We start from the raw sequence: 138085 nt of genomic DNA, 5'->3' as shown, positions 1-138085 counted from the left end.
ACCAGAGCGGCCTCCCAGTGCCGCCTCTTCCGTTACAGCCTCCCGCCCTCCCCTGCCTTCCGGCCCTAGGCCGGGCCGGGCCTCGCTGGCCCCCTCGAGAGTAACCTCTGAGCCGTGGCCCCTTTGGGGAGAGGAGATGCCCAATCCCCGCTTGGGACTGTGTCCGAAAGGAAAGGGCTAGAACGGGCTTCGGACCCGGCTAGGCTGGCAGAAGGCGGCCCCTGCCTCGCGGCGGCCAGCAAGGCCTCTGGTCCTGAGGACCCTGGGTCCGAACACCACCACCCACCCCCCGCCCGCCCCCGAGGATGTTAGTCTTACCCAGAGAGTCCTGGGCTCCGATTCAACAGGTTTTCCTATCTGCTCAGATAGGGCCCTCCCTGACCTAAGCATAGCCAGCAAGAGCATGCGCTGTCATTGGACAAGTCCTGGGCTGGGAGTTGGGAGACCCTGGTTGTAATTCTGGCTCTGAAAGAGCGCATCCCCTTTGGCAGGAGTGACGGCTGGTGGAAAGATTGATGTTTCAGACAAAAAACAAAAAACAAAAAAAAGACATTCTCCTTAAATATAGCCTTGGGAGTCCCACTTGACCCCAGTGAGCCTCAGTTTCCACATCCATAAAATGGCGATGGTAATTACACAGGGTCTAATGAGATCTCTGATGTAAAAACTCTGGAGAATTTTATTACTCACCTCTCTGGGGCATATTTATCTCACGGGATAATAGAGTAAAACTAGTTGCTCTGTAAGTGTCCTGCCAGTTCAGAGGGTCTGTGATTTCGTAAACGGGTTGTTGGGAAGTGAAGCCCGCAATTAGCTGAGAGGGAGAGCTCACTGGCTTTATTTTTGTTTTCACATGGTTTACCTGTAAACTAAGTGTAGGCTACAAGTCTTCTGTGATCGCTGGGTCTAGAGCGTGACTCTGGAGAAAGGAAAGGAAGAATGGAAGCCTGGTGAAGAGGCAGAGGTGGGTTCCGTGCTTTTCTTTTTCCAACTCTTCTGCATGTGGGTGGGAAATGAAGGAAGGGAAAAAGTGAATTCACCCTAGGATGGAGAACCAGCGGCCGTGTAAGGTTGGCTGTGCTTGTTTCTACGATTCCTCTCGATTCGGCGAGTCAGATGTTGGCAGTGTTGGGGGGATTTCAAAAGCTTGCCTTTGAACTGAATTTTGATGAGCAAACCGGTGTGGCGTTTGTGGCCCCTCCCTTCCTCCAGGCTTCCTGGTGATGGAGTAAGCAACAGGCGCCCCCTTGTGCTGAGAGGAAAGAGAACTGTTGCTTATGGCCAGTTTTCTGGAGAAACTGTGTTTTCCTGTGGCTTCTGTGACTTTGTCGTTTTGCTCTCAACATGAGATATGCTGGGAGGAGTACCCGGAGCAGGGATTTTATATCCAGAGCCAATGAACTGGTGAAGCCATATCCAGTGCTTGCTACTTCCCCTCAATTAGAACACAGGCTTAAAATGCCTGTTTGTAGTGCTAGGCCCTGCCCTCATAAACAACCTAAATAAGCAATAGCAATAAAGACGACAAGGCAGAGTGTAATGAGAGCATATCACATAGTCTAGTGAGAGTCAGAGAAGTCCAGAAACAAGTGATGACCTAAAGGTTTGATAGGTGTTAGCCAGATAAGAGAAGAAAGAAAAGTCTTCCAGGCCTCCCTGTTAATTTCTCAGTTCTAGTATTTTTTCCTTTAGGGTTAGTTCTTCACCCCAAGTTGTGGAGCTGCCTCTGATGCTCTTGCCCTTCCTTCTGATTTCCGACTGGTTCCGTAGGGGCCATTGCTACTTCTTTTAGCACAAGGAATTGTTAAAAAAAAAAAAAAAAAAAAAAAGCCTTAAAGTGCATTCCTTCCCTCAGAATGGCTTTGCAGTTGTTTATACATTGCTGCCATTCCAACAAAGAGATGGGAAATAACAGTTTTCCCCATCCCTAGTAGTCGACTCTGTCGTCCCCCTAAGTTTGTTTTAGCAATGTGAGCTGGCTGAAGTCCTGCTGAGTGGTGGTTTTCTTTTCCTTCTCCACTTAATTTAACAGACCAGCTGAACACACATCAGAGAGCTTAACTAGAGTGTGTAGTCATTATGGTCTTCCAGTTCAGTTCTATGCCCCACTTTTGGGACTCTGGTTTGGGACCTAGTTTATTATTCTGGGCAACAGAGAAAGGGCACACACTAAATAACAGCAACCACAATATAGATTTGGTAGTACTTCTTCACACTTCAGTCCATTTCACCACCGTGACAATTTCATGAGACAGGCAAAATAGTCCGATCTCATTTTTTTTTAATTAATTAATTTATTTATTATAAATTTATTTATTTATCTTTGGCTGCATTGGTCTCTGTTGCTGCGCGCGGGCTTTATCTAGTTGCTGTGAGCGGGGGCTACTCTTCTTTGCAGTGCGCGGGCTTCTCATTGTGGTGGCTTCTCATGTTGCAGAGCACGGGCTCTAGACGCGTGGGCTTCAGTAGTTGTGGCACGCGGGCTCAGTAGTTGTGGCTCACGGGCTCTAGAGCGCAGGCTCAGTAGTTAGGGCACGTGGGCTTAGTTGCTCCGCAGCATGTGGGATCTTCCCGGACCAGGGCTCGAACCTGTGTCCTCTGCATTGGCAGGCGGATTCTTAACCACTGTGCCACCAGAAAAGTCCCCCGATCTCATTTTATACACAGAGAACTGAGGCTTAGAAGAACAAAATGAGAACTTATGAATGACAAAGTCAGGACTTGAACCCAGGTCTTTAGTTCCTGGATAGGGGCACTCAACAGGCTTTTAAAGGTTTTCTGTGAGCTTAGCTTTCCAGCTTCATGCCTACCTGTGTGGAACTTCCCCTACAAGAATACAGTGCTTCAGAGTGACACCAAGAGGTTCCATCTGCCTTTAAGATGCTTTTTCCTCATCTGGAAAGTAAGGTGGTTAAGTTTGCCATAGTAGTCCTGAAGCAGGGGTGATGTTTTCATGAAAAATGCTTTCAAGAATTTACTTTCTGCCCATGTGTGACATTTCCTCCTTGGGTTTTGGAGTTTAGAAGCCTGAGGGAGTTCAGCCCTGGCAGCAGCCCCCCTGAATTCCTGGTGGTGAGAGGATGTGGCCCCTGGACACATCCCGGAAAGAGGTCCTGGGGTTTGCAGTCAGCTGCCGTGTCCTGACTCTGGTGCTGCAGGTCAGTCTCTGATCTTTTGTCCTGAACATGCCATTGCCACATGACTGGGCTAGACGTTAAGAATAGGCCTCATCTTCTTTCCCTTTCCCAGATGCGCCCCCCCCACCTCGACCATGTGGTTAGAACTATAGAGACCTAGACCACATAGCTGAAAAGTGGACAGGACTCTTAGATATGACCTATTAATCTCTTATTTTATATTTATTTATTTATTTATTTTGATCTATTAATCTCTTATTTTACACATGAAGTAGCTGAGGCCCAGAAAGGATAAATGGCTTCCTTAAAGTCACAAGGCAAGTTAGAGAAGGACCAGAATCAGACCCCAGGTTTCCTTACTCTTGGGCTAGTGGTCTTTCCAGCAGACCATGATGTTCTGTAACCAGAACAGGTGTGTTCTGGTTTAGGGTGTGACAGCTCAAAGCGTTGCCCTGGGTCCCCTGACCAGGAGACTGAGCGTTGCATCAGTCAGTTGAGTGGGAGAGCGGTGGCACTGTCCTGAGACCATCTGTGTACATTTGTTTAGTCAGCAGTGTCTCCTACTCTTCCCCCAGCTGTGTCCCCTTGCTGTCTCACCCACTCACAACCCCCAGAATGCATTTTGCAACTCCCTTTCCCCTCCAAGGCTGCCCTTGATACATATTTTAATCAAATTTCAGGTATATATGAACTATGTATGGTGCCTAGCACAGTGCCCAGTGCTTAGTAGGTCTTCAGTATCTGTTATTGTTGAATGTATGTCAACACCCTAGGGATGTTCTATTAGCATATTATATGTGCCTTTCATCACAAGCACATTCTCTCTGAGGCTCATCGGTGGTTCCTTTGTGGAAAACTCCTTTTTGCTCTCCTCCGCCACTATATGAGGCATAACAGCCTCTGCTGGGTCCCAGGTTTAGTTAGAAGTGTCTTCAGCTTGGAGACTAGGGCTGTTACCTGTGACTGTCACTTCTTTCCCACTTGTTTTCACTGTTTGAAGTGGCCTGATAAAGAAACTGACCGAAAAAGGAAAGAACCTTAAAAATGAGGTTATACTCCTGTTGCTAGGCTGGAAAACTGACTTGATGATTGTCTTTGAACCAGCATCAGCTGAATGATTGCCGGAACTAAGGGAGCAATACTGTGACTCGGCATCTGGGATAGGGTACCAGGACAGCTGGGTTCTAATTCAGATGGTGATTTGGAAACAAATATGTTTCCTCTATACTGTTTGCTCAACCACCAAATTTTATTAAGTTCCTGCTCTGGTCAAAGAACTATGCTACGTGGGAGTATAAAAAGTCACTATCTCTTTTCCCTTAAGTAGCTGACCAAATCTAATGGGGCAAAAAGACATTTAATAATAATGCTATTTCATTATCCTCCCCTCCCCCCTTCCAGCTTTAAAGCTCATGCCATCAGGTTATACCCCAGTTACCCTTTGTTGTTGCTGTCATCTCTTTTAGCCACAACTCATTCCTCCTCATTCCTTGAAGGTTTTAGCTCCTGATTCACTGTTGCTCTTTCCAGCACTACTGTATATTTCTTGGTGGTTTCAGTATTAATAAAGCTAATACATCTAACCACTATCTCCTATCTTTCCAGTTCACTCCCTCCACTACCCCAGTTCTAACGATTCTTCCACTCCCTCAGGACTTATCCATTGATTCTACCACGGTTTCACTGTCCCTCACCTACCTCATGGCTTCAGCTCCACTTCTTACCCAGCTTAGATTCCATGGTCCACCATGCATACACGTACAACTCACTCGCTCCCTTCTCCCTATGTCTTAATCACAAGACAAAAGCCCAACCTTGGTTAAATTCAATTCTGTGTCTACTCCACGCGTGCATCTGCCCAGAGAAAAGCACACAACTGTGTTAACTAGTCTCTTTGTATTCAATATCATTAACCCAAGTGAGTCCTTAGTGCTACCTGGCAATCTTAGTGTATTTCCCTGGTCCAGTTGCTCACCCATTCTCTCAAATTTTTCTGCACATCAGAATCAGCTGGGAGAGCTAAAAACAATCTAAACGCCCAGGCTGTACCCCATATTGGTTAAGTCATCAATGTTGTGTCAGGAGGGAAACCCAGGCACCAGTATTTTTGAAACTCCTTGGGCGATTCCAGTGCACAGCCTATTTTGAGAACTAGGGTCATAGATGACTTATTTTACACATTTTCCTCTTTTCTCAAGTCTCTAGCACCTTTTCCCCAGCTTGTTTTCCTGAGTGAAAATTCAGAAAAGTAGAAGCAATAAGAAGTAACCTTCTGAATACTTCCACCACAGCCATCAGCATACCTACATCTGCACCTCTGTGCCTTCACTACTGAAGGGTGGATGAACTGTCTGTCTCCTCTCTAAGGCCAGTTCCACCTCCACAGCAGATTCCATCCCCTTTTGCCTGCTCCAGCAATTCTTCCCTTTCTCGCCTGCATACCTCAGTGGTTTCCTTTCCACTGGATATTCCCATTGGCAAACAAATACTTACCTCCCACCTTTGGAAAAAAAACAACAAGATTTCTTTTGACCCCACAATGTCATTCACCTACTACCCCATTTCTCTGCTTCCCTTTACAGGAAAACTCCTCCAAACGGTTGTCTGTATCTGCTGTCTCACTTCTCCCCTTCTCTGCTGAACCCAGTCCAGGCAGTCTTCTCTCTCCTCCACTCCACTGAAGTAGCTCTTGTCAAAGTCACCAATGACATTCCCATCGCTAAAGCCAGCGGTCAGTTTTCAGTCCCCATCTTACTTGACCTATCAGCAACATTTAAGAGCCGATCACTCCTTTGCTTTACTTGGTTCTATGACACCATGCTCTCCTGGTTTCCTCCCTACCTCACTGACCTTCCTTCTTTACCTTTATTGCTAGATCCTCACTCTCTTTCGAGCCTCTAAATGTTGACATGTCTGAGGCCCAGTCCTCGGATCTCTTCTTTTCTCTAGCTGCACTTCTTCCCTGGGTGATCTCATTCAGTCTCACACCTTTTAATATCATCCATACACTTATGACTCCCAAATTTGTATCTCTAGCCCTGATTGCTCTCCTGACCCTCAGACTCATATATCTCACTGTCTCGTTGACCTCTGCACTGGAATGTCCATCTCAAACTTAACTTGTGATTCTTCCCCAACATGTCTGTTCCTCCTCATTTTATTAAATGGTAATTCTTCCACTGGCTCAACCAAAATCCTAGTTCTCCTTCATCCCACAGGCTCTCTTCAATGCCATCATCCCAGACCATCATGCAGAAGCCTTCTCTCCTCCTCGCCTCACCCCCTCCGGCTCTGTGGACCAACTTGTGGAAAGTCTCCTGGGCGGCCTATCTCACTGGGATGCTGAACACTTCCTGTTCATTGCTGAGTATGGCTACCTGTATGAGCACAACTTTGCCTTCTTCCCTGGTTTCCCCCTGGTCCTGTTGGTGGGGACTGAATTGCTGAGACCCCTGTGGGGGTTACTGAGCCTACGGAGTTGCCTGCTAATCTCAGTAGCATCGCTCAATTCCTTGTTCTCCGTGCTGGCCGCACTTGCGCTTCATGACCTGGGCTGTCTGGTTTTGCGCTGTCCCCGCCAGGCTTTTTATGGAGCGCTGCTCTTCTGCCTCAGCCCCGCCAATGTCTTCCTGGCGGCTGGCTACTCAGAAGCTTTGTTTGCCCTCCTGACATTCAGCGCCCTGGGGCAGCTGGAAAGGGGCCGAAGCTGGACTAGTGGACTCCTCTTTGCCCTTGCCACGGGCGTGCGCTCCAACGGGCTGGTCAACGTTGGCTTCCTCGTGCATTCTCAGTGCCGAGCCTTTTTCTCTTCTCTCGTGGTGCGGAATCCCCTGAGACAGCTCTTGAAGCTGATGGGCTCTGTGTTCCTGTCAGTGCTCACACTTAGCCTTCCCTTTGCCCTCTTTCAATATTACGCCTATACCCAGTTCTGTCTGCCAGGCTCAGCCTACCCCATTCCTGAGCCCTTGTTGCAGTTAGCTGTGGACAAGGGCTACCGAATCGTAGAGGGAAATGAGCCGCCTTGGTGCTCCTGGGAACTTCCCCTAATATACAGCTACATCCAGGATATCTATTGGAATGTTGGCTTTTTGAGATACTATGAACTCAAGCAGGTGCCCAATTTTCTACTGGCTGCACCAATGGCTATACTGGTTGCCTGGGCAACTTGGACATATGTGACCACCCATCCTTGGCTCTGCCTTACACTTGGGATGCAAAGGAGCAAGAACAAAGAGACCCCAGAGAAGCCTGGTCCTGGATTCCTCAGTCCTCGGGTGTTTGTGTACCTAGTCCACGCTGCAGTGCTGCTGCTGTTCGGCAGTCTGTGCATGCATGTTCAGGTGAGGTGGACTCCTGGCTGGGAAAAGGTGGGCACACAGGCCAAACCCCTTAGTCAGGGACAGGGAGGACATTTAACTTCTCCCATTTGAGTGACCTGTACCTAATTTATTCATTCAACAACTATTTGGGGATGTTTTTAGTGTGAGTTCCTGGGTCAGATCACTGAGGGTAGAACATAAATAAGTTAAGATTGCTGCCCTAGTAGGTCTTGTGGTCAAAATGGAGAGACAGACATTTAACAGCTTAAATTATAGTATAGTGGGATGGAATTGGAGATATTTTTGAGGTAAAGTATTGTGAAAGCACAGAGGAATAAGTGGCTAACTGGCTGAAGGAGGTGAGGAGGGCATCATATTTAGGCTGGGTCCTGAAGAGTAAGAAGGAATTCCATTTAAGAAGCAGAGGAAGAACATTCTGGGCAAATGGAAGGGCATGTGCGAAGACAACGAGAGTTGTGAAAGGACCTGATCTGACTGAGTTACAGGAATAGCACAGAGGGTATCTCTGGGACCTTCCCCTAACATACAACTATACCCAGAATGTCTGCTTGAATGTCGACTTTCTGAGGTACTCTGAGCTCTGGCAGGTGCTCCATTTTCAGAGGAGCGATCTTGTGCAATGTTCAGTTGGTGGGGAGGATAGAGAGGGATGGGAAGGGTTTGATCATACATTCGATTTTTTTTGGTTCCTGGTTGTGGCCCCAGGTCCACCATAAACCCTGAGGAAGTCTTTTTTTTTTTTTAATTTATTTTTTTAATTTATTTATTTTTAGCTGTGTTGGGTCTTCGTTTCTGTGCGAGGGCTTTCTCTAGTTGCGGCGAGTGGGGGCCACTCTTCATCGCGGTGCGCGGGCCTCTCACCGTCGCGGCCTCTCTTGTTGTGGAGCACAGGCTCCAGATGCGCAGGCTCAGCAGTTGTGGCTCACGGGCCCAGTTGCCCCGCGGCATGTGGGATCTTCCCAGACCAGGGCTCGAACCCATGTCCCCTGCATTGGCAGGCAGATTCTCAACCACTGCGCCACCAGGGAAGCCCCTGAGGAAGTCTTTTTGTCTCCATGCTGGCCACCCCTCAGCAGTTGCTGCCTCTTGGAGGCGCACATTGGCTGTTTGTGAAGTTCTCTGAGCTGTGTGACTAAGAGGCACAGGGGAAATAGAAAGGAGCACTCTGTGTTTGTAGCTGGATGAGCTACTAGCGTGAGTGCCAGCAAAGCTTAGAGTTTCAAGGATAGATGAGGGAGACCATTTGGAGACCTGGCTCTGACTTTCCCTAGAGGGACAGTGTTGAACCACAGGATCCCCTGCCCCCTTTCTCTCTGCTTTGCCATCCCTGTGGGATGAGGGAACCGTTTCACGGGGCAGGGGATAAGAGTCCTGGCCCTGGGCTAAAAGTGGACCCCACAGACTTTTTTTTTTTTTTTTTTTTTTTTGGCCATGCCGCGTGGCATGTGGGATCTTAGTTCCCCAACCAGGGATCTTATCCACACCCCCTGCGTTGGAAGCGCGGAATCTTAACCACTGGACCACCAGAGAAGTCCCCTGACCACAACCCCCATAGAATTTTTAGTATCAATTGGCCCATTATTGTGGTAATTAGTGTGTAGCCATGTTTATTTGTAACATTGCAGCACCTGGCTGGTGTCATGCACAGCTTTATAAGGCAGATCCTAAGCTCTGCTGAATGAATATCTTTTCCAGTGTAATACATTTCTAGTCTTAGAGCTATAGCTCACCCAGCAGCAGGGAAGTCCCAGGCTCATCCAGTTTGAGGCAGTGACATTCCAGTAATTGTGTGGGTTTTCCCCCTCTTATGATTTCCAGGTTCTCACCAGGTTTTTATGCTCCTCCACTCCTATCGTGTACTGGTTTTCAGCTCACTTGCTTCAGGATCAAGAACCGCTGCTGAGATCCCTAGAGACTGTGCCTTGGAAGCCTCTTTCAGGGGACTCCCCACCAGGACAAAAGGTCCCCAGAAACTCTATCATGGGACTCTTGTACAACTGGAAAACTTGTTCTCTGGTCACACGATGCATTCTAGGCTACTTCCTGACTTACTGGCTCCTGGGACTACTCCTGCATTGCAACTTCCTACCTTGGACATGACCTGGAGACTTAGGGGACAGGCTTGAAGCAGACTTAACCAGGGTCTGAAAGTACAAATACATGCTGGGGCTGCCTGAGCTGCCCTGGAACCCTTACTCTGCCCTGTTAGAACCTCTCTCTCCTTGAAGGTTGGTTAGGAATGGGAGAAGTGTGAGCCTCTAGAGAGCCCCTTCTTTCTGGTCCTGGCTATGGCAGATTTTAAGGTAGTAACTATTTTCTCTGTAAATGAAGAAATATTCTTCCAGGTCTAAAGCATACCTGGATCTGTCTTGTCAATCAACCATAGCAGAGATAGTCTTAAACTTACCACCTACCCACACGTAAATTTAAATGTAAATTATTTAAATGTGAATTTCATCAAAGGCTCTAGGTGACAAGCTGGTCATCATCCACACAGCGATGGTGGAGGCCTGGACAGTGTAGCCTAAGTAAGATGGGACCATCTTTCCTAAATGGGACATTGTTTCTGATGACTTTTTTCATGATTTGTTCATTTATTTATATGAAAAACCTTACAAAGATATGCAAATTAAACAACTTTTGATTATATCTGCGATTAATTACCTTTTTATTTTTATTTTTTAAATTATTTTATTTTATTTTATTGGCTGCACGGCTTGCAGGAGCTTAGTTCCCTGACCAGGGATTAAACCCAGTCCACAGCAGTGAAAGCACCGAGCTGGAGCACCAGTGAATTCCCATAAATTACCTTTTTAAAAAAATAATACAAATTAAGGGCTGAGACCCTGCCACATACTCTGCATCCACACTTCATTTGGATATTAAAGGTCAATTGATGCAAAAAAAATTAATACAAGTTACTTGGGGGAAAAAAGTCATGGTAAGAAGAACATTGCATGAGGAGGCAGGAGGCCTGGATTCTGGTCCTCCCCGTAAAGCCCCACTTACCAGCTGTGTGACCTTGGGAGAGTTTTCAGAGCCTTAGTTACCTCTCCTGAAACTAGGGGAAAATTACATTATCCTACTGGAAAAAATATCCAGTTCTCCTCTTTTCAGCACTCCGAGGAGTAACTTCAGTGGTGTTTCCTTTGAATGAGGGAAAGCAGTGACACTTGGCAAATAAGGCTCCCTGTCCTGTGTAAGTAAGCCTGCCCAGGGGCAACTAAATGTTCAATGTGTGAGCAGTGACTGGTTTTCCTGCCCTGCCTGAGTGCCTGTGCTTTCTTGATCGGTAGGTAAGGGTCAGATGAGCCAACACAGCAGCAGGAATTGATAAATTGTAGGTAAGTCCAGGGTTGAATGAAACGGTATCTTCCTGGCCCCCATTTGGTAATGGGCTTGTCTCTATAATTGTAGTAAAATCTTGACCCCTGCTGAGCTATTTTTTCTCATTCTTTGAGCCAGGTAAGAGGCTCTGCATCATCACCACTCTTTCCCCGTTTGAGCCAAAAATTCCAACAAGCAGAAACTTGGAAATAGATGGATTGACACGCTCCCTCTGACCATGACTGAAAGCTAAACTTGCCAGCTGAAGGGAAGTTCCTGGCTGAGCCCCAGCACCCTCTGTTGGAGCTCCTAGTCAGCCTGGCCAATAAGCATTTCCCATCCATCGCCCCAGCTTTAGCACAGCTGAGAGAATTTGGTCCAGAGTCAAATGCTTCTGAAAATGTACACACAGATCGGGACAGCCCTCTGCCTTCTGCCAAGACACCCGAGTGCCCTTCTTGGCAAAAGATGATCACCCCTGCCCTAGTGTCCCTCCAGTTGGCAGAAACTGTTCCCTCCCTCCTCACCCACAGCTGCAAATCTGGGGACTTCCACCCTGTGTGCAGGAAGAGTTGAGAGCCTGATTCAGCTCTTTATTGCAGAGGTAGGAGTACTAGACTGTTTGCTCTCATGGATTGACCTCTTTGCCTCTTTTGGGGGGATAATCAGGACTGATTGTTTCCCTACTGGAAGAGGTGACTCAAACTCCGCAGGGTAGGGGGTGATTTCACTGCTTTGGCAGTCTCAGCTTAACGTTCACACTAGACCTCGTCACCCCCAGAAACGAATGATTTCAAGGACCGGAAACCCTATAAATGCGAACCTCTCATTTCTCAACGAATACCAAGGAACTAAATCACTCTGGTATTTTGCAAAGATCAGTTACAGCTGATCATAGAGGAGTTAAGTGAGGACCCCAGCTAGGTGGACATACCTTGTGTGACCTGGAGATGGACACAGTTTTCTCTCTGACCTTGGAGGGATCTAGTTCTCTAAGGATCTAAGGAATGGGCTGATTTTATGGCCAGCAGCTGTCCTTTTACTATCCTATTAACAGTCTTTAATAGCCTACGAGAGGGATATGAAGGGCCCAAGGCAGGAAGCTTCCTGTTTACCCTGAGGTCTAACAATGCTGCAGCTGGGTTGGGCGGCTACAATTTCAGAGAAAAGTCATTTCCTTCTGAGACCCAGCTAAAACAGAAACCAGACGCTTTATGTACCTAGAAGTAGATGCTTTTTTGTTCTTTAATGAAGGTGGGAGGAGAGGGAGCCTTTGACATGGCTTTACCAGTCCCCCTGAAAAAAAAAATCACTTTTCTTAAACAGACCCTCTCACCCTCATCCAAAAAATGTAGTGTGTGCAGGCTCATGGGATTTGCAACTGATTGATTCTTTCAGCAATTGTTTAGTAAGGCCTGTTTTAGGGGACTAAAGAAGATTCGCCCTGCCTCCTGTCCTCAAATAGCTGCCTGATAAGAGTTTCTAGCAGAAACACAGGAACGTTAGTCAAGGAAAAAACTAATAAATTCTGGGGAATGAAGAAATACTTAAACTTCTTGCTCAATATTCTCTACTTGAACTTTTTATGGTGAGGATGAATTAAAATTTTACTTGTATGCTTGGGAAAAGGTAAGTGTGGTACAGAGTAAGTTTTCTGTAAATTCACACAAGATGGCGATCCCTCCCAGCTTGGAATACTTGAAAAGACTTTGTAGGGAATGGCCTTTGAGTTGGACTTTGAAGAACAGTAGGATTTGAAGTTAAGGGCAGAGAATGAATATAGGAAGCAGGAAACAGAACAGGACAGGGAGAGCTCAGTTTGAGTGGAACTGAGGTATTGTCATTATTGTGGTCTAAGCATTGAAATCAGCCCCAAGCCCAGCTCCACTGTGTACTAGCTGTGTAAAGGTGAGCCAGATACTGAATCTCTAGGCCTCTGTTTACTCATCTGTAAAACATGGATAACACTATCTACCTCATAGATATGAATAATAATATTATCTCTCTCAGAGTTATGTGAATTAAATGAAAAATGTTTAGAACAGTACTAACACAAGAATAGCTGCATTTTGGACATGTTGAGTTTACAATGCCATCAGCACATTCATATGCCAGGAAATGTGGACCAGGAGACAAGGAGAGGGGTCAGGGAGCCATCCACACAGACATGATAATTATAGCAGCCATGATATTGGATGGGATTGTCAAAAAGAAAAAATGTAGAGAGAGAAGGAGGGCCTGTAAAACCTTGGGCAAGTGACTCAACTTCTCTAAACCTGTTTTCTCATCTCTAAAATGGGGGGTGACATCACTTACCACACAGAGTAGTTATGAAGATTAAATGAGATAAAGCACTAGATAAAACACTAGCATAGCACGTAGTACATAGTAAGAACTTAATGAATGGTAGCTATTTTTTATCATCATCATCGTTATTGTCATCATTAAAAAACCAGAAACAAATATTATCTGCTGTACACAACATTGTAAACCAACTATACTTCAATAAAAAAAATTTTTTTTTAATTGCCTTTCTTTTTAAGGCTGAATAATATTCCATTGTATGTATACACCACATTTTGTTTATCCATTCATCTGTTGAGGGATATACTTGGATAGCTCCACCTTTTGGCTATTGCGAATAATGCTGCTATGAACATTGGTGTACAAATACCTGTTCAAGTCCCTGTTTTCAATTCTTTGGGGTATATACCCAGAAGTATATATTGCTGGATCATATGTTAATTCTATGTTGTTGTTGTTTTTTAGGAACTGCTATACTGTTTTCCACAGCATTTGCATCATTTTGTATTCCCAGTAGCAATGCACAAGGATCCAAATTTCTCCACATCCTCACCAACACTTATTTTCCTTTTTTTTTCTTCTTCTCTTTTTTTTAAATACTAGCCATCCTAGTGGGTGTGAAGTTGTATCTCACTGTGGTTTTGACTTCCATTTCCCTAATGATTAGTGATGTTGAGCATCTTTTTATGTGCTTATTGGCCATTTGTATACCTTTGGAGAAATGTCTATTCAGATCCTTTGCCCTTTATTTATTTATTTATTTTGGCCGCACCACGTGACATGCAGGAGCTTAGTTCCCTGGCCGGGATGAACCTGCGCCCCCTGCAGTGGAAGTGCGGAATCTTAACCACTGGACTGCCAGGGAAGTCCCCGTTTGCCCTGTGTTTTTTTGGCTGCTTTGGGTCTTCACTGCTGCACGCAGGCTTTCTCTAGTTGTGGTAAGCAGGGGCTACTCTTCATTGCGGTGCGCAGGCTTCTCATTGCGGTGGCTTCTGTTGTTGCAGAGCGTGGGCTCTAGGCGCTTGGGCTTCAGTAGTTGTGGCACGTGGGGTCAGTAGTTGTGGCTCATGGGCTCAGTAGTTGTGGCTCACGGGCTCTAGGGCGCGGGCTCAGTAGTTGTGGTGCACGGGCTTAGTTGCTCTGTGTCATGTGGGATCTTCCCAGACCAGGGATCGAACCTGTGTCCCCTGCATTGGCAGGTGGATTCTTAACCACTGTGCCACCAGGGAAGTCCCTGCCCATTTTTAAATTGGGTTGTTTGTTTGTTGTTGAATTGTTGGAGTTCCTTATATATTTTGGATATTAATCAGATATATGATTTACAGATATTTTCTCCCATTTCATGTGTTGCCTTTTCACTCTGTTGATAGTGCCCTTCAATGCACAAAAGTTTTTAATTTTGAAGTCCAATTTATCTATTTTTCTCTTGTTGCCTGTGCCTTCAGTGTCATATGCAAGAAATCATCACCAAATCCAATCATGAAGATTTTGCCTTATGTTTTCTTCCAACAGTTTTATAGTTTTAGCTCTTAAGTTCATGTCTTTTATCCATTTGGGGTAAATTTTCTATGTGGTGTAAGGTAAAGGTCTAACATTCTTATACATGTGAATATCCAGTTTTCCCAGCACCATTTATTGAAAAGACTGTCCTTTCCCCATTGAAAGGTCTTGGAGGTCTTGTCAGAATCTTTTGACTGTATATGCAAGGGTTTATTTCTAGGCTCTCTATTCTATTCCATTGATCTATATGCCTTTCTTTATGCCAATACTACACTGTTTTGATTACTGTAGGTTTGTAGTAAGTTTTGAAAACAGGAGGTATGAGACCTCCAATTTTATTCTTCTTGTACAAAACTGTTTTGGCTATTCAGGATCCCTTGAGATTTCATATTAAATTTAGGTAGTCAAAGCTTTTTTCTTTTTTCTTTTGGGCTCATAATTTCTTTGGCAATACAATTACCTCAAAGTATTTTTGGAGGGGCTTCCCTGGTGGCGCAGTTGTTCAGGCTCTGCACTCCCAATGCAGCGGGCCCGGGTTCGATCCCTGGTCAGGGCACTAGATACCACAGGCATGCCACAACTAAGAGTTCGCGTGCCACAACTAAGGAGCCCCCCGCTGCAACTAAGACCCGGCGCAACCAAATAAATAAATAATAAAAATATTTTTTAAAAAGAGACAACATTGTAAATGAACTTTACTTCAATAAAAAATAGACAGTAGGGACTTCCCTGGTGGCGCAGTGGTTAAGAATCCACCTGTCAATGCAGGGGATACGGGTTCAAGCCCTGGACCAGGAAGATCCCACATGTCGTGGAGCAATTAAGCCCGTGCACCACAACTACTGAGCCTGCTATCTAGAGCCCACGAGCCACAACTACTGAGCCTGAGCGCCACATCTACTGAAGCCCACGCACCTAGAGTCCGTGCTCCGCAAGAAGAGAAGCCACCACAATGAGAAGCCCACACACTGCAACAAAGAGTAGCCCCTGCTCGCCGCAACTAGAGAAAGCCCGCAACTAGAGAAAGCCCACGTGCAGCAACAGAGACCCAACGCAGCCAAAAATAAATAAATAAATAAATGTATAAAAAATAAATAAACATTAAATTAAAAATAAAAAGAAGTAATGAGACACAAGCTTTAAAAATATATATATATTTTTGGTATATAAGTCAGAATTCTCCAGAGAAACATAACCAATAGGATGTACATGTGTGTGTATCTATATCTATATGTATGTATGTATCTATATACGTACAGAGAGAGAGAGAGAGAGAGATTTTAATGAATTGGCTCATATGATTGTGGAGGCTGGCAAGTCCACAATCTGCCGAATAGGCCAGCAGCTGGAGACCCAGTGGAAGAGCTGATGTTATAATTTGAGTCTGAAGGCAGTCTACTGGCAGAATTACCTCTTTCTCAGGAAAAGTCAGTCTTTTTTCTATTAAGGCCTTCAACTGATTGGATGAGACCCACTCAATTTATGGAGGATAATCTGCTTTTACTCAAGTCTACTGTTTTAAATGTTACTCTCATCTGAAGAAAAACCTTCACAGAAACATCTAGATTATTTGACCAGGTATCTGTGTACTGTGGCCTAGCTGAGTTGACACACATAATTAACACAACAGATTTCTGCTCTATTTGCTTCTAGTCAGATCCATGTGACACTAACCACACTCAAGTTCTTTCATAGATAGAATTCTCAAGCTGATATATTTATATCCTCATCACCCCCTTGCCTCACTCTCAACGTAATGGTGGCTACATTGAAGTCATATGAAGTAAGTGGAAAGGCCACACTCTTCACCTGCTATTTGCCTTAGAGGTGATCACATCTTTCACCTCATGTTGTTCAAGACCTTTTTCGATCTTATACAATTTGTAGTCAAGAAGCAGTCATCTGCTTTCCCCCCGCTCCACCCCCGGAGCCGTGCTGGTTCTGCAGCTCAGTGGCGGCTAGAGCTTCTGTTCTACAGGATGGGGTTTGTTAAAGTTGTCAAGAATAAGGCCTACTTCAAGAGATACCAAGTGAAATTTAGAAGACGGCGAGAGGGCAAAACTGACTACTATGCTCGGAAACGATTGGTAATTCAAGATAAAAATAAGTACAACACACCCAAATACAGAATGATAGTTCGTGTAGCTAACAGAGATATCATTTGTCAGATTGCTTATGCCCGTATAGAAGGAGATATGATAGTTTGTGCAGCTTATGCTCACGAACTCCCAAAGTATGGTGTGAAGGTTGGCCTGACAAATTATGCTGCAGCATATTGTACTGGCCTGCTGCTGGCACGCAGGCTTCTTAATAGGTTTGGTATGGACAAAATTTATGAAGGCCAAGTCGAGGTGACTGGAGATGAATACAATGTGGAAAGCATTGATGGTCAACCTGGTGCCTTCACCTGTTACTTGGATGCAGGGCTTGCCAGGACTACTACTGGGAATAAAGTTTTTGGGGCCCTGAAGGGAGCTGTCGATGGAGGCTTGTCTATCCCTCACAGTACAAAACGGTTCCCTGGTTATGATTCAGAAAGCAAAGAATTTAATGCTGAGGTACACCGAAAGCACATCATGGGGCAGAACGTTGCAGATTATATGCGTTACCTGATTGACGAAGATGAAGATGCTTACAAAAAACAATTCTCGCAATACATAAAGAACAACGTAACTGCAGACATGATGGAGGAGATGTATAAGAAAGCTCATGCTGCAATACGAGAGAATCCAGTGTATGAGAAGAAGCCTAAGAGAGAAGTTAAAAAGAAGAGGTGGAACCGTGCCAAAATGTCACTTGCCCAGAAGAAATATCGGGTAGCTCAGAAGAAGGCAAGCTTCCTTAGAGCTCAGGAACGGGCTGCTGAGAGTTAATAAACCAAACCACAATTTATATGAAGATTTTTCAGATAACGACAGTAATAAACTTATTGAACAAGTAAAAAACAAACAAACAAACAAAAACCAAAAAAAAAAAAAAAAAAAAGAAGCAGTCATCTTTTCTGACCCTGAAAGGCCTATCAATTTTGGACTTTCTCCATTTCCCTTCCACCTCTGCTTGAAAATCAGCTAATTCTCACCTAATTTCACCTCTTTCTTCTAATACTTTATAAAGACACCTGTGCTAGTTATTAAGTTATTGTCTCAGCTCCAAATCCACCCTTCTACTTTCTACTATGAGATAGTGGAGCTGGGACTCTGCAAATCACTTTTCTGCTGTCAGCTGACTCTACTTTTGGCTCTGCCAATAGGGGCCACTAGAGGGAGATAGTGAGGTCACAGGAGGAAGAAAGGACTCCTTTCTTCTGCTTCCTGTTCGTGTGAGGTCACCCTAGCAATGCTCCTTCACCCCAGCAGCAGCAGCGCCTTTATAGCAACAGCTGAATCCACTTTGCAGTTTTTTCCAAAAATTACAAACCCAGCTTCATGGTGTCCCAGTCAGAGACACCAGCACCATCTGGATAGCACCTTTTTCTCAGAAGTGTTGGTCGCTCCTCTAAGTTCAGAGACACCAGACACCAGCACTAGACTTAGAGGTCTGAGTTTCAGCTCTGTAGGGCCCCTCTTCTTCTTCTTCTTCTTCTTTTTTTTGGCTGCGCCACACAGCATGCGGGATCTTAGTTCCCCAACCAGGGATCAAACCTGCACCCCCTGCAGTGGAAGCAGAGTCTTAACCACTGGACCGCCAGGGAAGTCCAGGGCCCGTCTTCTAAGTTTCTAAGTTTTAGTAATTCCAAACTCTTTCCTTTGTTCTCCTAGCCCTAGGAGTTATAGATGCTTCCTGCTGTTGCTGCCTCCATGGTATCTCAGTTTTCTTTTCACCCTTTCAGTTGTCTAGTTAACAACTTTATACCTAGTTAACCATTCTAACCATTCTCTATGTTAAATTTCCTCCAATGACTGGTGTGGTTTCTGTCTCATTGGCGGGACACTGACTGACACAGAAATTGGCGCTAGGAGGGATCCCAGGAAACAGACCTCAAAAGATGGGATTAGGGAACTGGTTCGGTTGTGTCATTGGGTTTGAATGTGCTAAAGCTGCTTGTCAATGAGAAACGTGATGCTGCTAAGCCACGGCATGCCGTGGCGACATGATTAATTAAATTATCACCTGTGGTTATTTGTGATGAAGTGCCAGCTAAAGCAAGTGCCTTGGGGGCCCAGGTGGTTGTTGCACTTGACTGTTATGGCAGTGATGATGACTACAGGGGCTTTGTATGGGAGGGATTCTTCTGAGTGCATCAGAGTCCTTGCAGAAAGAAAATGACAAGCTTGGGTCTTTAGATTTTTTTGATGTGGACAATTTTTTTAAAGTCTTTATTGAATTTGTTACAATATTGCTTCTGTCTTATGTTTTGGGTTTTTTTGGCTGCGAGGCATGTGGGATCTTAGCTCCCCGACCAGGAATCAAACCCACACCCCTTGCATTGGAAGGCGAAGGCTTAACCACTGGGCTGCCACGGAAGTCCCAAGCTTGGGTCTTTAAACTCTCGGCTCAAGACATGGTCAGAGAGTCACAGAGCTTCCATGATAGCCATAAAAGAATCTCTTATTTCTTGTGGCCACCAGCCTTATTTGCTACAAATAAAACAAAAATATGGTGCATGTTGTAGAATTTCATCAGTTGAATTCAGTCTAACTAAGCCTTTCCTGTGATTGAGAAGAAGTGGGACCCTAAAACTTGGAATGGAGACATGTGGTTTGACTCTTTTCTAGGTTCTCAGAGTCTCCTCCATTCCGCCAGCAGATGGAAAGGAGAGCGGAGATCAGCACTTGAGAGTTTTATGGGACAGTCTGTCACTTCCACTCACATTCCATTAGCCAGGATTCAGTACCTCTCTGTAAGAGAGGCTGGGAACTGGGGGTTTTGGTGAGAATGGGTTGTGTATGCCACACTAAATGGGTCACTAGTGACATTTAAGATAGAATTCTTAAGGGAGTGATGTAGACAGAGGCCAAGTTGTAAAAAGTTAAGAAATGATTAAGTGACAGGGAAGTGGTAGCTACTTTTTAATAAGAGTGGCTAATGAGAGAGAAAAAGATAAACCTGAAGCTAGAGTGAGGAGGTAGCCAAACACGGAAAGCAGTTTCTGTTGTTGGTTTTTTAGTTTAGTTTTGCATTTTAATTGATAGAGGAGAATTGAGATGCATTTGTAGTCTCAGAGAACAGGAAGAGAGATAGGACATGAGTGGAGGGTTGGCCATGGACAGAATGAGGCCCACATCTTTAAGATGAGAGGAAAAGATTGATACAAATAGAGAGAAATTATGAGGTCAAGAGGAGGGTAGCTAACAGTCAAGCAGGATAGTTTTGGTTTCTATAAAGTGACAAGGAGCAAGAATTAGGGTTGCAAGAAGATCCAGTTGAGGTGGGGCAGGAATCTGTATTTGAACCAGTATGTCCAGTTTTGTGGATTTGTTCCACAGCCAAAGAGCAAGAGGGGAGGAGGTCCACAATATGGTTCATTCCAAGGTGGGGCTCATCAAATCCAGAATCTTTGGCACCAAGGGCATGGTTCTGTGGCCTTTGTCATGTGTAAAAATTACAGAACCTTGAGGTCATTGTTGCTGTCTTTCTACCCCTCTGCATCGTGTATTCTGACTTCTTTTCTTACTCTCTCCTATCCTAGTCTCCAGCTCTCTCTTTTCCTATACTTTTCCTTAGGTTTTCCAGTAACCTCAGTGTGGTGGACAGACCCTAAGGTGAGCCTCAGTGATTCCTGCCTCCTGGTATTCACACCTTTGTGTGATCCTCTTGAGTTCAAGTGGGACCTGTGATTTGCTTCTAACCTATAAAATATGGTGAAGGTGTTGGACTGCCACTCCCATTACATATATGTTACGTTATGTAAAACTCTCTGTTAGCAGACTGGGGCTAGAGATTCTCCTTGTGGGCTTGATGAAGTAAGAGGCCATGTTGTAGAAGCCCGTGTGGCAAGAAACTGTGGTAACCTCGAGGAACTGCAGATGGCCTCTGAAAACTCAGGGAGGCCTCTAGGTGACAGCCAGGCCCTTAGTCAGACAGTCACAAGGAAATAAGTTCTGCCCACAAAGCCTGAGTGGGTTTGCAGGTATTTTCTTCCCCAGTTGAGTCCCCAGACGAGCATGCAGCCTTGCTGACATCTTGATTGCAGCCTTCTGAGACTAAGCAAAGGGCTCAGCTAAGCAGTCCCAGTGCTCCTGACCTGGAACCTGCGCGATATAACGTGTGTTGTTTTAAGTCACTAAATTTGTGGTGATTTGTTACACAGCAATAGAAAACTAATACACACAGAATTCCTGAAAAACACTGGGGCTGGGGCTTCCCTGGTGGCTCAGTGGTTAAGAGTCCGCCTGCCAATGCAGGGGACAGAGGTTCAATCCCTGGTCCAGGAAGATCCCACATGCTGTGGAGCAACTAAGCCCGTGTGCCACAACTACTGAGCCGGCGCGCCTAGAGCCCCTGCTCCCCAACAAGAGAAGCCACCACAATGAGAAGCCCGCGCACTGCAACAAAGAGTAGCCCCCGCTCGCTGCAACTAGAAAAAGCCCACGCGCAGCAAAGACCCAACACAGCCAAAAATAAATCAATAAAATAAATTAAAAAACAAACAAACAAACAACCACTGGGGCCCTGTGGCATCAACCTTGCATTAGGTGATAGGAAGCTTGGGTCTGGGTCCAGGTCACAGAGCTGGGTGAGGGAGGACAGAGGATGTGCCACACATACCCCTTGGACACTTTGAACTTCAAGACAGTAATTAACAGGCCCCTGGCTTTCAAAGCAGATTGTGTCCCCATCCCCACCCCTGCTGGCCCCCCAAAATGCCTGTCCAGTAGGTCATCAGAGATGGGTGAAGCCTGGCCCTGGAAATACAGATTGCCAGAAGTAGATCACGAAGTCCACCTCTCAAATCTCGGCGCTCGGCACGGCGCCCGGAATACAGCGGACGCCCAACAAATGGTTTGATTGCAAAAGAACAGAAAGAGTCCTGGAGCGCGCCTCTGCTGCCCCGTCATTGTGCGGCAGGGATCGGGGCGGCAGGGGATTGGTCGGGGCCCTGCAGCGGGTCAGGACCGGGCCGCGGGGCCCGAGCGCCATCCCAGGCCCGGGCGGAGGGGGCGCTGCGGCGGGAGGCCGCGCGGGGCGGGGCGGGGCGGCGATGGGGACGCCCCCTGCGAGCGAGCGCCGCGCGCGCGCGCGCGCGCCGCCGCCGCTGCCGCCGCTAGCAGCTCCTCCGCTCCGCCCCGGTCCTGGTGCGGTCCGGCCGGCCCGCGGGGTGCAGAGCCGAGGTCCGCAGCCGACCGCATGAAGGACTGCGAATACCAGCAGATCAGCCCCGGGGCCGCCCCGCCGCCCGCCTCCCCCGGGGCGCGCCGCCCCGGCCCCGCCGCGCCCCCCGGCCCGGGCCCCGGGCCCCCGCCGCCCGCCACCGCGCCGCGCTGGAGCAGCAGCGGCAGCGGCAGCGGCAGCGGGAGCATCGGCCGCCGCCCGCGGCGCAAGTGGGAGGTGTTCCCGGGCCGCAACCGCTTCTACTGCGGCGGCCGCCTTATGCTATCCGGCCACGGCGGCGTCTTCGCCCTCACGCTGCTGCTCATCCTCACCACCACCGTCCTCTTCTTCGTCTTCGAGTGAGTTCGGCGGCGTCCCCGCCCCCTGAGGCGCCCCATCCCTTCCGATCCCCTTTGCCGCCTGCCGCTCACCCCACCTTCCCCAGCCCTTGATGGACACTCCAGCCCCTCTGGTCCCCTACTGGGCACCCCGGCCTCTCCCACCTCCTGGGCCCTCCACCCTTCCCAGCACCTGCCAGGCACCCTCCCTTCCCAGCTTTTCCTTGGCCTCCTGGTGCCTCTCAGAATCTGCCCTCAGGCCTCTCCAGTCTCCTTGCTTATCTCCCACCTGTCCTTTCTGGTCCCCTCCCAGACTCGCCATCCTTCCGTGACAATTTGGATCACCATCTAAGCTGGTCCCCTCCATCCTTGCCAGCCACCGCATCCCCTCTGGCCCCTCCCTAGCACCCCCATCCTTCCCTGGCACCCTGCCTTTGCCAACCTCTGCCAGGATCACTGCCCTCCCATGTCCCTCCAAGACCCCTATCCTCTCTGCCCTCTCAAAATCTGCCCCAGGCCTCCCCAGCTCCTTGGATAGATCCCCTCTCCTCACCTATCCCCTGGACCATCTCTCGTTCCCAGCTTCTTTCTGACCCCTTGAGGCATCTTTTTTTTATATCCTTTCCAAACAACTTCTGAATTTCTTGCTTGTCCTTTGGCTATATACCACCTCAGATTTCCCAGCCATCTTCCCTGTTCCCTCCAGGGTCCCTCTAGGGTCCCCTAGTCATCTCTCTACTCTCAGACCCTCCCCCCTTGCTTTCCCTTCAGTCGTTCTCACCCTAGGCCCTCAAATATCTCTGGGCCTCTCAGACCTCCCCTTTTCTCTCCAGCACCTTCCTTAGTTTCTCCAGAGCTTCCTGTCCTTCCCTCCTCCTCCTCTGGTCCCCCCAGACATCTCCCAGGCCCCTGCCCCCCACCTCCTGACCTCCTGGCTTGCTTTCCCTTCCCAACACTCCAGAGTACCTTCTGGCCTGTTCCACGGTAGGAACAGTTGCAGTGCCTTGTTATTTTTCAAAAGAGGATTTTCCTGTGACAGGTCATATTTGCCCCCATGGCTTTTTGACCTCTTCATATCCCCAGTGACTCAGGATTGGCCCACACAGTATTCTCCATTTCATGGATGGAGGAAGGGATGCCTGTCACTTTACCAGGGTCACATATTTGTATCAGAAATTTTCCACTCTACCATTGATCTCTAGCTTGAGCCACCTGCTTCCTGATTCCTTTCACACACACTCACATATACACACAAATGCACACCTACCCATGCTGCATGAGCCCCACCTTTCCCTCCTGGTTCTACCCATCCTTTGTGGTCTTACTCAGTTTTACAGGTGGTTAAGAACTCCATCTCTGCAGCCAACAGAGCTGGTTCAAATCTCAGCTCCACCATGCACCAAGTGTGTGACTTCCGGGCAGCCACTCCACTACTCAGAACCCCAGTTTCCTCATCTATAAAATGGGGTGTATAATAGTACCCGCTCCTCAGGTTGTCACGAGGGTGGCAGGAATTCATGCACATAAGCTTTAAGCTGGTAATAAGCATTTAAAGCTGGCTGCTGCTGTTACTTGTCATCACCAAAAACCCCTTCCCAAGGGCCATGATAAGGCTTCCACCAAGACACTGGCCCCCAGTTACCCTTTCCAGCTGCCAGATCATGTATCTGCAACCTTGGGTTTCCCCTTGAAGCAAGGTGAGGACTTCCTACCAATTAGCTTCTCCCTTTCACCCTTTCCTTTCTGACTCAGGGTGGATAAAAAGTTCCCGAATAATTAACAAGCAGAAACTCTGGGGAGCCCCCAGCCTCCAGCATGGCCCTTGGGCTGAGTTTCAGATACACCCCGCTGGGCCGGCCCATGTGGGTGTTTTGGAAGTGACTTTTCCAGCATCCCTCAGGCTCCACCAGGTCCTCCCAGCCAGGGATGCAGCTGAGGCAGGAGGAAGTGGTGCTTGCCAGGGCTGGCCCCTGTGACCCTGCAGTGTGGGATTTGGTCAATTCAGAAACAGAACTTCCTCTGGGCTGAGGGGATATCTTCACTGGTGACAGATTTGTCCCCAGAGAGGGAGGAAGCGAGGACTTCTGGGTTCCAGGAGAACTTGTGAATCATCCCGTCTTTGTTGCTGCGCTCCTCCTCACTTGGGCCGGTGGTGTTGGCAGGAGGGTTTGGGTTTGGGCTGAGAGCTCGCCTGGGCCTGGACTGGGGTGGAACCTCAGTAGGGACCTGGTGTATGGGAACACTGTTGGTGAGGGCCTGGAGGGCGAGAGGTGCTCGCACTCTCCCAAGGCTCTGGGGAAAGGTAAACGTGGCTCTAGGGCCTTTCTTGCTGTGAATGATTTTCTCTACTGTTTGATTTGGTGCATTATTGCACAGGCCTCCCAGCTTCTGCCCTGCTTCCCATCCCCACACAGCAGCCAGAGTGCCCCCTTTAATTCCAAGTCAGATCTGAATATTCCCTGAATATTCCCTGCCTCTCTGGATAAGAGCCAGAGCCCTCGTGGTGGCTTCCTCTCTGTCCCCATCTCCTCCCACTGTCCCCTGTGCATTCCCTCCCAGGCACATTGGCCTCCTTGCACACTCCGACCTCAGGGCCTTTGCATGGTTTGGAATATTCTTCCTTTAGATAGCTTCCTGGCCCACTCCCTCACTTTCTCCTGTCCTTCCCTGACCATCCCTGTAATATAGGAAACTGGCCCCCTCCCTCCTGTCCCATCTGCCCTTATTCTCCAAAACACTTGCCACTATCTGACATACTACACTTATGCTTCTTGTTAGCTTCTTGCCTGTCTCTCTCCATGAGAACAGGTATTTATTCTCACTGTTGTATTCACAGTGCCTAGAACAGGGCCTGGTATGTAATAGGCACTCAATACAGTAAATACATTGCAATACAATATAGCAAATACGTTTATTTGTTGAATGAAATGGACAGAGCATTTGCTGGGGGCCTGGAGACCCCAATCCTGCCATTGCTTGGCTGGGTGACCTTGGATCTGGCTGTGGGCTTTGATGTCCCCATCTGTAAAACCAGGGGCCAGGACTTGGTGTTTCTGAGGGCTCTGCAAGTCTTCTCCATCTCCCAAGAAGTCTGGTTGTACATGAACTGGTTGAATTGTCATGTGGGTGACACAGAGGGCGCAGCACTGTTTGAGGCTCAGACCTGGGGACCACTGAGATGTTTGGAGCAGAACGTGGCCCACTTGGAGCCCTTGGTTTCGGCAGTCTCTGCTCCTCAAGGGAAGGGCCTCTCTGGAGGCCAGAGCCTCCAACAATGGAGGCTCCAGAAACAGCGTGTAGATGCCCACAGGTTTGCTCCTCCAACTGTGCCAGCTCCTGAGACGCTGGCTGATTCAGGCCTCCCAGCGGTCAGTCATCCCCAAATAGCAGTTCCTCACCCCGTCAGGTGCCACTCTGGCTCTGGGAGGGAAGGCCACATAGGATGGTGGTTAATAGTATGGGCGGTCCTCAACGTCAGACCCGTGCACAGGCTGTTGGAGCCCACTAGGGTCAGGGGGCCCGATAGAACTGACTCCGGATGCCGGCCCTTGGGTGACAGTGGCAGTAGCTGGACCACGCTCTTCCCCCTACACCCTTTACCTGGCTGACCCTACTCATTCAGATTCTAGCTTAGGAAGTCTCTCCTTCATCCAGTCTTTCCTAACTGTTCTACTACTTTCCCCTTCCCCATTATAACATGCCAAGCCCTGTGTGGCAATTCTCTGTTTACATGTCTGTTTTCCTCACTGGGCCATAAGCCTCACTGTGGGAGCAGGGGGACTCTTGTCTTATTCACTGCCGTTATCCCTGCTGCTTGTTGATGTCATTGCCTTTAACACAGAGAAGACCTCAGTAAATATTTGTGGAGTGACCGAATAAATGAATGAACACTGTCTTGGATGATTCATCTCAAGTGACAATCCAGTTCATTGGTAGTGGCTGCCTGAAGCTCTGTGTTTAGAAGGATTCTGAGGCTGCAGCCAAGTGCAGGGGTTGAGTGCTGGGATCTGTTGATCACATCTGCCAGGGGCTCAGGGAGAAAGTACAAGGATCAATTAGTGATGTCTGCTCTAGGCACGGACGGGCGCGGGGCCGCACTCATCCAGGGGCCATACCTCTGCCTCTATTCAGGACCGTGGTGGTGTTTGATGGGATGACAGCGCCTACCTGGTGCTGTAGCCCTGAGCCCCAGGCAGCCCTTGGAGTGTCTGCTCATCTCTCTCTCCCTCTCTTTTTCTAGCTGTCCCTTTTTGGCCCGCCAGCTGACCCTCGCCATCCCCATCATTGCTGCCATCCTGTTTTTCTTCGTCATGAGCTGCCTGCTACAGACAAGTTTCACCGACCCCGGAATCCTGCCCCGGGCCACCGTCTGTGAGGCTGCGGCCCTGGAGAAACAGATCGGTGAGGCTCCTACTCCAGCCGTGGCTGTGTCTCCCAGCTCCGCATTTCTTGATTTGAGAGGAGGCCTGATTTTCTCTTCCCACACTGTGCTAGGCACTGGGGGTACCGTGGTGAGCAGGGCAAGCTGGAGCCGATGCTAGAGTGGAGGAAGCAGAGGATAAGCACATGAGCAAATAAGCAAGAAATGCTACCACGTGAGGGCTGGTGTTGACAGCCACACGGTACTGAGTGCTCATTGGAGCCCAGGCACTGTGTTCACCTCTTTATATGCATGATCATATTTAATCCCCCAGTAATCCTGTGAGACAGGTACTGTGGTTATTCTCCTTTTACTGATTAATAAATGAGTCTCAAAGAGGTTAAGTAAATGGTCGAAGGTCACACAGTCAGTGGAAGAGCGCGGATGAGACCCCGGGCGCTCTGGCCAGAGTCCCTGCTCTTAAACATTCATACACACTTATTCATTCACTCATCAAACATTTATTGAGCCCCTACTATGTGCCAGGCACTTTTCATACACTTTTAGATACAGCAGTGAACAAATCTGACGATAATCCCTGTCTTCTTGGAGCTGACATTCCAGTGGGAGGGGAAAGACAGTTAACAATTAAATATCTAGTCTGTGACACAGAGAAGAGGGAAGCTGGGGGAGGGAGGGCGAGAGCTGGGGGAGGGTGTACAGTTTTAAATAGGGGGAAAAAATAGGGGCGTGGGGAAGGCCTTGTGAAGGAGGTGACATCTGAGCAAAGACACAAAGACCTGCAGAGATGAGGAGTTGAGCTGCGTGGGTGTCTGGGGGAGAGCACGGTGGTGCGGGGAGTGGGCTGGTCCAGATGAGTAGGTCAGGGGAAGCCCTTTGGAGGAGGTGGCGCTTGAGATGAGCCAGTAATGTGCGTTCTGGACATAGTAAAAGCAAAAGCCGGGAGTGGCGACCAGACTGGTGTGTTTGAGAAGCGGCAGGAAGGGCAGCATGGCCAGGAGGGACCTGTGTTCCCAGCACCCAGGTGGCCCTTGGTGCCTCCGTGAGTGCTGAGTGGGTGTCCTGGGTGGCTGGGCACCACGGCCACGGCCTTAATCTCAGCTTGCTCCACCCCAGCTCCTTCCTGCCGAGAAGTGACGTGGGGATTTGCACACCTCAGGGGTTTCCGGTCCGTGGTTGGCTCCTTCCCCTAACAGGGTGGCTTTCAGACAGACTTAAATAAATACCCAGCTGCCTCTGAAGAGCCCTGGCAGCCTGTGAGTGGCAGAGCCCTGCTGCATCCGTCCTGGAAGTCATTCCACTGATGGTCTGGAGTAGCTCAGGAGGGCGGCCGGGAGGGGAGAGGATGTTCTCCTACGCTTGTCTGTTCTTTGTCTCTTTCCTCTGCCCTGGCCTGTCTTCAGCCACGCCCTCGGTTGTCATCTTCCTCTGCCTGCATCCAGCTTCCTTCCCCCTCGCACCCCTGGGCCACTCGCCACCCAGCCTCCTGGTCTCTGCTGCTTCAGTTTCCTGCGGTCTGACCCAGCGGCCGGCCGCTGGCAGCAGGGGAGGCTCGGGGCAGCCCTGTTTCTCCTCTCCCAGGTCGGGGCTAATCATGAGGCAGGATTATCGTCCAGCTCAGCCCAGGCTCAGAGGTCTGGCTGCCTGGAATCCTCTGGCCTCCTGTGAGCTGTTGGGTCATACTGACAACAGTAATCCCCTGTGTTTGGGGAGAGCTTGACTGTGCTGAGTGCTTCCCAGCCATTATCCCCACAGATCCTCGCAACAGCCCTGCTGTGCTGATGCAGAAACTGAGGCAGGGGATCCCACGGCCGGGAGCGGGGGTGTGGAGATGGGAGCGGGGGCGCGGAGACAGAGCCTTGACCCCCAAGCTGTATGCTTTCTCTTCTGAGATGGCGGCAGGGAGACGTCCCAGTCTTCCGCGGCCACACGCTCTTTATTCTGAGGTCTCAATTCAATTGACTGGGAAGCCTCTGTGACCCCAGGTGGGCTGCACCTTCATGACACCTTCCCAGAGCACCTTGTCCTTCCACCATGGCCCTGGGCTGCATGGTGGTCATTACAGAATTGTCAGGCAAACCCAGCGGCCTTTCCTGGGTGGTAAGTGTCTTGTTCACCTTGTCCGCCACGTGGAGGGCTCAGCGACATTGGCTGAACGGACCAGCCTCTGCAGAGGCGCTCCTTGCTGTCCGCTGGTGACTGGTGGAGAAACAGTTGGAATTTCTCCTAACCAGGCGTTATAGGTTTGGTCATTTATGTGTTAATTCTGTATGCCGACTCCTGACTGCAGGGAGAGGAGGCAGGGAGGTTGGGGGGGAGGGGATATGAATCTGATGTGAACCCTCCCTCTCTGGTGGTTTCCAGCTTAGCCCAGTCCAAGGTGGAAGGCCTGAGTGGCTGCCACAGGTTAGATGAGGCTTTGGAAGAGGATCGAAGAAACCAGGGTATCTTCTGCCTGGAGGTTATGTGGAGGCTTCCTGGAGAGGTGCCCTGAGCCAAACCATAAAGTTTGGGTGGAGTTCAAGCACAGGAAGGTGTGTGAAAGGAGGCCCCCATGCAAATGGAACAGGAAGAGGGGAGGACAGAGTGGGAAGGAGGGGGGCAGGCGTGGGAGCTGAGCAGGCCATGTTGGCTGGACACAGGAGTGCTTCAGAGGATTTGGAGGATGGGTAGAGTCAGTCTTGAGGGCCCCTGAGTGTCAGGGTCAGAAACATCCCTTTGAGAACAGTTCCCAAGCCTGGAAAATGGCATCTTTGGGGTCTTTGAATCTAAACTTGAACTGAAGGCTTCTAATCAGGGTGAAACATATTTTCTTAAAAAGGACTAAAGTCACTGAGCCTTTTCGAGAAGGTTAGGGGCCGGCTCTGAGGTGCGTGGTGCTGTTCATATAAACGTGTGCTGGTGACCGGGACCTGGACCCATGCAGACAGTGTGACCCTCTCATTTTGGCCCCATAGGCCAGCCACTCCAGCCCCATGGGATCTGGTTCTAGGGCTCCCACCCTGCGAGGACCGTCCCAGGTGGGGTGGCCAGCTCTTCACAGTTTGCCCAGAACTGTCCCTGTTTTAGCACTGAAAGCCACATATCTTGGGAAACCCCAAAGTTGCAGGCAGAAGGGCTGGTTGGCCACCCTGGTCTGAGCTCCTGACTTGTCAGCTGGTGAGCCGTGCAGCTAGACTACCCTGCAGGCTCTGGGCAGTTGGCAAAGAGGTAGGAGGAGGCGGCAACATTGCCCCCAAGAAGCTCCTGGTCTGCTGGGAGGTCATAGGAACACCTGAATCTGAGTGACAGATACTCACCTAGCCACGGTTACAGCTCACACGACAGACACAGAGGCCGCCTCTCCCTCCGTCACCACACAGCAGGTCACAAACCGCATCCTATCTGCCTCCAGAGTGTCTCCCCTCTGGTCCTTCTGAAGCCCGCTGCCCTGGGCAGACACACCTCATTTTCCATCTGGATTGGCTCAGAACTCTGCTGACCAGGCCCTGTCCTCTCCCTTCGATCGTAGTTGTCTCTCCAAGGTCCAGCTTTGACCTGGCCCTCCCTGGCTCAGAATTTGGGTGACACCCTACTGCCCTCAGCAGCATTTCCTGAAGATCGGCCATTGGAGTGCAACCTCGGTGATTTTTGCCCTTTCTGCATCTCCCCTTGTACCCCCCTTTCTTTAGTATTTTCCTTTAAATGGCTTGCTTTTAAACGATTTTTACAAGGAAAATTTATATCACCCCTGTTAGCAGAAGCCACTTGCTCTAAATAGAAGATAATCATAAGAACAAAAGCATAACAGTGTTACAGAATTCTTGGTGGTTACAGTCGCCTGTGGAAAGCAGTCACCTTGACGCCTGTGAGGATCACAGGTATTTGGTGTTAAAAGTTGAGACTTTCCCCTGGATGGAGTCAAGGCTTGAAAGAGAATTGAAAAGGGAGTGACTTTCTCATCATGTGATTCAGTGCTGCTTAGTGTCACGGCCAGGAAACAAACCATCTCCCATCTTCCTGAAAGGTCGTCCTCGGAGGCGCACTCGCCTGCAGGATGAAGGCAGGCTCCAGCCCACCCTTCCCTCCTCATCTCACTCCACTCCCCGGTGCCCCAGCCACACTGCATGCGGATGCCTTGACCCACGGGGCCCCCTCTGCTACCGTGCCCCCCCATGCCCCCATGAGCCCGAGGTCTCAGTCTCTCCCACCCAGCTGCATCGCTGCTTCGTCTCGTTGCTTTCTTGAATGCTGTCTCTTGCCCACTCCCGACATATTCCACTCTGTCTTCTCATGGTGGGTTGAGTACAGACACCGGTAACACCATTCATTGACCAGCAGTGGGTTACACCTTTACATCTCTCATTGGCATCATCATCTTACAGGGTTGATACCGTTATTACCCAGTGAGGAAACTGAGGCTCAGAGAGGCGGAGCAACTTCCTCAAAATCACAAGCTAACAAGTGGCCAGGCCAGGTTTCTCAATGAGATCACGCTGGCCCCAGAGTCGCCACCCTTGACTCACCGTGCCTCCTGTGCTGACTCTGTAATCATCCACCTCTCCTGCTCACTCTGCCCCCAGGCCGAGCTCTTCCTGTACCCCCAGGCCTGCCAGGAAGCCTGTGTGTGGCAGGGGCTCCATAAACCTCCAGAATGAACAGAAATGGTCTGGTGGGGATCACAGTGACCGAGTATTCACAGCCTGGCCACTGAGGCTGACCCCAAGCCTGGAAGCTGGGCAACTGCAGCCCTGCAGCTGATTCCTCCACAGGTGGGAACAAGAGAAGGGCAGCGTTGGGGCCCAGCAGGGCAGGCAGAGGTGCCCGGCCTCCCCTCACTAACGCCTCCTCACTAGCTCATGGCCAGCCTCAGGGGCCTCCCCACCAGCCCTGGGTTTCAGTCACAGCCCCGGCCGTTCAGCGCCTGGCTGCTCCTCTTCGGGGCCGGAGTTGGGGTGAAGATACCCAAAGCAGGCCCCCTGGTCAAGAGGAAGGAGTGGGAGATTCATTTCCTTCTCCAGCCATTCAGCAAGAAGGAGCCTCCCCCTCGTTACCACGTCCCTGGGGGCTTTAGTTTTCCACCCGGAGGTGCTTTTTACTTCTTGGGGAAGAGCCTGAACCAGAAAGAGCTCTGGAGGGCCGGGAGAGCATCTCTTATTACCAACTCCTTCATTCATTTCTTCAACAAATGTTTTCTGAACTGAGTAACAAAGCAACCACATTTGACTCATTTCTGTGTACTTACCCCCTACTTCCCTCACCTGCCACCCCGGGCCTTGTACAATATCTTGACATCATAGATGCTAGTGTCTGAAAGAATGGACAAATGAATGCCTTGGAGGACAAGGGTTCTAATTTCAACCCCACCTTGTACTGTTGGAATGAAGTCTGTAAAACGCGGGCACATGTCCTGTCGTTGCCCAGCCCAGGGCGTTTTTTGTACGAGTGAGACGGGGAATGTCAGTGCACTTTGAAAATGGTTTTTCTCTACTGAAACTGAAGAGGCTTGAGACTTGTGGTCAGGAATGGCAAGTGGTCTTGCTCTGGCCACTGACAAGCTACCACTGGTAATGGCTGCTGGGAGGAGTGGGTTGAGGAGGATTCTGAGGCCGAGACCGGGGCAGTTATTGGTCAGCCTGAGAATATGCTTTTTGGCCTGAGAAAAAGCAGTGGGACACCTGCTTGTCTTCCCCTACCCCATGTGGGGTTCAGCCCTGAAGCAGCATCCCTGCAAAGCCTCCTTTGACCCATCTCATCTAGGGCCCTGCAGTTGGTGACTTTACTCAGCGTCTGGGTGGCACCCTTGCACTGGGCCCTTTTTCCTCTCCTTTACCTCCAGCTCCTGGCAGCCCAAGGAAGCTGGGTGTGCAGAGCCTCACTTCCTCTTTCTCAGGGTTCTAGAGAGGAGGAGTCCTGGCTGCCAGGGGCCAGAACATACTGGTAGGAGTTCTCTTCCTGCCTTGGGGGAGAGGCATGGGCACCCCTCTGCCCTGGGAGGGCCTCTGGGAATCCAGTGAGGGTTCCAATAACTTTTCTCTTAGTCCCGAAGAGCGTCTGTGGCTCTCCTTCACTCACAGATGGGTTGTGTTCTCAAGTCTCTTCTACAAATCAGTTGTTGTAATATAGTGTTTTATAGAAACAACAATAATAATAATGGCTAATATTTATTAAGCTCTTGCCAGGTGCTGGGCACTTTGCTAAACCCACTTGATGAATTCTTGCCTGATCCTCCTAATAGCACTAGGAGGTAGATTTGATTATGTCCCATTTTATTTGCTTAGCAGATGAGGGCACAGAGAAGTTAACCGACTTGACACACATCACACAGCTAGTAAGTGATTGGGCCAAGATTCACACCCTAGTGTCTGTCTGGCTCCAAAGCTTGTATCCAAGCCTGGGAGACGACACTGGGCAGGGGCAGGCACTGGGACCTAGGGCCCGAGGGGCAGGATTAGGGGTTGGGTTTGGAGTAGCATCAACAGCTTTGGGAAGAGCTGGGGAGTTCTGCACACTGGGGTGTCACAGCCTGAGCCGTTTGTCAGGACTAAGGCTCCTGTGAACCCAGCACTGTGCCTTGCAGCCTCTCACTCAGCCCTCACCACAGCTCTGTGAGAGTGAGATGGTCTTGTCTCCATTTTATGGATGAGGAAACTGAGGCTCAGAGAGGTGAAGAGACTTCCTGAATTAGCAGGTGGGTAGCAAAACCAGGATTCAAACCCAGTGTTTCAGACTCCAGAGCCTGTGCCTTGCTGCCCCTCATGAAAACAGCTACTAGTAAGTACTCACCAAGTGTCAGTTCCCTTACGTGTACTATTTCTTTTCTTTTTTCTTTTTTTTTTTTGTTCAATTAAGTTCCACTTTTTTAAAAAATTCATTTATTTATTTTTGGCTGTGTTGGGTCTTCCTTGCTGCGCGTGGGCTTTCTCTAGTTGCGACGAGCAGGGGCTACTCTTCGTTGCAGTGCGCGGGCTTCTCATTGCGGTGGCTTCTGTTGTTGCAGAGCACGGGCTGTAGGCATGCAGGCTTCAGTAGTTGTGGCATGTGGGCTCAGTAGTTGTGGCTCACAGGCTCTAGAGCGCAGGCTCAGTAGTTGTGGTGCACAGGCTTAGTTGCTCCGCGGCATGTGGGATCTTCCAGGACCAGGGCTTGAACCCGTGTCCCCTGCATTGGCAGGCGGATTCTTTTTTTTTTTTTTTTCTCAAAATACTGGATAAGAAGGAGTGAGGCGGCAATGGGAGGGATGTCTTCTTTTTTTCTTTCTTTTTTTTTTTTAATTTATTTATTTATGGCTGTGTTGGGTCTTCGTTTCTGTGCGAGGGCTTTCTCTAGTTGTGGCAAGCGGGGTGCCACTCTTCATCGCGGTGCGCGGGCCTCTCACTATCGCGGCCTCTCTTGTTGCGGAGCACAGGCTCCAGATGCGCAGGCTCAGTAATTGTGGCTCACGGGCCCAGTTGCTCTGCGGCATGTGGGATCTTCCCAGACCAGGGCTCGAACCCGTGTCCCCTGCATTGGCAGGCAGATTCTCAACCACTGTGCCACCAGGGAAGTCCCCGTGTACTATTTCTGATCCTCACCACCCTTCAAGGTAGTCACTATTATTTGTCTCCTTTTACAGATGCAGCAATAGGTTCACAGAGGTTAAGCAGCTTCCCCAAGGGCACCAGCTTAAAAGTAGAAGAGTCAGGATTTTTTTTTTTTTTTTAATAAATTTATTTATTTATTTATTTTTGGCTGCGTTGGGTCTTCCTTGCTGTGCACGGGCTTTCTCTAGTTGTGGAGACTGTGGGCTAGTATTCGTTGCGGTGTGCGGGCTTCTCATTGTGGTGGCTTCTCTTGTTGCGGAGCACAGGCTCTAGAGTGCAGGCTCAGTAGTTTCAGCGCACGGGCTTAGTTGCTCTGCGGCATGTGGGGAATCTTCCCGGATCAGGGATCGAACCCGTGTCCCCTGCATTGGCAGGCGGATTCTTAACCACTGCGCCACCAGGGAAGTCCCAAGAGTCAGGATTCGAACTCCAGGCCTGCCTGTATCTCTCCTCTTTGCCTGCTGCCTCGTAGTTGATAGGCCCAGGACTGCCTGTTTGTCCCACTGTCCTTGCCCTCAAGCAGTGTAGGGTCCAGTTGGAGAGACAGTGTACACACACGGAAGTCCTGTCCCAGCTCAGCACGGAGCAGAGAGTGTGTTCTGTGCTGTGTGTGAGGCCCGACAGCCCCGAGGCTCCTGTGGTCAGGGAGGCTGCTGACAATGCCCGGTGAGTCCTGGTGCGCAGAGAGAAGGGAGGCCGGGCTCAGGAACAGGGGCAGGAAGCTGGGGCAGAGTGGTGGGAGAAAAGCTGGGAATGGAGGTTGGGCTCAACTGTGGAGGGTCCTAACATCAGGACAAGAAGTTTGCCTTTATCTTGTTTTTTAGGAGAGGCCAGTGAAGGGTTTCTGAGCTGGGAAGTGACTCACAAGGGGTTATTTAGAGGAATGTGACAGTGTGTACAAGGCGGGTGGAAAGGCAGAGGGTCTGGGAGCAGGTAGTCTTCTGGGGAAGCTGTTTGGTGATACGGGCCTGGCCTGGGTTAGGGTGTTGGGAGTGGAGAGAGTGACGGGTGATGAAGGAAGAACCTGACCAGACCTAGCGACTGGCCAGGCATGGATGAGGGAGAAGGAAAGGTCTGCGAGGAGACTTCAAACTGGGTTCCCCTGCCTCTGCCACTTACTGGCTGTGTGACCTCGGACAAATCCCCTGACCTCTCTGGGCCTCTTTTCTCATTTGTAAACTGAAGGAGTTAGAACAGAGGCAGTCAGTGAAGGGACATTTATCAGGTATCTGCTATGTGCCAGGGGCTGTGTTATATGCTCTTTGAGGTTCCTTTCAGCCCTTGGATTGTGCCATCAGCAGAAATAAGGAACCAGACAGGGAAAAATAACACTCACTATGACACTTCAAAATGTACAAAAAGACCTCAAGCCCAAGCTTTGGGAACTTGGGTTCACATCCTGATTCTGCCACTGTGTGGCCTTGAACAAGTCACTAGCCTCACTGAAAAGGCTCCTTAACTGTAACCTGGAGATGATGATGATAACTTTACCTCCTGGGATGTTATCAGGATTAAAGAGGAGAATATATGCAAAGTGCTCAGCATACAGTAGCACTCAGTGACCTGTTCTCTTTCCCTTCTTTCTCTCAGTAGTTCTATGAGCTGGCAGTAACAGTGCACACTTCTTAAGCATTTACTTTGTGCCACTTCACATGTATTAACTCATTTAATCCTCGCAACATCTTTATGAGGTGAGTACTCTTCTTATCCCCATTTCAGTGATCGAGGAAACAGGCACAGAGAGGTTAAATGATTTGCCTTGTCACACATCTAGCAAGTGGCATCATCAAGAGAAACCCAGCTAGTAAGAGGTGGAGCTAGGATTCATGTCCCATTCTACCTGTTATTCACATTTTACAGATGAGAAAACTGAGGCTCAGAAAAGTTCATTTGACTGCAACCTCACACACAGTCAGTGGCAAAACCAGGTTTCAGAGTACGTCCATTGGCCTCAAACCCCCTGCCTTGACCATGCTGCCATTGCTAAGGGAGAGATGCTTAGATGCTTAGTTCCATTTTAAACATGCTACAGTTGAAGTGGTGGTGAAACAGCCTAGCAAAAGTCTCTGGTAGCTGGGAACGTGAGACACGAATCTGCTTCACTGATGCATGCCAAGTGCCTAGAATAGTGCCTGGCACACGCTAGGCACTCAGTAAGTAATCGTCGGGGGCAAGTGGCCAAACTGGAGATATTATCTGGGACTCAATCCAGTGGAAATGATGTCTGGGAACATAGCCGAGGGCTGGGGATCCCAGGCAGCCCTGTGTGACTCTCGGAATTCTGTCTGGGGAGAAGCCACTGGTCTGGGGAATGCTGGTCTTCTGTGGCCTGGGGTACCAAGAGGCTCTGTGGGTAGAATTGTGGGTTTTGCATATGGCAGATCTAAGTTCAGCTTCCTGCTCTGCCAGCCTACCCACCTTGTGACTCGGACAAGTTACTTTCTTTTTCCTTTTTCTTAGATTTTTACTGACGTATAACAGGCTTGCTAAAAGTGTACAACTCGTAAGTGTTCTGTTTGTTGAGGGTTCACAGTTGGAACACACACGTAATTAGCACCCAGATCAAGAAACAGTGGTGTCCCAGGAGCCCCCATTGTTCCCCTTTCCGGTCTCTGTCAGCCCCCGCCCCCAAGGATAACCACGATCCTGACTTTTAACACCATAGATTACTTTTATCTGTTTGTGAACATTTTGTGCTCTTACGTCTATGGGTATTTTTCACTTTACACAACGTTTGTGAGATTCATTCATATTGCCGTGTGTAATTAAGGATCATTCATTCTCGTTGCTGTATAGAATGCCATTGTATGAATATACCGCAATTTTTTTTTTTTTATCCATTCTACTATTGTTGGGTGTTTGGGTAGTTCCAGATTTTGGCTATTTTGAGAATTGTTGCTAGAACAGTCTTGTACTTGTCTTTGGTGCATGTCAGTTCATGCGCATTTCTGCTGGGAAAATACCTACGAGTGGGATTGCTGGGATGCATATGCTGAGCTTTGGTAGTTAGTGCAAAACAGTTGTCCAGAGTGGTCATATGAGATTTCTAGTTGCTTTACATTTTTGCCAACACTTGCGAGATATATATGTGTGTGTGTGTGTGTGTGTGTGTGGTTTTTTGTTTCTTTTTTTCAATTTTAGCCATTCTGGTGCATATGTACTGGTAATATATTGTGGTTTTAATTTGCATTTCCCTGATGACTTAACAAGTATGAGCACTTTTTCATGTGTCTATTAGCCATTTGACCACCTTCTTTTATGAAATGCCTGTTTGAATCTTTTGTCCACGTTTGAATTCAGTTGTCTGACTTTTTCTTACTGACTCGTAGGAATTCTTTACATATTCTGGGTACACATCCTTTGTCCTTTGTCAGATAAACATATTGCAAATATAACTCTGAAGGTCATCTTTTCATTCTCTTGATGATCTCTTTAGATGAACAGGAGTTCTTAATTTTGATAAAATGCTGTTTATCATATTGCTCTTTTATGAGTAGTCCCTTTGTGTCTTGTTTAAGAAATCTTTGTCTACTCCAGAGTCATGAGGTTGCTCTATTTTTCTTTTTCTTTTTTTTTTAATCCAAAACGTTCGTATTGCGAGCTGCAGTCCATCTGGAATTGAATTTGTATTTAGTGGGAGGCAGGGGTGCAGATATGTTTTTTCCCCCCACTTGTGTATCCAGTGGACCCTGCACTGTTTATTGGGAGGAGACCATCTTCCTTCCTTTTTTAAAAAAAAAATAAATTTATTTATTTATGGCTGCGTTGGGTCTTTGTTGCTGCGTGCGGGCTTTTCTCTAGTTGCGGCCAGCAGGGGCTACTCTTCATAGTGGTGCGCGGGCTTCTCATTGTGGTGGCTTCTCTTGTTGCGGAGCACGGGCTCTAGGCACGCGGGCTTCAGTAGTTGTGGCTCGCGGGCTCTAGAGCGCAGGCTCAGTAGTTGTGGCGCACGGGCTTAGTTGCTCCGTGGCATGTGGGATCTTCCTGGACCAGGGCTCAAACCCGTGTCCCCTGCATTGGCAGGTGGATTCTCAACCACTGCACCACCAGGGAAGCCCCCATCTTCCTTCTTGGCACTGCAATGTTGCCTTTGTCATGAACCACACGATCATGTACATGTTCATATCTGGAGTCTCTGTTCTGTTCCATTGGTCAGCGTTTCTACCCTTGTACCCAAACCAGGATGTCTTAAATGCTAAGGCTTTATCATAAGTGTTGATGTCTCGTGGTATAAGACCTTTAGCTTTGTTCTTCAAGAGTGCCTTGGCTATTCTTGGCCCTTTGATTTCCATGTGAATTTTAGAATGAGTTTGTCAATTTCCACACCAAAAAAATCCTGACTGGGATTATATTATATCTACAGATTAATTTAGGGAGAATAAATCCTTTATTAATATTGAGTCTGCCAATCCATGAATATCATATATCTCTGCATTTCTTTTTTCTCTTAAAATTTTTATTATGAAAAATTTCTAACATTCAGAAAAGTGGGAAGAATTAATACAACAAATTCCTGTACATTCACTGTCTAGATTAGTTATTTGTGTCATACACACACACACACACACATAATTCTTATTAAACCATTTCATAATAAATTATATACATCATAGACACCTAACCCATAGATACTTCAATATGTATCCAAGATTTAAGGATAGCCTCCTCATAATGACAATTCCATTATCACATCTAGGAAAATTAATAGTTACCAAATTTCTAATCTATAGTCATTTGTCCCCCATCACCCTCCAAATCTCTTTTGTTGCTGTGTTTTGTTTTTGGAAACAGGATCCAGTCTAGGATCAAGCATTGTATTGGTTTATATCTCTTAAATCTCTTTTTTTTTTTTATGTTTTTAATTACTAGTCGTTTCTTTTGAGGTTTTTTTTTTCTTTTTTTAATTAATTAATTAATTAATTTATGGCTGTGTTGGGTCTTCGTTTCTGTGCGAGGGCTTTCTCCAGTTGTGGCAAGCGGGGGCCGCTCTTCATCGCGGTGCGCAGGCCTCTCACTATCGCGGCCTCTCTTGTTGCGGAGCACAGGCTCCAGACGCGCAGGCTCAGTAGTTGTGGCTCACGGGCCTAGTTGCTCCACGGCATGTGGGATCTTCCCAGACCAGGGCTCGAACCCGTGTCCTCTGCATTGGCAGGCGGATTCTCAACCACTGCACCACCAGGGAAGCCCTTAAATCTCTTTTAATTTAGAACCATCTCCCTTCTCCTTTTGTAAGTGACATTGACTTTAAAAAAAATTTTTTTTAATTGAAGTATAGTTGATGTACAGTATTGACATTGACTTTTGTTAGAGAGCAGGCCAGTGGTCTTGTAGATGTCCCACATTCCGGATCTGATTGTTTCGTCATAGCTTTACTCTCATTGTGTCCTCTGTCCCTCTGTCTCCTGAACCTCCTGGAAACCAGAACTTAGATCTAGGTTTGTTTAGATGCAGATAAACCTCACAAAGCGTTCCCTGGTCTCCCTTTCTGATAGCCCTCCTTAGAGTGGAGTGTGAGCAGGTGTGTGAAGCTTTAGTGCGGCGCTCGGCACATAGCAAGTTTCGGTAGGTGGTAGCAGCTCTTGAGATTTGTCCCCCACTTAGGCAGGGATTTTGCCCTAATGTTTGTTCCCCAGAAACAGCTTCCCTAAAGCTTCTCTTGTCCCAGCCAGGCAGCACTGGCTTCCCCCCGTGCTGAGGCTCCTGGCTCTGGGCTTGGCCATCCCCCATCTGTCTCTCCTCCCCGTCTCAGACAACACAGGCAGTTCCACGTACCGGCCACCCCCTCGGACCCGGGAGGTGATGATCAATGGGCAGGTGGTGAAGCTGAAGTACTGCTTTACCTGCAAGATGTTTCGGCCGCCCCGGACCTCACACTGCAGTGTCTGCGACAACTGTGTGGGTAAGTGGGAGCCCTGAGAGGGATGGAGCCTTGCAGACAGGGGAGTTGCTCATGGGGGGTGGAGGGTGTCTGAAATATCCAGGGCTGGGCAGGAAGTCTGGTTCACCCAGATTTGCTGTGACTGAGGAGGGGCTGTGGAGCGGGGGCTCTGAATGTGACCAGTGGTACCTTGGCTTCAGCGCAGGATTGGTGGATTCCTTCCCCCAGCTCTGAAGTGTGGGGGCAGACACAGAGATGCCCTGAACCCTTCTTCCAGGCCTTGGCCTGGTCCTCAGTAGGTCCAGGTTCCAAGGAGCCAGAGACTGGAGCAATGACATTCTAGATATGTGGCCCAGGGCCAGCTATACTGAAAGACTTTGAAACTGATTCCCAGAATTTGGAGGGACAAGAATCTGGGAACAGAGGAGTTTAAGCTGGTGAGGTGGAGAGGACATAGCCAGGCTTGGAAGCTAAGCTCCTGACCCACAACTGCAGTGGTTGCTGGGGAGCCAGAGGCTGTTTTGTCCCCTCTCCCTGCTCTCCAGAGGCCTGGCAGCTCTGATGGGGACCAGGGTGCGCCCCTGGGAGGGTGTTGTAAGGGAAAGGCTATGCGGAGGACCCAGGCGAGCTGAGCCACGGTGACTGTGCCCGGTCTCCAGGGCGGAGACCTCATCACGCTCGCTCAGCACTCCCTGAGCAAGAGAACAGTGGGGAACACCCGGGACAGCAGGCAGTGAAGTGGGTGACTCAGTGGGCGTCATTCATCCCTGAGAATCTGCCCCCCCCCACCTCCGTGAAGGGCCCTGGCCTGGGTGTGAGGCCTGCGACAGGCTTGTGACCCACATTCCCACAGGGGACTTTCCTCACTGGTCTGGGTGTGACCCCACCCCCAGGGACATAGTACTGGTGTGAGCTCAGCCCTCTGACTAGGCTTCCAATGCCGGTTCTCCACAAGTTACGTAGTGGCCCAGCCCCTCCTTGGTCCTCTATTTTAGAGCAAGGGACAGGGGTCGTTGGTTGTTGGCATGGGGCTGGGATCGTAGGCCAGGCGACAAGTACTTTCTGTGGCTCTTCTTTGTACCAGACACTGCCAGACCCTGGGATTCAGCTCAGGCCCTCTCATGGAGCTCACAATCGAATAGGGGTTACAGGCCAGCCCACCAATTGTAAATAAATATATAAACACACGTGGGCAAAGTGCTGCAAAGGATAAGTGCCATGGCAACAAGGCAGATAACAGGGACCTTACCTTGTCTGGGGTTGGAGGAGACTTTCTCAAGGAAGTGGCCTTGCAGCCGAGACAAGAAGGAAGAATTACGGGACCTGTCAGGTGAAGGACCAGAGGCCAGGAGTGTCGAGGAACTGAGAGTCACGTGTGGAGAGAGCGAGGGGGTGGAGATGCGAGAGGCCTCTAAACACCCCTGCTGGTTGTGGGCCAGGGCGGCCCTAACCCATCTCCCTGGCCCTTCCAGAACGGTTTGACCATCACTGCCCCTGGGTGGGCAACTGTGTGGGGAAACGGAACTACCGCTTCTTCTATGCGTTCATTCTTTCCCTCTCATTCCTGACGGCCTTCATCTTCGCCTGCGTGGTCACCCACCTGACGCTGCGTGAGTTGGGGATGATGGTGGGAGTGCGGGCAGGGGCAAGCGGGCGGCCCGGGCCAGCAAGCTCAGCCAGGTCAAGGGACTGTGGTCACTCTCCCTTGAGCCGTGCCCTCTCCTGTCTCTTCCTCCCCAGGCTCTCAGGGAAGCAACTTCCTCTCCACTCTGAAGGAGACACCAGCGAGATATCCTTTGTCGGCAAGGGGGAGCCCTGGTGGGACCCGAGGCCCCTTCACTGGGGCGGATCCCCGCAGCTCACCCCGTAAACAGAGAGGAATGGAGTAGAGCTGATGTTTGCGCTCTAGAATCCAGTCTACCAGCTGCTTCTGTTCAGCCCCAGGCTGGAGCCGATTCTGAATGCGCTGTTGTGGAGCTGGGATGGCCGAGAGCTCTCAGGCCCACAGTCCCTGTCCTCCCTTAAGACACCGAGCTCCCTGGACCATGCCGTGTCCGCGGTTCTGGTGTTTGGAATCCTCAGTTCCCTCTACCGTCCATCACCCTGGGCTCGTCCTGCCCTTGGGGTGCTCCCAAACCCTGCCTGGGGCCCAGGAGGTGATCTGAAATCACGGAAAGCTTACAAAGCTATATCCTTTCTGGAGAAGTAGCTCCACGGAAGGATGGGTGAGAGAGGCTGGCGAGGCCAGCTTCCAGGAACAGGGAGGCTCCCGGCCCCAGTGTCCGTGTGCCTCCTTGACTGCGCTGCTCACCGTGCTGGAGTTGGTGATCTGCTTCTTCTCCATCTGGTCCATCCTGGGCCTCTCAGGGTTTCACACTTACCTCGTCGCCTCCAACCTGACAACTAATGAAGACGTGAGTAAGGCTGGAGCAACACCTCACCGCTGGGCCCGATCCCAGGATGGAGGCAGGGCTGAGGGAGCCTGGGGCAACCGCAGTGCAGCCCTGACTCTCAGACTGCCAGGGAAGTGCGGGTGGAGACGTGAGGTGGCCTGACATCTCCTTCCAGCGCTCAGGGCCGGGCCCTGGGAGACCCTGTGCAGGCTTCCGAGGCCCCCTCGGTGCTGGCTCCCAGGGTCCCGAGGTTGCTTTCTCCGTAGCCCCGCTAGAGCAGCACTCACACCACAGCCGTCATTACATTTGGCCAGCTCATTACCATTTCCAGAGTTCTTTCAGTTTCCGTCATCTCTCTGGGTCCTTTTGCCAACTCTGAAGCAGAAGGAACAAGGACGCTTTTTCTTCATTTGATGGCTGAGTGACTTGCCCCCGGTCACCCAGCTGGAAAGGGACAGAGCCAGGGTTGCACTCAGAAGCTTGCTGTGCCCACCGCACTGCCCCTGTAGACAGCAGCAATGTGCCTGTTCTCAGGATGTCCTGGGGCTCTCTGAGGCATCCTTGCTGAGGGGGCCGGCCAGGACAGAAAGGTGAAGCTCCATCAGCCTCCTGACCTGCTGCCTTGTAGACCTCTACCGACAAGCATTGTTTGAGCACCCACTGTGTGCCCAGCCCTGGGCCAGACCTGACCGCCCACCCCCGCCCCCCCGCCCCACCATCCTTCCAAACAACAAAAAAGCAAATGAGAGCATCTGTTCCAGGGCCACCATCTGATACTGCTCAGAGGCCCACTGACCAACAGAAAATACATTTCTTGACCTCAGCCTGTCTTTCGGGGAAACAAAACTTAACATGCAAAATAGGGTATCACATGCTGGGTGATTGGTACAGAGCAGAAATGATGTCAGCCAGCTTCTCCCAAGGTGATTTCCTGGGGGCTGTTTCTGCAGGATAATACTAGGGGTTAAGCAAAAAGGGGTGTCATGGCCAAATAAGTTTGGAAAACTCTAGGTTAAACTCAAGCCAGTATCCTTTACTGCTAATCTCCTTAGTGCCTTTGATAGCCGGCTTCACAGAGCTAGAGATGGGCAAGATTTCATCTAATGCTCCAACAGTGTTACCAGAGAGTTCCCTATTTTTCAAATGAGGACTGAGACTCAGAAAAGTGGTGATCTGTCCAGGGTCATGCAGCAAGTCTGTGGCAGAGCCAGAGTTCACGGCCAGGTCAGCCTGGGCCCTGTGCCCTTGCACTATCCTCCCTCTTGGGTGGCTGGACAGAGAAGGAAGGATGCACCCAGAAAGTCTCCTTTGGAGGCTTCTCTTTGGCTTTGCTCTGTCTTCTGTCTTGGTTAGCGCCTCCTCTTCTGGGTGCCCCCCAACATCCAGCAGTCCCCCACATCCTCACTGAATGGCCTGGGTTAAAGGCATGTTCCCTGCAATAGACTAGCCAGAATTGGTTTCAGAATTTGCTGATTTTCCCCAGCCTCTAGAACAAGTGAAATGAACCTGACCCAGAGTTCCTTCCTGCTTGCAGATCAAAGGCTCGTGGTCCAACAAGAGGGGCGGTGAGGCCTCTGTCAATCCCTACAGCCATAAAAGTGTTATCACTAACTGCTGTGCTGTGCTCTGCGGCCCCCTACCTCCCAGGTAAGCCAGGGTGTACAGGGGAAAGGTCATAGGACCTGGCCTGGCCAGACCAGTGGGGGGGGTGGCCCTGTGAGTCTATTCCTCTGAAGAGGTTCTGGAATCAGCAGACCTCTCCCCACACCACAGATGCCCTCTGTCCACCATCCCCTGCTGGATGCACTCAGGACACTTGTCACATAAAGGAATTCTGTAGAGAGTTTTAACTTGTAATCCCGTGCGCTCATTGTAGAAAAAAATTAAGTACAAAATATTAACAAGAGTATTGTATATCACATGTAATCCTACTCCCCAGGGGTAACCACAATTAATGTTTTGTCCATGCTTGAGTGACACTGCCTTTCTGGTGCTGATGGCTGGACTGGGCGGGGCCTCCGTCTTCCTCCTGGTAGAGGAGAGCCCTGGTGGCTCAGCCCTGCTGGGAAGCGCCCCCTCTGTCCTGACACCAGGGGGCGCTAGATGTCCAGATCCGGAGTTAAATTGGGCACTGTGGGGGCAGGGGAGGGGGGCTGGTAAGACTTCCCAACACCATCCCTACCTCCTCCTGCTCAATAGCCAATATGCCTCTCTCCGATCCTGCCCCCAGGGAAAGAACAGTAGGAATTGCACCATCTCCCAATGCCCTTTCATCCTTGCTGTTCCCCTTACCTGCAGCCTGGGAGCCCGACAGAACGCTGGACAGTTTGAATTAATAGTGGGTAAAATCTGTGGCCAAAAGCCAAGTGTCCAGAGTACAGGGACGGCCCTTTCAGAAGGGAAGGGTCTTGAGCCGCCAACTGGAGAGCAGCTCCCCTTTCCTCAGCCTTTCTAGGGCTGGGTCTTTCCTTGGCTGGGAGATGGACCCTGCCGTCCAGCCCCCGGCCTGGAGCTCTGGTGTCAGGCAGGGCCTCATGTGTCCCCCACCTTGTATTTTGAAAGCCTGATTGACCGGAGGGGATTTGTGCAGTCTGACACCGTGTTGCCCTCACCCATCAGAAGCGACGAGCCAGCCTGCAGAGCCAAGCCTGATGCCAGCATGGTAGGAGGCCACCCCTGAACCGTGCTCAGTACTTGCCACCTGCTGGCCTGTATGCCCCTCCGCACTCACCTGCCGCCCTCCACACCTGCCAGGACCCTCCCCATTTCACCCGAAGGGAAGCAGAGCCGCCAAAGACTTTTTAAGTCTTTTCGTATTTATTTCCCACCCTGCGTGGCTTTCCCCACACTGTGCCATGGCTGTACCCTCTGCTCCCCAAACCAGGTTCCCACGGTCTTGGGCGCTAAATTCCCCCAGCTGATCAGTGGCAGGAGTGACAGGAGAGAGAGGCCAGGGCTCCTGAGGCCGCCCAGGGGACCACGCCAAGCCTCTGCCGTGCCTCTGAGCCGTGCCCCGTGTGAGTGAGGGTGCGGACTGAGTGTGATGCCTCCGAGGTGGGAGAGCTGCTGGGCCCTGCTGGGCCGGGGTCCAAGGGGTGAAGCAGGACCGAGGAGCAGTCGGCTCTGGACAGCAGGCTGTCGGAGAGGATGCTTCTGGGGTCTGCTTTGGTCTGTGGTCTCCTTCATTCTTTTTGTGATAGCCATTGTTCTTTCTTCCATTTTTGTTTTTGTATGGAGTTGGCCAGTAGACTAGAGCTGGGGCTCCAGGTAGAGAGGGCAGAGTTGGGGGTGGCAGGGGCAGCCTGTGTCAGAGGAAGCCAAACCGGCCAGCCAGGCACCCGAGACCTCAGCTCCTGCATGATTCCTGGGCAGCACACTAGGAGGCGGGGGCCTCGCCCTCTCTCTGCCCACGGACGGTTCAACAGGGGCCCAGCCTGGCCCCCCACCTTTCTCCCCAGTCAGGTCTGGGGATGGGCAGGTTATACTCATGCTGGCAATACTTGAAATGGGTTTATTAATGCTGGGTATTTTGCACAATTTTATAGACCTCTTTTCTACATAGCCTTTTTTAAATGGAAGAAGAAAAAAGAAGTCAGCCACATTGCTATCTGTGTAGTGCCAGGTTAAGGGTTATCAGAAGGCAACTTGGTTTTAATAAGTTTATTACAAGAGACCTTCTGGCCATGAGTGAGTGAGTGTGTGTATGTGTGTGTGCGCTCGCGTGCCCGTGTATAAATGTGGCTGGCTCCCACTCCCCCAGGGTTGTCTCACTCCCCACTGTCCCCCTGGGGTGTCATCCGGTGGTGGCAGCAGCAGGAGCAGCCTGAACCAGGGGGACAGGGAGTGTGTGCATTGGTCACAGGAGACCCCTGGGCTCCTGCGGCAGTTCAGCCCCATCCTCCTATCTTTCCCTCCTCCAAGGACTTCAGATAAACAGTGGCTGGGACTCAGCCGCCGGCTCCCAGGTCAGGCTTCCAGCTGGGACCTGCCCAGACTGGCTGGGGCCTGGTCAGGTGGGTGGCGTAATGGCTGTGGGGAGTGGCTGCCATCCTGCACGCCACACTCCCTCCTCCAAGGTCTGAGTATGGGACCCAGTGCCAGGGGCTAGAGCATGGGGAGTCGGCCAACTGGAGGCCTCCCTCCAGAGAAAAGGAAGGAACAGGGTGGGCCGAGAGACGAGTGAAGGTTGGCCTAAATCTGGGTCAGAAACTTAGAGGACGTCCCTCCTCTCCTGGGAGTTTTAGTTTCTTGTCAAAATAGATAGGAAATTGTCCCTCTGTCTCCTTCCTTGGCCCTTTAAGTGGGCTGAAGCCCTTGGAAAGTGACATAGGAAGTCCTTGCATCTTGTCCTTCCTTGCTGCAGAGGCTAGTGGGTCTCAGGCAGCTGAGAAGTGGCAGCTGCAAGGGGTTCCCTCTGGGAGAGGCAGCTTCGCCCCAGCCTCAGGACCCTGGGCCATGCTGCTGTGGCAGTGGGGGTGGGGAGGAAGCTGGCTAGAGGAGGGGACTCCTACCTGCCTTTTATTTAAGCCAGTATTCTTTGTTCTTGCTTGTAATAAAATTTTTGTTTTTAAGAATTGATTTGCTTTGGTTTGGTTTTTGTTTGCTCTTTCTTTGCTGAGGCCCCAACTGGCAGCCCTCTATTCTTCCAGCCAAACTTGGTCTTTCCTGGGGAGACAGAAAGAAGGCAGGCAGCCTAGTGATCTGGCTACCGTTCTCCTCCCCTGGCTGGAGGCTGAGCAGAGGGGGCTGCAGCTAGGCCCCCGCAGGCATGTAAGAAAAGGCCATCCTGTCCCTTCTTTGTTGCCTCTACCTTCCCCTGCCCTGGGGGCTTGGAGACCCCTGAGTTCTTCCTCCTTGCTGTCTTTCCGTGCTGACCCCCAGTGACTGCTCAGCTAAGAAAATGTTTATAAGGCAGTGGATTCCAGTTTGAGAACCAGAGCCTCCCTGGCCCCCGCCCCCGCCCGGGCAGCAGGGCCCGGCCAGACAGCTCGTAACGCTGGCCCACCTCTGGTATCTCCCCCAGGACACCTGTCAGGATTTTGCCATCTCCTGCACAGCCTGAGGGGAGCTAACAGGCCTCTTTGCAGAGGGTTAGCTGGTAAGACTGTATCTCCCCGTCAGCCAGCACCGCCCGCTCCCCTCACACACCGTGTCGTCCTCATCGCATGCCTCGCCAACCCCACGGAGCCCGTTCATCTGTCTGGTGTGTGGTGTGGTGTGTGTGATGGCCGTGGTAGGGCCCCCAGGACTGCCCCCTAAGCAGAAGGGCCGGGGTGTTGGGGCAGGTCTAAAAGCCCAGCCCCACTCTGGACTGAGGATGTGGCTTCGCACAGAGCAGCTCCCCAGCTGGAGCAGGAGGTGAAGAGCGAGGTCGGGGAGAGGATGCGCACCTGCCCTGAAGTGCTGGGGCCGTTCGGGTGGTGTCCTGGTGTGCAGGGGCCCTTGATCACTAACACTGTGTCCTGGCTTTCTGCCCCTGCTGAGCTTTCTCTCACCTGCCCGTTTTCCCTCCTGCTTTGTTGCCTGCTGCCCGAGCCTTGGCCCTTCTGTGGGGAAGAGGCAGGTGCTGTGGCACCCCTGTGGGCCTCCTCTCTCCTCCCGATCTCGCTAACCCTCTCTCTTCTCCTTCTTTGCTGTCCTGCCCTGGATCTCCAGTATGTGCGGGGGCTTAAGGACCTCCTGAGGACCGCTGCTCTCTGCCTCTCCAGGAGCGGCCTGGGGGGAGCCAGGCGCCCGGCACCTCCACCTGCCTAACCCGGGCCACCGTCTGTGCCTACAGGGTCTGCCCCCAAGCCTGCCCCACACGTGTTCTCACTAGGGCCCCCCATAGGAGGCAGGGGCTGGCCTCTCTGCCCCCGCCCCCTTCCACGCGGCCAGTGTAGAAAGCCATAAAGCTGCTGTCGGCACGATGACGTAATACTATGCCGAAACTCGCCCTCCCCTCCTCCGCTCTCCTTTCCCTTCCCTGGATCTGTAAGGAGTCAGGACTCTAGGAATCTTGCCTTAGAGCCTGCCCAGCCCCAGAATCAGGCACAGCTCTAGTCGGGCCGAGCAGGTTTCTTCAGGAGCCGTCTGGGGTGCTGACTGATGCTGCTGAACAAGTTCGGTGACTGTCCTAAGCACAGCTGGTTTGACACTGTTCCCATGGCCCCACCCCCGCCCCCGGAGCAGGTAGGACGCCAGGAGAATGCTTGTACCCTTTGCTCCAGGCACTGAGGGACTGAGCTGGCTCTGACAGCCCCGTGCTCTCCAGAGGAACTAAAGGAAACCAGGCCGGGCCTAGGAAGTCTGCTGAGCCCATGGGCGTGGGGTGGGTGCTGCTTGTCTGCTGTCCTGTACCTTTTTTAACCAAAATAAAGATTTCCCTCTTGCCATACCGTTGGCTGTCTGGTACCACCTCTGCTTTGGGGTCCAGGGCTGGGGCCTGTGATGAATCTGCAGAACATCTGGCTTACCCTCATCGCCAGCCTTGTCAGCTGGTCAGTGCTGTTCTGGAGATTTAAAAAAGAGGCCCAACGGAGCCAGAAGTGACACAGGCAGAGTGGCTAGTGTCGTCTTCACCCTGCCCCTCCGGAACTCCTGGTCTCAGTTCCAGAGACCTTCAAACCTTAGCTGACCTCTGAAGTCGGAAAGGTCCCAGCCTAGGCTGGGACAGAGGTTTTAACTCCAGTCTGGGACTGTCACACCCCTGAACTGAGCCCAGCCCAGGGTAACAATGGAACCTTCCCTTTCCCCAGCTGCCGCCCCACATTGAGATACACACACAGTGTGCTAAGAGCTAAAAAATAATTACAGTGGCCATTTAGCAAGGGCTTGCCCATTCTCTTCCCTAAACCTATGAAGAAGGCAATGACAGCCTTTTTACAGGTGAGGGAACAGAGGCTCAGGAAAGGCACAGAAATTTCCCAGGGTCTCCCAGCTGATAAATCCAGGATTTGAACCTGATCTCTGCCCCAACCTCTGACCCTTCTGCACCACCCAAGGAATGAATTTGGCTGCTGTGGGAGGAGGATCTCAGAGGGAGAAACCCTAAAATTAGAGAATGTCATTCAGAGCCAACAGGGGGCTTAGTGATGATCTGTGTTGGCCTCCTTGTACTGATGGGGAAACTGAGGCCAAAAGGCAAAAAGGGACCTGCTCAAAGCCTTATAATAGAGCTAGGATGCAGTTCCACACCCGGACCTTATTCCATTCTCTTTCCAGTAATTCCACACTGTGTCCTCGACTGGAATGGCCTAGGAGACCTAGGGTACTCTAAACAGCAGCACCTTGAGGAAGAAAAGACTCAGATAGCTGAGTCACTTAAAAGTAATCTAATATCTCTCCCAAAGGCAACCAACTAGTAGAGTGAGCTCTTAGCTGAATAACTGAACCCTTGTTCACAGCTAACCAAGGGAGAAGGTGCCATAGTTTCTTCCAGTCACCTGTTTAATTTGATCATTCCAAGACTGAAAAAATTTCCTAGGAAGTTCTTTCTGCAATCTAACCAGAGTCCCTCCTGCTACAATCAGAACCCTAGCCTTTTTCTCAATGGAGGTAGATAGCAACTGGTTGCTATCTTCTCTATGCCACAACCCTTCAAAGCCTGTTATTACTGGCTAAGACGGATTGGTTGTCTGTGAGACCAGAGGCTTTGATCCTGCTGGTAGGATGGATGCTATATGGGAGGGTAGGGAGGTAGCAGGCAGGATGAGGAAAGCCCCTTTGGGCTGCAGCCCCCGCTCCTGTCCTGCTGACTCAGGTGGCTGACGGTGGAACTCCGTGCCCTGCCAGGGCCTGCTGCCTCCTGCCTACCTGGGCTCCTGGACTTGGGAAAGGGAGGCCTGGAGGCAAAGGGAGGTGCCTGAGACAGGAACTGAGTCAGGACCGACAGGCCAGAGCGGGCAGGAGGTGTTAGGTAGCCCGGCTCCCAAATTCACCCCCTGAGCTTCTTCAGCAGGGGAGGGGAAGAAGTGAAGAGGCGTCATTTCCCCTGCTCATCGCTGTGCTGAGGGCATAGAGCTTGTGGTGTGAACCATCAGGTCTCCTGGCTTGAGTGGTAGGAAGAGAATGCTTCCTCCCTTGAGACAGAAGCATCTCCAAAATTCCTAGGCCTATCAGGCCCTGCCCTCCAGGTTTCTAGTGTTCTGGGAATCTCCTGCTTTCCCCCAGGAATTGGGAAAGCCTGAGCTGGATGACTAGTACGAAGGAAGGTCCTTGAGGCCCCAGGGCCTGGGTAGGCCAGAGGAACGTCTGGGCTGGAGAGTGAGGAGGCAGTGCTGAGCGAGTGCATCTGACCAGTCATTCGTCTTCTCTGCAGCTGGGCAGGGTCTGGCCTTCGGCTGAGGCCTGGTTTGAGACCCTTCCTTATTTCATAGAAACCAGCTCCATATTAGTGCTTTGAGTGTATATGTTTATAATAATAAACATTATTATCATGTGGATTTTTTTTCACACGATATTAATAGTTACCATCCACTCTACTAAGTGCTTTCCATCAACTTATTTAATCCTCACAACAAGCCTCGTTTTATACTTAGGAAAACCAAGGCTCACAGAGGTTAAGTCACTTAGACAAAGCCACAGCAGCTTGTGAGAACTGAACCCAGGCAGTCTGATTCCATAGATACTAGGCTATTCTGTCTGTCATAGAAAAATAATAAACATTCACCATTGGTAACCTGAAGATACTAGGAAAATAAAAAAAAAAACCCACTTAGACTCCTACTACCTAAAGATATACTCTGTAAATTGGTACTTTAGTGTATTTCGTTTCCAACGTTTTCTGTGTCAGTGATCTGATTTAAGCAAAGCCTTCGGGATGGCAAGCCTAAAATCCCTTCTGCTTCCTTGGAGAACCTATAGCATCAGCTCAGACTTGTCCTTACCTTTCCTTCAAAGAGGCAGATCTCATCTTTGGGCCTCAGAGTTCTGGCCTCAGAGTCCCTCCAGGAGGGGAGGGTGGGTATTCAGACACCAAGAGGAACTAGGGACGGACAGGCCTGTGAAACAGTCCTGGTTCAAGAATTAAACTGGCTGGATCCCAGAGAGAGGAGCCCCACCCCTGAGTCTCATCTGAGCTTTGGCTAGGGGTGGAGCAGATAAGCAGGAACTCACCCTCATAGGTGCAATGCCAACACCTTTAGGTGAAATTCTTGGCTGACACAAAGACAGCACCTCAGTGCACAGGGACAGAAGATTGGCAACAGAGCAGTCTCCATCTCTGAGGCCTCTGCCAGGGGTCAGGGGTGGGGCCATGGTCAACGGGAAGGGGCAGGGAAACTTCTGAGAGGCAGGCTGGGGAAGGCAGCACTCAGCCGGGACTGCTGCCCCGTAAAACAAAATGGCCTGTGTGACAGCCACTTCCTTTTTTTCGGTCCTGTCTCTCTCCCCGGTTACTAGCATCCCGCCCTGGGGAAGCAAACTGGGCAGAGTACCCAGGTGGCCTGCTTCCCAGCCTCTGACAGAAGGCGGGCTGAGTCAGGCAGGAAAGTGGGATAGTCAGTGAGCTGGGTCCCCACCCTCTGTGAGCCCCACTGATGCATGACGGCAGGTGGCTTGGAGGGGCGAGGTGACCTGGTGTGGAGAGCCAGAGGGTAAGTCCTCAGACAAGTGGCAACAGGCCACCAACTTGAAAGGGAAAATTGTGCTGTGATGGGGAAAGTATCCAAAAAACCTACTGGGTGACTGATTACAGAGGCTGGGCTGGAGCGTCAGAAGCCGCTCGTTAAACACCTCATTAAGTGGCACCCTGAATGCTGCTGCTTGTGCATTTTGGGAGCTCAGAGGGGACAGGACCCTGAGGGGGAGTGACGAGTGGGGGATGGAACCATTTCAGGTAGACTCTGGAAGAAGCCTGCATCTTACTTCTAAATACAGCCTGGAGCTCACAAGTCAGAAGCCTTGATGGGAGAGAAGCCTAAGCTGTGTGACCCTGAGCAAATCTCATCCCTCTCTGAGCCTTAGTATTCCCATCTCTGCAGTGGGAGTAGCAGTCACAGTCCTGCCCATTTCGCAGAGACACAGCAGAGACTATAGATCATGGGTATGAAGGTGCTTGGGAAACTACAGCCCTACCTAAACAATGAGTTATCTCACCTGAGCCAACGGGGGAAATGTACCTGGCAGGATCAGGAACCCCATCCTCCTGCACCTGGCTTCATGGGCTCTGCCTAGGCCCACAGCGGTCAGGTAGCTGAAGCCGTCCTCAGCCCCTGGAAGGACACGGTGAAGGAGGATCTGATTTGAGAAACTGGGGCAGCTACCTCGTGTGGGAATGTAATGGAAGCCCTGAACAAGAGGGGGCAGCCTGGAGGCTGGAGAGGTGTCAGTGCAGGTGCGGCCAACGCCCAGATTTCTCCTGCTGACTGCCCCAATGACTCACCCCACATCCCAGCCCTTTCACCTTTAAGGAAGAGCCGGAAAGGGTGTGGGGGGAAGAGGAGAGGAGGCAGGTCCGGGGCCCCAGTCCCGCCCCCTGCCCCTCCCCACCCTGCTCTGGGCCTGGCCTTCCAGCCAAAAGGCAGGCGGAGAGCAGGAGAGGCACAGAACACAGCATTGGTTCCGAGGCAGCCAGTTAGCCCGCCGCCTGCCTGTCTGTCTGTCCCCAGAGCCATGGAGAGAGCCAGCCTGATCCAGAAGTCCAAGTTGGCCGAGCAGGCTGAACGCTATGAGGACATGGCAGCCTTCATGAAGAGCGCCGTGGAAAAGGGTGAGGAGCTATCCTGCGAAGAGCGCAACCTGCTCTCAGTGGCCTACAAGAATGTGGTGGGTGGCCAGCGGGCCGCGTGGAGAGTCCTGTCCAGCATCGAGCAGAAGAGCAACGAGGAGGGCTCAGAAGAGAAGGGCCCGGAGGTGCGAGAGTACCGGGAGAAGGTGGAGACGGAGCTCCGGGGCGTATGCGACACGGTGTTGGGCTTGCTGAACACCCATCTCATCAAGGAGGCCGGTGACGCCGAAAGTCGGGTCTTCTACCTGAAAATGAAGGGCGACTACTACCGGTACCTGGCTGAGGTGGCCACCGGTGATGACAAGAAGCGCATCATTGACTCAGCCCGGTCGGCCTACCAGGAGGCCATGGACATCAGCAAGAAGGAGATGCCGCCCACCAACCCCATCCGCTTGGGCCTGGCCCTGAACTTTTCTGTCTTCCACTATGAGATCGCCAACAGCCCCGAGGAGGCCATCTCGCTGGCCAAGACCACCTTCGACGAGGCCATGGCTGACCTGCACACCCTCAGCGAGGACTCCTACAAAGACAGCACCCTCATCATGCAGCTGCTGCGGGACAACCTGACGCTGTGGACGGCCGACAACGCCGGGGAAGAGGGGTGCGAGGCTCCCGAGGAGCCCCAGAGCTGAGCCGTGCCCGCTGCCCTCCCTGCCCTGCCCTGCCCGCTCGTCCCCCACTCCTGGCAGAGAGGACTTGTACGGGGTGGGAGGCCCAACCCTTCTCCCCAGATGCTCTGCCCCAGCTCAGAAAGGCTCCACAGAGAGGAACCAGCAGAGCTGAGGCCACCTGGAGCCAGAGGATTCCATGCTTCCTGCAGCTGTCAGGTGCTCCTGGCCACTGGTCATCCCACCCAGCCCTGCTCTCTGCACCTCCGCCCCCCGACCCCACCCCTGAACCTGGCCACTTCCTCCCCACCCCGCCCCCCTCCTGCCCCTGCTGCCTCTGGATCTTAGGAATTGAGGAGTGTCCCACCCTTGTGGCTGAGAACTCAACTGTGTGGCAGAGGCTGGAGATGAGAGAGAGAGAGAGAGGGAGAGAGAGAGAGAGAGAGTGTGTGCGCGTGTGTGCGTGCAGCGAGCAAGACCAAGGAAGAGAGGGAAAGCATGTCTGCTGGGTGTGACCATGTTTCCTCTCAATAAAGTTCCCCTGTGACACTCCTCCTGTCTTTTCCAGTTATTGCGGAGGGACGGGACAGGGTTTGGTGTATGAGTTACAGAGACCCTGACCTCCCATGGGGCTGGCTCAGTGACCCGCAGACAAGACTCTGGAGCCAGTGACTCCAGGAGAGAGGCTGGGGGTCCAGCTCTCTCCATCGGGATCTGGTCTGGTCCCTCCAAACTGGTCCGTCCCGGGAGGGTCAGGTGAGTGCAAAGATGGCTTGGAGGCTTCTCTGCCGGGGCCGCGGGGCGGGAGGCTTAAGAGCTCAGGTCTGAGGGGACAGGAAACCAGGCGTGAGGCCCGAGGACAGCGCCCGAGGGGTACGCTGCAGTGAGCGGCTCTGGGCACCTGAGATCTGAAAGCGGGAAAGAGTCATTAGATCTGAGCGGAGGGAAGTACGGCCTGGGGCAGGGGTATGATGCTGCCTTTAAAAGCCCAGGTCTGAGAAGACCGCCCTCCAAATTTCGGAGATGGGGACAAAAATGAAACGGGCTGACGACGAGGAGGCTCAAGTTGAGTGCGAAGGGCCGCGAGGAGCGCGTCCGCCTTGACCGGCGCTGCCCTACGCTTCCAAGCCTCCACCGCCCCACCCCACCCCACCCCACCCACCGCGCTCCCAGCTGCAACATGTCTAGGTATGCGGCCTCCCCGTGCGGCCAGGCCTTCGCAGCCCGAGGCTGGAGGCGGGCCCGAGGCCGATGTCATCCAGTCACGGGAGGGAGATACTCAGGGTACCGCCCCCGGGGCCCGACTGACCAATAGGAGAATGAGCGGCGGACTGCGCGCATTGCGTCTTCCCTCCGCCCACCCGGCCCCGCAGGCGCCGTGACGAGCTGCGCCACTGAGGGGCCCCCGCCACCCGCCGGGTGCCAGAGGCGGCGCTCTCCCGGTTTCACTCGGACGAGTTGCCACCCGTCCTACCCGAGAGCTCGGCATCCTCAGAGCAGCGGGACAGGGCGGGGCCGTGCGGAAAGGTAGTCCCTGCCCTCTGAGTCATTTGCTCTACCGGCGGTGCCTGGGCCTGGCCGGGCGGGCAGGATCGGCTAGGAAAAGGCCCCCAAGGTGTCCCCATCACACTCCAGAGCCCAGGCAGCACTGAACTGGTAACCAGGAGGCTTGAAAGTGTCCCTGACTGGCTTGGAAAAGCCATTATACCTCCCTGGGCCTCAGTTTCCCTTTCTGTATCATAAGGGAGTTGGACTAAAGGCTTTCTAACGAAAAAATGTGAAGTTAAAACTGCCTGGGTTTGCCTCCCAGCCTGCCTTGGCCAAGGCTCTTCACCATGCTTACCTTCTGTCCTCATTTGTGAAGTAGGGATTAAAAAATAGTACCTTCCTCTTAAAAGTTGCTGTGAAGTTTGAGCAAATACATGCATGTAAAGTAGCCCATAGTACATATTCAATACATGTTACCCATTATTAATCCTTCCAGCATCAATAGTCTAGGATTTATCCAGCATTTCTGTGCCCAAAGCAGAATAATAAGGCCCAGTACTGAGGAACAGCTTTAGTGCCAAATCTGACCTACATGATCACTGGGCCTCCTGAGAATACTGGCCTGACATCAAGTGGTCACTCCTCCACCTGACAGTATTGGGGGAACTCAGTCCAGCCTCATCAGGTTCCCCAGAGTCCAAGTTTGTTCACACCCATGGGACTCAAAATTAAAGGGCTCTTATCAGAGCTACAAATTCTACAGGGGAAGCTGGCAGGACCACTCTGATGCTTTCTGGGTCCCTCGTTTTCACCTCTCTTTTCCCAGAACAGTGTTGGGTTTCAAGGTTCCAAACCAGTCAGAGACTCTGGGAGAGGGCAAGTAACTTACCCTCAGCTCTGGAAGTGACCTGGTTTCTCTTACCAGACAGGTCTGGTGACTTCCTCTTAATGGGTAGGTCCTGAGAAAGGAAATTCTTTTCTTTTCTCTCAGCATTTGACTTTTGCCTACTCCCTCTACACCGCTCATGGTTGCCCTCTATGGGGAAAGAAATGAGCTACCCTAAGGTAGCATGTTGGTATTGACAGATTTTAAAAGCAGATGCTATGGGTTGGAGTATCACCAAATCAGACAGCTAGCTGTGAGCTGGCTTAGGCACCAGCTTCTGAACTGGGTCCCAGACTTTTCTATCTAAAGCTTTCTTAATGTTACCCAGGGTGGGGTCTCAGTGAGCATTTCTTGTCATCTTTTCCTGGCCTAAATTTGACATTTAAAATTTTTCAGTCCTACGCAACATTGTAAATCAACTATACTTCAATAAAATTTAAAAAAATTTTTTTTTTCAGTCCAACTGCTAATGTATATGGAATTTCTCTTGGGGTGATGAAATGTTCTGGATTTAAATAGTGGTGACAGTCGCACAACTTTGTGAATATATGAAAAAACACTGAACTGTAAACTCTATAATGAATTTTATGATATGTGAATTATATCTCAATGAAAAAAACTCAGTCCCAGAGGGCAAAGTTGGTAAGATTGCCAAGTTCTGCTGGAAATTTCGTGGTGGCCACTCTTTCCAGTTGTCCTCTGCACTTGAGCACTTTCTTTTAACCTTTTCCAAATTTCAAAGCCATCTTCAGGTCAAAACATGACTAGCCACCATCCCTTTCACTTTAACACATACAGAGCTTTGGGTATGCTATCTAGTCTGCCAACTTCTTTCACTTATGTAAATACATTTATTCAGTCATGATTTCATACCTACTTGATTCTACCTCTAGGTTTGCAACTATGTCCTGGGTTTATTTTTTATCTATCTCCCCAGAGAGCTCCCTAAAAACGGTAACTTTGTCCCATTATTCCTCCTTCTTCCCACAGCGTCTCCAGCAAGCTTTTGTGTGCAGGAAGGAGCTCAAAACTTAGTTTTAAAACTGTCCTTCCAAATGCCTGGAAACCAGGTTAGTGCCAGGTCCTCTATTGTGGAAATGGAAATATAGCTAGTTCTGGGATAAAGCAAAGCTGTCTAGATAGAAATTGGGCTCACGAAGAGTCAAGTAACCACAGTCCTATCCTTAATGCACTGCCAGGTTATCCCCCCAGGAAACAGAGGCCCAGGGCTTACAAAGATTTTCCTCTCCTCCCAAGAATTTGAGTTGTATGGGGAAAATTTGCAACCTAAAATTTTCTAGAGAAGGTATCTACTCTTCTCTCTCTTATATGCAGTTACTTCAGAGAGCAAAGTCCAAATTGGCTCTGTAGATCCACAGAAGTAGGTGATGGAAAGCAAGGCATTGGGGTTAAGGTACCTTCTCAGAACTAACTGGGCACCCTAGGCCAAGGCATTGGGGTCAGGCAAGCCACTGTGTCTCCTTCCAGAAAGGCATGATATTCCTACACACCACACACACACACACACACACACACACACACACACACACACACACACAATGCCCAAGTGTCCAGTGCCTTTTTGGGAAAACCTGATTTCAGATGCACCAAGATTGCTCTTCTGGCCAAAAGTGCCCCACTCCTGTTTCTTCCTAAAGAACACAATACAGTAATAAGAGCACATGGCATGACTGCTACGTGCCAGGCAGTTTCATACCTTATTCCTCACGGCAATACATATTATCATCTTTCTTTTGCTTACGAAGAGACTAAGGCTCAGAGCCACTTGGGACACCTGGGCTTCTGGGGCTATGTGAAGTTGGCTCCCTGGCTGGACATGGAGGACACAGTGGGTTGGAAATGAGGCATATGGCTCTCCCCTACCCTCAGCAAGTCTGATGCCACTGAGGTCTGTGTAATCTGAGACTCTCTTCCTTCCAAAGGGGCAGGAAGAGGAGGTGAGCAGCCCAGACCAGGCTGGGTAAAGGCTCAACAACCAGGGGCAAGAGAGAGTAAAAGGGAGAGGAGGGGAGCTACTCAGCTTGATAGAGAATTTCCCTCCAGGATTTTGAGGTAGTTGGGCCTCCTAGCTTCTTCCAAAAACGGGGTGGGCCTTAGTAGTGCTGGGAAGTCACTTCCCTGTCTCTCTCAGGAGCCTTGAGAAAGGACAGAGAATCTCTCAGATCCTAACGGGATCCTCATCTTCCCACAGACCCTAATGGGATCAGGCTCCCTATTCTCAGCCAGCTGTGGGTGAGCGTTTTGCTACTTCAGAAACAGCTGAGGGCAGACTGGCTGTGCTTCAGCTCTGTGGGCTTTAGGGTGTCACCCTCACTCCTAAGCCTCTTTGTCTGGGCTGGAAGCCTTTCCAATTAGCTGTGGTCACTGATAGGTTCCAAACACTATCTTCCAGCTGTTGGAAGTCCCCAAATTCAGAGCCAAGATATGCACAGTACAGCCCAGTGTCAGTGGTTAGCAGAGAAGACCAAGAAGGTCCCTTGGAAAGCATTCAGGGATGGTTTCCTCCCTCCGGAAGTTCACGATTGCCAAGTGAGGTCGGGGGTGAGAAGAGCACTTCCAGACAGTGCCTGCGAGATGCAAAGTGGCATTTTTCTGGGAGGCATTTTGGCAATATGAATCCAGAACCTAGAAAACATCAGCTATTTTATTTCTAGGACTTTATCATAAGTTAAAAGTCAGAGAGTCAGACAAAGATGTTAATCACAGCACTATTTACAATAGCAAAAAAACTGCTAACAACTTAAAGGCTAACCATGGGAGTCTGGATAAACAATGTTATAGCCATACTCCAGAATATTATCATGTCGACATTAAAAAGGTCCTTATAGTTTTAGTTACATGAAATAATGTTAACTGAAAAAAGCAGGTTACAAAGCATTAACAATATATCCCACGTATATAAATGCTATAGCTATCCCTCTGAATGCATAGAAAAATAAGAAAGAAAAAACACAAAATATACATTTGAATAGAAAATTTATTATAAATATTTAAAAACTATTTATCTGTGGTGGGATTACGGGTGACTTATTTTCATTTTCCAAGCTTTTTACTTTTCTATCAGGAAAAAAAGAAATCTTAAGGACAGTCGTCATATGCTGACAAATCGAGTATGGTCTTTCTCTTACCCTACACACTTCATGCTGAACAGACCTCACCTGGAACCCAGACACCTCTGCTTTTCTGCACTGTGCTATCCCCTCCCAATCATGACAGGGGGGATAGAAAATCACGTTGCTATCAGTGGGAAGCGGACAGAGCTCCATTTACTAGAGGAGAAAACACCCTTGTTGTCACACCAAGGGTGTGAAAATAAAGTTTGGAATTTTTCCATCCTTCTTCACTTGATGACTGCAGAGAATAAATGCTCAGGGTGCTTGCATATGAGGCCATAGAGTTCTAAATGATGCTTCCTTCCAGCTGGTGTGCTTTGGTGATAGCTGGGGCCTCCAGGATGGGGTAAGCATCAAAACCCATGACCACAGCTACTGGTATTAGTTTCAAAAACACAGCACCCACCCTCATGCCCTAACTGATGAGGGATCTGTCCAGCAGCCTGGGTGTCATTATTCCTGGGCTCCAGGCCCCATAGGTGACTCAGCCAGCCCCAGGCAGTGCCTCCTGGCCTCAGTTTCCCTGGCTTGCACTGTTGACACTCCCCACCCACCGTGCACAGCGTCAATAGGGATGAGGTGCTTTGACCTCCTCAGACGAGAGTCGGGGAAGGAGCGCCCAGTTATCATCCCCTATCCCGCCAGGCGTGGGAGTGGGGGTTCCAGCCCGGGGAGCCTCCTCACAGCCCCTCACTCTTCTGCCTTCTGCTCTGGTGACCAAATGTGAGAAGCAAAGCCCAGTCACCCCCATCTCAATGCTACTTCAGAACAGTTTTCCTAAACTGAATTCTCCAACTGTCCAAACCACCAGTCATCTATCTTCCCCCTGATTTATGATTCAGTAATACCCTACAGGTGTCTAAATTCTTTCTCCTGATTGGTTACAAACCCTGTGGGAGGAGGGCCCTGACTTTTCACCATTAAGTATTCAGCAAAGTGAGCTATGAGAGAGAGGCTGACTGAAGTTCAAACTCCTCATCTTTCTGTTTCCTCACAGTAAAGTGGGGCTTAGTACTATTCCCCATCTCGTCTATATCCCTAGGAGCTGCTGTGAAAGCCACATGAGGACTGTGTGTGTGGAAGCTCTTTGTAAAATGCTAAGCCCTTCCCATGTATTAACAGCACTGAGTGTCTGCAAATAAGACTACTGGCACGACAGCCATCTGTCCCCTTCTGCTTCCAGGCTACAGCTGAAAAAAAAATTAAAATTAAAAAATAAGCCTGGGATGCTACCTACTGGTTGAAAATGTGAATTGCATCCAACCAGTTGCAAGAAGAGCAAAGGAAGCAAACACCAGCATCTCCAACTTCAAGCCATCTTGATTTTTCCCACAGCCCTCATGATATCAGATTATATACTGATATTTTTCTTTAAGCAACTCATTTCGTATAAATAATTTCATTTTAAAGTCAACTTTTAATCACTACTATAAATGGAAAACTAGTTAACACTTGCCTCAAAAAACAATAAAACCCTGACATAAATACAACGAAAATAAAACATTACAAGATCTGCTAGGAAGTGTTGTCTGTGAGACCTCAAGCTTGAGGTTCACTGTTAAAACTGAAGATTAACCAAAGAGCATAACTGAGGACTGAGAGCCAACCCTCTAGTACGATCCCGTGCTTTGGGGGAAACACTGCCCTACAGTATGAAGAAATAGGACTCTTCTGAGGAAAGGTGACATTCCCATATTCCCAACTCACTCGGCTTGGATGGTTGAAGAAAGTTTGGAAGCCACAAAAAGTAGAAGATAAACTCTTGTATTGTAGCACATTCCATCACAGCCCGAGTGGGACCAGTGCTGAATCCCTGGTGGCAGCGCCCAGAGATCATGAGGCTGTGATTGGTGCTCTGCTTGGCCACATGTGTGGCTTTTGGCCAGAAGTCCTCTGCATGGCTGAGTATCCCCTCGCCAGTCTCCCAGCTCTGGCCGGAAGCGCTGCCCTTGGATCTGCAGCCCACTGAGCTGTCCGCTGCTCACTGGGAGCCGCCACTCTCCCCAGCGCTGGGTCGTGTGTCTTGTTCTCCAGAGCTCAGCTTGTTGCTATAGCTGCATGGCCTCCTGCTCCACTGACTGCTCTGAGGGCGCCAGGTACTTCTCCTGCAGGCCCAGGGTGCTGATGGAGGAGGGCTTGTCAAGGCTGATAGCATAGGCAAGGATGGAGAACTGGTCTGGGCAGGACCTGACCTCTGTGATGTATGCCCTCTAGCTGCGTCTGGAGGTTCCTCCCATCCCACTCCCTTCCTCATAATTAGAGCTTCAGGCAACAGGGAACAATTGGGTCTGAGGAGTCCCTCAAAGTAACCAGACCCAAATGCTCCTCTGTTTGCCTCTTGCCCACACTGCTGAGGAGCAGAGAAGCAGAGAGCACTAACCCTCCAGCTCTGTGTTGTGGCACGTGCTCTGGAGCCAGGCCGTGGGGTTAAACCCCGATTCTGCCACTTCCTTTTTCTCATCTGTAATACGGAGTCGTGAGGACCAAATGAGACAACGAATATAAAGCGCCCAGCATGGCAACCGGCACACAGTAGATGCTCAACAAATGACTTCTCTGTGACTTCTCTGCTTTAGCTAAAGGAGGGAACTCAAAGGAGCTCAAAGAAAACAACAACTTTCTGCTTGGGCTATAGGGTGCCCCCCAGCTCTCTCTGGAATAGCAGGAAAGTGGGGCAGGAAGGACATCAATCAGAGTCACACAGGAAAAGACCACGACACTGCCCATGGAGCTGTGTGAGGCTGGCCGACCTGAGGCCTGGGGCTGGGGGCGGACTATGGCTAGGTTGGCCACCACGGCTCTTATACTAGAGGACTCCAGCGTCACAACTTGAGATTCTACAACCAGAGAGACTGAGTTCCAGTACATCCCACGGCCCCCTCAAACACAGCACAGCTGCCAGTTCCCATCCCTGCCACCCACGTGACACACCTGCCCTCTCCTCTTCCTTTCCTTGCCTCAGTGACCATAACCGCCCCCTACCACTGACTAAACCAAAAACCTGGGCGTCTAACTTCTGCTCCACCTCCTTCTATCCCGTAACCACCTGGCCACCAGCTCTGGCTGTCTGTCTCCTTCATATTTTTCCAGTCCACACCCTTTTTGCTATTCTCACTGGTAATGTTGCATCTGATCTCACCTGGAGACTGTAAAAACTCTCCTGCTCCCAATCACATCCCTTAAATGCATTTTCCACACTTGGAGGTGCTTTTCAAGAACGTACATCTGATTGCGTCATGCTCCGCTCAACAACAGTATGCTGGTTCCCACTGGCCACCCACGGCCGAAGTCCACACTCCTCCATCGCCTACCTCCCCTTCCCACTGCATCTCCCTTTCCCCTTCACACTCAAGACACCAGGCAAACCAAGCCCCTCGCACCTCTCCTAAGCGCCCAGTGCTCCTTCATGTCTGGGCCTCTGTATTTGTTGCTCCTTCTGATCGATAGCCTCCCTTGTCCTCAGGTACAAACAACCCTGAAGCCTTCCAAGGGACCAGTTACCAGGGAGCCCACTGGTCAACAAGAAATCAGTCATCTGCAAGGGCAGACATGGCCATTCCTGAGCCCCTGGCCTCCCGCTCTTGGCTGTGGCGGAGGCTAGCGAGCAAGGATACGAGGAGAAGTGGAAGTCAGCTCCCACTGCGGCAGACATCACGGCCTCCAGGCTCCGCTGCTCCTGGACCCCAAAGCAGTAGCCATTGGCTTTATCCACAGCCTTCAGGACCCGCTGGATACTCTCTTTGTCCTGGGCAGGGAGGAGAGAAACAGCTCTGAGTGAAATAGAGGTTTGTGGAATTGAGGTTGTACCAAACCGATCGCAGTCTCCAAACACCCCCCTTGATCTTGCCTCATGAAGCCTCTGTCCATGCAGCTCCCTTGGCCTGGAGTACTTCTACGTGTCCCCAGAGGCCCGGCTACACCTCATCTTTCCTGACTACCAACCCACCCAAGTTAGAACAGATAAGCTCCTCTACGCACAGCCGCAGTCCCCTGGGTTTATCCCCACTGTAGCTATGATCCTTACCATCTTACTAACTATTGGCAAGTTATTAACTCATCTGCCTCTCCTACTTGACTGTGCACCCCTTGAGGTCGGGAACTTGTTTGTCCAGGCATCCCCAGTGCCTGGCACAGAACTTATCTAACAGTAGGCACCCAATAAATATGCATGTAACTTATTTGTTCGTCCACATAAAACTGGTAAGAATGGTCCCTACAGCACATTATGCGAAAGAGATCAAAATAATGCATGTACAGTCCTCAGCACAATGCCCAGCACAGAAAGCCTTCAATAAGTGGTAATTGTATGATTAATATTATAGGTTTCACCTCCTCGTTTTAGAGGAGAAAAGTGTGGCATTACACAGAGAAGAAACAAGTTCCCTTAAGTTCACCCCCAGCAGAAAGGAATCTAACATGCACCTTTGTCTCCCAGGTTACCTTTGTAGGGTGCAAGGTGAGAGACACAATGGTTGGGTACTACTTTGCAAAGTCAACAGGCAGTTGCCCATCTTGAAGGAGGCTGAAAGACTTGTCCCTGGCCTTGGTCAAGTCCCTTGCTGATAACTTTCTGAACTCATCCTTTTTCACACTGAGGAGGGAACACGTGTAGAGAGAACCCAGCAAAACAGAACAGGGGGGCTTCCCTGGTGGCGCAGTGGTTAAGAATCTGCCTGCCAATGCAGGGGACACGGGTTCAATCCCCGGTCCGGGAAGATCCCACATGCCACGGAGCAACTAAGCCCGTGCGCCACAACTACTGAGCCTGCGCTCTAGAGCCCGTGAGCCACAACTACTGAAGGCCATGTGCCACAACTACTGAATCCCGCACGCCTGGAGCTCGTGCTCCGCAACGAAGAGTAGCCCCCGCTCGCCGCAACTAAAGAATGCCCGTGCACAGCAGCGAAGAGCCAACACAGCCAAAAATAAATAAATTAAAATAAAATAAATCAAAAAACAAAAAAACAGAACAGATAGGGCCAAAATTTGGTCTACTCTCTTTACTGGAATCCTGGCCACCACTGGTCTCGAAACCAAGGAGACTGAATGACAGTTGGACCCAGGACAAAGACCATTGTTTGAGGCCTCAAAGCCTCCTGGACACGTAGCCTGGTGTGCTCCCAGGCACTGCAGAGCCAACAGCCAAGGGACGAGGCTTCTTAGTGCCCAGTACAGGCACAGCTCGGAGATACTGCGGGTTGGGTTCCAGAGCACCAAGGTAAAGCAAATTTCATGATAAAGTGAGTCACACGAATTTTTTGGTTTCCCAGTGCATACAAAAGTCATGTTTACACTATACTGTAGTCTATTAAGCATATAGTCAATAGCATTATGTCCAAAAAAACAATGTACATAACTTAATTTAAAAGTACTTTATTGCTGGGACTTCCCTGGTGGCGCAGTGGTTAAGAATCCGCCTGCCAATGCAGGGGACACGGGTTTGAGCCCTGGTCCAGGAAGATCCCACATGCTGTGGAGCAACTAAGCCCGTGTGCCACAACTACTGAGCCCGGGCCCCTAGAGCCCGTGCTCCGCAACAAGAGAAGCCACTGCAATGAGAATCCCGCACACCGCCACAAAGAGTAGCTCCCGCTTGCCACAACCAGAGAAAGCCCGTGTGCAGCAATGGAGATCCAACGCACCCAAAAAAAAAAAAGTATTTTATTGCTAAAAAATGCTGACCATCATCTGAGCCTTCAGTGAGTCGTAATCTTTTTGCTGGTTGAGGGTCTTACCTCCGTGGTGATAGCTGCTGACTGATCAGGGTGGTGTTGCTGTGGCAATTTCTTAAAATAAGACAACAATGAAGTTTGCTGCATCAACTGACTCTTCCTTTCACGAACGATTTCTCTGTAACATGCAATGCTGTTTGATAGCATTTTACCCACAGTAGAACTTCTTTCAAAATTGGAGTCAATCCTCTCAAATCCTGCTGCTACTATATCAACTAAGTTTACGTAATATTCTAAATCCTTTGTTGCCATTGCAACATCCTTCACAGCATCTTCACCAGGAGTAGATTCCATCTCAAGAAACCACTTTCTTTGCTCATTCATAAGAAGCAACTCCTTATCCGTAAAGTTGTATTATGAGACTGCAGCAATTCAGTGTCGTCTTTAGGCTCCACTTCTAATTCTAGTTCTCTTGCTATTTCCACCACATCTGCAGTTACTTCCTCCACTGAAGTCTTGAAGTCCTCAAAGTCATCCACGAGGGTTGGATGCAACTTCTTCCAAACTCCTGTTAATACTGATATTTTGACCCCCTCCCATGAATCATGAATGTTCTTAATGGCATCTAGAATGGTGACTCCTTTCCAGAAGGTTTTCAATTTACTTCGCCCAGATCCATGAGAGGAATCACTATCTATGGTAGCTACAGCCTTAAGAAATGTATTTCTTAAATACTAAGACTTGAAAGTCAAAATGACTCCTTGATCCATGGGCTGCAGAATGGGTGTTGTGTTAGCAGGCATGAAAACAACATCTCTATCAGAGCTCTTGGATGACCAGGTGCATTGTCAATGAACAGTAATGTGTTTTTTTTTTAAAATTAATTAATTAATTTATTTTTGGCTGCGTTGGGTCTTCGTTGCTGCGTGTGGGCTTTCTCTAGTTGCGGCAAACGGGGGCTTCTCTTTGTTGCGGTGCACGGGCTTCTCATTGTGGTGGCTTCTCTTGTTGCGGAGCATGGGCTCTAGGCATGTGGGTTTCAGTAGTTGTGGCTCGTGGGCTCAGTAGTTGTGGCTCACGGGCTCTAGAGTGCAGGCTCAGTAGCTGTGGCGCACGGGTTTAGTTGATCCGCGGCATGTGGGATCTTCCCGGACCAGGGTTCGAACCCGTGTCCCCTGCATTGGCAGGCGGATTCTTACCACTGCGCCACCAGGGAAGTCCCAGCAGTAATGTTTTGAAAAGAATCTTTTTTTCTGAGCAGCTGGTCTCAACAGTGGGCTTAAAATATTTACTAAACTATGTTGTAAACAGATGTGCTGTCATCCAGGCTTTGCTGTTCCATGTATAGAGCACAGGCAGAGTAGATTTAACAGAATTCTTAAGGGCCCTAGGATTTTCGGAATGGTAAATGAGCACTGGCTTCAACTTAAAGTCACCAGATGCATGAGCCCCTAAAAAGAGAGTCAGCCTATCCTTTGAAGCCTTGAAGCCAGGCACTGACTTCTCTCTAGCTATGAAAGTCCTAGATGGCATCTTTTTCCAGTATAAGGCTGTTTTGTCTACATTGAGAATCTGTTGTTTAGTATAGCCACCTTTTTTTTTTGGCCACACCGGCCGCTTGTGGGATCTTAGTTCCCCAACCAGGGATTGAACCCCGGGCCCTCAGCAGTGAGTGCAGAGTCCTAACCTCTGGACCGCCAGGGAATTCCCAGTGTGGCCACCTTCATTAATTATCTTAGCTAGATCTTCTGGATAATTTGCTGCAGCTTCTACATCAGCACTTGCTGCTTCACCTTGCACTTTTATGCTATGGGGATGGCTTCTTTTCTTAAACCTCATGAACCAACCTCTGCTAGCTTCAAACTTTTCTTCTGCAGCTTCCTCATGTCTTTCAGCCTTCATAGAACTGAAGAGAGTTAGGGCCTTGCTCTGAATTAGGCTTTGGCTTAAGGAAATGCTGTGGCTGGTTTGATCTATAAAGACCACAAAAACCTTCTCCGTATCAGCAATAAGGCTGTTTTGCTTTCTTATCATTCCTGTGTTCACTGGAGTAGCACTTTTCATTTTCTTCAAGAACTTTTCCTTTGCATTCACATCTTGGCTAACTGTTTGGCACAAGAGGCCTAGCTTTTGGCCTATCTCGGCTTTTCAACATGCCTTCCTCACTAAGCTTAATCATTTCTAGCTTTTAAAGTGAGAGGCATGGGACTTCCCTGGCGGTCCAGTGGTTAAGACTCTGTGCTTCCACTGCATGGGGCATGGGTTCGACCCCTGGTTGGGGAACTAAAATCCTGCATGCTGTGTGGCCAAAAAAAGAGAGATGTGAAGCTCTTCCTTTCACATGAACACTTAGAGGCCGTTGTAGGGTTATTAATTGGCCTAATTTCCACATTGTTGTGCTTTAGGGAATAAGGAGGCTGGAGAAGAGGGAGAGATGGGGGAACAGCTACTCAGTGGAGCAGTCAAAACACACACAACATTTGTGGATTAAGTTCGCCATCTTTTTTTTTTTTTTTTTTTCGGCCACGCCATGCGGCTTGCGGGATCTTAGTTCCCTAACCAGGAATCAAACCTGTGCCCTCAGCAGTGAAAGCACAGAGTCCTACCCACTGGACCATCAGGGTATTTCCAAGTTCGCTGTCTTATATGGGTGCAGTCGATGGTGCCCCAAACAATTATAATAGTAACATCAAAGATCACAGATCATAGATCATCATAACAAATATAATAACAATGAAAAAGTTTGAAATATTGTGAGAATTATCAAAATGTAACATAGAGACATAAAGTGAGCAAGTGCTGTTGGAACATGTACTTGGTTCAATGCAGGGTCGCCACAAGCCTATAACTGGTAAAAAAAAAAAAAAAAAAAAAAAGCAGTATCTGTGAAGCACGATAAAGCAAAGTGCAATACAATGAGGTGTGTCTGTACCTGGATGTTGAGAGGGATGAAGGAGACCAGGCTGTAGTCTTCGATGAGCTGCACCAGCTTCTCATTGAGCTGACGGTAGTGGCGGAAGAAAGGATCAGAAGCCAGGTGGTCAAGCAGGTAGGAGAGGTCCAGGACCTCTGTGTAGTAGTCCAGGTTGAAGGCTAAGAAGAGAAACTGGTTAGCACAGGGAACGATAGTCAATATCCTATGATAAACCATAATGGAAAAGAATATAAAAAAAGAATGTATATATATGTATAACTGAGTCACTTTGCTGTACAGCAGAACTTAATACAACATTGTATATCAACTATACTTTAACTAAAAAGAAAAGAAAAAGAAGAGAACCTGGTGTTCCGGAGCAGCTGGCATCAGGCTAAAGACCTGAGGACAGGGACCATATTTTTTTCCTTCTTCCTTTGCCTTCATTCACTCACTCACTCACTCACTCATTCATTCATTCATTCAACAAACATTTGCTGAGGCAGTGAAATGAACTTACTAAGAAGAAAATACTTGATTTCACTTGTTGGCTCTGCCATTTACTAGCTCTATGGGCAGTTACCCACCTCATGGGGCTACTGTGAGGATTAAGTGCTATAAACCCCAGTGTCTGGTTCAGAGAAGTGCTTGATCAGTAGTAGTAAGGTAGAACATGTACCAATAATAGTGCTTGGTCCCTGCCTCAAAAAGCTCATAGCCAGGCAGAGCTCCCAGGACCCGGCGCACTATCTAGCGCCTCTATCTAGCAGGATGGCCTCTTGGGAAAATCACTTTCCCTTTCCAGGTCAGTTCCTTCTTAGTGTAAAATGAGAAGATTAGACTAGATGACTCAGAGGTCCCTGACTCAGTTCTATGAATACAAACTTCGCACTAAGAGAAGGAAAGTGGGCCTCTCTGCACTGTCCACTTCTGCCTGGAAGACTCAAGCAGCTGGGCTACTCAGCAGGTCTGTCCCAAAGTGAGCCGAGGGAATCAGGCTATTGGGATCGACTGACTCACTCCCTGAGCTCTGCTTCCTGCGTTCTTATCAGCTCTATTTAGAAACTGACACCCCTGTGCCTGCAAGGAAGAAAGTGCTGGGCATTCCAACAAACTTCTTGGATTGCCTGACAGGTACGTTTCTCACTGAGAATGCAGAAACTGCAGCCAGGTACACTTGGTTTAAATTTTATCTCAGTTAACAGGCTAGCTAAGTGACTGACCTTGGGCTATTCATGTAATGTCTCTGGGCCTCAATTGCCTGATCTGGTTTGTACCTCAGTCTCTTGTGAGGATGACTGGCAAGAGTCAGAGCTAGAAATGTAGAGGACCAGCAAGGAGCCATCTGGGCTGTAGGCTGTGAAGGGGGAGACAGGCTTGGAAGACACAAATCTGGACATCGATAAAATGGGGCTTTTTATCCCCATCCTTCCATGTCCCAACCGGCAGCCAGTCACCCTCCCTGGACAAGGCCCTGACACTTCACTCTCCCCACAACCTCCCTTCCTGCTCACTGCTGGTCATTTCAGCTATTCTTCTCTAGGTTCCTTTGTGGCTGAAGATGCTATTTAGGGAACTAATGCCCCAGTCAGCAGGGCACTAATTTTGCAGGAAAAAAAATGTTGGCCATAGACTCCTAGGCAACGTCCCTGCCTCATGCCAGCCTGCTTCTCTCTCAGTCTTTCCCACCTTGACAAACGGCACCTTTATCTGTCCACTGGTTCAGTCAGAAACCTGAGAGTCATCCTTAATTCCTCTGTCTCCACATGAGTAAGTTTTGAATCTATCTACTTCTCTCCATTCCCACTACCACTGCCTGGGCTGCTGCAAACACCTCCTGCAGGATCTCTGTTTTCATTCTTGCCCCTTTCAATTCACAAAGTAGCCAGAAGGGCCTTTTTAGTTCATAGTGTTCCCTTGCTTCATATTCATCAATGGCTTTCCTCTGTGTTTCAACAGTACAGGTTCTAGCCCCTGCCCACCTCTCTGACCTCGTTTCCTACCACCCTTCCCCTGGGCACTATCTCAGCTACCCTGGTTTCTCTTTACTCCCCACCCCCTTTTCCTTGAACACAAAAAGCTCTTTCCCGGAACTTGCCTGGTGGCGCAGTGGTTAAGAATCCGCCTGCCAATGCAGGGGACATGGGTTCGATCCCTGATCCGGGAAGATCCCACATGCCGCAGAGCAACTAAGCCCGTGTGCCACAACTACTGAGCCTGTGCTCTAGAGCCGCGAGCCACAACTACTGAGCCCGTGTGCTGCAATTACTGAAGCCCGCGTGCCTAGAGCTTGTGCTCTGCAACAACAGAAGCCACTGCAATGAGAAGCCCGTGCATCGCAACAAAAAGTAGCCTCTGCTCGCCGCAACTAGAGAAAGCCCGTGCGCAGCAAAGAAGACCCAACGCAGCCAAAAAAATAAGTTAATAAAAAAAAAAAAATTGTGGTTCATGTGAAATGGCCAAAAAAAAAAAAACCAACCCACCAACAAACAAACAAACAAACAAAACTCTTTCCTTAAGGATTAGGGAAATAGGGACCCCTATTGGTCCCTCTGCCTAGGAACAGTTCTGCCTTGGCTGGCTCCTTCTCACTATTCTGGTCTCAGCTCAGATGGTACTGTTCACTCCCCTCACTCCCAACTGCTCACTATCCCATCACTTTCAACTAATTCCTTCATAATACATATCACCATCTGTAGCTCTCTTGTCCCCAAAACGCAGAACAGTATCTGGCACAGAGCAGCACAAAATAAATGGGCAGGGGTCAGACCTGACTGTGGCTACTATCACCAGGCCATGCACGGTCCCTGGAAGCAGCTTCCTTCAGCTGAGATCTCTGCTTCTGTCCAGCCCAGCCGCTGCCCTACTTTTTGCCTGTCAGAACAGGATCTCTTACCCAGCTTCCCATAGTGTTCAATGAGGTCCATCTTGGAGAGGAGGTTGACATGCGGCAGCTCCACATGCAGCATGGTGGCCAGGGAGGTACACAGTACCGAGATGAACTTGGCAGGGTCTGTGCAATAGTGAGAATCCACCAGGTGGACAGCAGTCAGCTGGGAGGGAAGGAAGAGACAGGGTGAGAGCGGCCTGGGGAGGCAGGGAACATTAGGGCCTATGTCTCCCCCATCAGACTGGGGACTTCTGAGGGCAAAGGGAAAGTCTCCCCAGTAGTTTTTTCCTGCTTCTGTTTCATTCTAATAGCCACAGTCATTTCCTTATCCCAGGAGATGTGGGGCATCTTTTCCTACAAGATGCCTTGCACTGAGCCTCCCAGTGGGCAACTGGTTCAATTCCCACTGCATCTGACTCTATTCTTTCACTTTCTTTTGCCCACAAGTCACAACAACAATTACCATGCCACTTCCCACATAACCCCTTCCATACTCCCAATAATCCCAAATTGGGTACTGACACACCCATTTTACAGATGAGAAAACTGAGGTTCAGAGAGATAAACTGACTTGCCCAGGACCACACAGCGAGTCAGTGGCAGTGGCAGAGCCAGGATTCGAACTCACACCTGTTTTACTCCAAAGCGTCTCGGCCCCTACCTCGCTGTGGGACATGGGGGCGTGGCATCTGTTCTCCTCCCTCAGTTCCTCCATCTGCAAAATGGGCCTGCCCATCCCCAGACGCACCCTGAGGTCCCACTGCGCCATCTGGGAGAAGATGCTGCGCAGGGCTCCGTGGTGCGTGCAAAGCTCCACTTGGCCAGGGCAGTCAAAGAGGAAGTAGTGGCCGCGGAGGGGGTCGAGCTTGGCACGCAACCAGTCCAGGTTGGCCTCCAGGTACTCCATGCAGTACAGCAGGCCGCCGTTGGGCCCAAGCTGCAGCGCGTCCATCACGTCGCCCAGCCCCACCAGCTCGCCCACGTCCACGGCGCACTCGTACGGCAGTCCCTCATTGGCCGGGTCCAGGTTCACCACCGCCACACGCCGGCCCAGCGCGCGCAGGAACTCACTCATGCCCAGGCAGTACGTGGTCTTCCCCGAGCCCGGCGGGCCGATAACCGCCTGCCCAAAGGCCGTGGTCGGAGCGGCCCCCGCCATGGGCAGCCGGCACACGGCCCCGTGCGGAGCAGGTAAGCTCGGCAGGGAAGCAGGGCGGGAGTCAAACCGGAGACGAGAGCCAAGGGCAACGGGATCCCCGACGTGCACTTCGTCGGGGGCCGGCGGTGATGCCCGGGGGTCGCCTAAGGAGGAAGAGCAGGGACCCGCGTGATGTGAGGCGACCAAATGGCCAAGTACTAACGGGACCAGCACCCGACTTCCGGACGACGTCGGAAACAGCAGGGCCGGGAGAGGAAGTCCCGCCCATACGGTGACGACACAGCTTGGCGCCGAAGGGCGTGGTGACGTCGGTGCGTGGGGCGGACGTGGGGGCCTGGGGGAGGGCGGTTACCTTTCTGGGGATTTCCCCGCCTTCCTCCCGACCGAATTAGAAGAGAAAGAGAAATTCGGTAGTAAACTTTTTTATTCTCTCGTCAGGTCGCAGACCCGGGATACCTGCAGCGGACTCTCCGCTGCCCGGTCCCAGCCAGTTAAGGGTAGAGGCGATGGAGGGCCCGCCCCAAGACCATCTCTTCCAACCACAAATCCTCTCCTCTTCCGTGTCCCTTTTCCCCTCTTTCTGGGCTTCATGCTGAACCCACTCCCACCCTCCCCTTGCCCCCAGGAAGGCTGTGACGATAACCTCAGTCAGTCCAGTTTTCAAGGTGCTGGGGGAGGCAAGAGGAGCAAGCCCAAACAGGGACTAGGGTTAGGAGACCACCGAGGACAAGTCATTAAGCCCTATCATTAAAGGGGAGGATAGGGGGCTTTTTGTAAAAATGCCCCTGAGGTAGACAGGCAGAAGGCAAGTTCTGAACAAGCCGCGCAGACTGCTGCTCCCAGAGTTCTTTCTGCTTCCGTGGGAGATAAGGCCAGGCAGAGGGCTGCCACTGTGCAATTATGAGTGATCCTGATTAAGGAAGCCCTTGAACCTGCCACGCAGGCTCTGAGGCGCTGTCCGAGGCACAGCTGGAACCCCTCACAAAAGCCATATCTGTGCGAAACTTCATGCTGGTGGGTGGCTGGCGTCGGAGCAGCGACTCCCCCTGGTCCTGGGGTAGGGGCTCATCGTAGATGGTGGAGATGAGCCCTAAGCCAGTTCCACGGGGCCTCTTTGGTTGCCCAAATGGCTGGAGCTTCTCTCCATGGTACCTGGATCAAAAAGAGCTCTCAGTGAGAAGGCTGCTACCTCACCGCAGTAAAGGGGTTGAGAAAGGACAGGGTAATAGCTACTACATATCTGGTTTGTCCCAGACTGAGCATTTAAATCTGGATCTTTGCTCTCCAGCCCCCTTATCCATCCATTGATAGTGCCAGCAACCAGAGGCCTCACATACTGCTTTCATTCTAAATAGTACACGAAATTTAAAACAACTGTCACCACTCTGTGACTTACAGTCACTTTCTAATAGCAATCATCAAGTCCAAACTCCTCAGACTTGGGGGAATGACTCCCCCAGGAGATTAATGATCCTGTCAAGCCTGAGGACTCGGTCTTGAAAAAATTAGCACCAGACCTACTTTTTCCTTCTAATTCTGTTCTGAAGTTCATTCCCTAGGGGTCTCTAGCACCCAATCCAAAACCAGAGGGAAGAGGGTACAGCTGAAAGGCTCACTTGGGCTCCCAGGGAAGTCCCTCACCCATACTCACCCCAATCCACGCTTGCATCTGGGGTGCTGGCCATCACTATCCAGGGCCTCGGGCACCCCTGAGCACCCGCTGCCCAGGCCCTGGCCCTCGGCCCAGCCCTGCCGCTCCATCACCTTCCGCCCAATGCCCTGCAGAGGGAAGGGAGAAGACTCGAGATGGGGCTCCTGTGGGGGCGGGGAAGGGAATGAGGATAAAGAAGGAAAAGAGGGGGGTCAGTGGACTGGCACAGTGCTCACCTTGGTGTGGCGCTCGAAGGTGCCCATCTGGTGTCCAATCACGGAGCCGGCCTCCTGGCCATCACGGAGTCTCCGTTCCAGACGAATTCGGACAGAGTCTCGGGCATCCTTGTCTCCACCATCTGAGGAAGTAGAGCCCAATTTGTGGAAGGGTCTCTCTCAGCAGAAGGGGGTAAAATCAGGTTTCTAGGCCCTCCTCACAAGATTTAAATATTCATTTTTATGGTGTGTTATTACTGTATTATTATTTCTCCCATTAGACTGGGAGCTCGCCAAGAATAAGAACCACAGCTGTCCCATCTTACAGATGAGGAAACTGAAGTACAGAAAAGTCATAAAGCCAAAAAATGAGAGACGGAATTAGGACCCAGGTCTTCCCTTCCCACCCCCCAACCACCCTAGGTCATTTCTGACTCCAGAATCTAAATTCTTAACCAGAGCCCGAACTCCTGACCCTCCCACTCTACTAGGGTCTGCCCATCAGAACCAGAGCTCCCTGAGGGCTGTCGCCACACGTCCTTCCTCCACAAAGAAAGGAAAAAGGCTCTGCCCACAACCAGCACTTAATGCACTCAACTAGCGATGTTTTAAGAGAGGAACCCTCTCAGTGGGCTACCCCAAGGGAACTGGTGCCCTGTCTCAGCCTCTGCTAAGCAGGTCTGGTAAAGTGTCACTGCAAGGCCACCTCCCAGTACTGCAACCTCTGGCCCAGTACCTGCATCGTAGTACACACTCATATCCACATCCCAGTCATCGGCTGTCTGTTCATCAAAGTCTGCAGATAGAAAAGCATCAAGCAGAGTGAGCCAAGGACTCTCAGTTCTGTCAAGAGTTAAATTAGACTTTCTAGAACCTGGGGCTTTTGATTTTATCTTCAAATCTCTCCTCTGAAGGGGGGTCATTCAGAATTTGTAGGAGGGCATTTTCTCTCCACTCCACTGATCCCTCAACCCTAGAAAGGATGGCTGGTCTCTCATATACGACCAACGTAAGCCTCTTCCCTAGCCCTTTAGTTGGGCTCACTGCCAGGGAACCCACCGTGTGGAGCAGAGCGCCCTGAGCGAATGCAGCAGGGATCACCCCTGCCCTTGCCCGGGTGCCAGTGTTACCTCCTTCCTCTTCCTGCCAGAATTGGGCGTCAGTGTAGAACACCAGGCCTGAGCCGCCCTTCTCCCACTTGAGCTCGATCTCCTCCTCAAAGAGCCGCTCAGTGGTCCGCTCCTGCCGGGTCACGTCCTCATGCAGCGCTTCGTGCCGCTCCCACTCCTCACCCCGGTCGTCGTCCTGGGGGAAGGTGGGGAGAGGTGACCTGCCCGTCCAGCTTCCTGACCTCAGGCCCACGAGGAGGGCAGCTCAGTGCACAGGAGGTCCCATAGATGGGACCTCAGCTCCTTTCCTCCAAATTTCTCTGAGAAGCAGCACTTTCTGGCCCCTAAGCCGTGACCAAAACATCTCTCCATGCCCTGACTGTTTCTCAACATACCTGGCCCCTTCCGCCACAAGCCTGACTCACTCTTATCCCTGCGCTTTTGGCCATGTTGTTCTCCCTGCCTGAATATCTGCCCTCCTCTGCCACCACCACCTCCTCTTCACTTGGTTAAATCCTCCTCATTCCTCAAGTTCTGTAGCTCACATGAGGTCCCCCACAATGAGGCCTACAGCACTCTCACTGGTCTCTGAATTTCTCACTGCTAATCAATACACCCTGTTTATGCCTTTCTACATTCTGTCACAAAGAAAGAAGGGACAAGAACTAAACCTATCGTCTACTGTGTCAGGCCCTTCACATACCTTAGCTCCTTTAATCACCCCAACAACCCTGTGAGGTTAGCACCATTATTCCCATTCTACAGGTGAGGAAACCTCAATTTAGAGGAGTAAAGTGATTTGCCTAAGAGAGGGGCAGAGCCAGCGTTCAAACCCATACCATACCAATCCCCTTTCCAGATGCTGGTTCTCTCTCTTCAGGGAGCTTGAAGGCTCTTTGAGGGAAGGAAATGAGTCTTAGAATGTCTTTGGAATCCTGCGCTAGCCCCTGTGTTTACAACTGCTTGACTGGACTTGTGGAATGACTTGTAGAATGACTCCTGGCTTGAAATCTTGGGGACTCCTGCCCCAGTTAAACTCCAGGAGATCTCAGGAATCACTGCTACAGAGCAGGTGCTGGAGAAAAGGCAGGACAGTACCACACACTAAGGATGTGGTCCAGAAGTGTTAGCAACTCTGAGCTGGGAACTTTGAAGACACAGGTCAATTACTTCTTACCCAGAGTATGCATTTAAAAAAAAAAAAAGTTTCCCAACAAATCACACCTCTCCCGATTGTATGGATGAACAACCAAGTTTGGAGAAAGAAGTAGAAGAAATGTCTATTTCATTGATAATGTTAGAGTGGAGGCTAGTGTTCAACCCACAGACTCAAGGTCAGAAAATAGAGGCGACTTCTCAACCACATAATGAAAGCACACAGAAGTTAGACAAGCAGCGAAGGGGACTGGGTTCACATCCCAGCTGTGCCTCTGCTTCCTTAGGTCATCTTGTCTCTTGGTCAGTAGATTTCATCAATGAAAGGGACCCTCCTTACATTTCTTCTGAAGGAATGAAAAGAAGACCCCTTTGAGAATCTTTTGATAAAAGCTCTGGCCCCTGTCCCAAAGAAACATATACCTGCACGTGCAAATGCAGTTTTACGTTCAATGTCAGGGAGTTCAAAGTCTTTGGAAGCCTCCTGAGGACCCCAGGTTTAGAACTCTGGTAATACACAACTGAAGAGTGGTACTGTTAATGCCTTGGCCTCTCTAAGCTGCCAGCGAGGACAAGGTGGCTCTCTGTACTCACGTCATCTGAGTGTGACTCTTCTTCCTCTTCCTCTTCTTCCTCTGGCTCTCCACAGGGCTTGGCTGGTACGTCTGCCAAGCAGGTTCCCTGGGGTATTTCCTCACCCTCGGCTGTGTACACAAGCTCTTCCTGCTCCACAGTCTCTGAGTCCTCATACTTGAAGGGCACATTGCCGTAGCGCCGGGAGGAACCTGTCTTGGGGAATTGGAGCTGCAGCTGGGTGATGATCCGAGGGGGTAGACGGCAGGCCCGGATCAACTCCAAAAAGACCCGCAGGGGAGTCCCCACATTTCCACTGGGCATCAGCACCGGTGGGTTCAGCTCTGGCAGTTGCCTCAGGTCGGCCAGCGTGAAGGCTTCACTCTCAGCCTTCCGACTCTGCAGTTCCTTCCGGGTCTTGAAGGGAAAGGAGTCCAAACCTTGGGAAGCAGGGAGAAGAACAGCTCTTGAAACCTAGAAGTCTCCAGCAACACTTGAACCAGAAACTGTTCAAGGTTTAAATCCTTTAGCCTAATGCTGTTTCTCCCTTTCAAACTTTTCCAGTGTCCCTTCCTCTGTTCCCTGACCAGAACCACCTAGTAATTTCATGCCATTTCTCATCACCTAGGCTAAGCTCACAAGTTTCTTCCAGATCTGGTTCCTGATGACCTTTTGATTCTCAACTGCCACCAACCCTCACCCCCTGCACACCATCATACCATGTGTTCCAATCACATCAAACAATTTAACATGCCCTGAGAGTTTCATGGGCTTTCACATCTCTGTGTCTTTGCAAATGTCATTTACTTTGAACACCATTCTTTCCCACCAACTCCTGTTTATCTTTCAAGATCCAAATGAAAAGCCACATTTCTTAATCCTTCTAGGAAATGGGTTTCTCCCTCCTCTGTCATCTCACAGCAGTTGGTGTTAAAAGAGCACAGGCTCTGGAGCAAAATGCCCAGTTAGTATTGTGACTCTGTCACCTTGTAATATAACACAACTTCTGTATTCTTCAGTTTCCTCACTTATAAAATGAGTAACAATAGCTCCTACCTTATAGGATTGTTGTGAGGAGTCAATAAGAAAACGAAAGACTTCGAACGGTGCCCAGTAAGTGCACAGGAAGTGCTCAGTAAATGTTAACAATTAGAATGGCATCTCTGTGACACTTACCTTTTTACAAATCTGTCTTCCTCTCTGGATTCTAAGTACAGACGGTGTCCAACTGTTCTCTGCATACCAGCTAGAGTCACACTACGTCTAGCAATACAGGCTAGATTTGTTGAATGAATAAATTAGAGGGCCCTTTACTGTGCTTCCTGTTTCCCTATCAAAGTGATTTCCCATGAAAATGGGAGCTGTCCAGAGAAAAGTTTGTCTCTTCATTTTCATCTTGCCAACAGAGGACTGGGTGGGGAGCAACAAAGACAATATCTGATTTCCTTTTTCCCCTTCTATGTCAGTGCAAAATCAAAAGGGTCTCGGAATAGACTTAATAAACTGGAAAGATCATCTGAATAGGCCTCTTTCTGGTTTTTTTTTTCCCCCTAGTTTTTCTAACGTGCGAGTGGAGCCTGAAACTTTGTCCAGAAATGATATAAACTCCTAAAGAGCCCTAACGAGAGACCTGACTTATCCTCAACAATCGGACTGGTGCCTCTGTTCCAGTGCCTCTAGTAGTCTCAGTCTATTATCTCTCCTACTCGTACCTGATGCCTCCGTAGGTAGCCGAAGTCTGCGGATGAAACAACGACCAGGTAACCAAGTCCCCTGAGAATCCAGCCACCGGCGGCCCGAGTACATACGGAGAAACCTCTGGGCTTGAGTTGGCCCCCGTACCGAGATGACGCAGCAGCAGGTGCGGGTCTGGGCGGGAGCAGAGTCCTGAGTGGAGAGAGTGCGGGCATCGTTGAGTGAAGTCTGGCCGAGACCCTGGCGGATAGGAGTTAGGATAGAGTCGGGAGCAGCCTGGGGAGGGGCCCGCTCAGGCCGATGCCGGTAGTGGAAACAGAGGAAGCCACAGTCGCGCTGTTCCCGGAACTGGCTAAAGTAGCTCCGTAGCTGGGCTGAGCGCAACTCCGCCGGGATACCGCTCACTATTAAGTAAACTACCGCCTCCTCCGCCGCGCTGGACGCCGCCATCTTGGGTGTCACATGATCGGCTGGAACCAACACTTGCGAGAATATTGCGAGGGGCGCTGAGGTGCTGCAATACTGCGTAACCGGTGATTAGTTCGCCGGGGTTGTGGACGTGGAACCAAGAGCTGGGAAAGCACGGAAGGAGGTCGTTAGGTCCCTTTCCCGCAGACAGAAGCCGGTGGTGATGGGTAAAACTGACCTGAGAGGTGGGGTTACGGCTCTCTTTCATAAGGCGCTAGTGAGGATCAAATCAGAAGCCTGAGGGAGGGGCAGTGTTTAAGATTTTTAGCTGTTGGATATCTCCCAAACCTAATCGCAATTCTTTATCCGTTTAGAGCCTTTTCAGTCGTAAATCCATTTATGCTACCAAAACATATTGGTGAACTCCCACAAATCAGTAAGAAAAAGATAATCCAATTGAAAAGTGGGCCGAAGACCCTTCACAGAAGGGAAACACATGCAATTAACAATGAAAGATGCTCAATCTCAATCATCAAAGAAATGTAATGAGACCCACTTCATAGCCACCAGCTTGGCAAAAAATTTTAAATCCTCAAATCCTCTTTTAAATCCTGACGATGTAGAGCAACTGGAGCTCCCATACGCTGTTGGAAGTGTAAACTGGTACCACCACTTTGGAAAACAATTTGGCATTACCCTGTAAAAGTGAAACTACACATACCTTTTGACCCAGCCATTCCACTTATAGTTATATATTTTAAAGAAATTCTTGCGTATGTTTATCAGGAGATGTACCAACAATGCTGAACCTCGCTCAAGCCCTGTGATCCTGGAAAACAGTGAAAGTTAAGAAACCCCTCCCACCCTTTTGTGTTCTGGAACACAACTTACTGCAGAGACACCCTTCCTTATATTACTTACATAAAACTCATGGGTGCCCCCTTGTTTACCTATGGCAAGGCTAGAGACAGACTCCAAATTTCAATTCTTTGCCTCATAAACGCTTAGATGAACTGCTTTTCCCCACAGAGCAACGAAAACAAAATGCTTGTTAACTAAACTTTGGTTAAGCTTCTCTCCTTCCTCCAGGTCCATGAACTTTGCGCTGTGTCCCCCTCCCCCAGCTTGAGCTGTACACAACCCCTCCTTAACAGCCCCTCCTGAGAATAGGCTGGGTTCAGGGTAAAACATTCTCTGATCTACTGTGCCATAAACCGTTCCTGGTCATCCCACTTCCTCACACCCAGTTCTTTCTAGCCTTATTTACTCCCCCCTATGAAAGAAAACCTCTTTGCCTAACCCTTGAGACACGTGTAGGTCTTATGGTTAGAGCTTCTCTCTGCAATAGCTTCCTTCTCCCTATTTCAGTAGTTCCTTTCCTTCCTTGCAATAATCACTTCAAATAAAGTCCCTCCTTCCTAAGTCCAGATTTGTTTGTTATTTGACAGTATGTTTGAATATTCATAGTTGCAGTGTTTGTAAGAGCAAAAACTGGCATTTAGTACCAGTAATTTCTGGTATATGATACTGAGTGAAAATAAGTCAGAAAACAGAATATTCCACTTGTATAAAGTTCAAAAAATACAAATCAACACTTTTTAAGGATACACATATAAGTATGCTTTAAGATCATAAAGGGAGTTCCCTGGTGGCCTAGTGGTTAGGATTCCAGGCTTTCACTGCCGGGCCGGTTCAATCTGAGATCCCGCAAGCCACGTGGTGCTGCCAAAAAAAAAAAAAAAAAAAAGTCAAGGCTTAGAAATTTGATCCTTAGCTAGCAGTGTGACTTGGGGCAAGTTACTTAACTTCTCTGAACCTAAATTTCCTCATCTGTTGGATAGAAATAATAGTCCCTACCCTTAGAGGACTGTGGTGAGAATTTAATGTCATCACGTATATAAAAGTCCTCAGTAAATGCCTAGCATACAGTAAGCCCTCCTTAAACGTTACCTGTTATTTTCATGAGAATGGGGAGCCACAAATATGAGAGGGCTTTCCTTACTTATTTTATTTATTTATTTATTTATTTATAAATATTTATTTATTTATTTGGCTGCTCCAGGTCTTAGTTGCGACACGCGGGATCTTCAGTTGCAGCATGTGAACTCTTAGTTGTGGCACGTGAGAATCTTAGTTCCCCAACCAGGGATCGAACCTGCTGTGGAAGCGTGGAGTCTTAGCCACTGGACCACTGGGGAAGTCCCTCCCTACTTATTTTAATTATTCATCTTTGTACGCCTTTCACATAGTAGGTGCTTAGGGAAAGCTGGTTGGTTGTTGGAGGCCTTGCTGCCTTTGGGAGGGATCAAGAAATGATTAACCCCAAATTCAGGGTAGTCATTACCTTTGGGTGATAGATTTAGAAAGATGTCAAAAGCTGATGGTAATAATGATCTGTGGAACAATGATGAGGGTTCTTGTACTGTTATTCTTTTTTTTTTTTTTTTTTTAAACCTGGGCCCGTGGCAGTGAAAGCACTGGGTCCTAACCACTGAATGCCAGGGAATTCCCAGTACTGTTACTCTTTATATATTACATATATTTTATAAATATTTTATTTTACTCAATATTTTTAAAGTTTTTTTAAAAATTAATTTATTTTTGGCTGTGTTGGGTCTTAGTTGCAGCACGTGGCATCTTTCGTTGTGGTGTGCAGGCTTCTCTCTAGTTGTGACACAAGGGCTCCAGAGCGTATGGGCTCAGTAGTTACGGCACGTGGCCTTAGTTGCCTCGTGGCATGTGGGATCTTAGTTCCCTGACCAGGGATCAAACCCGCGTCCCCTGCATTGGAAGGCAGATTCTTAACCACTGAACCACCAGGGAAGTCCCATATTTTACTCAATATTTTTAAAATCTTAAAAGGGAAAATAATATTTCAAAAAGCAATAAAGCAAGTGATTACATTGTGGTGGTCACAAATATCCACCTATTCAAGAAATAAAAAATAGAAACAGTTCTAACGAGCATCTGGGTAATTGTGAAAAGGGACAACGTTACGTCTGGATTCTAAAATCTGCCGATGGATGTTTAGATTGGTACACTATTTTAGAAAACTAGCAAGATCTACTCAAGTTGAGCACACATTCCATGACTCGGTAATTCCGATTCTTGTTATATAGCACCAGTTCTGCAAACATCCGTGCACCAAAAAACGTGTGCAAGAATAATGCTAGCATTATTATTTGATGAACCAAATGTTCCTCAGCAGTATAATGGATAAATAAATTGTAATGTAATGGGATACTTTACAACAATGAAAGTGAATGGGTTACTGCTACACAGAGCATAGATTATATCTGGATCTCAGATATAATAAAGTAAAAGAAGACAAACACAAAAGAGTACATGCTACAATTCCATTTATATAAAGTTTGAGACAAGCACTCTCATTTATCATGTTGGAAATCAGGGGTTAGTGATACCCTTTGGGCAGGAGGGAGTGGTAATGATGGGGAGGGTTTCTGGAGTGTTGCTAATGCTCTATTTCTTGAGCTGGGTGGTGGTTACAAGGTTGTATTCATGTTGTGATAATTCACCAAGCTATAAAGGTCTGACTTGCATACTTCTATGTATATTATACAGAAAAGGTTTAGTTAAAGCTATGTTTTTTAAAATCTGAGAATTGAAAAATAAGTGTTACGTAGCAAATGATGTGAACTGAAATAAAAATGGTGTACTCTAGAAAAGCTGTTAGATGACCCAAGAAGTTACGCACTTATGATTACACACAATTGCCATTTGTGGGATGAAATTTCCAAGACTCACAGGATGCTCAGTGTGTAGTAGATTATCAGTACATCATCACTGATGGAATGAATATTCCTGGCACTAACATGAGGATGTGCTGCTGAGTGTGGCTGGGGACTCTCTCCAGGGAAAGTGGGCCGCTTCCTTGGGGGAGCAAACAGGCAAACAAGTTTTCTCATCAAAAACTTAAACCCAAAAAAAAAAAAAAAAAAAAAAAAAAAAACTTAAACCCAAAGGTAACCAAGACTACATTAAAAAATTTTTGTGTGTGTGTTGTGTATTTTATTTATTATTATTATTTTTGGCTGTGTTGGGTCTTGGTTGCTGCACGGGGGCTTTCTCTAGTTGTGGTGAGTGGAGGCTACTCTGCGTTGTGGTGCACCAGCTTTTGATTGTGGTGGCTTTTCCTGTTGCAGAGCACGGGCTCTAGGCGCGCGGGCTTCAGTAGTTGCAGCACGGAGGCTCCGTAGTTGCGGCACACAGACTTAGTTGCTCTGCGGCATGTGGGATCTTCCCGGACCAGGGATCGAACCCGTGTCCCCTGCATTGGCAGGCGGATTCTTAACCGCTGCGCCACCAGGGAAGTCCCAAGACTACATTTTCACTCTCATTCTACCTTACAGTGAGGTGGGGAGAAGGAGTCTAGGTGCTGTTATTTATTCTCCACTTGATCATCTCTGACCGTTAAAGACTCAAGATAGCATAGCATTTAAGAGCATAGGCCCTAAATTCAGACCAGCTGAGTTCAAGTCCTGACTACTACTATTAACTGTGTAACCTTGAGCAAGTTACCTAACTTGGTGCCTCGATTTCTCCATCTGTGAAATGGAGATAATGATAGTACTTCCAGCATAAAGTTGTAAGAATTAAATAACATAATCCATATAATGTGTTTAGAGCATAGCTCTCCATAACTGTTAGCTGGTTATTATTTAGTAGCTACCCAGAATGACCTGCCAGAAATGGATGGTCCCCTTTGTTAACCCTGATTCCCCGAAACCTTAGCCTTGTTGCCTCCACCAGTTTCACTGGGATTGCCTCTCTCTGCTGCCTTGTTCTGTGACATGGCCCCTGTTCAACTCTCCAGGATCCTCTCTTGCTCTTAGGTCTCCTGGGATCCAGTTGCCCCAGACCACTGGCAGTTAGCAAAACACCCTTGAACTCTGACACCTCTGTGCCTTTGCACCTATCATTCCCTCTTGCCTGGCAACTCCCTATTCAATCTCTTTAGCTCATAGCAGCTACCACTTGGCTGAAGCATTTTTCCCATCTCCAGGCAGATTTAATTACTACCTCTTCTGAGCCCCTGCTGCCTGTTGGATGTCCCTCTATCACAGTTCAGATCACATCGTGTTACAGTTACTTGTGTGTGTGCCTCTGCCATAGACAGGATGTTCAATGAAGGTAGGGACTGTGTCTTATTTATTCTGTGCTCCTCAGCATCTAGCACAGGATCTGGTACAAGTGGACATCAAGAAAGATGTTGAAAATGGCATGAATGGACGGATGGATAGTGGGTGTTGGCTTTTTGCTAGCATCATAAATTCTAGGTTACGTGACTGTACCAAGGGCAGGGTGTGTCAGCACAGGGCACAGCACCCGTCAACAGCCTGACTGCTTAATAAGCAGTCAATGATTTGGCTAATGAAGGTAGAAATAATGATGATAATAAAATGGTACCTGAGGCTGACCCAGAGCCACAGCCACTCTCCTGCTTCCTAGTGAGTCATCCCTGGCTGGGCCTGAGGACAGGGATCAGGCTGAGAGACAGTCAGTAAACAGTGGCTGAGCTGGCTCCAGACAACCTGATCTTGGCCATGACTCACTCCAGCCTTTGCTGGTGGCCAGAGCCTGGCCTCCACAGTCACACAGGCCTGAGTTCAAATCCCAGCACAGATGGTGATCAGTCCAAACCTTGAAAAATTTGCATACCCTGTCTAAGCCTGTTTCTTCCTCTACCCTCTCTGGTTGATGTGACACAGTTCCCACTGTTAAGATACTGATAGTGAAGGCAGCTTCCCACCTTTGGAAACCCTGCAGTCTCATGGAGAAAGCATTATTGCCCTTATTAAATTGTATTATAGGGATTTCCCTGGTGGTCCAGTGGTTAAGACTCCACGCTCCCAATGCAGGGGGCCTGGTTTCCATCCCTGGTCAGGAAACTAGATCCCACATGCAGCAATGAAGGGCCCGCATGCGGCAACGAAGATCCCGCGTGCCACAACTAAGACCAGTGCAGCCAAATAAATAAATAAAAATATTTTTAAAAACTGTATTACAATTTTCTCTTTAGTTTTGCTAAATTTGTCTTTATGTTCCTCTAGAAGGCTTGGGTAGGGCACAGGGAGTGACTCAAAAGATACAGACAAGAGGGCTTCCCTGGTGGCGCAGTGGTTGAGAATCTGCCTGCCAATGCAGGGGACACGGGTTCGAGCCCTGGTCTGGGAAGATCCCACGTGCCGCGGAGCAGCTGGGCCCATGAGCCACAATTACTGAGCCTGCGCGTCTGGAGCCTGTGCTCTGCAACAAGAGAGGCCGCGATAGTGAGAGGCCAGCACACCGCGATGAAGAGTGGCCCCTGCTTGCCACAACTAGAGAAAGCCCTCGCACAGAAACGAAGACCCAACACAGCCAAAAATAAATAAATAAATAAATAAATAAATAAATAAATAAATAAATAAATAAATAAAAATTAAAAAAAAAACACCAAAAAAACCCTCCTGAGATTTAAAAAAAAAAAAAGATACAGACAAGAAATAGAAGTGTAGCTTGGACTTCCCTGGTGGCATAGTGGTTAAGAATCCACCTGCCAGTGCAGGGGACATGGGTTTGAGCCCTGGTCCGGGAAGATCCCACATGCCGCGGAGCAACTAAGCCCGTGTGCCACAACTACTGAGCCTGCGCTCTAGAGCCCGCGAGCCACAACTACTGAGCCCACGTGCCACAACTACTGAACCCCGTGCGCCTAGAGCCCGTGCTCTGCAACAAGAGAAGCCACTGCAATGAAAAGCCCGCGCACCGCAACCAAGAATAGCCCCCGCTTGCCGCAACTAGAGAAAGCCTGCGCGCAGCAACGAAGACCCAACACAGCCAAAAATAAATAAATAAATTTATTAAAAAAAAAAAAAAAAAAAGAAGTGTAGCTCCCCAATCATGTGGAGGGGTAGGGAAGAAATTTGCAAAGGAACAAGGTAGGCTAATAAGGGAAGCTATTTGGATGATGGAAACATTAGGTAAGTTGAGGGAAAAGGCTGGGGTGGAGAGTGGAGAGGAACGCTTTCTAATGCCTGCTCAGGGTTAGGGAGGGCGGGTGAGAGGCAGGAAGACTCAGTCTGAGGTTCAGAGAGGAGCAACAGTAAACTAACGGGGGCAGTTGGTGAAGGGACATAAAAGATAGAATGACCCCAAATCCCTGAATCTGCAGGATTTGGCTCCTATGGGGAGATGAGTCATCTGCTCTTGAAAGCGTTGACTCATGCGTCTGCAAGGTGAGATGGGCCCAAGGGGTGGGAGGGGCAGGGCAGGGACAGGTGTCAGGGACTGAGGTCTGGGTCTGGGGTTCTGGTGGAGGGTGAAGGGGTAGAGGGGTGCAGGGCTTGTTCCTGGGCTCTAGAGGACGTCTCTACTTGGGGATATGATTAGGTCCTGGCTGGGGGGGTGTCGCTGAGCAGGGCATGGCCTTTCTGAGAGGAGGGTGGATATTGGGGTTGCCATGGGAAAAGGGAGTGATTGAGGCCCTAAATGCTGGACAGAGCAGTTTGGCCTGTATTTGCAGCCTCTGGGTAGAACCTGAAGTGTACGGACTCAGGTCTCCCTACGCTGGGGGTCACTTTTTCTTTTACTGTGACATACAAAAGGTGGAGAGCATGCTCTGGTGTGTCCCACCCATGGGTGGAGGGGTGTAGGTGTGAACGTCTGGCTTGGGGGCATGTCTCCTCTCTGTGAATGTGTTTGCCGTATGTCGCTCGGTGAGTGTATCTGGGCTGTGCATTTCTGTGCTGTGTGTGGGCCGATGGAGGGTCTGTTTTGTGGGTCTATGTAAGCGTGTCTGAGTTGTTCAACTTAGTGTGTCTGTGAGAGAGAGTTGTAGGTCTGAGTTGTGTGAGTGTCTTCGTTGTGGGGTCTGAGCTGTGCCATTCTGTCTCATTCTGGGTGTCTGAGTGGTGAGTGGGTGCTTGGGTAAGGGACAGGGGTGCCCTTGCTGCTGGCACTGGGTGCCCATAATGGGTACATGGCCGGTTCAGTTGTGGTGCCTTTCCTTGTGGCCTTAGGGAAAGGTCTGAGTGATGACTCCTAGACTGCTGTCCCTGAGTGAATGACCTCTCGTTGAGTAATAATTAACTTGGCCCCCCGTGAGAAGAATCCACACTGTGGTGGTGAGGGGGGCGGGGCCTGGCTGGGACAGGCCTCATTGCTGGAGAAAGGAGGAGACCTGAAAGGGGGTCCTATAGGCATGTATGTTGTTATCATTCCCTCCTGCCCACCCTGCAGGTCAGTGACCTTGACCTGAGTGATATTCAAAATATTTAACAAACGGTGAGGCACAGACATTGACTAATCAGAATAGACACAAGCCATGCACTGAATGGAGCAGCCCCGGAAGCCGTGGCTGTGCCAAGCGTTGCCCTCTGGCTGCTGGACATGGGGATGGATTCCAGGAGAAGGGCCGGCACAGAGGGGCAGTGGAGGGAAATACAGGGGGGCTCCAGGCAGTGGCTAGGAGCCAACGGTCATGGAAGTGTGTTTCAGACTTTAACAGCTGGTGTGGCAACTAAGCCTCGGTCTGCTCTGGTTTCCAAGCAGCTGCCAGACCAGCCCTAATTGCCCTTGCCCCCTCCCATCGGGAGAACAGTGGACTGTCCTCCTTTGTCCGCTGAAGGAATGGGGGAAGTGAATGATCCCAAACTGCAGAAATTCCTGTAACCTGTCGGTTTCAATTTGGAAATGGGCTGCTTCATTTTCCTTATTGGTTGTAATTGGCAGTTCTCACTGAGGTGAGAGGGAGGCCGGGGCAGGAGCTGAGGGAGGGGTCAGCAGGGGATTTGAAGACAGGGAGAGACACTCCCTACCCCCTAAGATAAAGGCAAGGACAGGAGAGGGTCCTGAACGGACACTGCCCCCTGGATTCAGACCCATGTGAAATAAATCTCACCCCCAGAAATGAAATCATCATCCCACTCTGAAAAATTAAAATTCCAGTTTCCTGAGGTCTGGCTTCTGTGCCACTTATAGTTCCTTCCTCTTGGGCTCCCTCTGACAGGGGCAGGGTGGCTCTGGAGGTGAACCGGTCCCTTCCACATGGACAAACTACAGTGTCAGGCTCCAAGTGTATCACACCTTTTATTACAAAACCCAATAACTTAAGTCAGTTCTGTATAAAGTCAATAGGACTCCTGGCCCAATGAGCAGTCAAAACTTCCAACCCCGTCCCAGGAGGGGATAGGAATCTTGGCCCAGAGGCTCTGGGACCACCAAGCGCTGGCCAGACAGCTGGAGCACTGTGTCCAAACCAAGGAAGGCCAAGATGGGGTGGGGCTGAGTGAGGGCCCCATAGCCCACCTGGCTGGGCCGGGACCAGCTGCTCATGGGAAGCCTCTGGCAGCACTGGGTCGCCCAGGGATCAACCAGGCCGAATCAGTGCTGCCAGCCTCCACCCAGTCTCTGCTTGAGCTGGAGCAGGTCACCTCAGCAAAAGCATGTCTTCAAGGAGGCCAGCGATGTCAACGTCTCCAATGACGGGGTGAAAGAACAGGTCTCCAAGCAGGCTGGGTGGAACGGACTTGAGGGTGGAGGCCGTGAGGAGGACACGAGCCAGGCGGCTTTGGCCTGCTGGGCACCAGGGCTCCAGGACCTCCCACAGGGCCTGGTGCGCTTCCTGCTGCAGGTGCCCGATGTGGGAGGAGGCGTGGAGGCCTGGCACGTCTGCGGGCAGAGAAGGCACAGATGGCTGGTGAATAGCCTACTCTGACACCAATGGGGCAAGACTGGCCCAAGACCGGAGGCCAGCGGCTTGGCCTTTGAGGCCCCATTACTACCTCCTTAATTTATTTATTTATCACTTCATTTATCCATCCTTTATGGAGAGGCAGTATAGAGCAATGGTTAAGACCCAGGCTGCCTGGGTTTGAATCCCACACTGTCACTTATTAACTGTGTGGCCTTGGACAAAGTTACTCAAGCTCTGTGCCTCGGTTTCCTCATTGGTAAAATTGGGGTAAATAATAGTACCTATCTCCTAGGCTTGTTATGAGGTTTAAATGAGCTAGTATATGTAAAAGCCTTAGAACTGGACCTAACATATGGTAAGTGTAATATGAGTATTCGCTATGATTATAATAAATTATAATAATGCATTCTATGAGGGCCTTTGGTGAGGAATTCTCATCTAGATGCTCTCCAGATTACAAAGAACACTTCCTGTATCCGTTGCTCTCCTGGCTGAAGTTTATGGGGACTCCTCCCTCTCCTCCCCCACACCCCTTCATCTTTATTCCTCTTCTCTATGTGGTCTTTCTGAACCCACAGAGTTTCACCTTCAGAACTTCCCCATGCGGTCCTCTCGTGAAGGCGTGACTGAGGCACAGCTGTGTCTGCCCACCCTCCCCTTCCCCACTCCCACCTTCCCTGAGGGTCAGGGCAATTTCTTAGGCAGAGTGGCAAGGACTAGATACCGATATGAATAGACCTGAGTCCCCATTCTTGCTCTGCCCCTACCTGGCTGTGTGGCTTTCACCAAGTCAATTAGCCTCTCTGAGCCTCTTTTGTGAGATGACTATTTGGTGATAATCAGGACCCAAAGTGATCACAGATGTCAAGCCCTTAGAAGGCGCTGTCCCTGGTTGGGCCCTGCCCCCCTCCAGCCATGGCCCATCCAGGAATGTCTGGGAGCTCACCAGGGTTGAAGAGGATGGTCCCTTTCAGGTAGGCATATTCCTTGGGGCCCAGCTCCAGACTCCAGAAGGACTCCAGGCAGCATTGAAGCCACTGCACTGCAGCCAGTGAGGGCTGGGGCCGATCCGGCACCTGGCCATTGCCTGCACCGCTGGTGGGCTCCTCCAGCAGGATCTTCTTGAGTATGCTGGGAACTGGGACCTCAGCCACCTCGAAGGTCACAGTGTCTTGGGCCAACCCAAGCAGGAAGAGGGGGCCCCAGCAGCCCCGCAGCAGCTGTCGCCGATCCTGGGGGTGCAGCTGGCAGAAGGACGGCAGGTTCCTGAGGAAGGCCAGCGTCTTGGCCAGAACATCCAAGGCCTCCCGGCAGGTGCGATGGGGAGTACACAGCCGGACGGGCCGGTGCTGCCTGCACAGGCAGCGGCCACGGGCTGGGGGCACAGAGGGCCAGTCCCTGACGCTGGGGCTCAGAAGTGCATACAGGATGGTTGGGCGGCCTGCAGCACCCTGGCATGGGCAGGTCCCTGGCTGGCTGGAGCTCATGGTTGAGGATCTGTTCCTCCTTCCTCCAGGCTCTCCCGCCCTCTGCTTTGCGCTGTGGGTGCTATTTATATCCCCAAATGGGGGAGGGAGGGGGGAACCGCCCAACAACCTTGACTCCAGAAGTCATGTTCATTGAAAAAAAAAAAGAAACTCACACTGACCCTGGCAGGACCGGTGGGGAAGTGGCGGGGGAGGGAGGCTTGGAAGCTCCACGTGGCCCTGATATCACTTCAGTCAATGAAGCAGCGGGTGCAGGGCACAGGGTCACCTGCCTGCTGGCCCTGCTGCCCCTTATCAGATGATTCAAGTGGATAAACAGGGTCATTAACCCAGGCTGTACCAAGGCACCAAGGCCTCAGGTGCACAATCAGCAGGTGGCCATGGCAGGTGTCCCTATTGGTGCCTGCAGGACTCTCGCTCAGCTAGGAAGCCAGCCCCAGAGCCGGACAAGCCTTGAACACAAGGCCCAGCCTGGAAGCGCCTTATCGCTCACTTGTTTGCCTAACCTTGAGGCCCTACTCCTGTTGTTGGTGAGCAACAGGCTGCAGGGAAGGGAGCCAGGATCCTGGGGGGCTGGGAGGACTTTGCCCACTGTGCAGTCTAGGAGGCTGCCTTCCTCTGACTCCAGTTCTGGGGGGCCCTGCACAAATAAGGTCCTTAAGAACTCTTTCTCCCCAGCCTGGATTCCTGCAGCTCCTGAGGGGCCATATCTGCTGAGAAGCCCTTGCAGAATGACAATGAAATACTGCTGTTTACTGAGCACCTACTATATGCCAGGCACTTTCCACTCTAATATTCAGAGCTTCCTTATGAGGCACGATTCTTACTTTTTGAGACTCAAAGAGGTAAAGTGACTTGCCCAAGTTCACACCACTAAGAAGAGACAGAGCCCACATCAGTCTGACTCCAAAGTCCTTGCTTTTTCCCCTGGACCCACTGGCCCAATTGTGCAGCCAGAGCTGGTGACTACCTGGGTCCCTACCTTGCTGCTGCTTCCTGGTCTGCAGATGTTACCCACTTATGATCTGGGCAGAAATGTTGCTCTGCCACCAGCCATATGGCTCCACTGTCCCAGGCATCTGTCTCAGATGCTGGGGCATGGGCTGTGAGAGCTGGTGGGAAGGTCCTTGGCTGCGTTATGTCTGTAGACCTTGGCAAGCCCAGCCTGGCAAGCCTTCTGCTAACACACTATTGGGCAGCCATCGCCATCCCTGGCCTCTGCTCCTGGCTCTATCACTTTTCAGTTATGTGACTGTGGGCTGAACCCCAAATCTCTGTGGGCCTCAGAAGCTTCATCCGGGACAACGCCTGCTTGCAGGGGTGCTGTGAGGACAAAGTGAGATCCTACGTGTTGAATTCCAAGCAGTTTCTGGCATACAGTAGGAGGACTTTGCTCCCCCTTCCCTCTGACTAAGGAACTAAGGCAAACAGGCCCCAGCAGACAGGCACGCATCTTTCATGCAATTACAATTGCATAATAATCTTCATTCTTACGTTTATAAAGTTCCTTTAATGCCCTGTTATCTTACTGGGTCTTCACAACATCCCGTGGAAAGAGAGTCTACAGTCAGACTGGCTGTGTCCAAATTCTGCTTCATCACTTAACTGAGAGACCTTGGGCAAGTCACTTTATATTTCTGTGCCTCAGTTTTCTCATCTTTAAAAGGGTAGTAAGAAAGCCCACTCATGAATATTGGTTTTACGGGGCATGAAGCTGATACAATTTTGTAAGGTCTTCATTAAGAATAGAAAATCAGGTGTGAAAGTGAACATTTAATAAATGATAAAACAAATCAGTACAAAGTACAAACATCACAAACCCAGGAGAATAACAAAGTACTTTTACTGATCAATCGCCTGACAATATTTGCCTACATATTTTAGCTGCACACTCTTTGCTCGCCTCTTCCCATGTTAATGATATTTATTTTGAAACTGACGCAAACACCGAAAGGTTGCAGGTACAGTACAGGGAACTTTTTTTTTTACCTTGAACGCTTTGGAAGTAAATTGCCAACCTGAGCCCCATCACCCCCAAATACTTTAGTGTGTAATTCCTACAAACAAGGACATTTTCTTACATAACCACAACATAATCATCAACATCAGGAAATTAACATTGAATAAAACCAGGAAATTAACATCTAATCTCATTGAACATCAGGAAATTAATATCTAATCTCTAGTTTTCGCCTTTAAGTTTCACCTAATGCTCCAGTGAAATCATTATAGTAAAAGGGCTCAGTCCAGAATCGCATATTGCATTTCTTCGCCATGTCACTCTAGCCCCTACTGGTCAGGAAAACTATCCTTAGTCTGTCCTTGCCTTTCACAACCTTGACACTTTTAAAGAGTTGTTATTTTGTCTCATGGCTTTCAATTGGAGTTTGTCTGTGGCTTTCTTGTGATTAGACTCAGGTTATGTATCTTTAGTAGGACTGTCCCTGGAAGTGATGTTGTGTTCTTGATACACCCTGATATATCAGGGAGGACACATTTCCATTTGTCCCAGGGTTCACTTGGTCACTTGATTAAGGGGATTTCTGTCAGACTCTTCCGTATACCAGTTACTCTTTCCCCCTTTGTAGTGAATCAGTCTTTCTTTCTTTTTTTAATATATATTTATTTATTTATTTGGCTGCACTGGATCTTAGTTGTGGTACGCGGGATCTTTGTTGCCGCTCATGAGGGATCTTCCTTGCGGCATGCAGGATCTTTAGTTGCAGCATGTGGGATCTGGTTCCCTGACCAGGGATCGAACCTGGGCCCCCTGCATTGGGAACGAGGAGTCTTAGCCACTGGTCCACCAGGAAAGTCCCTGAATCAGTATTTCTTGAGGAGGTACTTTGAAACTATGTAAACATTCCTCCTCATACATTGAATGTACCTGTGTGTGTTTGTATTTAACTATGAATTCATGGTCTCCTATTTTATTCAGTGGCTTGTAGTCTGTTACTATCATTATTTATTTTGATGCTCAGATTGTCACAGACTTGGCCAACGGGAGCCCCTTCAAGCTGGAGTCTATGTCCTTTTGACATGCCCACATTACTCTTTGAACATCCTTTGTTTCCTAGTATATGAAGATATCACTTTTCCAGCCCCTGGAATCAACTAGTACTACACGTAGCTCTGATTTAATCTTTTAGTGGAGAATAGTATTTAAAAACCATGATCTGGGTACCAGAATCATATTTAGAAATGAAGATCTATTAATTGTTATTAGGGTGCCACTGCTTCCCAGCCCTCCCAGAGTTAGGGAATGTACACACACACACACACACACACACATTTATACCTATGTTTATTTATACATACTGAAAAACATGAGTTCATACTATTACCTGTAATTTTTTTTTAATTAATTAATTTATTTATGGTTGTGTTAGGTCTTCGTTTCTGTGCGAGGGCTTTCTCTAGTTGCGGCAAGTGGGGGCCACTCTTCATCACGGTGCGTGGGCCTCTCACTATCGCGGCCTCTCTTGTTGCGGAGCACAGGCTCCAGACGCGTGTGGCTCACGGGCCTAGTTGCTCCGCGGCATGTGGGATCTTCCCAGACCAGGGCTCGAACCCGTGTCCCCTGCATTGGCAGGCAGATTCTCAACCACTGCGCCACCAGGGAAGCCCTATTACCTGTCATTTTAATCCACTATAATGGGATTCATTCTAGTTTTCGCCCTTTCTATATTATACCTCTCTTCTCTGACACTGAGAAATCTGGTTTTCATTATTTTTAACTTATTTACTCATTGGATCAAGCCTCCCTTTGTAACCAATCTGCCGTCTCCGCCACAAACCTCTCTGCTGTAAGATGCCTTCCTCTCCCCACGTGGGCTCTGATACCTCGGGTCAGGTTGCCCCCTCCCACTCATGGACTTCTTCTTCACCCTATTGGGCCTGTCCCTCTACACAGGTCGCTGCTCTTTGAGGACACCCTCCTGCCCCTGCTCAGGCCACCGTGGTGCCCTCCTTTGCTGGTGTGTGCTTTTACCTTGTTCCTTTCTACCCAATAGCTTTAGGATGGACATTTTCAGGAAGAGAAAGGAAGAGAAGGAGGTAGAGCTGTCAATGATTTTTAAAAATAAATTTCTACAGTGAGAATAGAGAGATGATTCTGTCTTTCCTCTTGCAAGGTTAATTTCTTTTAAGTTTTATTCTTGATAGTAAGGAGATGTAAAACATGCCCTTTCACACATAGATGTATTGGGTTGGCCAAAAAGTTCATCTGGGTTTTTCCGTAACACCTTATAGAAAAACCCAAATGAACTTTTTGGCCAACTCAGTATTTGCTACCTGTAGTACTGCTTGTAGGTTTGTAATCAGAATTTTTATGAATTCTACATTGTGTAATGCCTATTGGAAAAGAAAAACATGCATGGAACATTTATAATTGCATATGCTGCCTATTCCTTATAGGAGGGAACTTCCTTTTTGAGTTGGTGTCAATATGAAATGACAACTTAGTGATGAATGATCGAAAGAATTTTGCACAGATTTGCTTCTTGGTCCATACAAATCCTTGTTTCTCCTCCGTCACCCGCATACTTCCAGGTGTCTTGGGAATAATTCATATTGGGAAGAAGGATAGAGTGGGAAAAAACAGTGATCTTGACCAGTTGTAGTTTAAATTTTTTATTTTTTGCAAATTAAAAAGAAAAAAATATACATGTATTTGACCCTAAGAAGACATTGCTGGGACCTAAGAAGACATTGCTGCCTTGGAAGGGCCCATGCAAATGCAAGGTCCTGGAATTTGAGCTTCATTAGTTTCACAGCAAATCTGCTTCTAATAATGCGTTTCTTAGGTGTTGTGAGAACACAAAGTGCCTGGCACAGCAAGTGCTCTGTAAAAGAGGACAGTTGTTATTGTTGTTGCTTTCACCCTTGTTTCGTAGAGGAAGAGGTTGAGGAAGTTGTTGAGGAAGAGGAGACCCAGAGGAGGGAGGAGACCCCTCACTGGGGGTCATGGAAAAGCTGGAAGTTGGGTCCCCGGGTTTTAAGTCTTGCATTTTTTTGCACTGTGAGGAACTGTGTCTTCTGAGCCCTGTGTGTGGCCTGAAGGCCAGGGTCAGCCCTGGAGGCCCTGGAGGGTGAGGAAAGGCCTCAGCTGGGATCTCCACAGCCTGAAGCCTGACTGGGGCCATTCACTCAGAGGGGCAGGAGGCCTCTTGGGGGAAGATGGTCCATCAGCTGCCCTCTGTCTGAAGGGAGAGACACAGGTCAACCCTCAGGAGTCCCCAGTCTCAAGAGGAAGACACAGCTCTAGGAACCCCAGACCTAATTGGGGTGACACAGGCCAGGCCCCAGAGACCCTGGTCTGATAGAGGAGATAGGCCTGGCTCTTGGGGGCCTTCAGTGTGATGGGGAGACACAGGCCAGCCCTGAGGAGGCCCCATTCTGAGGAGGGAGAGACAGCCCTGCTCCCAGTAGCTCTAACAGGGGCGCCAGGGTGCCCGCGTCGGTGGGGGGGCGGGAACCCTACAGTGGAGCCATGGGGCTGAGTAGCTTGAATTTGGAAGGCTTTCTGGAGGAAAAGGTCATGACAACACTCTCTCATCCGTACAGCCCTCTATGGTTTACAAAGTGCTTTCCCAATAATTATCTCAGTTAATCCTCATGTGACAATGGGACGAAGGTGTTACTATTCCAACAGGGACGACAACCATCATCATTCTAAGCAGTGACACTTGCTGAGCACCTACTGCCCAGTGTCAGGCACTGGGCTGGGCATCACCTGTAAATTAAAGGGCGCCCCGCAAGGCAACGTGGGTGAAAGTGTTTTGCAATCCTATGACCACGGTGCACACATTTGCTCTTGTTCTGTGCAGAGGCCTGACTACTTGAGGATGCAGCTGGGAGACCCTGGGCAGCAGAGGGCCTGGGTTAAGGACTGGAACTGGGAGGCAGAGTCAGGGCTAGATGCCTTTTCATAGTCTGAACATGTCATGCAACTTTGTGCCTCCAAGCTGTTCCCTGTGCCTGGGACGTCTTTCCGTTACCCTGTCTGTTTGGTAAGTTCCTGGTCACCCTTCATGGTCTAGCACAGGCTTCACAGTTTTTCCCTCTCCACCTCTTCGGCAGAACAATTTGCTCGCTCCCTGAGTTCCCAGGTCATCGGGTTCACCCCACCCAATAGAGCACTTAGCACATGGTGGTGTAATCATGCACTTACCTGCTGTTGATGGTGTTCAAATGTAGACGGGGTCAGACTAGGGGAGGCTGACTTATCACCTAGAGGCCTTCCTGGGCAATGTTTATTATTTCAGTGAATTTACCAGGGCTCAAGATCAGGCCTAGGTCTCTCAGCGGGGAGTCACATCAAACAAGCACCTGGGTCTGATTTATAAAATCAGAATGCCAATTCAGGGAGGCAGAACTCTGAGATAAGACATGGGTAAGTGTGTGGTCTCTGGAGTCAGGCTGCGTGGGTTTGAATCCTGGCTCTAGCCTTTCAGCTGTGTGGCCTTGGGCACATGACTTCATTTCTCTGGCCCTGTTTTCTCCTCCCCTAAATGGGGATAACAACATAGGAGCATTATGTTAAGTCAAATAATGTTTATAAAGTGATTGGTACGGTACTGGGCACTTAAATTTTACCAATAAATTTTACCAATTTGTAAAATAAATTTTACCAATATTTATTGAAAAGTTATATAATGAGAGTCAACAGTATCAGGCGCAGACCATTTATTCATTCCCCAAATATTTATTGAGGTTCTACACTTGAGACTCTGAGCTGAATGCTTGGACGAATCACACAGTTTCTATCTTTCTTGAAGTTTATATTCCAGGGAAAGGGGATGGATATAGAACCAAAATTTCTTTCTTTCTTTTTAAAAATATTTATTTATTTATTTATTTGGCTGCGCCGGGTCTTAGTTGCGGCATGTGAACTCTTAGTTGTGGCATGCATGTGGGATCTAGTTCCCTAACCAGGGTCGAACCTGGGCCCCCTGCATTGGGAGCACGGAGTCTTAGCCATCGGACCACCAGGGAAGTCCCTAGAACCAAAATTACTTAATTGTATATTTCAATTGTGGTAAGTAATTACACAGGATGAGCACAAGGTACTTTGAAAGCAAAAATCATGGAGATGGAGACTTAATCTGTATATCAAGGTCAGTAAAGACCTCACAGAGGAAGTGGCATTTGGGTTGAGACCTGATGGGTGAAAAGGAGTTGCTGGCAAAGGCCTAGGAACTAGGACAGGGCATTTGAGGAAGTGAAAGCAGCCAGTGAGGAGGGAGCCTGGTGTGTGAAGGGGAGTGTGGGACAAGATGAGACTGGAGAGGTGGGCAGGGCCCTGATGTTGTTGCTCCTCGGAGGCCATGGTGGGGAGCTTGGAATTTATCCTGAATGCAATGGCAATAGGGCTAATTTTAAGCAAGGGAATAACAAGACCTGGCTTATCCTTAAGAGCAATTTCTCTGGCTGCTGGGTGGAGGATGGACTACAAAGTGACAAGAAAGGAGGTAAGGAGACCAGAGAGGAAGCTGTCGGAGTAGATGTCAAGCAAGAGATGATGCTGGTTTAGACTGGAGTAGCAACAGCATCTTGCTTCACACAGCAAGGTGAAGCGACAGAATCAAGATATATTTTGGAGGGAGAGCTATCAGGACTTACTAATGGATTAGATGAGGTCAGATTTTGCCTCATCCAAATGCGTAGATGAGTGGAGCTTTGGGCTTTTGTAAATTGGTGCTTGAAGGGGCCATTTAGCTCAATAGGGAAGACTTTGGGAGGAATTTGTGTGTGTGTGGGAGCATCAGTGTTGGCCATGTTGGTTTTTAAAAATAAAAATAATTCTTGAATATAATAGAATATCTATTAAGAGTTCAAATTTCAGATTGTCTCATAAAGTTATAAATTTTTTATTGTGTTAAAATATACATAACATTACACTTACCACTTTAACCATTTTTAGGTCTATAGTTCAGTGGCATTAAGTACATTTACATTGTTGTGCAACCGCCACCACCATCCAGCACCAGCCGTGTGAGTTTTCAGATATCTGTTAATCGACCCAAGTGGGGCTCTCCAGGAGCTCAGGAGAGATCTGGGCCAGAGGCATCATGCGATCACCTACAATGCCGCGGGCAACTAAGCCTGCGTGCCGCAACTACTGAGCACACATGGCACAACTAGAGAGAAGCCTGCACGCCACAAAGAAGAGTCTGCGCGCCACAACGAAAGATCCTGCATGCCTCAACAAAGATCCCGTGTACTAAGGGATCTTAGCACTTAGACCCAATGCAGCCAAATTAAAAAAAAAAAAAAAAAAGATCACCTACAGAGAAAGTATAGATGGAGGAAAAGAGGAGGGGATAAAGGACAGAGCCCCCAACAGTTATAAATCTGAGTAAGTCATGACACTGAGAAAGAGTGTTAGTGAGGTGGGAAGAAAACCAGGTAAGTGTGGTGACATGGAAGCTCTATGAGTGTGCTAGGGCTGCCATAACAAACTATTATAGACTGAGTGATAAACAACAGAAATTTATTTTCTTACAGTTCTCAGGGCTGGAAGTCCAAGATCAAGGTGTTGGCAGGTTTGCTTTCTCCTGAGGCTTTTCTCTTTGGCTTGCTGATAGCTGCCTCATATGGGCTTTCCTCTGCTTGCTTATGAGTCCCTGGGGTCTCTTCCTCTTCTAGTAAGGACACTAGTTATATTGGATTAGGGCCCCACCCTTACAAACTCCCTTAACCTTCATTACCTCTTTAAATAGCCCTATCTCCAAAAGCAGTCACAGTGGGAGTTAGGGTTTCAACATAGGAATTTGGGGGGAATACAGTTCCGTCCATAACAGAAGCCTAAGGAAAAAGAAAATTATTTCCAGAAGGAAGAAGGGGTCAACTGTGTCAAATGCAGCTAAGTCAAGTAAAGTAATAGTGGTCCACTGGCTTTGGCAATAAGTAGGTCATTGTAACCTTGGTCAGAGTATTAAGAAAAGACTAATTAGAGTAAATAAAGAAGAGATGGAAGGTGAGGAAGTGGAGAAACAAGCAATCTTTTCAAATTTTGCTGTGAAAGAGAACTGAAAATTGGGGTGGTAGGAGGAGAAAGTGGGGTCATAGAATAGTAAAAAAAGAAGTGACGGGCTTCCCCCGTGGCGCAGCGGTTAAGAATCCGCCTGCCAATGCAGGGGACACGGGTTTGAGCCCTGGTCCAGGAAGAGTCCACATGCCGCGGAGCAACTAAGCCCATGCGCCACAACTACTGAGCCTACGCTCTAGAGCCTGCGAGCCACAACTAATGAAGCCCATGCACCTAGAGCCCATGCTCTGCAACAAGAGAAGCCACTGCAATGAGAAGCACACACACCTCAACGAAGAGTAGCCCCCACTCGCCACAACTAGAGAAAGCCCACGCACAGCAATGAAGACCCAACGCAGCCAAAAGTAAATACATAAATAAATTTATTTAAAAAAAAAAGTGACATTAAATTGCGTTTATAAGTTGAAAGGGATGATCCAGAAGAAAGAAGATTGTGATGCAGGAGATTTAGAAAAGGATAATAAGAAGAGTAGAATCCCTGAAAAGACCAAGATGATGAAATTCAATACAAAAGTAAAGTGGTTGGCCTTAGATGGCTGGGACCCGTCCCGCACATTAATTGAAGTGAAGGTTGAATAAAGCACTCATCACATAATTTGCAGGGACCAGTTTAAAATGACAATGTGGAGTCTCTTGTTCAAAAATTATTAAGAATTTAAGAGGACTTCCCTGGCAGTCCAGCAGTTAAGACTCTACGCTTCCACTGCAGGGGGCAGGGGTTGGATCCCTGGCCGGGGAACTAGATCCCGCATGCCTCGGGGCCAAAAAAAAAAAAAAAAATTTCAGGAATTCAGCAGAAGAGAATTAACCCAAGCACAGAGCCCTTATAAGCTCGGGGACCCTTCAAATTTGTATGGAGTATGTGATGATGACGGAGGTGGGCAGTCATTTGGGCAAGTCCCTTCTCCTTTCTGGGCCTCAACTGACTCATTGAAGGGTTAGAAGAGATGACTAAGAACACTTTCCGCTTCACTGTTCTACAAGCTGGGAGGTCATTCCCATAGGAACAAAGTTCGTGCCTTTTTAGCTTCCAATCCCGCCGGAGTGGGGCTCAGGGCTTTCTGGAAGGCTCCATAAAAAGCGTCTGGTGACCATAGCAACTCACACCAAACTCCGGGGCCCTCGTCTCCGCCCACAGCTTCACTGACGAGCTCTTAATTGGTTTAGCAAGTCGACCAATGGCCGGCGAAGCTGGCTGTTTGCCGCGCGGTCAATGGCTGCAGGCCGGAAGAGAGGCGGGAAGAGAGAGCTAGCAGGCGGGCCTGGGCGGCGGGGCGTGTGCGTATTTCCGGCTCCGCTGCGGAAGGCCGAGGACTAGAGCGGTTGGACCGGACGCGAACTTAAGGACCGGAGAGCGCGGGACGCGTGTGCGGAGCTCAGATTTCGGAGCGTAGCTAGCGGCCGGCACGATGGGCGGAGAGCAGGAGGAGGATCGGTTCGACGGCATGTTGCTGGCCATGGCGCAGCAGCACGAGGGCGGCGTGCAGGAGGTAACGGCCCGTGCGGCGTTGGCTCGGCCTGGCCCACCCGGGGGGCCCCAGCCACGCTCTCTCCGTCCTTCTCTGCCTTCAAGGGCCGAGATACACCCCTGGGCCTCGTGAGCTCTGGGATTCCCCCCCACATTCTTACTGCACTCCAGCTTCCGGCCTGGCCTCCTTGCCGCAAGTCTTGCACTCGTATCAGTCATGGGACCCTGGGGCCCCTCAGTAGTTCCTGTCTTAGCAGCTCCGGCGTCCCTGCACCCGCCCCTGGAAAAGACCCGGAGTCTTGGGATCTCTCCCCGCCCCCCCTTATTCTCCCACATACTTCTGGCCCTGTTTCTTTTCTGCTGGCCGCTCCCGAAGAGCATCCTTTAGGATGATCTATTCTAGACATTGAGATTTGCATGTACCAAGACTTGGAACGAGCGGAAGAATGTGTGCGGTGTGTGTGGGTGGGGTGGGGTGGTGATATTAACACGTGGTCTTTTTAGGGCTTGAATGGGGGAATAGGAGACCTGTGTTCACAATTGTTCTACACCACCTACCAGCTTGAGACCGTTCCACGTCTCCAGGCCTCAGTTTCTTTCTTTGAGACAGAGCTACGAATCCTTATTTCCTGTATTTGTAGGAGAGTAGTGTCTTGAAGTGAAGGACAGTGAGGAATTCTCAGTAATCAGGCTTGAACATTCAACAAGTATCTGTTGAGTGATTGATGTGTGCAAGAACATAATTCATGCGTAGTGACCAGACCCAATAACACGTAGTGTATGAAGGGTAAAGACCAACTAGTTGAGATTCTGGAGTTGGTTTCTTGAACCATGGAAAGTTCAAAAGGTAGAAAAGCCTATCAAGATCAGTCTTTCTATAAAGAAACTGAAGGAACTTGCCCAAGATCATCCAAAAGGGTCCTGACCTAGAGGGGACCAGAATCCTTAGTCCAGTGTGTGCTTTCCACAGACCATTTCTGATTCTGTGTCTCTCTGGGGACATATTTTCATGGAGCTTTCCATTCCCATTCTCTCATTTAGGTGCCTGTGGTGACCAAGGACTCCTAAGCCCTTTGAGGTGGGAAGAGTGCTATTAATTTGGCGATGTGAAAGGCTCCCATCCCCCACCCCCCTAAATTGTTGACACAGTTGGATTTGGGAGTGAGTTCGTTTTTGAGTGAATTGAAAAAGTGTCTAGAAGCAGGAATTGAAACGATTGAGATAAGTTCTAGCGTCAGATTTAGAACCACTCACTTGGGCAAATAAAAGGGCTTAGTTATATGTGCTAATCTTAGGTCACTACTAGGTCTTTTCATTCAGCAAAAATTTTATTGAGCATGTACTCTGAGTCAGATCTGGTGCTAGGCATTGGGGATGTAGACAAAGTCATGGTTCACAGTGCCTGCTTGTGATGAGTTCACTCTCCCGCAGAGGGTCTCTTGCTCTGGGCGAGACACTGCTAAGGACCTCACCTCCATTACCTCCTTTGGTCCTCACAGAGGATCCTCACCTATATCCCTAGGAATAGGTCCTGCTGCTGTTTCTGTTTTATGGAGTTAAGAAACTTTCCCAAGGCCACAGAGCTAATGTATATCAGTCTGATACCCAGACCGATGCTCTTAAACGACTTGGCTACACTGATACCCCAGCCAGAGTTAGTTGGTCTTAACCTTCTTTGAAGTGGCTTCATTTGTTCCCCTCCTTCTAGGTCTGCCCTAGTAACTCAGCCAGTGCCACTCTGGATGGGCTTTTTATTCTGTGGAGAGGAAAGCTGGATCCCAGGTGTTTCAAGCCCTGGATGCAGAGGAGTGTCCGATATCCTCAGGCTGCTTCTAGCACCACAAAAAATGTGAAACACATATACACATGCACACAAGAAATGAGAAATCTGCCTTTCAGGTGATCTAGGTAAGGTTAGGCTAGGCTTCCTGGCAGAAGTGACTAAGTCAGGGCCTGTTTTCTCAGTTGGGAGGCTCGGGGTGAAACAGTCCAGTCCCAAGTTCCCTCCTAGACTAAGGAAGTTAGCTTCTGTGTAGGTGAGGGGCTCCCAATATGGCATCTCTACAGCTTTGGTCTTTGTCTTCTTTCAGCTCGTGAACACTTTCTTCAGCTTCCTTCGACGCAAAACGGACTTTTTCGTTGGAGGAGAAGAGGGGATGGCAGAGAAGGTGAGTGTTGGGGACCACTGTCCCTTGGGCAGCTCTGTTTCTCCAGAAGAAGAGCTTACTTGGCCTTCCTTTGGCATAATAATAACCTATAGCAGAAGTAAAATGCCAAGGGCAAAGAGTCGGGGAAGGGAAGCAAGCTGTCATTTATTGAAGCCCCTCTCCTTGCCAAGTGCTTTATCTACCCTATCCCCATGGTCCTCTAGAAGTTTGAGAAGGGCAGATGTTACTATCCCCATTTACAAGTGAGGAAATTGGTCTGAGTTTTGGGAGAGCTAGGGTTGTCCAAATTTTTGAGCTGAGTTATGGGAGACCCAGGATTGGAGCCAGAGTCTTTTGTAAAAGTGCCTTCTGCCCCTGACACCATGCTTTTTGATTCCTTTTCCATTGAGGTTTTTTCTAATTACCTAGCTGGGAGATGAGAGTAGGCAAATGTTAGAAATTGAGCTTAGAAGACAGATATAGGAAAACTCAAAGCCGGCTATCCCAGTCTTCCCAGATGCTGTGAGCAAAAGTTCAAGGATTTGAGAATTGCAGGGTTTAAAAAATTTTTTTTTTAAATTGAAAGAGTTGATTTACAATCTTGTGTTAGTTTCAGGTGTACAGAAAAGTGAGTCAGAGATAGATATATATATATACACATACACACAAACATACAGATATATATATATATATATATATATATATATATATACTTTTTCAGATTCTTTTCCATTATAGGTTATTATAAGATATTGAGTATAGTTCCCTGTGCTATACAGTAGGTCCGTGTTTTTTATCTGTTTTATATACAGCAGTGTGTATCTGTTAATCCCAAACTCCTGGATTATCCCTCTTCCCCTTTTCCCTTTGGTAACCATAAGTTTATTTTCTGTGTCTGTGAGTCTATTTCTGTTTTGTAAATAAATTCATTTGTATCATTTTTTAAGATTCCACATATAAGTGATATCATATGATATTTATCTTTCTCTGACTAACTTCACTTAGTGTGATAATCTCTAGGTCCATCCATGGTGTTGCAAATGGCACTATTTCATTCTTTTTTTATGGCTGAGTAATATTCCTGTGTGTGTGTGTGTTTGTGTGTGTGTGTGTGTGTGTGTGTGTGTGTGTGTGTGTGTGTGTGTACACCACATATTCTTTATCCATTCATCTGTTGATGGACATCTAGGTTGCATCCATGTCTTGGCTATTGTAAACAGTTCTGCAATGAACATTGGGATGCATGTATCCTTGAAGACCATGTTTTTCTCCGGATATATGCCCAGGAGTGGGATTGTAGGATCATATGGTAGCTCTATTTTTAGTTTTTTAAGGAACCTCCAAACTGTTCTCCATAGTGGCTGCACCAATTTACATTCCCACCAACAGTGTAGGAGGGTTCCCTTTTCTCCACACCCTCTCCAGCATTTATTATTTGTAGACTTTTTGATGATGGCCATCCTGACTGGTGTGAGGTGATTCCTGAGAATTGTGTTTTGTGGTAAGGGTTCTGATACCTTGAACATCTTCTAATTCCTTAGGGTGTGATTATGTTTTTGAAGATTGGTAAATCATGTCACCTCACTGAACCGTGATTTTTATAACCTTGATATTTGTTTTCACTTAAATTTAAGAGACATAATAACAAGAAGGAGATATTTTGCAAACTGCTTTCTGTGGCTTCAGGGTTCTAACAAGCTGAAATGCTTGATAATGTGTCTTGATGGTCTGAGGCTACTCTGTTACAGACACTTTGGCCTGGAGTAGGAGTCCTGGGTTCTTGGTCTAGCTGTGTGGCCTGGTTGATTTCCCACCAATTCTCTGGTCCTTTTAATCTTCACATCTGTAAAATGGAAGAAGGTGGACTCACTGACCTGTAGGACCCTTTGTGGCTCAAATACTCTTTCTGTATTAGTACTAGCACCTCCCATTTTTCTGTGGGCCAGATGACCTTGTAATATCTGCATTCATTCATTTGTAAACTAATGTTTATTGAGCACTTAACACTTTGCCTGTGTTAGCTACTATGACAAACCTTTCGGGATTATAGAGGTGAATACAGACAATGGTCTTTGTTTTCATGGATCTCACAGTGTGGCCCCCTTACAAACCGCCCCCCCCCCAAAAAAAAAAAAGACAATGAAGAAGTGACGGGTGTTAGGGCGGAAGTCCTGGGAGCATAAAATGGGGACTAACCTAGGTTGGGGGCTCAAGGAAGACTTGATGAGGAAGAGGTGCCTTAGGTGTGAAGGATGAGTAAGATAGCAGGCAGAAGGGAGAGAGATGAATAATATTGAGAAGTGGTGTCTCAGAGGTGTCACGGGCATGATGGTGTCACTGCTGTGATTGGATGTCTGCCGGTCCCTCTTAGACCTTGCTATGCTCCTTGGCTCTTTGCTCCCTTAGAGTCAGCTCTTTCCCAGGAGGTTGGTCCGACTCTCAGGCAGGCAGAAACCTGTCTAGCCTTCCTGCCTAGTCTCCATTTGTAACACCAGTAACTTCTTTGTATTGGGGACCTACTGTGCACCGGGCCACCAGATGCATCGTTTCCAAGTGCGTTGGTTAAGAACGTGTTCTCTGGAGCTAGGCAGATGTGAGTGAATCCTGGTCTCCCCCTCTTCCTGCTTGACAGCTGTGTGGTGGTGGGTGAATCACTTTCTGAGCCTCATTTTTCTTCCCTGGAAAAGGGGATAATCTTTCCCTCACAGGGCTGTTTTAAGGATAAAAAGAGGTCATATAGTGTGGCTGGCACATGAGGATACAAGTTCACAGACCCTTTTTTGGACCTCTTGGGGCCAGATGTGTTTTGGGATTTAGAATTCATTGGATTTTAGGAGGGAATACAGTGCATATACTGTACATTACGTACAGTACCCCAGTCCAGGGGTCAGGAGCAGCATCATGTAATGAAACATTAATATTTCTACAGAGAAATGTGTATCAATATTTATACCAAGTGGGAGATATGACTCCCACTGTAAATGACTGTAAATACCTTCATGCTACAAACTTAGAGAAATACAAAAATACTTTTCGTTTTTGTAGCTTTGGGGCTAGGCATTATGGATTCAGATAAAGCCATAATCTAATCAGTATGTTATTGACATAGGAAGAGATGAGTGGACTAGTGAAGCAGAATAGAGAATCCAGAAAAAGTCTAGCACGTATGAGGATTTAAGATGTGTCCAATAAGGTAGGTAATTCAGTTCAATAGGCAAAGGACGATTTAATGATTCATGCTGCTATAACTGGCTACTGGTAAAAGAACAAAACGTGTACCATACTGTACCATCTGTTTTACTCATATCTAAAAATAAATTGCAGATCAAGAAGAGCTTAGTAAGGAAAGCTGGGAAACTATGTATAACCTTGTGTGGAGGAGACCTTGCAAGGATAGAAACCTGGAAGCTATAGAATAAAAGGTAGCTGTTTGCTTCTTCACAATAGAACACATGTGTGGCAAAAGAGACGTAATGACGGGGCTTTCCTGGTGGCGCAGTGGTTGAGAGTCTGCCTGCTAATGCAGGGGACACGGGTTCGAGCCCTGGTCTGGGAAGATCCCACGTGCCGCAGAGCGGGCTGGGCCCGTGTGCCACAATTGCTGAGCCTGCGCGTCTGGAGCCTGTGCTCCGCAACGGGAGAGGCCGCGGTGGTGAGAGGCCCGCGCACCGCGATGAAGAGTGGCCCCCGCTTGCCACAACTAGAGAAAGCCCTCGCACGGAAACGAAGACCCAACACAGCCATAAATAAATTAATTAATTAATTAAAAAAAAAAAAAAAAAGAAAAGAAAAGTGTCTGGCACATAATATTCGCTATTTAAAAAAAAAAAAAAAAGAGGGCTTCCCTGGTGGCGCAGTGGTCGTGAGTCTGCCTGCCAATGCAGGGGACACGGGTTCGAGCCCTGGTCTGGGAAGATCCCACATGCCGCGGAGCAACTAGGCCCGTGAGCCACAACTACTGAGCCTGCGCGTCTGGAGCCTGTGCTCCGCAGCAAGAGAGGCCACGATAGTGAGAGGCCTGCGCACCGCAATGAAGAGTGGCCCCCGCTTGCCACAACTAGAGAGAGCCCTCGCACAGAAAGAAGACCCAACACAGCCAAAAATAAATAAATAAATAAATAAATAAAAATAAAGGAATTCCTTAAAAAAAAAAAACTTTGTATTATAAAAGATGCTCAACTAATCATTAGAGAAAGTCAAATCAAAATCACAATGAGATGTCGTCACCTCACACCCATTAGGATGGCTTCTATCAAGAACCCCAGAAAACACCAAGTGTTGGCAAGGATGTGGAGAAATTGGAACTCTGGTGCACTGTTGGTGGGAATGTAAAATGGTGTAGCTGCTGTGGAAAACTGTATGGTGGTTCCTCAAAAAATTAAAAATAGAACTATCATATGATCCAGCAATCCCACTTCTAGGTGAATACCCCCCAAAATTGAGAGCAGGGTCTTGAAGAGAGATTTGTACACCCATAGCAACACTGATCATGATAGCCAAGAAGTGGAAGCAACCCAAGCGTTCATTGATGGATGAATAAACAAAATGTCATATATACACATAATATAACATTATTCAGCCTTTTAAAGGAAGACAGATAAGAGCACATATTGAATGATTCCATTTATATGAAGTTCTAGAACAGGAGTGTGTCTTCTCCCTCAGATGTGTCCCCCCACCCTATGGTCAGGTTCAGGACCTCATGCCTTTGGGTTTAGCTTAAATTTCCCTCTGGGGTCTCCCGGCCAGGCTGTGGGAACCACCCTTTGCTCCCCTGTCGCCCAGCCTAGGTCAGGGAGCGCTGTGTTCAGGTATGCCCACTGAGCAGTCGGGGGCTGTCTTTTAGAACTGGCCCAGCCCTCCTCACTGCTTCCCCACTCTGCTGGTCTGTGGTTCCCAAAGATGTGTCCAGTGACAGAAGCTTGGCTCTGACAGCCTGCCAGTTGGTACTCCTGCCTAGGCTACACACTCCCAGGGGTCTCTACCTGGGGCTGGGCCCGGGTAAAGCTGGTGGGAGGAGACTGGGAGGAGGGGGTCAGAGGCTGCTGTGATTGGCCTTGACTGTGCCTGGTGGTTCAGCTCTGCCCTCATCTAACCTCCAGGAGCTAGGAAAGAACAGGACGAATGGGACGTAACATGATTCACTGGAGCGGGAAGAGGGGATGGCCCCGCTCCCGCCTCCCCTTGGCCACTCATTGGCAAATGGCTTGAGTTCAAGGTCCTGATTAGGGACTTGGGACCAAGGCCCTGTGGTGGAACAGCCTCTGCTGGCGTAATTGTGCCATGACTGATCCCTTCTGTTGACAGCAGAATGGCCTTCAGGTGGCTCATTTCTTTCTTATACACACCTCACTTTGTTAACCCATTTGGTTTGGGGGTTCTTTTGGTACCCTTTAAACTTGAAGAGTGTGGAGCTACTGCAGTGTGGCGTGAGGTTGGAGGTGTGAGGGTAAGAGGAGGAACTGGCCTCAAATGAATGAGAGGCCACAGGGCATTTGGCAGAACCCTAGATCTGGGAGCCCATGGCTGACTCCAGTGACCCTGAGCCCCACGTGATTCCCCTCAGCTCTTGCAGATCCCTTTCTCCCTCCATCTATGGCTCAGAGATTCTTGAAAGATGGTTTGTTGACCGCTGATCATGTGGTGGGTGCCCTGTGAGGCCTCCTCCAGGTGTGTGGGTTGACACAGAGTTGGGTAAATTCCTGAGCCTGCCAAAGGTGAAGAGGTGAAATTCAAGAGACACTTGAGCTGGTCCTGGAGGATGAGTAGGAGCTTGCCAGGCAACCTGGGAGTAGGGGCAAGGACACTCTAGGCAAAGAATAGCTATGTAAGACTGCTTTTAGAAATAATAAGATAGAAGCACAGAGAGATGACCTCAGGGTCACACAGGTAGGAGTAGACCAGGAACTCAAATGTAGGTGTGACTCTCACGTATGCACGAGAATTGGCCAGGAGGGCTTGTTAAAAATACAGATTGCTGGGCCATATCCCCAGAATTTTGATGCAGTAGGTCTAGAGTGGGGCCTGGGATTTAGCATTTCTAACAAATTCTGGGTGACGCTGTTGCCGTGGGTCAGGGGAGCACACTCTGAGAGCTGCTGGTGTAAAACATGAGGTAGAACCATTTCTCCCATTGTATTTTCATAGCAGAGAAGGTGCTTCTCCCCACCCTCCACCAGCTGACACTGAGTTAGCCTCAGCCAGGTGACACATGTCATGAGAGCTGATGAAACTGAGGCTTAGAAAGTGTCAAAGTTGTTTACTTGTTCAAGGCCACAGAACCAGACAGGTGGCAACAGTATTGGGGTTGCTCTTGGGCAGCAGGAGGACCAGCTAGCAGGATGTGTGTTGGAAGCATCCTGGGAAGGTTTCATGGGAGAGGCAGGATTTGAAATGGTTACCTTGCAGGCTGAGGAGAGGAGGAGACTACCTTTTCCCTCAAGAAAGGTCTCTCTGGCCTGAGAGCTGGGGAAGAGCTTCTCAGAGGGGCTGAGGCTGGAGTTCTGCTTCTAACAGCTTCACTCCATAATGAAGGACTTTTCAGAGCACTTATCATTTGGTCTGCACAACATCCCTGTGAGGTAGGGACTCATCCTTGCTGATAAGGAATCTGAAGCTCTTAACAGGTTAAGTAATTTGCCAAAAATACAATAGCTAGTGCGTGACAAAGCCTGGATTAGAATGCAGGTTGTCCAACTTCAGTGTTGGGTGTTAGTCCCTGGACTGCCTTGTTTTTTTTTTTTGTTTTTTTTTTAAAGTGGTCGCTGTTTACTGAAGCAGATTCTTTGCAGGTATTCTTTTTTTTTTTTTTATAAATTTATTTATTTATTCATTTATTTATTTTTGGCTGTGTTGGGTCTTCGTTTCTGTGCGAGGGCTTTCTCTAGTTGTGGCAAGCGGGGCCCACTCTTCATCGCGGTGTGCGGGCCTCTCACTATCGCGGCCTCTCTTGTGGCAGAGCACAGGCTCCAGATGCGCAGGCTCAGTAATTGTGGCTCACGGGCCTAGTTGCTCCGTGGCATGTGGGATCTTCCCAGACCAGGGCTCGAACCCGTGTCCCCTGCATTGGCAGGCGGATTCTCAACCACTGCGCCACCAGGGAAGCCCTGCAGGTATTCTTATTACAACTCAATGATATAGGTGTGTATTAAATGCCATTTTGTAGATGTGGAAACTGAGGTTCTGAGTGCAATGCCTTGCCCAGGCACTCAGCACATAGAGATAGGACTAGCCTCACGTCTTGGGACATGTCCCGTCCCCTGATGCCTCATTGCCTTCTCTTTCTTCCTCAGCTTATCACACAGACCTTCAACCACCACAACCAGCTGGCACAGAAGGCCAGGCGGGAGAAGAGAGCTCGGCAGGAGACTGAGCGTCGGGAGAAAGCGGAGCGGGCAGCCAGGCTGGCCAAAGAGGCCAAGTCAGAGACCTCTGGGCCCCAGATCAAGGAACTGACTGATGAGGAGGCCGAGAGGCTGCAGCTGGAAATTGACCAAGTAGGAGTGGGCTTCTCTCCCCTGCCCCGCTGATCCCCATTGGCACTAGAAGTGGGTACCCTCTTGCCAAATGTTTTGCCCTTTGCCACAGAAAAAGGATGCAGAGAATCATGAAGCCCAGGTCAAGAATGGCAGTCTCGTCTCACCAGGGAAGCAGGTGAGATGGACTGGGGCTGCTCAGGACTAGCAGGGGGCTTGGAACTTCCGGGGACTCTTCATCCTTTCCCTTTCTCTGGAAAGCCTTCCCCTTCCCCACCCCGCCCCTCCTTAGCTTTGGGAATCCTCCCCATACTTCAAGATTCCACATTGGACCAAAGTGGGTTAAAAAAAAAAAAAACAAAACCCACTGGCTTTAAGCCTTGGCAGGAAAGCCCAAGAGCCAGGGAGGGCAGTGCCTGTACAGGCACCATTTGGGTGGGCTGGGGTCCGTGGGCCCAGCCTGGCCCTTCATGGTGGATTGCTCTGAAACACCTGAGGCATGTTCCCCTCAGGGCTCCTCCCATTGACCTGAGTCCAGCTTCCCAAATAATCCTTGGGGCACTCATTTGGCTTTGCAGAGGTTCTGGTCTGAGACTAGGGTCTCAACCTTACAGACACAGAAAAAGGAAGTTGATCATTTGTCAGCCTGGTTTTATTTTAGAACAGCTCTACTGATGGCCACCTCATGACCTGTTCTGTGCTGGGCTTTCTTCCTAAGTCCTTTGGCTTGAACTGCCAGCTGGGTGGGTCCCATGGGTCCATCTCTGACTGTCACCGTCCCCCAGCTGTCACATGGTCTAGCAATCTGAGCTCCTCTCAGGCAGAGATCAGAACAGGTTTTACCTCTGGCTCCTAGTGGGCCGTGGACTGGGCAGGGACCAGGTCTGTACTGTTCTGTGGCTGTATGCCCTGGGCCTGGCCCAGTGGGGTTCAGTCTGGGTCTGTCCGGTAAGTAGCCGAGCACCCCAACTGTGAGCAGGAGGCTGAGGAGGACGAGGACGAGGACGAGAAGGACAAAGGGAAGCTGAAGCCCAATTTCGGCAATGGGGCGGACCTGCCCAATTACCGCTGGACCCAGACCCTGTCGGAGCTGGACGTGAGTGCAGGGGCTGGGGCGGAGGTGAGGGAGCCAGCCTGGGGCCTCTCCTGACTGCTCCTGCCCCATGCAGCTGGCAGTGCCCTTCCACGTGAACTTCCGGCTGAAGGGGAAGGACGTGGTGGTGGACATCCAGCGGAGGCGCCTCCGGGTGGGGCTCAAGGGGCAGCCGGCGATCGTGGACGGGGACCTTTACAACGAGGTGAAGGTGGAGGAGAGCTCGTGGCTCATCGAGGACGGCAAGGTGGTGACGGTGCATCTGGAGAAGGTGCGAGAAGCCCCGCCTCCTGGCCTGTGTTGTGACTTAGGGAGAGGGGGCTGCTCATGAACTCGGAGACCGTGCTGGGGGCCTGATGGACATACCTTTTTTAATCCCCACAACAAAATTTTTAAAGTAGGTCTGTCTAGTTTTAGACTCAGGAAAAGGGTAGCTCAGAGATTTGCCCAGGCTTTTGCCTCTAGGAGGAGGTGGAGTTGGGATCGGAACTGTCCTTAGTACCAAAGCCTTTTCCTTTCCATTAGGTTTGTACATGCATTCAATTCAACAAATACTTGAACACCTACTACGTGCCAGAGACTGTTCTAAGCGCTGGAGAGAGAACAGTGAACAACACGTAGAAAACTGTGCCCTGAGGAAGCCTACGTTCCCTCCCTTACACCCTCAGAGAGCTGGGATTACAGACACCAGTAAATGAATGTGGTCTCTGTAAAGTGCTAGGGGTCCAAGGAAAGCGTCCCATGGCACATACCACCTGACCCAGCCTACCTGACTGGCCTTGGCTGCCTCTGTGCCCTTGCACTTGCATTTCCTCCCACCTGGAATGTCCTTCCCTGCTTTTCAATGTGGTTTACTGCATGTCCTTAAAGGCCTAGCCCATCCATGTATTGCTCTGACCTCTCCCTCCACGCTGGATGAATATCTCCCTCTGTACTTTTTTTTTTGTATACATTTATTTTATTTATTTATTTTTTGGCTGCGCTGGGTCTTTGTTGCTGCACATGGGCTTTCTCTAGTTGCGGCCAGTGGGGGTTACTCTTCGTTGCAGTGCGCGGGCTTCTCATTGTGGTGGCTTCTCTTGTTGCGGAGCATGGGCTCTAGGCGCCCGGGCTTCAGTAGTTGCGGTGCATGGGCTTAGTTGCTCCGCGGCATGTGGGATCTTCCCGGACCAGGGATCGAACCCGTGTCCTCTGCATTGGCAGGTGGATTCTTAACCACTGTGCCACCAGGGAAGTCCTCCCTCTGTACTTTATTCTTTCCGTTATCATGCTGATTTGTGACTGTCTCCGTGTCTGTCTCCCCCAGCCACTGTGGAGGGCAGAGGTCTTGTTCATTTGCACCCTAGGTCCCAGTACAGGCCTTCGCAGGTCCCCAGTGCAGGATGTGGATGGGAGAGAGTTTGGTTCTGGAAGGGTTGGGTGGTGGTTCCCAGGGCACAGAGCAGGCCACCACCCATCCCCCGGTGGTCCTCCTCTTCCTCTCAGATCAACAAGATGGAGTGGTGGAGCCGTTTGGTGTCCAGTGACCCCGAGATCAATACCAAGAAGATCAACCCTGAGAACTCCAAGGTGAGCCCTGGCTGGTTGGAGGAGCTTCGGTTGGGAGGTGAGGGGCCTAGGTGTCCCCAGAGCTTCACCCATCCCTGTCACTGCCTGCCCCCCAGCTGTCAGACCTGGACAGTGAGACCCGCAGCATGGTGGAGAAGATGATGTACGACCAGAGACAGAAGTCCATGGGGCTGCCCACCTCAGATGAGCAGAAGAAACAGGAGATTCTGAAGAAGTGAGCAACTGAGAGATGGGGGTTTGGGGAAGGTGTCTGGGGCTTGGACCTGGGTGACAGCAACGAGCGTGTACTGAGCAGAACACAGGAGCTGCCCTGCCCCTTCCAGGATGAGCCAGCCAAGTTTGTGGCTTTATAGCCTTGGCTTGCCTCCCCTAATCACTTGCTGAGGTCATCTTGAGGGCAAGGCCACCTCAGGGTAGGAAGGGGTAACAGGCGGTCATTGTCACTGACAGAAAAACAGCGCCAGTGTTGGCACCTCAGCTTCCAGCCTCAGGTCCTCAAATGGGCCTTAAAGAGAGTCCCTGGGGCCCCACTCCTGCCTGGCCTGGCTCCAAGTTGCTCAGAGTTCTAAAGAGATTAGACTTCATGTGGGGAGCTAAGAGAAAGGGACTAATCTGGGGGAGAGGGATGGCCTGTTTCACCTTCTTCCTACTTTCCCTCCCCAGGTTCATGGATCAGCATCCAGAGATGGATTTTTCCAAGGCCAAATTCAACTAGCCCCTGTGTTGGCCCCCCTGAACCCTTGGGGCTGAGCTCCCAGCTACCCACCTTCCTTTCCCACCCTTCCCTGGGACTTGTGGGCCTCAGGGCTGGGGCAGGCATGGGGCTGGCCCACACACAGGTCTAAGGGCATCATGGGAGAAGGGCTGGGGCCTTGGGGGTGTCTTGTCCTCCCATTTGGCCTGCTGTTACACATTAAAACTATTTACCCAATTCCACCTGTGTCCTCCCTTCCCTCTGGCCTTTCCCTGGGGGACAGGCCTCTTATGGCTGCTGCTGGGATCTGGGGGCTTGTCTTCCAGCCCAGGTTCTGCCATGTGATCTAGGGCAAGTCCTTGCCCCTCCCTGGGGCTCAGTTTCTCATTAACTTAAATGGAGGATTCAAACAAGGCTTTTAGTCTGTGTATGATTCTGACCAAAAGTGGCTAAAGGGACCAGAACATATGTCAGATTCTCAAAGGGGCCCATGACTCAGCAAAGTTTAAGACCAGCCCGGCTTGATTCCATTTTCATCTCTAAGACAATTTCCCACAGCACTGGGTCTGTCCTCTAGCCCTGGAGCAAGTGTTTCTAAAACTACACTCTTATTCCCAGGGGCAGAGAGCAGCAAAGGCTGGGGAACCGCCCAGGCCTCAGATTGGCTCTGTGTGTGGTGGGGATCTGGCCGGGAAGGCAGGGTGAAGCCCAGTGGAGCCTATTGTGTGTCTCTGACCTGGACCTCTGCAGGTTTTAGGGCTTCACAGAGTGAGCCACTGAGGGAGTGCCAGGGCTGGAGAGGTGTTCCCTTCTGCCTAAATCCAGCCACCAGAGCTGACCCTTTGGTGGGAGAGTACAGGTCACAGTGCAGGGTGCCACAGAGGTCATGGTTACAGCAAGAATGTCTAGGTGGCTTGGCCAGGGTGCTATGCTCTGTGGGCCGTGGGTGACCCCTGAATTTCTGGAACACAGCATGTCTGTCCTTTTGGCATTTCAGAATAGCTTGTTAAGACTTAAAGAAGGTATGCAGTGTTTGGCTTTGTCTGTTTACCAAATTTATAAACCCTCTTTTCTGGGAATGCCAGTAGCAGTTCCCAAGGCGAAGCTTGGAAAATGGTGCTCTTGGGCCAAGGCTAAGATGGAAGGACTGTGGCATCACTCTCCTACTCTGTCCAGCAATATCCTTGGGCTTCAGTGCCCTGTGGTCATTTTTTCTTTTCTTTGTTTATTGGCTGCATTGGGTCTTCGTTGCTGCGCGTGGGCTTTCTCTAGTTGCGGCGAGCGGGCTTCTCATTGCGGTGGCTTCCCTTATTGCAGAGCACAGGCTCTAGGCGTGCAGGCTTAGTTGCTCTGCGGCATGTGGGATCTTCCCCGACCAGGGCTCGAACCCGTGTCCCCTGCATTGGCAGGCGGACTCTTAACCACTGCACCACCAGGGAAGTCCCACGGTCATTTTCTTTACCTTCTTTTTTTTTGGCCATGCCATGTGGCATGGCATATGAGATCTTAGTTCCCCGACTAGGGATCAAACTCATGCCCCCTGCAGTAGAAGTGCAGAATCCTAACCACTGGACCACCAGGGAATTCCCGGTCTGTGGTCATTTTCAATCGCAGAGGCCTTGACCTGGAAGAGACAGCAGAGCCTAAGGAAAGGGGCCAGTTTTATCACTGGTACTGGGCCCTGTGGTCATGGCCACAAGGGACCATCCTGTGTGTCCAATAGGAAACTGAACAGACAAGTACAGTTTGTCCAGTCACTTTCCAAAGGGTGCCCATGAGGGCAACAGAAGGTCTGGGGGGTGCTGCAGGTGAAGTGGGGCAGTGAGGGATCCTGGACACCTAGCTTATCATCAGTCAAGACTGGGCTGCTGGGCCTGCTCCGGTCTCACTGAGAGAACAAACACACCCCTGTGTGTGAGGAGTAGCCAAGTAAGATCCTTCTGAACCCAGCTGGGCTCTGAGGTCCAAACAGGGGGAGCCTGCTTCTACCCCAAGCAGGTCAGCTTGCCAGCTTGGGGGCACAACTGCCAAGAGGCCAGCTTCCGGATACAGAGCCACAGTTACTAGCTGCATGACCCACTAAATTCCTTGACACCTCTGAGCGCCAGCACCTGTGAAAGAAGAATGACCCCCCCCCCCCCGCCTCCTGGGTTGCTGGGAGTGCTGAGCAGACACCAGCGACCCTGAGTGCTGTCCGCACTAGGGGGAGGTGGAGGGAGCAGCAGGTCTGAGGTGGGGTGGGCTGACACGTGCTCAGGGATTTGGGGAAACTGCAGGGATGGCCAGAAGCAGGCCAGCCTACAGGCAGTGAATTGGGGCAACACAGGGAGTCCAGGCAGGCCTGCCTAGAAGGACCTCTCAACAGTGACAGAAAGCACGTGGTAAACCCTTCTCAGGCACAGGCACTGTGACTGGCTCTGTCTCCTAGAACTCACCGTGAGCCCGAGAGATGGCATCACTGCTCTCAGTTCAGCCTCCTGCCCTCAACCCCGCGACACTAAGCCAGGCTGGATACTCTGTGCTGTCTCCTGCTCCACGCAGCAGTCAGGCAAATGGGACAGAAAGGACAGTATCACAGCCAAGATGAGCAGACAGATGTCTATTAAGTTTTGTACTATAGTCACGTTAGCATGTAGAACATCAGCCGAGAACCTAACTGCTCAACAGAACGTAACATGGATTGGGCACTGCCCACAGAATTCCGGAGGCCCTGTCTTCCCCCAAACCCAATCCATTTAAGACAAGCTTCTTTTAGCTGTTACGTAACTTCCCTCCCCGCTGTCCTGGGGAGGGGGAGGTTTGCATGATCGGTTATGGGGTGTATGTTACAGGGGGAGCATGTTATGGGGGCAGAGTCAGGATTCAGTTCCAGAAGTTAACCCCTCAGTCTTTGCTTTCCATGACCTAGGCTTCCTGAAGACTGCGGGCAGGAAGGAACAGGCCCAGGCAGGGGTCAGGCCAGCAGAGGACCCGGGGGATGTGGGCACCACGGCTCAGTGAAATGCATGTGGTCCAGGAACCAGTCAGCCAAGGCAGGAGGAGCCAGAGTGGGCACTGCTTCTGGGCTCATGGCCTCCCTCCCACAAAGAGGGTTCTGGTCCCTCTCTTCATGCAGTAGACGTGCTTCTCTCAGAAGGGGTTGCGGCCCCTGGGCCCAGTGCAGGTTAGCAGTAGACCTGGAGCAGGGGTGCCCCTGAAGAGTCTGTGTCGGTGCCCTGGAAGGATGAGTCGTGGCTGGCTTGGTATCCTGAAGGGAAAGGGAGCAGGAAACAGAGGCTCAGAGATGGGGAGGGGCTCATGCAAGTCCCTCAGGCAGGGAGAAACCTGCTGAGAAGGAGCAGAGGGGGACTTGAGCCTGGGTCAGTCTGATCCTGGCTGGGTGATCCACTCAGTTTCTTGACCTCTCTGAACCCCAGTCTCGCTCTCTAAAGGGTAATAACCCTGCTCCCAGGGGCTTGTAAAAGCCAACAGGATAGCAGTAGAAACCACACATGGTGCCTTCTCAGCACCAATGGATGGCCCTCCTCACCCGCCCTCCATTTTCCTCTCCAGTGACCTGGGTTTAGATGCAGGTTCTGGGCACCTGCCCCCCGCCCCCCCACCCCTGCTGGTTCAGGGGCATCCCCCTGAATCTCTCCCAGCTGAACCTTTAAGCCAGTTTGCAGAACTGGGATGGGGTATAAGGCTGCTCAGGCTTCTCGTCCCTTTCTGATCCCATCCTCACCCACCCCAGGAGGAAGCTGGGAGAGGGGCAGGTGGGGGGCTGCTAGGGCAGTCCCCTCTCCTCTCCACACTCTCATGTCAGGACCAAACCTGGGGCTCCATAAGGCCTCAGCTTCCTGGCGATGGCATCTGCGGTTGTCTCCTGGGAGATCTGCACTGTGAGTTCTAGGGAGGGAACATGAAGGGGCAGTGGTCATTATCACATCCTTTGAACCCTATTCCCCACTTCTGCCCCCAGCCGAGAGAGAGAGAGAGAGAGAGAGAGAGAGAGAGAGGAGAGAGAGAGAGAGAGAGAGAGAGTGTGAGTGTGTGTGTGTGTGTGTGTGTGTGTGTGTCTGTCTGTCTGTCTGTCTGTCTGTCTGTGCAGGGATGAATGGGTGGGTAGGGGTTCTGGTTAGGCCAGGCCAGGTAAGAGGTCCAAATTCGCATGGGTTCCTGGGTCCTGTTAACTAGGCTAGCTGGTTGGGCCTGAAAGCTACTCTGGCAGGTGGCAGCAGGGGACAGAAAGAACCTGTTAGGGGATGTAGAAGAGTGGAGAAAAAGGAGGAGGAAAGCTGGGACTGGCTGAGGGTGGACCCACAGTGGCCAAAGACCCCAGTGCAACCCTCCCTGTCCAGAGCCTCCTCTACTCTGCCCCTCAGCCCTGTGGGGCCCCACCTACCATCCTGGCTGAGCCCTGAGCCCACCATGGTCTCATGGCCACTGTCAGGGGCAGGGGCAGCAGAGGCAGCCACCCTGGTTGAGCGCCCCTCTGTGGTCTGCGGGCGGGCACGGCTCTTGCGGGTACTGATGCGAATGATGCCGCGTACCAGGCGGCCCTCAGCGTCCTGCTCATCCAGGTGGTAGTCCTGGGTGATGCTGCTGATAAGGTCCGATATCTTACTGGTCTTCTCCAGGAACACAGTGTCTGAGGTGCACTTGGCCAGCTCGTCGATCTGGTGTACACTGAACAGCTCTGTCAGCTTCTTGAAGATGAGCACATCGATCTCTCGGCTGGACATGGAGCCACTGCCTATCTCGGGCAGGTCCAGGTCCGACTCGTGGAAGGAGTAGTACTCCTCAGAGCCTCGGGGACTGCTGGCAAGGGTGCTGGGCAGGCTGTGCCGCATGGGTGGGGGGTCGGCCAGTGGCTCCTTGCAGCAGGAGTCCGCGTCCGGGGCTGGGGAGGTGGTGCTGCGGTAGGGATACACAGGAATGCCTTTGAGCTTGACGTCAGGGTAGCTGAAGCTGCTACCCATGGCCGACTTGAGCCGCTGGCCATCCCGCCGGCTGGGAGGGGCACGGTCAGGGCTGGGGGGCACTCCGTTGTGCTCCTTGACCCAGTTGGCTTCAGCAGCCCCGTCAGGGGAGTCCCCAGCGGACAAGCAGGGGCTGCAGCCCCGCACACAGGCTCCACAGCGCTGGAGGCAATCCCGGCAGCGGCGGAAGCAGAAGGCAGCCCGGCACCAGTCCCACACCCAGGGTCGCCAGAGCAGGCAGCAGGCTGGGGGCTCAGCAGCCTGCTCAGCAGAGCCAGAGATGAAGGTAAGGCTCTCGGGTCCACGGTGGCCGGGGTCCTTGGGGTCTGGCCTACGGGTGCGGCGGCTCGGTGGGGCCCGGGATGGCTCGTCATATGTCTCCAGGCACAGCTCCGTTGGCCGCTCCCAGGGTCCCAAGCGTGGGGGCCCAGATGATGGGCGGGGGTGTCCAGGGCGGGGCATGGCTCACCGCATGGTTTGCCGTAGCCAGGCACCTGTGGGGGAGAGGCCAGGAAGGAGTCAGGATCAGAGGTCGGCAGCGAGCTCCTGCGCTATGACCTGAGGAGCTTCAGACTTCTGGTTTCTGAGAGGTCTGTGATGTGGATGGGCCCAAGTATGCCCACGAACCCTGTCTAGTATCCCCTTGCTCCCCAGAGAGGAAGTTCTCTCTGTGGTCTAACTATGTATCAGAATCTCCTGGGACTTCACACCCATTGGGATGGTTACTATTAAAAACAGAAATGACAAGCATTGGAGAAGATATGGAGAAGTTGGAACCCTTGTGCATTGCTGGTGGGAATATAGAGTGGTATGGCTGCTGTGGAAAACAGTGTGGAGTTTCCTCGAAAAGTTAAACATAAAATTACCATCTGATCCAGCAATATCACTTCTGCATATATACTCAAAATGATTGAAAACAGGCACTCAAGCAGATACTGGTACACCAATGTTCACAGCAGCATTATTCACAATAGGCAGAGATGGAAACAACCCAAATGTTCATTGATGGATGAAAGAATAAACAAAATGAGGTCTATACACACAATGGAATATTATTCAGCCCTAAAAAGAAATGAAATTCGGATACACGCTATAACATTGATAAGCCTTGAGACATTACGCTACATGAAATAAGCCTAAAACAAAAGGACAAATATTGTATGGTCCCACTTATATGAAATATCTAGAACAGTCAAATTCACAGAGACAGAAAGTAGAATGGTAGTTGCTGGAGATGGGGGAGAATGGAAAGTTAGTATATAACGGGTAGAGTTTCAGTTTGGGAAGATGAAAAAGTTCTAGAGATGGATGGTGGTGATGGTTATACAACAGTGTGAATGTGTTTAATGTCACAGGACTATAACGTTAAAATTACTTTAAAAAATTAAAATGGTAAATTTTATGCATATTTTACCATATAAAAAGAAAAATCTCCTGAGATCTCACTTTCTGGGCAATGGTCTCCCTGAGCTTCTTCCCACTGTTGGTAAGCCCAGCAGCACAGAGCCTCTGAGGCTGCTCAACAAATGCCTTTCCATTGACTTGCTACAGAACCTGATCATTACCACCTTCCCTTTCTTCCCCTCCTCTTTCAGATCAGACATGGGAATCAACAGGTCCCCCGTCAATGTTTCAGTATGGCTCAGATTTGCTCTCCTATCAACATTTAACATCAAGCACTGTTTTGCTTCCTTTGACTAGACGAGAAAGCCAAGCCTCAAAATACATCTTCTTTCCCTTTTCGACTTGGTTGCTAGCAAGCTCAGAGCTAAGATTTCACTGAACCTGGCCCTGTGTTAGGTACAGAAGAACCAAAAATGAATGAACTATAGGCGCTGTTCCTGTGATTCACACATGGTTTTGCAGGGAAAACAGATGCTCAAAAGCTCATGAGCTGGAACACGTAGGATATATGGGGCGTCATGGGAGTAAACAACTCTGCCTGCGGGAACATTACGTAGTGATGTACTTGGGAGGGTCCTTGATCACATGTAGGGGTGTGCTGGGGAGTAACTATCCTTAGCCTGGATTTTCTGAGACATTAATGTCTTAACTTTTTATTTATCCCTGATTTAATGGCACTAGTGTCCTAGAACTGGTGATGTGAAAGGAACCTGGGACTGGGCATCAGGATATCTGTATCCTAGTCCCAGTTCTGGCTCTAATAGGCAATGTGCTTTGGGCAAATCAATGCTACCTCCCTAAACTGGCCCACCACCATCTCTCACCCACATACTGTCAAGGCCCCCATCCTGGCTACCTCTATTCCCTTCTACTTATGGCAGCCAGTGACAATTTAAAACAACAACAACAACAACAAAACACAAATCTGGAGAAACTTGGCAGACACTACTTTAATCAAATGATCAAAATTAACATTATTAATAATGGGACAAACTGACATGATGTGTCTCCTGATACTATGCACTAAAAAGGACACAGCATCGCTTATGGAGTAGTCCTGCCAAAAATGTATAACCTGAATGTAATCATGAAGAAACATCAGACAAGCCCAAGTTAAGGGACATGACACTAAATGGACTGTGTGATCCTGAATTGAATCCTGGATCACAAGGAGAAATTGGATAATTGGTAAAATTTAAAAATAGACTGTATATTATTTAATAGTATTAACGTCAATGTTAAATTTCCAATGTTAAATAAGACAATGTTCTTATTCTTAGGCAACATATACTGAAGCATTTAGGGGTAAAGAAGAATGATGTCTGCAACCTAACCTCAAAGGGTTCCCCCCAAAACAGAAGGTATATGTGTGTAGACAGAGAAAAGGAGGGAATGTTAGCCATGGTGAGTGCAGATGAGGAGGATACAGGAATTCTTTAACTATTCCTGCAACTCTTCAACCCATTCCCCCAGCCCCACTCAGCGGTCCTTCTCCAAGGACACTCTAGAACCTCAACTCAGATGGGAGCCCCTCTCCCCACAGCATTCTGTTGGGATCTTGGTCAGCTGAGTTGGCTTTGAACCCAGTGTTTGAAGATAAGCCTATATGACCCCAAGGGGCAGGGACTGTGTCTGATTCCTTTCTGCATCAGTGTCTGGAACAAGCTTGGTACAGTAAGTACTTCAGGAGACTAATACATTCTGTGTGACCTCTGGGTAGAACCAGGACCATTAGGTAGAAAGAGAAAGGACTTAGGCTCCAGGCTGACCAGAGTGGGGGGAGCAGCAGTCTGGCAAGAGTAAGGTGAAGTCCCCCTCCAAAGGTGTGCAAACTGAAATTGTAACAGGTGACTTGAAAGTCCCTCACAATCCAGAGAGGCAAGCGGTTAAAAACCTTTGCCTGGGTTTGAGCAATGTTGGGGTGGGTATGGATTTATTCATTCACTCATTTATGAATATTTACTGAGAGCCTGCTGTATGCCAGACACTTCTAAATTCCGTGGATAAAGTGGTAAAACAGACAAAATTCCCTAACCTCAGGAGTTTGCCTTCTAGTAAAAGAGTTAATTATTGAAAGCTTACATTATTCTCAGTGCTTTAAATGTATTCAACTAATTAATTCTCACAACCCTATTTGTAGGTATTATTGTTGTTGTTGTTATACAGAGGCACAGAGAGGTTAACTAAGTTGTCCAAAGCCACACAGCTGTTTGAATGCAAGTGGCCTGGCCCAGACTCTTATCCACTACCCCATCCCATCTATTATTTGGGAGGAAGGGGGCAAAGTGGTCAGCTGCCAGCTCCATGGGTGAGCCTGTGCTCAAGGAGGGCCTGCATAGGGAGAGCCCTGAGTCTTTCAGGCTCAGCCCTTGGATCAGGAGGGTGGGCACATCTACACTGTTTGAACCACACTGAGCTCTGGGGTACCTGGGGTTTGTAAGAACAACAAGAGGTTATTGTTCATGGTCTTGGTTACTGTCTCCTCCTCTACCTCCAAGGTTTTAGCAGTCGCTACCATTCATTAAATTCATCCAACAAATATTTTCTGAGCACCTACCATGTGCTCAGCACTGTACTAAATGCTGAGGAAGCAGCAGCAAATGGGCCAGAAATAGGCTCCAGCGCAAGAGGACTTTTGCTTTATTTAACACTCACAATTGCCCGGCAAGTATTATATCTCCACTTTACAGGTCAGGAATCTGAAGCTCAGAGAGGTGAAGTGACTTGCCCAGAGACACCTAGCTGGAAAGGAATGGAGCTGGATTTGTACTGTGGTCCGCCAGACTCTGGAGCCCCTGTACTTTGCTCTGTGCCACACATCTCGGGGGGGGGGGCGGGGGGGGATGGAAGAAAGGGGGACAAGACCTGGGGTAAGGACAGTGCTTGGCTTCAGTTTTCCCCTCCTTTCTAGGCCCTAAACCCTCCTAAAGTCAATCTCAGCCCATTTTGTCCTGGCTGTATCTCTCCCTCACTGCTGCTGCCCCCACCTCCAAAATCCTCGGAACACCAGTCTCTTGGTTTATCAGGGGCTCCTGTTGTGGCCTGGGGTAAGACTCCTGGCCTCAGTTTTCTCGTCTTTAACAAGGGGAGTGAGGAGTATCTTCAGGGGCCACCTTGGGGTTTAAATGAGATCTTACTGCGCAGGGGCCTTAGAGCTGTGCCTGGCACCTGGGAGGGGCTGGGTCAATGGGCGCCCCAAGGCACTGCAGGGATCCTCCTCAGGGTCAGAAGCTCCCAGGCCCCAGGCACACCCTCCCCAAACTTCTAATTGATGCTCTCCCACTCCCCCTTAGTCCCTGAGAACACACATACTCCGAGGCCTGTCTCTGTCCCATCCCCTTCTTCCGAAGGTGCTCAGGTCAGGACCGGCCGCACCAGCCTGTGTCCCACCCACTCGAGTCTTGCACACCCAGCCGAGAGGGGCACCCCAGCCCTGCTCACGAAACAGCCGTCGGCTCTCGTGCCCGGCATCCGTGCACCCTTGATCTCCTGCCCCAAAGGCTCAGCCCGGGACTCCCGCATCCTCGGGCACCTAGTCCCGGGGGCAAGGGAGAAGCAGACCCCGGCACTGCCGCTCGGACTAGCATGGCCCCTACACCAGCAATGCCCTCGGGGCAAGCACCAGCTTCGCCAGCTGCAGGGGCCCTCTTCCCGCGGGCGGACCCAGCCTCTCGACACTGTTCCTCAGGGTGTGCACGGCCCCCTCTCCCCTCCCGCCCCCGCCTCCCCAGCAAGCACGGCTCCCACCCCAAGCCAGCGCAGCCCTAAGGGCGAACACGGCCCCCTCACCCCAGTTTGCCCGCCCAGACCAGGCGCCCGCTCAGGCCGCTCCCTGGCCGGGCCCGGCCCGCGCACCCCGGAAGTGGGAGGGTGGCACCGGAGGAACCGGCCCCGGGACCCTCGCTCGCCCGGGCGTAGCCTCGGGGGGTCTCTCCACACCGGTGCCGCCTTGGTTCGCGCCCCCTCGGGCCCGCGCGGGGCTTACCTGTCCCGCCAGGTGAGCCGCCTCCAGCTCGGCCCCTCCCCCCGCCCCCCTCGCCGCTCACCTGGGGCGCAGGTGAGCGTCTCGCGGGAGCGCTGCACGGGTAGCCGCTGGGGACACACTTCCTGCCTCCGCGAAGCGCCTCCGCCGCGCACCTGGGCCGAGGCCCCGCCCCGGGAGCTGGGCGGGTACTGCGGCCGGGCTCTGGCACTCGGTCCGCGGACTGCGAGAGCAGCGCTCGGCCTAGTCCGGATAAGTGAGGTGTGGCGGGCACGGTGGACAGAGGCCGGGGCTCAGTTTGCTTTTCTATTAAATGGACAGATGGGCCCAGCAATCTCTGAGCTGCTGCGGAGGACTTGCCGGGCCTTAAAGGCTAAGCTCGAAGGGCATGTCTCCTGAAACTCCTTCCCTGACGCCTACGCCTGTCTGGTTTTCTCTGTACTCCTTATCATAATACTCAGCACACTGTTTTCTTGTCTTCCGTCTCCTCCTTTAGCCTCTGACTAGGGTATGCTCTTGTTCCCAAATGTCCCGGGTGCCCAGAGCAGGACCTGGCACATCCTAGGCGCTCAGCAGATATTCTCTACTGATTGAATCGTTGGGACCTGATTTCTCCGTTTGTCCTGAGGCAGAACTGGGGGCCTGGTTCCTCTGCTCTGATCAGTTCACCTTCTCTTTTCCAGGAAATCTGCAGAGGAAGACAGAGGCCTCTGCTCTGGGGGGGGTGGAGGAGGAGACTGGGCTGTGCAGTCCTGAAACATCCCAGATCAGCAGAGGTGGCCACAATGGGCCATGATCACCGCATCCCATGGGGTCTCTGGAAGAGGCAACATCATTGGGTGGCAAGAGTCAGGGGTCAGATTATTCTGGGTTCCTGCTCCCCTTAATACCAACTTAATAACAACAATAGCACCAATAAACAAGTGACTTTTAGGGAACATCTCCAGGATCCATGCTAACCCCCTTACTTGCATAGTATTATTTAGCCCTTACACCTGAGGATTACACCTCAGGTGTTATCATTCCCATTTTACAGGTGAGGAAACTGAGACTTAGGACGGGGAGATTATTTGCTCAGGCAGTTGGCCCAAATGGTGTGACTTTGGGCAAGACACTTCCTTCTCTAAGCCTCATCTGTGGAGATAATAGTACCTCTCTCAAACTGGGAGAATTAAAAAAGATAATGGATGCAAAATGAGATAAAGGATATGGGAAGAGATCACTGGAGTAAGGACTGGTAAGTGGGAGGAATTCAGTACTGCCTAGACCCCTTCCCTCCAGGTGTACCAAAGATACACAACCTCCTAAGCCTAGATGGAGATACTGCCAATTAGGACAGTATCTTTGTCTGCCCTGTTTGAGTTGCCTAGTCCTCTCCTTGCCCAACCAGGGTGGGACACTCCTTGGAAGCTAATTCCCATGGCAACTGGGGGGTTTCCTTCCCTATCTCACCTCTCAGGACACCATTGTCTCATTCCACAGGTGCCCTGCCATGTGCACAGAGTAGATGCTCAATTTCCACCAGAGACCCTCCTTGGCAGTCCCTCCCACCACATCTTGTTCACATTCTCACCTGGGGCAAGTGGCCGTTGTACCTTCATTTGGAGCTCAGAAAGTGAGTCACATAGTGTACAATTGAATATCTGTGTGCCCTAAGACCCAGTAAGTGCATTCCTGTGTTACAGACACAAGAATTTCACACATATGCCAAGAGAAATGTACAAGAATGGTAGTAGAAACGTTGTTCACAGTAGCCCCAAACTGAAAACATCCAAATGCCATTGACAGGAGGTAAAGAAACGTGGAATAATTATATAGCAGTAGAAAATGAATGAAAAATAGCAGTATGGCTGGATCATGGTGATATAATACTGAGTGAAAAAAATGCAAGTCCCAGAAGAGTGCATGTGGAATGGTATCCTATTCATAAAGTTCAAATACAACTAGAAGTACTATATTTAGGCATAATATTGGGTTGAACCATATGAAGTTGCTGTTTTTGACCTGTTTTGACCTAAAAAAAGGGGGAGAGGGCAAATTCAGAAGGTTAAACCTAATTTATGTGTGAAAAAAAAACTTAAAAAAAAAGGCAAGAGAATGAGGAGCACAGAATTCAGAATAGTGATTGCCTGGGGGTGGGGTAGTGGAGGGGTCAGGAATGGTGGGGAACCATAAGTAGATTTAATTTTTAGTGATGTTCTGATTCTTGTGTTGGATTCAAGGACTTTCATTTTATCATGAATGAATGAGTGCATGAAAAAAATAACTTATGCTGTAACTAAATAATTAAGGGCACGGTTACTTGCCAGGTTTTCAAGGTAGCAAAAATCCAAGCATCTGGAATCTTATTCAGTTTTCCCCCATTCATTTATTCATTCTTTTCTTTTAAAGATTAAAGTATAATTTACATACAGTAAAATTTACCTTTTTTAGGGTACAGTTCTGTGAGTTTTGAAAAATACATACAGTTGCATAACCACCACCACAAGTCAAAATATAGATCAATTTCATCACCCCCCCCCCAAATTTCCCTAAACCCTTCTGCAATCAGTTCCTCCCCACTATCTCAGCCCTTGGCAACCACTGATCTTTCTTCTGTCTTCATAGTTTTGCTTTTTCCAGACCACGTTTAGTAAAAGTACATTGCAAAATTCTGATTGTGTAGTACCTAAAATGCTGTAGATTAATAAGTAGGAACATGATGATTGAAGCAGCTCAGAACTACTTTCTTTGTCTAGAAAGGAAAAAAAAGAAAAAAGGGGAAGGAAGGGAAATATGATCTCTGAACCTCTGCCTGCACTTGCTGATGTGTGAGGGAACCTTTCTCTGGAGCCCCTGCCTCTCACCAGCTGTGGGGCCTTGGAGAAGCCACTTCCCTTCTCCTCATCTGTAAAATGGAGATGATAATATTTCCTCCTCCAGAGTGTTTTGTGGAGTACTTTGCAAAAGGCACAAGTTAGCTGGTATTTTAATCATAGCCACACTGAAACCTCTCTCCTCATCTGCCCTTCTCCCTCCCACATTCAAATACACTGGGCCTTGTTCCCAAGGGCCCATACCCCTGCCACAGTGTATACTGAAAAACTCTGTCAAAAACTGATGACAGTGTAGGTATATACTAAAAATAACTGAAAACAGGTACTTATACGCCAGTGTTCATTGCAGCACTATTCACCATAGCCAAACGGTGGAAAACTCAAGTGTCTATCAACAGATGAGTGGATAAACAAAATATGGTATATACGCACATCGGAGTATTATTTAGCCATGAAACGAATGAAGTTCTGATACATGCTACAGCATAGATGAACCTTGAAGACATCATGCTAAGTAAAATAAGCCAGACACAGAAGGACAAATATTGTGATTCCACTTATATTAAATATTCAGAATAAACAAATTCATAGAGACAGGTATTAGAGGTTTCCAGGGGCTGGAGAGAGGGAGGAATTGGGAGTTATTGCTTAATGGGTACAGAGCTTCTATTTGGGATGATGAAAAATTTTGGAAATAGAAAATGGTGATGGTTGCACAACAGTGTGAATGTAATTAATGCCACTGAATTGTAACTTAAAAATGGGCAAAATGGCAATTTTTCTGTATATATATATATATATATTTTTTGGTTGTTTTTGTTTGTTTGTTTACCGCAATTTAAAAAGCCCCCAATGGGCTTCCCTGGTGGCGCAGTGGTTAAGAATCTGCCTGCCATTGCAGGGGACACGGGTTTGAGCCCTGGTCCGGGAAGATCCCACATGCTGTGGAGCAACTTAGCCCGTGTGCCACAACTACTGAGCCTGTGCTCTAGAGCCCGCGAGCCACAACTACTGAGCCCACGTGCCAAAACTACTGAAGCCCGTGCACAGCAGCAAAGACCCAATGCAGCCAAAAATAAATAAATTTTAAAAAAAGAAAAGAGAAGATTAAAAAAAAAAAGTCCCCAACGGGATTCCCTGGCGGTCCACTGCTTAGGACTTGGTGTTTTCACTGCTGAGGGCCTGGGTTCAATCCCTGGTCGGGGAACTAAGATCCTGGCTTGGCCAAAAAAAAAAAAAAAAAGCCCCCAAACTGATGACATTCTTTGAAAACGAAACAAGGTACCTTATGGGTCCAGCATTTAGCATAACAAAGGAGAGAAGTCTATTGGAGTGAAGTTTCCAGATAACAGTCCACCTCTCCTGTGCACTTCTCTTTACAGTTTACAAAGCAAACTCCTTTAAATTTGATCCTTACAACAGCCCTAGAGGTAGCCATGGTCATATTCATTTTACAGATGGGGAAACTGAGACACATCAAGGTCCCAAGGCCATACTGTGAGTTAGTAGTGGAGCTGGGTGGGAACCCAGTCCTTCTGGCTCCCCGTAAGAAACACTGTGTCCTCCTCCTGGCCCTTAAAGCTGTGTCTGGGCTTCTTTCTAAGCAGAAAGTCCTGCCTTTCTAACCACCTGAGTTCAGTTTTTCCTCTTGGCCACAATTGGGGGCCATTGTCCTGATCCTCTGCTTCCACTGCTGTTGCTCTGTTCTGATCCATGTTTACTTTTCTGGTCTCCTTCCTCGGCCACCATTCAGGCTCCTGGACTGGTGAAAGAATGAGGGGGAGAGGGAGGTGTCAAGGATGGCTGGGGTTCTGGCTTGTGCTAGTGGATGGATGGAGATGACTGGGGAGGGCAGGTTTGGGGTATAAAAGTGTAAACTTGGAGTTAGACCTGTTGAATTTAAGTATTTGTGAGATGGCCAAGAAATATCATGATTGTATATATGGATGACATTCACAGTGGTACTTGGAAGCTATAAGACCTGCAGCTTTGGGTGTGAGGAGAAGCAGTGGGTCAGGGGAGTGTGGATCCATTGGTATGCGCTCCTTGCCTCTGGTGTGCTTCTCCCATAGGGGGCACTAGGGGGCAGCACTCAACGGCAGAAATTGCCAGAACTTCAGAGTCACAGGATCTAAGTTGGAGTCCTAGATATACCCCTGTTCAGCAGCAGTGTGAACTTATCTCTTTGAACCTCAGCGTTTCTCATCCTAAAATGGGATTAATGTGAGGTAGGACAGAATGGTGGTTCAGAGTTTGAACTCTGGAGCCAGGGAGCCTGAATTTATGTCCCAATTCTGCCATTTGCTAGCTGTGTGACTTTGACCACATTATTGAACTTCTCTGTGCCTCAGACGCCTTGTCCACAATGTTAAAGTAGTAATAGTTTCATGTGGTGATTACTACAGAGGCCAGCACATGGTAATTAGATGACAGCTATTTTATTTTAACCCCTTCTTCCTGCCCCCTCTCTGCCTCCCCAGCCATTCTGGGGCCAGGACTCTCAGAGGCCAGACCACTGACTCTGAGAATAAGCAGGAGAACAAATTACTATGACTGACCATAATCATCTACTGTGTGTTAGGTATATTATGAGCCTTATTCCCATTTAATCCTCACAATAACTCAGTGAATATAGATCCCAAATCCTTATTTTATAGCTAAGAAAACAGAGGTTCAGAGATTTAAGCCTCTTGCCCTAGTTCACACAACTAGTTAAGGGGCAGAGCCCAGAACTGAGCCCAAGTTCTTTCTGTTCAGAGCCTGAGCTCTTTGCAGTGACTCCTCTGGATACCACTGAAACTGGGCTCTGGAGAATGCCCCAGGCCCCAGCAGAATGGGGGAATTCTCCCCTCAAGAATTCCCTTCTGTAATCAGCTCTAATTCTACTTACCATACCTCTCTTTCCCAGATATAATTTCCTGGACTTCTGAATGGAATACATGGAATGGAACCACCTGAAAGGGAGCCCCGTGGGAATAGAATGGTGGAGGATGAACAGAATTGGAACATGGAAGTTGAGGCTGTCTTGGCTCTTCTGATTGGTCAGTCTGTCTATATTTGTCAAACAGTGGGCCAATGACTGTTCAGAGTTGCCTCTCGCCTTTCCTTCATTGGCTAAAGGATGGTGTTCCTGGAGGCTGGAGAGAACCAGGGGAGTCCTGGAGTTATGCTGGGGAATGTTGGACAGGTAAACTGGGATCTGGGCTGGGCTGATAATGTGGTTAGAGGTGTAGTTGGAGCCCTGGAGTTCTAAGGAGCTGGGCTATAAGCGCTTCTGGAACTCTAGGTTGGGCTGTTGAGAGGGAGACCCCAGGTCCACCTGACACTGGGGGAATTACTGGGGCTCCCTGGCTTTAGTTTGCATGGCACCCAGTTGCTAGGCCTGGAGGGAGCTGCAGGCCGAGAAGCCATCCTGTACCAGGTTGAGCCGGTGGCTGCTTCTTTGGTTCTGAATTTGGTTCTAAGCTCTAGTAAAGGTATTTTCTGCAGAGTCCTCGTGCTGGAAGAAACTTCATCCAACTCCTTCAGTTTACTGATGAGGAAATAAGGCTCCTGAAGAGAATGGCTTTAGCTGAGGTCACATAGTGAATAAGCAGTGGGCTCTGGAGGAGGTGGTGTCAAGACAGTCTGGGTTCAAATCCTGCCTTTACCACCTAGTGCTTTGTGAGCTGGGGCAGCAACTCAGCCTCTCTGGGCTTTAGCTTCCACATCAGTAAAATCTATTCATTCAGCCCTTCTCTTGCCTAGCCTCCACCTCACCCCCAGTACTGCTCCCTCACTCTCTTACACACACACACACACACACACACACACACACACACACACACAACACACACACACAACACACACACACAGCGGCTTGGACACACATAGCCGATGCTGAGTCTCCCGGTCCCTCACAGGGAACAATAGGCAGCTCTGGCCACTGAACACCACCCCCAATTTCTGGCTCTCTCCCCCCGCCCCCAGCCAGTCTCACATCCCCTGTTAAGCCTTCCCAGAGAGCCCCCAGCTAGAAGGCTGTCTCCCTGAGTTACCGCAGAAGGCTGTCTGAGCCCTCCTCTGATGCTTTCCCTCTCCCCAGACAGGAGCTCCCGGAGAGTAAAGTCTGGTCTGATTCATCTCTGAGTCTCCAGCACCCAGCTCAGGACAGGGTTCAAGGGCTATGGCTGGGAGTGTTTGTGGGAGGAGTAAGTGAAGAAAGCCCCTCCAACCCCTCCCCTTTCTCGGGAGCCCATGACCTTCACCCTCCCAAACCACTGATGTGGCAGAAAGAGCCCGGAGTGGGGACTCACATAGACTTAGGATGAAAACTCAGCCTAGACTCTTCCTAACTGTGGGTACTTGGGAAATGACCTCACTTCTCCGAGCCTCAGTTCCCTCTTCTATAAGTAGCCTTTCTGGGGGGAATGCGGACGTGTAAGCTGAGAACTGGAAGACTTAGACAGAAAGACCTAGAGGAAGAGTCTTCTGGGCAGAGTAAAGAGCTGGTGTGAATGGCGCAAGATGGAGATGAGCTTGGCATGTTCGAGAAACAGAAAGGAAGCTAGCATTGCTGGAGCGCATTGGGCAAGGGGAGAGTGACTGGTGGTGGGGGTGGAGACGTGGCGGGCACTGGACTGCACAGGGCTCGAAGGCCACTGAAGAGTCTGTCTTTTAATCTAAGTGATATAGGAAGTAACTGGAGGATCTCAAGTCGGCGGGGGGTGACTTGATCTGACTAATACCCCAGAAGCTTCACTCTGGTCCCTGTATGATGACTGCCGGAGAGTAAGAGTGGAGGCAGGGAGTCCAGTGAGGAGGCTTTGGGAATAATCCAGGCGAGAGAGACAGTGGCCTGGACCAGGGTGTGCCTGGGAATGAGGTGAGAAGTGGTCAGATACATGATATATTCTGGATGTGGATCCCACAGGACTGGATGTGCCAGACATGGGCAGAGAGGGCTCAGGATGGCCCTTGGTTCAGTTATCTATTGCTGAGAAATAAACCATCCCAAAACTTAGTGGCTTAAAATGATATATTATTTCTAAAAATTCTGTGGTTCAGCGGGGGTCAGCTAGCCAATTCTGCTGGTTTTGCCTGGTGTCGCTTATGGGTCTGCATTCAGCTGGGAGCAGCGGGGGCTCGATTACCACGAGGGCATTGCCTCTCTCAGGACCTCTCTTCACCTGGTCTCTCACCATTCAGAAGTCTGATGCCCAGCCCCACGAGTACGCGCCTCAGGATGGCCCATACTATGGATCCACTGGCAAAGAAGACCTTTAAAGGAGTTTTAGTAGCTGAACTTGTGAGCATTTTTTGGAACATATTTTTTGTTTGAGAAGAAGAACACAAGCCAAGATTTCAGGCAAACAATGAACAAGAAATTCCCCTTCTTCTTGGAAGTTTATTACAAATCCATTGAACATTCTGGAATGTTACAGAATCAAGAGCAAGGTCAAGAAAAGTGGCTTAACAGCAAAAATTGGAAATTTGACCATCGATCAAGGTTTGCCCTATTTCATAGTATCAGGCAAGATTAAAATTCCAAAATTGACATGGATGGATTTTAGAATATTTAAGGTTAAATGTAAATTCTAATTAAGCCAGAGGTTTTGTTCTTTGGACTAGCTGTGAAGAAATTGATGGAAGGTTTTTTTATTATAAATGGAGTTTTGTTTACTACTCAAAATAAAGTGGTTCTCCTTAAAAAAAACAAACTCCCCTATGATTCTGAATACATAAACCTTTCAAAATAGATAAAATAGTAAAACTATTTTAAATATTTATTACATATTTTATATTTATCTATTTTAAATATTTATTACATTTTTTTCTTTTCCATTATAGTTTATTACAAGATATTGAATATAGTACCCTGTGCTATACAGTGGGACCTTGTTGTTTATCTAATTTATCCCCCTCTCCTTTCCCCTTTGGTAACCATGGGTTTGTTTTCTATGTTTGTGAGTCTGTTTCTGGTTTGTAAATAAGTTCATTAATATTTATTACATTTTAAGTCACACATTTAATATCATATTATCTAAATACATATTAACTAGAAATATTGCTTTTATCCATTTTCCTGAAACAGTATTCAAACTCTACATAAATGTCTCTGGTATTTACTAGTAGAGCCACTTTGGAATAAAATTCGTCATAAAATTCAAAAAACAAGCAAACAAAAAAGAAGCCTAGCTGACCTTCACAGCGAGGCACCTGGCTTCCAAGAGGACAAGCCCCACTGTGCAAGTGCTTATTGACTCTTTGCTTGCTTCACACTTCTTGGCATCCCATTGGCCAAAGCAAGTCACATAGCCAAGCCCAGAGTCAGCATGGGAGGGGACACACAAGGGCATGGATATCTGGAGGCCTGCTTCATTGGAGGCCACCAAAGTAACAGTTTAGCACAACCCCCTGGGCTTGTGGTCTAAGGAAATGGGTGAAATTCAAGGGTAGAGGGGAAAGAACAGGGTTTGTCGGAAGTGGTAGGGTGATGGTGCAGTGTCCCGCCCCCAGATCTCCCAAGTGAGCCACTGAGGAGGACAGTAGGCTTGGGAGAGCCAGCAGCAGTGGACAGTCAAAGTCCCTGGCAAGCATGGTGAGGCAGGGGAGGGGGTGGTGATCAAGGCAGAGAACCTGAAAAGCCTCTAGGCCATTCCCTCACTCAACAGGCATCACTGAGCCCCTACTCTGCGCCTTGCCCTGGTCTGACTGCTGCAGACACAGGAGTAAAACTTGGCATGTGACCTTGGAAGACAGATCATACCCACAGGTGCCAACACAGTGTGAGAGGTGGCAGCTTAGTGCTGCAGTGGAAGGTTGTCCAGGGCATTTTGGGGTCCCAGGGGAGGGACTCCAGGAGTGGTTCCCAATGGAGGAGTACTAGAAAAATAAATAGACAAGACAGTGGAGCTGGAGTAGATAGAGGCCAGACTGGGCCCCAGCCTGGGCCCTATAGCTGCTTTCTAGCCGTGGCAGTGAAGAGGTGAAAGCAGGCCCACAAGTAGGCTCTGGGAAGACCAGCTGCAGATATTATTCTTCCCATTTTATGGATGAGCAAACTGAAACTCAGAGCGGGTAAGTCATTCAACCGAGATCCAGCTCCTCACATCCTGGGCTTCTTTCCACACTGTTCAATTCTTGCTGAAATCATAGGGATGGTTGGGGAGGGGAGGATTCTCTCTTGAGCTTGCAGGGATGTGCCCAGAGGCTGGCGTGGGAGCTGCTGTGGAGTGCCCCTCCCTGGGTCCTGGCTTTGTGCCACCTCCCCTAAGTAAGGTAGAGCCCTGTGAGGAGACATTAAGGGAGGTGGTGACACAGACTGGGGATGGGCAGACCCAGACTCGGAGCCCCCAGTCTGAGCAGGCTTGCCCTCAGGCCCCTCCTGTGGAGTCCCACCCTCAAGGGCCCCCCTGTTTGAGGGATGAAGGATGGAGGGGAACTGTATGGAGGTCAGAGGCCAGGGCCAGGGGAGAGCATGGGGTACCTCTGACTAGGGCTGGGATGGGTTCCCTATAAAGTGAGGAAAGGTGGGGATTTGCCAGGTTTAGCCCTGGGGGCTCAGGTGAGGGGATAGGAGGGAGGCTGGGAGCTTAGAGTTTCGTTTCAACCTGAATGACCTTGAGTTTGTCCCACTCTTCTAGGCTGGTGCTGCGGGTCCCAGCGCTCTGCCAAGTAGAGCCACTAGCTCAATAATTCACGAGCCAGCTGGGCTCTGGCCTCCCCGCAGGAGGGAAAGGCAGCCCTGCATCCAAGCCGACCCCCATCCAAGCCCCACATCCAAGCTGTTCCTTCCTCCCAGCTTGTCTGGGGGTGGCAGTGGGGGGAGTAGCTGCTGAGGCCAGGCCTCAGATACAGGAGGAGGGGGTGCATGGAGGAGATGGAGGGAGTGGGAGGGGAGGTCCTGGCATCTGATGCACTCACAGCAAAAGCTTCTTTTCCTTGGAACCAGAGTGCTCTGCAGCAGGTGGGACCAGGGAGGGAGGCTGGAGGGAGGGGAAGGCAGAATCAGAGAAAGACCTGGAAAGGAAGATAGAGACACACCTAGAGAGAGTCAGAAAGAGACAGAAGCGAGAAAAAAGGCTGAAGCAGGTGTAGTGGGTATGAATATGGGTGCACACAATCAGGTAGGGAAGATACAGGCTATTTTTTTTTTTTTTAATTTATTTATTTATGGCTGTGTTGTCTCTTCGTTTCTGTGCGAGGGCTTTCTCCAGTTGTGGCAAGCGGGGGCCACTCTTCATCGCGGTGCGCGGGCCTCTCACTGTCGCGGCCTTTCTTGTTGCGGAGCACAGGCTTCAGACGCGCAGGCTCAGTAATTGTGGCTCACAGGCCTAGTTGCTCCGCGGCATGTGGGATCCTCCCAGACCAGGGCTCGAACCCGTGTCCCCTGTATTGGCAGGCAGATTCTCAACCACTGCGCCACCAGGGAAGCCCGATACAGGCTATTTTTAAAAACCCACTCAGAGCCCTCATTCCATCTGGCTGGCGGGAAATCCAGTTTCCATTATCGTTGGACTCTCTCAACCCATGACAGCCCGTAGGGTCGGGCCAAGGCCCAGAGGTGTTACAGAACCAGACACGAACAAGGTCCTTCAGTCTGGTCACCAGGCCTCCCTGGTCACCTGACCAGCATGACCCTATCAGGTCAGGGACTGTGCCATTCAGTGCCAGCCATGCTTGGCACATGGAATCTTTGGTGATCTAAGGGACATTCAATGTGGGGTCCAGTCTTCTGAATGCCACTTGTCCCCTTGAATCCAGGGCGTAGATCCATCCATTTCCTGGGATCGGGAAGCCTGAACTGCCACACCCACCCCTTATCTAAGAAGTTGAGAAAGAGCCTCCCACTGTGGTCCCTGGAAGCTCTGGGCAGTTTTCTGTCCCAGAGCCATACCCTTGCATCCCCCTGGACCCTGGGTCTGGGAATCTGTCCCTTAGCAGAGTCCTTGTTCCTTAGCATCCTACAGCTGAGCAGCTGAGGCCAAGGCAGTGGTCCTTCTGGAGCCTGGAGGATGATCCCCAGAACCTCCACCAGCCACCCCTGTGGTGGTGGGGATGGCAGACAGGCAGAGCAGGACCCTCGTTGTGAGTGAGCAGGAGGGACTTGATTCAGAGCCAGATGGTCATTAAAGTATTCAGAGCAAATTTACGTGTGCCTGTGGTCGGCCAGGTCCTACCCTGGTCTTTAAGACCCACACCCCCACCCCATGACCTGGTCCTTACATATTTTATTGTAAAAATTTTACTGTGAAACATACATATAAAAGAATATATGTGTGTATATCCATGTATATATACATACATATAAAAATATAAAATATATGTATTGTTTAACCAGTAAAAATGAAGACACCCACCACTAGTTTAATGGGACATTTCAGTACTTTTGAAGCTCTCTGTATGATCCTCCTCTGTGGCCTCCCCTTTCCTCATCCTTCCAGAGAAAAAATCCTGAAAATAGTGTTAATCATTCCCTTAATGGTGTTAATCATTTGGGCTGATTTATCCACTGGACACAATAAGCATCATACCTAGGAGTCGCAATACTTTTAGGGGTCCACAAAAACGTTTTAATTTCTTTTATAATGAGAGCTGATTTATGCTGTACACTTTAAACTTGTACATAACTGTATGTTAATTATATCTCAATAAAACTAAAAAAAAAATCAGAGATGATTGAATAAATGGGGAGAAGAGACATTTTCCTTATGGAATTCCAAATATACGTAGATACCCTCCCCTCCAGGAGGGGGCACTTTATCAGGTTAATGGTGCTTTATACCTAGTTTGCTGAGAATTATTTTTTTCTTTCTTTTTTTTAGTTTGCTAAGAATTTTTAACATAAAAAATTGTTGAATTATCAGGTGCATTTTCTGTATAGATTGAAATATTCACTTGGTTTTCCTCCTCTAACATTAGTATGATTAATTACACTAGTAGATTTTCTAATGTTGAATCAAACTTCCTAGAATAAACTCATCTTGGTCATGATGTGTTTATTATCTTTTTTTTTTGTTATTATTATTTTTTTTGGTTGCACCGCGTGGCTTGCAGGATATTAGTTCCCCGACCAGGGATTGAACCCGGACCTCAGCAGTGAAAGTGCTGAGTCCTAACCACTGGACCGCCAGGGAATTCTCGTGTTTATTATATTGTAAATACATTGCTAGATTTTGCTTGTTAATCTTTTGTTTAGGGCATTGATGTCTATGTTCTTAAGTAATATTCTGTAATTTTTCTTTCTCATACTCTACTTGATCGTTTTTGATATAAATTTTTATTTCTCCACGAATTTGTCTATTTTACCTTTGTTCTAAATTTGTTGTCATAAAATTGTTTCTAATATTCTCCAGTTATCTTTTAAATCTCTGCTATAGCTGTAGTTCTGTAATGCTGCTCTTCAAATTTAACATTGTTTATTTGTGCCACCTTCCTTTTTTTTTTCCTTGGTCAATCTTGCCAGGAGTTTCTCAGTATTGTTCCTGTGTCAGTTAGGAATTAGATTCAGCTGGAAGTATCAGACCCCCCCACGGCACAGCAGCTCACTGTTCTACCATCCCTAGAGTGAGGCCCTGGTCTTAAGGTCCTTGATGGCATCCACCACATCTGTGTTTCTGACAGCAAGATGGAGAAAAGGAGAAAGAAAAAGGTAGAGGCTGTGGGTCACTTCTTCTCACTGGCTGCTTAACATCTGAGTGCCCCAGGCTCAGTCCTTTGTCCTCACCTCTCCTCTGCCTTCTCTCCTCCCCTGGTCATCTCATCCAGTTAAATACTGCCTATCTGCTGATGACTCCGAATTCACACCTGCAACCCGGCCCTCTCTCCTGAGCCCCAGACATATAAAGTCAACTGCCCACTCGAAATTTCTGCTCAGATATCTAATTGACATTTCAAACTCAACATGGTCAAACTTTAGCTCCCTAGAAAAGAAAAATCCAACAAAATGCTGGAGCTAGGAACCCAAATGGTCCCTTTCTTCTGAATGCTTCCTGATTGCAACTTGCAGTTTGATTGCAACTTGGCTTCCCCTCCCCAAATAGAATAATCTTCAGCTCCTAGCACTCCATTGTTTAATGGAACTAAAGCAGCATTAAAAAAAAAAAAAAGGCAATTGAATAGTATGGAATAGATTAGACCAAGGAATATCAGCATGCCTCACATGTAATTAGGGTGAATATTGCTTTGTGAAATTTTTGTCTGCGTCCTGGGTTCTATTGTAAAAATGTCTTTTTTTCTTCCAGTTCTATGGAGATATAATTGACATACATTGTATAAGTTTAAGGTGTACAGCAGAATGTTTTTTTTTTTTGGCTGTGTTGGGTCTTCGTTGCTGCGCGTGGGCTTTCTCTAGTTGCATTGAGCGGGGGATACTTTTTGTTGCGGTGCCCGGGCTTCTCATTGTGGTGGCTTCTCTTTTTACAGAGCACGGGCTCTAGGAGCGCGGGCTTCAGTAGTTGTGGCTTGCGGGCTCTAGAGCGCAGGCTCAGTAGTTGTGGCGCACAGGCTTAGTTGCTCAGCGGCATGTGGGATCCTCCCGGACCAGGGCTTGAACCCGCGTTCCCTGCATTGGCAGGCAGATTCTT

General features: G+C 49.5%; 8 protein-coding genes, 1 long non-coding RNA gene and 1 pseudogene across 26 annotated transcripts in view; 6 read left to right on the top strand and 4 right to left on the bottom strand.

The window, feature by feature from the left end:
- PIGV (phosphatidylinositol glycan anchor biosynthesis class V) overlaps positions 1 to 10126 on the top strand; it is a 10344-nt gene extending 218 nt beyond the window's left edge. Inside the window, exons 1-5 of one of the 6 annotated variants that reach the window (XM_082440634.1) lie at positions 1 to 307; positions 880 to 964; positions 3024 to 3158; positions 6356 to 7477; positions 9296 to 10126. The exon at positions 1 to 307 is cut by the window's left edge and continues 117 nt beyond it. In XM_082440634.1, coding sequence (XP_082296760.1) covers positions 3081 to 3158; positions 6356 to 7477; positions 9296 to 9577 — 1482 coding nt within the window. In that variant the 5' untranslated portion in view covers positions 1 to 307; positions 880 to 964; positions 3024 to 3080 and the 3' untranslated portion in view covers positions 9578 to 10126. The other 5 variants (XM_082440633.1, XM_082440630.1, XM_082440631.1 and 2 more) reach the window with 5 other exon arrangements.
- A 6379-nt stretch (positions 10127 to 16505) lies between these two features.
- Positions 16506 to 17553, top strand: LOC309650096 (large ribosomal subunit protein uL18 pseudogene; annotated as a pseudogene). Its single transcript has one exon. The product of its transcript is annotated as a large ribosomal subunit protein uL18 pseudogene (transcript).
- Positions 17554 to 21798: 4245 nt separating this feature from the next.
- ZDHHC18 (zDHHC palmitoyltransferase 18) lies at positions 21799 to 62831 on the top strand. Of its 6 annotated transcripts, none has more exons than XM_082440812.1 (10): positions 21799 to 22218; positions 26438 to 26598; positions 39890 to 40039; positions 41491 to 41628; positions 41759 to 41807; positions 42330 to 42432; positions 43946 to 44058; positions 44974 to 45073; positions 57092 to 57171; positions 62699 to 62831. In XM_082440812.1, exons 1-9 carry the CDS (start codon positions 21896 to 21898, stop codon positions 57134 to 57136), a joined length of 1182 nt encoding a protein of 393 aa, XP_082296938.1. In that variant the 5' UTR covers positions 21799 to 21895; the 3' UTR covers positions 57137 to 57171; positions 62699 to 62831. The 6 variants fall into 6 exon arrangements, with proteins under 6 accessions (XP_082296938.1, XP_082296937.1, XP_082296939.1 ...); XM_082440811.1 differs by lacking the exon at positions 62699 to 62831 and adding an exon at positions 59187 to 59453; XM_082440813.1 differs by lacking the exons at positions 57092 to 57171; positions 62699 to 62831 and adding exons at positions 47435 to 47509; positions 48067 to 48788.
- On the top strand, positions 52924 to 54279 carry SFN (stratifin). Its single transcript, XM_082440936.1, has one exon. It carries the CDS (start codon positions 53005 to 53007, stop codon positions 53749 to 53751), a length of 747 nt encoding a protein of 248 aa, XP_082297062.1. The 5' UTR covers positions 52924 to 53004; the 3' UTR covers positions 53752 to 54279.
- Positions 59082 to 72146, bottom strand: GPN2 (GPN-loop GTPase 2). Of its 2 annotated transcripts, none has more exons than XM_082440998.1 (5): positions 71373 to 72146; positions 70718 to 70874; positions 67840 to 68000; positions 62850 to 62980; positions 59082 to 61356 (listed from the first exon to the last, which is right to left on the bottom strand). In XM_082440998.1, exons 1-5 carry the CDS (start codon positions 71868 to 71870, stop codon positions 61284 to 61286), a joined length of 1020 nt encoding a protein of 339 aa, XP_082297124.1. In that variant the 5' UTR covers positions 71871 to 72146; the 3' UTR covers positions 59082 to 61283. The 2 variants fall into 2 exon arrangements, with proteins under 2 accessions (XP_082297124.1, XP_082297125.1); XM_082440999.1 differs by having other exon boundaries at positions 71460 to 72146.
- A 130-nt stretch (positions 72147 to 72276) lies between these two features.
- On the bottom strand, positions 72277 to 78718 carry GPATCH3 (G-patch domain containing 3; the record flags this gene model as incomplete). The annotated part of the gene is made up of 7 exons (XM_082440597.1): positions 72277 to 73022; positions 73522 to 73649; positions 73758 to 73879; positions 74473 to 74532; positions 74867 to 75041; positions 76595 to 77013; positions 78286 to 78718. The coding sequence occupies 7 exons, from the start codon at positions 78716 to 78718 to the stop codon at positions 72785 to 72787; spliced, it is 1575 nt and encodes a 524-aa protein (XP_082296723.1). The 3' UTR covers positions 72277 to 72784.
- Positions 78719 to 87750: 9032 nt separating this feature from the next.
- Positions 87751 to 100104, bottom strand: NR0B2 (nuclear receptor subfamily 0 group B member 2). Its single transcript, XM_082441202.1, has 2 exons — positions 89317 to 100104; positions 87751 to 88345 (listed from the first exon to the last, which is right to left on the bottom strand). The coding sequence occupies exons 1-2, from the start codon at positions 89855 to 89857 to the stop codon at positions 88104 to 88106; spliced, it is 783 nt and encodes a 260-aa protein (XP_082297328.1). The 5' UTR covers positions 89858 to 100104; the 3' UTR covers positions 87751 to 88103.
- A 64-nt stretch (positions 100105 to 100168) lies between these two features.
- NUDC (nuclear distribution C, dynein complex regulator) lies at positions 100169 to 113592 on the top strand. Its single transcript, XM_082441028.1, has 9 exons — positions 100169 to 100399; positions 102468 to 102545; positions 109817 to 110020; positions 110112 to 110177; positions 110979 to 111095; positions 111169 to 111363; positions 112578 to 112661; positions 112757 to 112875; positions 113325 to 113592. Exons 1-9 carry the CDS (start codon positions 100319 to 100321, stop codon positions 113374 to 113376), a joined length of 996 nt encoding a protein of 331 aa, XP_082297154.1. The 5' UTR covers positions 100169 to 100318; the 3' UTR covers positions 113377 to 113592.
- A 2347-nt stretch (positions 113593 to 115939) lies between these two features.
- Positions 115940 to 123788, bottom strand: KDF1 (keratinocyte differentiation factor 1). 5 transcript variants are annotated; one of them, XM_082440877.1, is made up of 5 exons: positions 123706 to 123751; positions 122376 to 122462; positions 117740 to 118810; positions 117169 to 117243; positions 115940 to 116602 (listed from the first exon to the last, which is right to left on the bottom strand). In XM_082440877.1, the coding sequence occupies exons 3-5, from the start codon at positions 118776 to 118778 to the stop codon at positions 116520 to 116522; spliced, it is 1197 nt and encodes a 398-aa protein (XP_082297003.1). In that variant the 5' UTR covers positions 118779 to 118810; positions 122376 to 122462; positions 123706 to 123751; the 3' UTR covers positions 115940 to 116519. The 5 variants fall into 5 exon arrangements, with proteins under 5 accessions (XP_082297003.1, XP_082297004.1, XP_082297005.1 ...); XM_082440878.1 differs by having other exon boundaries at positions 122376 to 122458; positions 123706 to 123731; XM_082440879.1 differs by lacking the exon at positions 123706 to 123751 and adding an exon at positions 123033 to 123377.
- Position 123789: 1 nt separating this feature from the next.
- On the top strand, positions 123790 to 131902 carry LOC309650340. 2 transcript variants are annotated; one of them, XR_014257531.1, is made up of 4 exons: positions 123790 to 124939; positions 125185 to 125317; positions 129427 to 129705; positions 131565 to 131902. It is a non-coding gene; the product is annotated as an uncharacterized lncRNA (long non-coding RNA). The 2 variants fall into 2 exon arrangements; XR_014257532.1 differs by having other exon boundaries at positions 123790 to 125317.
- The last annotated feature ends 6183 nt before the right edge of the window (positions 131903 to 138085 follow it).

This window comes from Balaenoptera physalus, assembly GCF_965194825.1.
Source record: "Balaenoptera physalus genome assembly, chromosome: 1".
Lineage (NCBI taxonomy): Eukaryota > Metazoa > Chordata > Mammalia > Artiodactyla > Balaenopteridae > Balaenoptera > Balaenoptera physalus.
This window is presented reverse-complemented; position numbering and strand designations above follow the sequence as displayed.

Coding starts and splice junctions, on each gene's coding strand:
- ZDHHC18 (XM_082440810.1), top strand. CDS start 21,896: ATGAAGGACTGCGAATACCAGCAGATCAGCCCCGGGGCCGCCCCGCCG. Junction 41,629..41,758: donor GGTCACCCACCTGACGCTGC/GTGAGTTGGGGA, acceptor CTTCCTCCCCAG/GCTCTCAGGGAAGCAACTTC. Junction 42,433..43,945: donor ACCTGACAACTAATGAAGAC/GTGAGTAAGGCT, acceptor TCCTGCTTGCAG/ATCAAAGGCTCGTGGTCCAA.
- SFN (XM_082440936.1), top strand. CDS start 53,005: ATGGAGAGAGCCAGCCTGATCCAGAAGTCCAAGTTGGCCGAGCAGGCT.
- GPN2 (XM_082440998.1), bottom strand. CDS start 71,870: ATGGCGGGGGCCGCTCCGACCACGGCCTTTGGGCAGGCGGTTATCGGC. Junction 70,875..71,372: donor CCCCCATGTCCCACAGCGAG/GTAGGGGCCGAG, acceptor CTTCCCTCCCAG/CTGACTGCTGTCCACCTGGT. Junction 61,357..62,849: donor GCTGACTTCCACTTCTCCTC/GTATCCTTGCTC, acceptor CTCCTCCATCAG/CACCCTGGGCCTGCAGGAGA.
- NR0B2 (XM_082441202.1), bottom strand. CDS start 89,857: ATGAGCTCCAGCCAGCCAGGGACCTGCCCATGCCAGGGTGCTGCAGGC. Junction 88,346..89,316: donor GACCATCCTCTTCAACCCTG/GTGAGCTCCCAG, acceptor CTCTGCCCGCAG/ACGTGCCAGGCCTCCACGCC.
- NUDC (XM_082441028.1), top strand. CDS start 100,319: ATGGGCGGAGAGCAGGAGGAGGATCGGTTCGACGGCATGTTGCTGGCC. Junction 100,400..102,467: donor ACGAGGGCGGCGTGCAGGAG/GTAACGGCCCGT, acceptor GTCTTCTTTCAG/CTCGTGAACACTTTCTTCAG. Junction 112,876..113,324: donor AAACAGGAGATTCTGAAGAA/GTGAGCAACTGA, acceptor TTCCCTCCCCAG/GTTCATGGATCAGCATCCAG.
- KDF1 (XM_082440876.1), bottom strand. CDS start 118,778: ATGCCCCGCCCTGGACACCCCCGCCCATCATCTGGGCCCCCACGCTTG. Junction 117,244..117,739: donor CTCAGGGCTCAGCCAGGATG/GTAGGTGGGGCC, acceptor TTCCCTCCCTAG/AACTCACAGTGCAGATCTCC. Junction 116,603..117,168: donor GAGGCCTTATGGAGCCCCAG/GTTTGGTCCTGA, acceptor CTTTCCCTTCAG/GATACCAAGCCAGCCACGAC.